General features: G+C 39.2%; 9 protein-coding genes across 15 annotated transcripts in view; 3 read left to right on the forward strand and 6 right to left on the reverse strand.

The window, feature by feature from the left end:
* The window catches only part of myo18b (myosin XVIIIB), a 50,052-nt gene extending 46,488 nt beyond the window's left edge, over positions 1-3,564 (reverse strand). For 2 of the 3 annotated variants that reach the window (XM_079598634.1, XM_079598633.1), the window contains exons 1-2: positions 3,380-3,520; positions 490-624 (exon numbers count right to left, since the gene is read on the reverse strand). In XM_079598634.1, coding sequence (XP_079454760.1) covers positions 490-528 — 39 coding nt within the window. In that variant the 5' untranslated portion in view covers positions 529-624; positions 3,380-3,520. Of the gene's footprint in view, positions 1-485; positions 625-3,379 lie in introns of all 3 variants that reach the window. The other variant, XM_079598635.1, reaches the window with a different exon arrangement.
* A 1,410-nt stretch (positions 3,565-4,974) lies between these two features.
* On the reverse strand, positions 4,975-78,403 carry grk3 (G protein-coupled receptor kinase 3). Of its 2 annotated transcripts, XM_079599290.1 has the most exons (21): positions 76,293-78,403; positions 66,248-66,324; positions 43,041-43,114; positions 42,684-42,785; positions 39,974-40,048; positions 39,780-39,841; positions 39,617-39,668; positions 39,406-39,497; positions 39,225-39,324; positions 39,035-39,113; positions 25,416-25,546; positions 23,512-23,606; positions 21,734-21,841; positions 20,653-20,719; positions 16,761-16,861; positions 16,164-16,230; positions 15,194-15,289; positions 14,704-14,866; positions 13,038-13,174; positions 10,478-10,591; positions 4,975-8,700 (listed from the first exon to the last, which is right to left on the reverse strand). In XM_079599290.1, exons 1-21 carry the CDS (start codon positions 76,403-76,405, stop codon positions 8,539-8,541), a joined length of 2,067 nt encoding a protein of 688 aa, XP_079455416.1. In that variant the 5' UTR covers positions 76,406-78,403; the 3' UTR covers positions 4,975-8,538. The 2 variants fall into 2 exon arrangements, with proteins under 2 accessions (XP_079455416.1, XP_079455417.1); XM_079599291.1 differs by lacking the exons at positions 4,975-8,700; positions 10,478-10,591 and adding an exon at positions 12,725-12,937.
* Positions 78,404-80,102: 1,699 nt separating this feature from the next.
* cryba4 (crystallin, beta A4) lies at positions 80,103-83,024 on the reverse strand. 3 transcript variants are annotated; one of them, XM_079599383.1, is made up of 6 exons: positions 82,968-83,024; positions 82,627-82,670; positions 82,233-82,351; positions 80,758-80,899; positions 80,436-80,578; positions 80,103-80,335 (listed from the first exon to the last, which is right to left on the reverse strand). In XM_079599383.1, exons 2-6 carry the CDS (start codon positions 82,663-82,665, stop codon positions 80,188-80,190), a joined length of 591 nt encoding a protein of 196 aa, XP_079455509.1. In that variant the 5' UTR covers positions 82,666-82,670; positions 82,968-83,024; the 3' UTR covers positions 80,103-80,187. The 3 variants fall into 3 exon arrangements, with proteins under 3 accessions (XP_079455509.1, XP_079455511.1, XP_079455510.1); XM_079599385.1 differs by having other exon boundaries at positions 82,627-82,673; positions 82,968-83,022; XM_079599384.1 differs by lacking the exon at positions 82,968-83,024 and adding an exon at positions 82,853-82,872 and having other exon boundaries at positions 82,627-82,673.
* A 2,493-nt stretch (positions 83,025-85,517) lies between these two features.
* crybb1 (crystallin, beta B1) lies at positions 85,518-87,641 on the forward strand. Its single transcript, XM_079599382.1, is given in 7 exon segments — positions 85,518-85,628; positions 85,632-85,691; positions 85,965-86,111; positions 86,528-86,646; positions 86,848-86,980; positions 87,057-87,199; positions 87,284-87,641. Coding segments are annotated over 7 exon segments (876 nt in total). The 5' UTR covers positions 85,518-85,532; the 3' UTR covers positions 87,462-87,641.
* An 836-nt stretch (positions 87,642-88,477) lies between these two features.
* Positions 88,478-96,336, forward strand: acads (acyl-CoA dehydrogenase short chain). The gene is made up of 10 exons (XM_079599381.1): positions 88,478-88,535; positions 90,013-90,176; positions 90,272-90,421; positions 92,101-92,212; positions 92,367-92,518; positions 92,719-92,889; positions 94,173-94,310; positions 94,382-94,477; positions 94,649-94,705; positions 95,805-96,336. Exons 1-10 carry the CDS (start codon positions 88,508-88,510, stop codon positions 95,955-95,957), a joined length of 1,221 nt encoding a protein of 406 aa, XP_079455507.1. The 5' UTR covers positions 88,478-88,507; the 3' UTR covers positions 95,958-96,336.
* Positions 96,337-101,206: 4,870 nt separating this feature from the next.
* On the reverse strand, positions 101,207-102,678 carry LOC306992036 (claudin-5-like). Its single transcript, XM_079600456.1, has one exon. It carries the CDS (start codon positions 102,516-102,518, stop codon positions 101,865-101,867), a length of 654 nt encoding a protein of 217 aa, XP_079456582.1. The 5' UTR covers positions 102,519-102,678; the 3' UTR covers positions 101,207-101,864.
* Positions 102,679-111,639: 8,961 nt separating this feature from the next.
* LOC306991675 (claudin-5-like) lies at positions 111,640-113,208 on the reverse strand. Its single transcript, XM_079599761.1, has one exon. It carries the CDS (start codon positions 113,047-113,049, stop codon positions 112,396-112,398), a length of 654 nt encoding a protein of 217 aa, XP_079455887.1. The 5' UTR covers positions 113,050-113,208; the 3' UTR covers positions 111,640-112,395.
* Positions 113,209-115,860: 2,652 nt separating this feature from the next.
* Positions 115,861-117,321, reverse strand: LOC306991684 (claudin-5-like). Its single transcript, XM_079599774.1, has one exon. It carries the CDS (start codon positions 117,170-117,172, stop codon positions 116,519-116,521), a length of 654 nt encoding a protein of 217 aa, XP_079455900.1. The 5' UTR covers positions 117,173-117,321; the 3' UTR covers positions 115,861-116,518.
* Positions 117,322-129,187: 11,866 nt separating this feature from the next.
* On the forward strand, positions 129,188-140,525 carry septin5b (septin 5b). Of its 2 annotated transcripts, XM_079598867.1 has the most exons (12): positions 129,371-129,435; positions 129,592-129,605; positions 132,085-132,175; positions 134,115-134,201; positions 134,278-134,401; positions 134,487-134,621; positions 136,553-136,670; positions 136,806-136,907; positions 138,510-138,606; positions 138,745-138,880; positions 138,977-139,079; positions 139,333-140,435. In XM_079598867.1, exons 1-12 carry the CDS (start codon positions 129,393-129,395, stop codon positions 139,393-139,395), a joined length of 1,113 nt encoding a protein of 370 aa, XP_079454993.1. In that variant the 5' UTR covers positions 129,371-129,392; the 3' UTR covers positions 139,396-140,435. The 2 variants fall into 2 exon arrangements, with proteins under 2 accessions (XP_079454992.1, XP_079454993.1); XM_079598866.1 differs by lacking the exon at positions 129,592-129,605 and having other exon boundaries at positions 129,188-129,449; positions 139,333-140,525.
* Positions 140,526-144,179: the final 3,654 nt, after the last annotated feature.

Here is a 144,179-nt window from a genome sequence, read left to right on the forward strand (position 1 = left end):
ATATTCTACAAATATATTGGCCGGATAATTTTTTTTGAATGTGTATATATAGCCACGCAAATGAAAATAATGTTCGCAAACAACCATGACAACCCGAGTTGGAGTTAATTGTGGAGTAATCTTTTTAATATATTCTTTAACCCTAGGACATGCATTAGAAGGAAAAAAAGTGTGTGTGTGTCTGAGTGTGATTTGAGGTAAAGAAGCTACATTTATGATACCATTGTTGTTAGATTTCACAGATGTAATTGAAACGTAATATTGACAAGCTGAGATTTCAGTCTGTCCCCTCTTATGTTACCCTACTAGAAAATACAGAGATTAAAGAGACACAGACAGTATTTTAACTTTCATTATAAAATGAATATTAGTGGGTGGTGTGGGTGAGACTGAAAACAGACCACAAGCATCTACACAAGGACAGAGATTAGTGTTGAACTCGTGTCGGTTAGTTGCTGAACTACAGGCATGCAGCCGTCCTGCACCTCCCTTCTGTTCCCAGAGTTTTAAGCGTGAGGAGAGCGCCATGACGGGACGAGGGCTGACGGCAGGGAGATCTCAGCCAGGTGTGATGCTGAGACGACAGAGTGGAGCAGAACAAATGGAAACAGTGACACTGTGGACCTGCCAGAGGAGAAAGAGAAAGAAAATATCACAGAATTATCTCAGTAAGAAATGTCCGGGTCATATTTAATCTCAAAATAATATATATTTTTTCCAATAAAATAAACATTTTACTATTATAATAAATATTTTATTCAATATTATTCTGCATTGTTTGTAATATGTAATATTCTATTAATATAATTAATAACTAATAATATAAATATTTTTTAAATTACATTTTTATTATATTTCCTCTAAATAGACTTTCTTTAAATCTTATTATTTTTATTATTATTATTTATACATTTTATTACAAAAATATTTGGTAACACTATTTTACAGTGTCCTTGTTTCATGTAGTTACTATATTAATAACTATAAATTATGCATAATTACATGCAACTAAACCTCAACCAAATCAAACCGTAAAGTACATTTAGTTACTTAACGTTACTCAGTACTTAAATGTATAATTACAGTGTAGCAAAGGCACCTTCAAATAAAGTGTAACCAAATATTTCAATAAATATTGGTGCATTTCCCTGAAAATAATTGCACACCTTAGAACTTTCATCAACCAATCAGATTCAAGCATTCAAATGCCCTGTATTATAAACATAATACATAATTTGCATATACATTATGTGAGATGAGATTCCCGCTGAATAAACATGTTTTAAAATCCAGAATTTAGGGAAACTGGTGAAACAAATGAGCTAGCAAATGAAAACATCTTAATTTGCTGCTCTGCTGGTGTGTGAGTGTGTATTACTGTACATCACTTCAGTTCAAATGAAACAAAAGTTCACCCAATGTGCTCTTTCACGGCAGTTCAGGCAGAACGTTATAAAGCTGGAGAGAATGAAAGCATTAAGGGGTAAGGAGAGAAATTAGTCATATTTAGGAAACTAAATATCATATTGATTTGGGGTAGGGGTAATGTCCTTGCAATGCCCTAGAAACCACCAAAAACACCCAAGCAACTGCATAGCAACACCCTGGCAACCACCCAAAAAAGCCTGGTATCAAAGCAGTGTTTTATGCAGAGGCAAATCTCCAGAAAATGCAAAAATCTAGAATTAGGCTGTTGTTGATGATGATAAATCCAGCTGAGCTTGTCCAGGCAATAACACACTAAATGAAAGAGATTATGTTCTTCTACAGTCTTCAGTGAAGTGTTCTCTCCATGATAAAGACAGACCTCCCGCTCCAACAACACAAACAAATGATGAAAACAAACCCAGAAGCCGGCTCTAATGAAGGCCAAATGGCAGGGATTGACTGGAAACAGCGCAGATCTGCGGTTCATTACAGTCGACGTGCAGCCAGCAGTTTTTCATTTAAAAATCTGTTTCACTTTGTTGACACTTTGTTCATGTAAGGTTTTGTTTAAGCATTTATATTTCTGAAAAATCAGTATTACCACTTTTGGCAAACCAAACAGCTCCAAGGGATTTACCAATATACATAGCGGATACTTTTATATTTAAATCATATGATGACCAAAATCTATATTACTTGTTAAATCAAACAAAATACTGTTCACATACACAAAATATAGAACAAATTCTAATTAAAAAAACTAAGCCGATAGCCTTGTGTGCGGTTTCGTTAAAAAAAGGAATAAAGCAAAAAAAAGAAAAAAAAAAAAAGAACTGCTTGCCATGTAATTTCTAATATACATTGTAAAAGGCACCATGGTATTATAATTGTTTTGGACATGGTGTCAGAAATTAACTTAGGGTGTTTCATAAATATTTTTTCTAACCATTTTGAAAGTACTCCCAACCTTTCATGCCTCATTTTAATCAATGTATTGACTAATTATCAATCTATATAACTGAAATCCATGTTTTTTTTTTACATGAAATATACAATAAGGTCTATAATAGTACAAATTGTACGTGCGCACACACACACACATCAACATTTGAAGTGGATCAAAAAAGTTCATTGTTGGGTATTGTTCAAAATTCATGTAGCTATAACTTTGATTAAAGGTTTTGATCCACTTCAAATGTTGACTACTGTATATATGTATGTATGTATGTGTGTATATATATCTCGGATGTAACAAACATTTTGATTTCCAGGGTATTTGATTAATTTCTGACCTTGGGAGCACAGAAATACCATGATTTTTGGACCAATAGTATGGTAATATAAGTAGCTTGGCGTATCATGTAAATACCATATGAATATGGTAATCATTGAACACCATGGTATATATAAAAGACCCATGTACTGTACCTTTTATTAAGAACTGCTTCTTCTAGAAGAAAATGGTTGCTCACTTGTTTCCTGCAAATCAATTAATCAGTGCAAAAGCACAAAAAACACGGATTGACGTGAAGCTTAGGTCACAGGATCATGACATTGCACGCAAACATATCAAACTCTGCCAAACCTCGACATCTTGTCATCCACTTCGACATTACACGGCAAACAACAACACAAATTAGTCAGAGGCTGAAAATGATCCTGGGAGACAGAGCTCAGATTTCAGCTTGAGTCAGCTCCGCGTTTAGTCACAGAGTATCCCGTCGATCCAAACAGAAGGCCTTTAATATCTCAACCAGGACAAATCACTCAACTTCTGGGACTAGACGTGAAGCCAAACGTCCCTAATTTCATTAGGAGAACACCAGCCGGCTAGACCAGCCATACAGGACCTGGATATCTGTGAGAGTCTGGGATCTATAAATAAATCACGGTATCTACAAAAAGAAACAAGATACATTTGGGTGTCAATAAGAAAAAACAACAGGCATACCTTCTGATGGCTTCCTCTATGGAAAAAAATACATCCAATGAAAGTATTGTGTGTGAAACTTCGGTAAAAAAAAAAAAGGAAGAGGCCAAAAGCAAGGCACACAGTCTCACTGTCACTGAGAGGACGACGCTACAATCTGAAATAGAGTGGCATGGACATTCACTCACACACACACACACACACACGGATAAGCATGGCAGCTGAGTTAACACAAGACTTGGCTATAAATACCCCACAGCAAGAAGAGGTGGGACATACTACCCTGTTTGGGAAACTCTTTGACTCAGGAAGAGTGCTGTAAACGGGGAGAAGCTGGAATCATACGATTTCAAAACATGATTCATTTGGCGCCAATACTTCGTTGGAGTTTAGCAGGGACTTTGCTAGCGTCAGATGTCCAGGATAACTCCATTTCCTTTAGACGTTTTAGGATAAAAAGTGCACCTGGATATTTGTTAAAATATAAACCTGTGAGAAAACAGTCTTGGCAACAGCTCGAAAAAGAAACAGTCCGCAGGCTTCCTAACGTCTGGCGGTGATTTGACGGACAGACTCAGCTGTGGGATGCGGGGGGTGGGAGGTGAGATCTGCGGGAGGAGGGTGTCAGGGAGAATTAGAGAGAGGACACAACCGTATCATCACGGGGAGGAACCGCCCGAGGCAAATGGATATTAGGATTTTTGAAAGGGTCGAATGAAGCTGTCATGGAGGAATATCTCAGACATCCTTCTTGATCTCAAGATTACAAATTTAATCTTTAGCAAACTTTGTTTTAAACCACGGAATCAATTTCACACGGAAGGTCTTGCTTTATCTTAAGGCATATTGATGGAAAAAATAAAACTGATGAGGACATCGAGTTGTTTATCGAGGTCTAACAGTACAGCACTGCGCCGACGACACCAAGGTCATGGGTTTGATTTCCAGGGAATGCATGAACCTAGAATGCAATGCAAGTCGCTTTGGATAAAAGCATCTGCCAAATGCATACATGCAAATGTCAAATTAAGATTACAAATGCATGTAAAAAATAAATAAATAAAAGGGTCAGTTTTGAATGCAGTTGCATGAGGACAAAAAGCATTTTAAAGAAACAATTAAAACACTTTCGAGAGCGGAGCTGACTCAAGTCTAGCAGCATTTTTATTTTCTTATCTAATGACATTTAGACATTATGACTCGTGTCCAATACTTTTGAGGCTTCTGCAGTTTCAATCAGAGCAGTTAAAATCACCATTAAGCCTTTTCACATCAAGGCACAAGAGAGGCAAACGAGGACAGATATTACAATATGGGGAGGATAGTAAACCTCAAGAACCCTTAGATTGATTTGAGCTTTGATTATAGCTGCAGGATAACAGAGGACATCCAAGAGAGGACGGTTAACTCCACAACACTAATGCACGGCTCAATCACACTGAGATCTGGCCGCGGTTCCTCCAAATGGCTTTGACATGCCCTGGAAGTTGCCTAATTGAGGTCTCAGTTTATAAATCTTGCACTGAAGAGTTAGTTTAAATCGACTGCTTGAGAACCAGCGCCCTTGTTCTGATATAAACAGAATAAATCCCGAAAGCATGGAGACAACAGACACGGCAACACGAAAAAGGGGCTTTTATTTCTGAACTGTTTTTATAAGCAGTCCAACACACATGTTCCTAGCTGTTCTGAAAAACAAAACAAAAAACAAAATTTTTTTTAATAACAATTATCATTCATTGAATAATATTATCAATAATTATTATAATCATCATCATCGTCATCATTATCATCATCATCATAACCTTAAATGGTAATAACCCCAGACAGTAGTATTTGCGTTTGTTTGTGGCACATGAAAAAGAGTTTCGGTTGACTGTAAACCCGGATACTCGACAGCTCCGTGCCCTAGGTAAACCCACGCACAGAGGGACTAGCTCCCCGACCAGACAATAAATATGAAAGAGAGCAAGAGAGTCCTGTATTAAACAAACAAAAATAATAATCTGTAACTCGTAGGTACAATATCTAAACTTTTATGTGCAAGATCTGAGCTGATTCTTCACCACAAATAGTTGAACTCACATCAAACCCGATCCCTTCCCGAGTCAATTTTTGTGTCTACGTCGTAAAATCTTTTAAATAAACCTAAGCTCATTTGTTTTCATTTCATATACACATATATACTTAGATTTTTGTTAGTTTGTTTTTCTTTTTTTATTCCTATTTATCGCCCTCTTCCATTTCAAAACCTGCGTTCGCCCACAGACAAATTCACCGCTACGGAACAGACACACAAGCACTTGAATGAAGCAAACACTGACGAAGTGAATGAAAAGCTACCGTTAAAATAAAATATAAAACCCCTGAATAAAACATGGATATTTAGGACTGGCGGAGGTGCCACCCTTCTTGAGAAACGGGCTAGCAGTTTCAAAACACGGTACCGGCCGCCGCCGGTCAGTAGCTTTGAGGCGTATCGTCAATGGCGTAGGATCGTTCGCCCCGCGGCACACTTGTTCCACGTCACCTGAATTTGGTCACATTTTTGTACCCTTTCTCAAACTCGTCGACACTAGCCTGTTAAAACGTACCAATTTTAGTCTCGAAAATAAACAGCGAGAGTCGCATGAGCTTTTCATTGGTTCAAGGACATTCTCCTACAGTCGTTTGGCACATTTATTTTTTCATCAGCTCGTGAAGCGTGATGGAAAAGTGCAGAGATAATATTTCAAAACAAGCCATTTTGGTTTGAAAATATAACCCTTGAAGGGCACTAAAACATCCTCAGGATGGCACCTCCCCGACACTTAAAGGCTACAAAAACTGGTCGACTCCCCAAAACCCTGCAATTTCTGCAGAGCGTCGCATGCAAATCACTCGAAATGCACAGACAGGAGTCATAGAAAAAGAAAATTACTGCATGGAAAAAAAGAACCTGAATATACATGAAGAAAACACTTCTTTAAAATCATCTCATGCCTGTTAAGCTGTGCTTGTTTTTCCATTCAAACCAAAAAAAAGAAAAGAAAAATAGACCAAAAATAAATGCACATAACATGCTCAAAAAAATATGTCATCTATAGAAATCTGCATTTGCGTCACATTCAAAACAATATAAAAATTTAAACTATATTCAAATCAAGCCTCACAACAAATGGTTTTAAGTTGTCTCTCCTTCCACGATCCAAGCAGCCCACCTTTCCGAACACCTGTGAGTGCGAGCGTACTACCTTCGTTCTGAATAACAGTGTGTCTGCCCCTAAATGGATAATGGTGATGACGCTTTGCACGTCTCACCCTCAGAAGCGCCGGCGTAACTAAACACAAAGATAGACAGAAGACCTCTTCGCACCTCATTATGAGATAAGTCATCCAACTCTCCGCTCTTTTACACCGATGGTCCTAAAAGAGGCGCGAACGCACAGTTCTCTCAGCCTGAGGTTTGCGCGTGTCGCAGAGTGACAGATGTGAACCCGCCCACCCCCCAAGCTGAGACATAGGGACAAACACAGACAGGCAGAGACAGAGATTCGCCATATATGCAAACATTGTCAAGAAGATTATACTGTAGATGCACAGAGAAAGGATTCGTATATACAGTCGGATAAAAGACTCCAGGGATGCTGCTGCTGCTTTCTTCCTAAGTGGTCCCTCTAACCGAGACATCATGCATCGTCAACCGTCCACTGGCGTCTATGTACGCCGAAGCGGTTCAAGCGACTGGAGGTCTGCAGTTCAGTTTATTCCTGTGCGTTCAGGTTCCAACACTGTTCTCGAAGCCGTTCACAGGGAGATCGAGGTGACGCGGACTGGACTCGAGGAATTCTCGGGTGTCTCTAGTCAACTTTTATTTCATTGGCACTTTTTGCACTTCTGCGAGTTCAAGGGGGAGGGGTTGGGTTCAAGAAGGGGCGTGTCCTCGTAAACATCCCACCACATTCCTTCCCATTGTGTCAAGCAGCGTAAATCACTCCACCATCGGAAAACAAACAAACAAAAAAGACGAAAAGAGAAACAAAAAATACATTCAAGGTGAAAGAAAACAATTCTTCCAGGTGACAACATGGGCATATCCTTTAAAGCAACAACACCTACATTTTGCATCGTGTACACACACAAGTACACGCATTTAATGCACGTGAACGGGCACGCAGCAACCCAACTGAATTTGGTGTTTACAAGGGCCGAGCACCAAAAAAAAAAAAATGCTCCCTAATTTTTACACTGTACGTTGTCCTCTAAGAGCACAACTTGGATGTGCACAACACTCGCAACTCATGCGGTTACACTTGTTCAATCCGACAGCGAGTATTAAGGAAGTGTAGAAGACTTTTGTACTTTACAAGTACAGGACAGGGGTCGGGTGCCACAACAGTCCACAAATCAGAGTCCATTTAGTATGAAACTGCATGCATGCCATGCACCCACAATGTTGACAGAAAGTGGTGCAAAGCATACGCTTCAATAACTGCACAGTCAGTGAGGTGGCCTTGGCGTTTCCACAAAGGACATGAAAAGACAATGGGAGTAATATTGTTCAAGCCATCGTCTATTGAGATTGTTTCCATCTGATTGGCTCTCTCAGACCGAATGGCTCTAGTTTTCCTTGGCGAAAAGGATCCACCGGCTCCCACAGCAGAAGTACTGATACTGTCCGGCTCTAGCACACTGCCACTTGGGAAAGAAGCTCCAAGTGAACATTGGTTGGGTTTTTGGGACCCTTACAGCAGAGGCCTTTATCTTTGCCTGTATACGAGCATGCCAGCGTGTGCACGGAGAATGTGGGGTTCACAGAAGAAACAAAAGGTGGCGTGCTCACAACAGAGGCACAGTATCCCAGCCTGCACCACTGGTCAAAACAAGGTCCCAGATGCAGCATTGGCATCACTGATTGTTCTTGAGCATTATCCTGGAGTGACGCCAACCCCAAGGAACTCTGTATGCACGTGTGTGTGTGTGTGTGTGTGTGAGTGCATTTGATTGACGAACAGTTGTGGAACAGCAGTCGAGCAGAATCCTTCCAAGATGGACCATGTGGCGGCTCATTGTGCCGGTTGGGAAGCCTGATGGTGCTGGACAAGCGTTTTGTTGGGAGAGAGTGTGAGAGCGTGTGCATGTGTGTGTTGATGAAAAGGATGGAGAGGTGCAGTGGACAAGGGTGGCGGGAGGTGGGCGGCTCACAGGCCGTTGCTGTTGCGGTGAGTGAGCGGAGGTTTGGACAGTTCCACCACGTTAGTTCGCCCCTTGCCGATGACTTTGGGGGCACGACGCAGCAGCTTCTGGGCCTCGGTGAATGCTTCGGTGAGTTCTTTCTTCCACTGTACGAACTCTGGGTCACTCTGTGAGAAGAGGAAGAACATTATAAATAAATTGCTAATCTGATTTATTATTTTAACAAAGCAAGAAAAACTAATGGATAACATTTACATTTATTCATTTAGCAGACGCTTTTATCCAAACTTATCCGACTTACAAATGAGAACAATAGAAGCAATTAAACTAGCAGTAGGACAACAGTATGTAAGTGCTAGGACCCCTCGCAGTTCAATCTAACGTAGTTTATTTTTTATTTTTTAGATAGAATAGAGGAGAAAGTGTTAGTATTACTTGATCAAGTGCTCCCGAAAAAGATACGTCTTCAGCAATTTCTTAAAAATGGCTACGGACTCAGCAACTCTGGTTGAGTTAGGTAGATCATTCCACCAGCAGGGAACAGTCATGGTAAAGATCCGAGAAAGGATAAAACCCTAGCAAGCTACCTAGACAGCATTTTTTAGGCACACTGGATGCAAAGGATATTTAAAATACGAGTTTGGACAAATACATCTTTTGTAGATAAGGCAAAAATCAGAAAGCTTTCGAAAAGCCATTTAAGGGAGATGTTAATTTTAAATAAAATTATTTTATTCAAAAAGTATTGGTGCCTAAATGTGTTTTTAGATTATTATTTTTTTTAGAAAAAATTCTCTACAATGCCCCAAACGTATTACTAGCACTTCTTGTGTTTATATTGCCTCAAAATGAATTGCTTGTTGTATTCCTCATTTGCAACAAGTCACTTTGGATAAAAGCATCTGCTATATGAATAAATGTAAATTTAAGTATTGATAGAAAAATTGTTCTAATAAAAAAATGCACCAATATTTTGGTGTGCTTTGTATTGTTTTGTGCCTGGAGTATCGTTGGCATGCAAATGTCAAATTGGATTGGAATCAGTAAAGCTGAAGGCTCATCCATTTAACGTGAAAGCTATTTCTATTGCACGAGCTGCCTGAAAAATAATAATTTTAAATCAGCCTCTTATGTGGTTTAATTTCGGCAAGGTCTGCAAATGTGTGGACATGCACTTCCGATGTTGCTCCTGCGCTGATAGGAAAACATATTCTCAGAAGAAAGCAGACTCAAAAACTTCAAGAGATAAGGAACGTTTCCTAGAACAGAAGTTCATAGCAACACATACAGAAGCCAACAGAGACTGTCCTTATTTTCTGGATAATTTCATATTTTCACATACAAGAAGCCCACAGAGGACGATATAAGAGCAAAAGGGGAAGAAAGAAACAAAGGTTGGGCATTATGACCAAGGCTTAATATTTATGGTAACAGTATATCAGACAATATAATTGTTTTTACTAAAACAAATCATGGAAAAAATCTCTTGTTTTAATATGATAAATTATCATGCTGCAATAGCTTTTTATTGGGGAGGGGATAATCCAGTCCAACATCCAATTAAATATTTTTATTTAATATCATATATAAGAAGCCCACAGAGTCAGTGCGTTACTTTTTCAGTCCTATTTTTGTGACTAAAACCAGTTGTCTTCTCTTTTTTTAAGAAAAACAAGGCCGTAATATAACAGTCACATATTGCACTAGGTAAAATGTATTATTAATTGTATATTATTATTATTATAATAATAAATTACATTATTTCATCTCATAAGTGACATCTAAATACAAAATGTATGATTTATTTTGATATTTAATACTATTGATTTATAATAAGACGACTTACTGTAGTTTGGTACAAATGCATAGGTAGCAATAAAAGTGAAGCAAGAACAAAAGAAGAAGAGAAAACCCCACAATGAGAACAGCATGAAGGTGTCCTACCTCGCACTGCAGGACAAACTGTTTCCCTCCTTTGATCCTCAGCAGGATGCACTTTTTGTCCTTGATCTGCGTCTCCTCCACAGTCACGATCTGCTCCATGGTCAGCAGGTTTTGCTGGAGGGAGGAAAGACTAATTAGCACATCCCTCTAAGAGTCTTCTCACAGACTATCCTACTGAGCTTGTGAGCAACACGCCATGCTACCCGCTAGCTCTGCATGGGTGGGATTTTATTCTATTCTTCAGGTTCATGCTATCTATCAGCGTCACTTGCACTGAGGTAGGACTTCTAGAGGATGTCTCAGGCTACGGGGGTGACTCAGTTCTCGTACTCAATGAGTCAGTGTTGGTACAACAGGCTGCAGACGTAGCATCTCATGTCTGATCTCGGATACCTGATACCCATCAGACCGAAGGATAATGGAAGACATCTCACTTCTGTACAAACATTTTTCCTCTGAATGACAACCGCATTCAGTCTGGTTTCTATGGACCCTGATTTAAAATATGCTTCGATGTGAAAACCTAAACCTTTTCCCCCTAAGAAGAAGCCTTATGCTCACCGTTCCAGCTGTTAGAATAGAAAATTATTTTCAAACACCACTAAAATCACAGCATAAAACAGGGGATGCAGTGAACTTTAATAAAAAAAAAAAAAATAAAAAAAACCAATACTAAGGTTAGGCAGAATGACCAAAGTTTTATATTATGGTAACGGTAAATTACACAATATAATTATAAATGTTGCTTAAAAATTAAAGCTTTTTAAAAAATATGAAATAACTAGGTTTTTAAAAAAAAAAATAATTCAGTCAATTAAATATTTAGTGTAATATTATCATAAGTTCAAAAACACAGTAAAACACACACATAAATCTAGGAATGTACAGATTATTTTTGTGTTATGATAAAATATATATGTGACCCATGCTGGCAAAATGAGCCGGAATGCACACGGGCTCATTATGAGCTACAGCCAAAACAAAAATGCCAATTTTGGTAGAATTAGAGGTTTTCACAAAAATGTGTTTAATAAGCCCTCGTCTAGCTATCCCAATGCTTCAAATAGTAATTAAATATCTAAAAGTATCTTTATTTGTACGTTTCTGAGAGGATTACCTTTTTTTTGTCCATGAAAATGCCTTATTTCTCTGCTCGCTTCCTGGCGACTGTTGTTGTTGTTTTAAAGCAAAGCATTCCAACTTTGTGAATATTCATAGCGAATTCGAGACGGCATGAGCCTGAACCAATGAAATGTGATTTTCAAACTCATGCTGATGTAAAGTATATACATTTTCCTTTAGATATTTGTTTATGACTTGGTGTGTGGCAAATTTATTGCTATTACCAGGGATTTTAAGGTATGGTTGCTAGGTGATTTTGTTATGAAAGCTTCAGAAAACTGACTCTATCGACTTCAAACTTCAGACTTTTGCTCAAGACTCATTTGACTAGCATGGGTCATATGTATATATGAATACAAACTATATAGCCAATATTACATATCTATAATAAGGTTGGGCAGTATGAACCAAATTTATTTCATTGAAAAATATATATTTATTTTAAATATTAGATTACATTTTGTAATAGCAACTTTTGGATAATCCAGTAAATTTTATATTAAATTGATAATTAATAATAATAATAATAATATGAACTATTTTTATTTGGAACAGGATGGGTGCAAACTAAAAGATCATACATAAAATTAACAAATTAAGTCAGTCTGACATAAGTTCAAAAAGCACAATATATAGCATTTTAAAATCAAATAAATTAATGAATGAATTAAAGCCATGTTGCATCTCTAAAAGTGAAAACCAAAAACAACTGCAATGTAGTCAAGTATAAGCATCACTGCTTCCAAATCTGACTTGTAAGTGGCCTCCCTCTTTGTCCATCTCCATGCATCTCATCTCCAGCATATTCCACAGGAAGTGCATTTACCCTTCAGATTGAAGATTCGGGAGCTCAGGGAGTTAAAAATGCAGGAAACTGGTGAAATCTGCACTTCTTTATCTTAGTTACAGATCAGGGCAGAAACTCTCTGGCCCCAGGGAATCTGCAGTGACCTACTTCTGTATTACACAGACCTGCGCGCAAACGCAATCGCTTCCTCCGGATGGGAAAGACTGAGGGATTGGTTTAACGGTGGAAAGAAGCAGAGGATATTAAAAGGAGAGGTAGGCGTCTCAATGTTTCACGGCTTCACTTAACCACCCAGGCTGCAGGTGAGCCTGCGTCACTATGGGAATTTCGCAGCAGGATGGAGCACTACGCAGGGCATAAGCTAATCTTTAAAGTGATGCGATTCCTCCTCCCCTCCTTCTCAGAATATTTAAAATCATGATAATTCCTGGTCTAAAAGATGATGAAAAATGAGAGGAGAGGGGGAATCAGCTAAAATGCACAAGACTCACCTTGAATTTACGTTTTTTAAAAGTTTTAGTCCAATGTTCCTACAGCGCAGGGACACACAGGCAATGTTCATTCTCAAAAAATGGTTGATTAACCCCTTATACAGATTCAAACACAAACAAAACACACAAAAACACTTACCCGAGACTCTCCTTCGCCTCTCCACTCAACGCGGTTGGGAAATAGGTAGAAATACCGCCGCTGCCACTGTGTCAGGAAGGGGTTTCCTAGCTTCAGCATGTAGCCGTGCATAATACAGTCCTTCCCCAGCGCGTAGTCTGCACAAACACCACACACTCGCATTTACATAATGCTCAATTGTTGGACACCCAACGTCATCTTGTTACAAATAGCTGTATTTACTTCAATTTTCTGTATTTTCTCATTCATATTCATAAAAATGTTGTGTTCTGGAGAAGAAAGTCACATTTAGAAAGACATGAAAGTGAATTAATGACAGAATAATATTTTTGGGTCACCTACTCCTTTTAACTCTCACTGAGGTTTAATCCATTTGAATTCCTGCTCACAACTCCTGTGCTTATATCTTGGGGTCGTGTCGCATGCGATTAATTCAGTGTTTGCTAAATTACATGGGCTCTTTCAGATCTATTTCTGACCATCACACAGACGGTCATGTGATGGGTGCTATGTCTTTCCCTTGAGGGAAGCACGTGGCACCAGCACTGGTAACAAGTACGTAGGGTTCAAGCCTGTCCTCGAGGTCGCTGGTGGAACTGACACTGGACGAGTGAAAGATGATTAGCTGACGTCACCTGCGCCTCTAATTCATGCTGGAGAATGTAGCACTACTGTAGCAGAGGCCGTTTTCTTCTCTCGGCACCGCTGTGTGAAATTACTGCTTGTCAATTCTGTATACGGCTTATGATTTAATGCAAACTGGAGTTTCCACCAAAAAACAATCTTTTGGACCCCTTAAAACCTGGGTAAATGACCGAGTGCTGCAGACAATGCGACGCCTAGAGTGGCTGTTCATTAAAATGTCATGAAAACACTCCCAAACAATCCGCTATAGTTCTCAGAAGTTAGAAGATGAGAGTTTGCTGAATAAGAGCAAACAGGATGTTTACAAACAGCATTTTGCAACGAGCTCTTCTGTGTACATTGCCATGAGACAAACGCTAGTCACAAAAATATGAAAGTGTATATTTTTTTTTATTTGAATTATTTTTATTATTTTATAAAACAGAATAAAAAAGACTTTTTTAAAAGAAATGAATACTTATTTTCAGCATTAAATTAATCAAAAGTGACAAAGGACATTTGTAACAATATTTAAATATTTATATTTCAAATAAATGCTGTTCTTTTGAACTTTCAATTCATCAAAGAATTATGCAAGAAAAACAATGCATCACGGTATCCACAAAAATATTAACCATCACAACTGTTTTCAACACTGAAAATAATAAGAAATGTTTCTTCAGCATCAATCATCATATTAGAATGATTTCTGAAGGATCATGTGACACTGGAGTAATGATGTTGAAAATTCAGCTTATATTTCAGTTATATTTATATTTCAGTTATACAGTTATATTTCACAAAATTACAGTTTTTACTGTATTTGATCAAATAAATTTAGCCTTGGTGAGCTTAAGGGATTTCTTACAAAAACATAAAAAATCTTACCGACCCCAAACATGGAATGATCGTGTATAAATATAATATAAAATAACATTTTAATAATATAAGCTATCTTACATTAAGGAAATGAGAATTTGGAGGATAATGCACAGAAAAATGAATGTCACAATAAAACAAATCCTAATGTGCAGTGTCTCACCTTCTTCATGGCCCTGCTGCTTGTTTTTGGCCCGCTTGCGCGCCTCGTTCTTATCGGTGTCGCTGTTGACAGCGTCATACACAGTCTCGGCCACCTCCTGCTGCCAGCGCTCAGAGATCACCAGAGGAAAGTTCTTATAGAGCTCCTGATCACTGTCAAGCAACTGAGAGAGACACACAAAGATGACAATGACATTCAATTCAGACAGTCTCTTTCTGTCTACATGGGCAGTCTTAGCGAGAGTAAGTTGCAATGTGGACCAGACTTTTAGCTGGAAGTCAAATTCTGGCTACAAGGGAGACATTTAAAAGGCTCACAGCATAATGGAAAATTCCTGCAGATTTTAAAGCATGAAACCCAAGCTCAAGTGCTCTTAGATTTTATGCAGCTTGGGTACATTTGAAAACAAGTAGTCCACTGAGCTCAAGCAAAGACATCAGCCTTGAGCACCAACTGGAACAAAGTGAAAAGCTTGGTTGCATGGTTTTACCTTAATTCCCTTGGTGTCCTCCTCGTCAAAGGAGCCGATGTCAAAGGCGTCTGCAGCGTTGACCTCTCCTCTGGGGGGAATGAGGGGTGGGGGGTACTGCAACCAAACAGAAGATGCAGAAAATTAATATTACACAAACCATTTGAAAAATGATCATGGCAGGAATGTGTAAAACAACCGAGCTATGAGTTGAATCCCAAAATAAACTTTAAAAAAAAAAAGTATATGAGAATTAGATAAAAAGACAAAAGGTCACAACAACTCTACGATTGGTGGAATTATTCTGCACAGCATCATGGGTAATGTAGCTTTTCAACACAAATTCAGTAAAAAATTATGTGAATGGATGGCTACAATAAAAGTGTATACCATCGATTGACAACCTCGTAAATGTTTATGTTATCATTAAAAATTTATTTACCAATGGAGAAAATGAATAGAGTTTTTACTTCTGGAAAATGACTGTTGCACTCTATTGACTCAGTAACCAACAATAATCTTTTATTTAAAAAATAATAATATATATATATCATAGTCCTCATCATACAGAAATCTACAGATTGTGCACAGTAATGGGAACACTGCTCACAGGAAGTGATTTGAGGTCTGACAGTAATTGTCTTATAAAAATGTATTGTTGAAGGCTTCACTTTGTGCATTGATGGTGCTGTAAAGGGGATGAAATTGGAGTCACAACTTCCTGGAGAGGACTTTAGCATGCTAACAGCCACTGTGTAACCACTCTAATACACACTCGATGATGTTTGTCTAAATTCATTCCTTTTAAAGCAGCAGCACTAAAAAAAAAAAAATCTTAGCCTTGCTTATCGATTGTTGGATGGTTTGTCAACTATCCGGACTCTAAATTAGATCAGTTAAACATTACACAAAACCATATTCTAACAGACTATACGTTATTTAACAAGGTGTCTTAGGGCTGATCCTGAAAACAGAAGGTCAAAGGTCTCACCTTCTGGAGATAGACCTGCTGCCAATCGATTCCCTTGAAGAACACATGCTCCTTTACCTCTGACGCCCTACAGTGAGTAAAAGAGATCACATTCAGACAAGTAAAGTCAAATGTATTTGTATGGCGCTTTCCCCATAGACACGGTTTCAAAGCAGCTTTACAGAAGATCACAATGTTAATGTTTATAATATTTCATGCCTTATAGTTGTATTTAGCAGATTAGAGAAGTACGATTATATCCTTTACATTTTGCGACGATACAATTTTATGACGAAAAAAATAAATAAAAATAGGCTTTGCTATACAATATATATTGCTTTACAGGTAAAGTAGGATGTACTTTATCAACCATCACCACTTCTGACCAGCAGGTGTCAGCAATTCAGAACGAGCTGCAAATAATTCCCAGCATGCTCTTCTGCCTAATCTAAATGCTTTCAGACAGTCGCTCCATCCAGACAAGAGGCATCAAACTATTTTTATTATTATTTGAGTAGTCCACTACAAACAAAATACAAATAAAAAAAATAAAAAACATCAAACGTGACAGCAGTATTTCAGATGTCTAATCTTGAAGATGGGGAGTGTTTGACTTACCCCCGCCCCAGGCACCCCAATCTTTTGGCAACATCTCGCTGTAATAGTCCTTCTAAGAGGGACTTCAGCTCAGGTGAGAAGGAGTCAGGCAACTCCACATTCTGAGGAAACAGAGAAACAGGAAGTGGCTCATGAGTTCGATTGATGTCAAATTAAACATGACTTTCTGCAGTGCTGCCTGGTGTTTGACAATTCAAGTGAGTGAGTGTTTGCTTTTGTTTTATTAGCTTTCCTCATTAGTTACACAGAACATTCATTAGTAAAATGCAAATATGCAGGAACAGCAAACTTTCTACTTGCCATCTAGTTCAACAGAGCATTACCAGTACCCAGTGCTTAACGGTATTTAAATATCCTCATAATCATACAAATGAATGTGAGGACAACCAAAAAAACAATTCGCTTACATAACAGGCAGTGTGCCAACTGCACATTCAAATCAAGGTCAACATTCACTAAAGTCACAGTAAATGCAGACGAACAAACGCAAATCAGGCTGTCAGGTACCATCACAGTAGATGCATAGCGTTATAGGTTTTTTTTTGTGGTTTTAGCATGTTTCTATGTAGTTGCTAAATACAGGGTTCCCACACCTTAGTTAACCTCAAATTCAAGGACCTTTCAAGGACTTTCCAGGTCCAATAGCCTAAAATTCAAGGACCTAACCCTCTGGTCATCTTCATTTAGGGGTCACACTTGGCTCTGTCGCAGTCAAAAGTAAACGAAGCCTTGACATGCAACTTATTTTTCCCCCCCAGGAAAACCAAAGTAATATATTTTTGTACAATAATATTTTTGGATTATTTAGAATTTTGAAGGGATTTTATGATACTACGCAATATTTATAAAAAATGTATGATCTATTTTTTTTTTCATTTGAACTAATATATATATATATAATTTTTTTTTTTTTTTCACATTTCACATTAAAAGTGGAAGCCTTTAAAAAAATGTTTGAAGTGAGAAAAGTGCCATTTGGAGGCGTTAAAAAAATAAAAACTTGTAATGTCCTGTAACTAACAGTATAGCTCTCTATATAAAGGCTACGATGGCTTGAGGGGAAGTAAATCATGGGCTAACTTTAATTTTCAAGTGAACTTCTCTTTTAACGAAGCGGGTAAATGCGCGTAACTAACGTAAATCAAGCAAGCTAGTACGTATAGGCCACAAAGTGTTGCCGAAATAACACATTAGCGGACCGGAGGGAATAATATGGATTTTTTTTCCAGAAAACTTCTTGCACAAAATAAATTCAAGCACTTTCAAGGACTTGTATCTATTATGACAGTTTTCAAAAACTTTCCAGGGCCTTGAAATCTTTTTTTTCCAATTCACAAACTTTCAAGGATTTCAAGGACCCGTGGGAACTCTGTAAATAAATTACTGTTAAAAAGGTATTAATCAAAGAATCCTGGAAAAAAAAATGGACATTTATATTAAATATTTCTTGAGCAGCGAATATTAGAATGTTTCTGAAGGATCATGTGACACCGAAGGCTGGAATAATGATGCTGAAAATTCCATCACAGGATACATTTTATTTTTCAATGTATATTAAAATAGTTATTTTAAATTGTAATAACATATCACAATATTACTGTTTTAGAGGATTTTTGTTCAAATAAATGCATCCCAACATTTGAACAGTTTTCCAGTCCAATCTTAACTAAATCTGAGAGTATAAAACCGCTTATTTTACAAGTTACCCTCTAAATCCTTGACTAATGAAATCTGGAGATAATTTTCCCTGGGAGGTTGGCATCCGAAAACAAACCCTGAGTAGCTAAATTATTGTGCCAGGATTGTCAGGAGTGAACTGGAATTTCTTTGATTTCATCACCAAAAACAAAAACAAGATTTACTGCTGGAGATTGTAAAAAAGAAAGATAATTAAACAACAGTCTTGGCTCAAATTCTTTGTGTTCCAGTTTCCAAATGAAACATGATCATCTTGCCTGTCAGAGGGAAACGGTTTATCGTCTTTAAGTGCACTTTTTCTATTTGGAAGTATCAGTGTGAACGCATTACTGGCAAGATTTATATTAAAAAACGTCAAAGAATTAGGGATGCCCTCGACTAAAGATTTATCTAGTTGACTAGTCGTCGTTCATTTAAGCGATTATTAGTTGACTAATCATGTTTATATTAATAAGCCATAAATCATAATAATGAGCCTTTATTTGCCTATATATATGACATAGCTTAATCAGCGCTAACACGCACGCATAAAGCTTGCCACAGCTCACCGGCAAACGTAATGATGAGTGTGTCATGAAAAAACAGGAGACGACGGTCTAAACATTTTAATTATTTATTGATAATGTTTTCTGTGTTTTTGGCTGCAGAGATTAAGTCACGATGCTGACTCATCATCTCCGCAGTAATAGATGCACCTATATGCACATTTCATATGGATTACATAATCTGAGAATATTTATTTTCCACTTGAATTGGTTCATTTAAAAAGTAGACATTTCAAGATATCTATCGATATATTTCTCATGTCTGTGACGAAAGTATACACTGAGACCAAGACGGCAGAAAGCACATCCTGATTGTTTTCATTATTTTAAAAAAGCACAACGTTTTGTTGTTATTGTGAGTTAGGAGCCTGTATGTCATGCAGTAAGCGCTTATGCGCTTAAGCTCTTAACACTTATGCGCCTAATAATAGCGCACATTTATCTAGGTTAACATTAGAGCGAGCGGACTTGTAATGTTGCTACTACTTAAATGTTTCAAGTGATAAGCCATACTTGAGGTCGATGAATGATAGGCGAATGTTTGTATTTCTTGCTATAAACGTTCTGTCCATCACAGACTGCGTGATTTCTCCACTTCCTGTGGAGGTTTTTTTTTTTTTCTGCAACTAACCGACTAATAAAATGTTGGTCGACCAAATCTCTTCTAGTCGACTATTAGGGGGCAGCCCTAGAATAGTGCATAAATGTGTCAATTGGGACGCACTTTGTTTTAAGTTATAATGACTTATTTGAAATTACCTTCATAAGCAGCGAAATAGAGTCTAGCTACTTGATACTGTAATAAGCACACAAACACTGTGTATTTTAAATTAGTTGTAACTATTTTCTATCAATACTTTTCAATACTGAAAAAAAATAAAATAATTATAATTGCCATCTGCACTGAGCTAAGTTTGCGCAAATGTATTCTGGGACTGCCTTATCGGTGAAAGAAGCATGCAATGCTGCTTTTGATTTTAATCAAGGCCAGGTGTCTCAGAAGGCAGCATATTTTTGCCTTGGGAGAATTCATGCCCAAGTAGACAGCTCACTTGTGTCTTAGCTTTAAAGGGAAACCACAAAAAGTCCCAAATCAGCATTAAAAACAAGTGACTTCCTTTCTAGTGACTGTACAACAGTCGAGAGCGTGGCAGCTTGGTGAGGACTAAATTACTGCAATGGAGGAGGACAGTAAATGCAAAGCGTGGATGCAAATTCCTCTCCATTAGCGTTCCCTTGTTAAACAGTGGGTGTAAAGGCACAGGTGCTCCAATGATGAAATGCTCACTCTTCACTTCCACGGAAAGCTGTGGCTCCTTTATCTATCTCCCGTTTCACGGCAATATCCGTCATTCAGCATTAAGAAGCTCTCCAAAAGACACTTTCCAGTTTGAACTTCATTTTTAGGTAAAACTTCACTAGAAGTCTTTAAAGGTATAACTTTAAGATATAACTAAGATCTGTGTGGTTGCTAAGATGTTCTAAGTAACTGCTGGCCTATTTATTTCTATGGGATTTTTCAGTCCATTTCATCATGCACAATGTAGCAATTTTAAATTAGATCACTCTCATATATGTGATTATGTGTGAAGGTACATAAAAACAAACAACAGAGAATGGCAAAAATAAAGCTGCGTGTAGTTTCTTACCATGGTAAGGGTCATGCGGTCAATTTCATGTTTGTCTTTGGTCTTGTGCTGCCTGAATGGACTGTGCCTATGAGAACAGAAAAAACAGAGTTCATGTAACCGCACACAAAGTGCTCAGCCTCGCGACGTCAAACAGAGGACACATGTGGTGCTTTAGCAGTGACAGGTAGGCGGGAGGGGGGGTTTCCATGAGAGTTCAAAAACCTTTCGATCTCAGTTGTTGATTGTGAGACACAAGCATATCATGGTCTAGCTCATCGTCTTGATTTAAATCAAAAATTGAGATAGATCGACATCCATCAGATGGCTTATTGTTAGTTGTAATGATAACTAAAACCTCAAAAAGTACAAATTAAATGATTAAAAAATTATATTCATTATTTATATAAAATTACAAATAATAATTTTGTAAATTATTTTTATAAATGTTTTAATTTTTATAAAATGTTGCCACCATTTAAAAATGTATATATACGGATTTGTTATTTATATATATATATATGTGTGTGGGTGTGTGCATTTTAAAATTATTATTTGTAATTTTCTATAAATTCAAAGAATATATATATAGTTTAATTTACACACACACACACACACACACACACACACACACACACACACACACACACACACACACACACACACACACACACACACACACACACACACACACACACACACACACACACACACACACACACACACACACACACACACACACACTATTTATGTGGAGTGTAAAGTTTAAATGTATAGAAAGCTTTCCATGCCTGTTCTGACCCACTTTCATTCTGCTTTGAAGTGTGTGACATACACCTCAATGGAAAGACATGCACCAGACTCCACCCCCCCATTGCATCTTCCTCTCACCCCCCACTCTCTACCTAGCAACCGTTTCAGTGGTCTCCACCCCCTCTCTTTCTGCCTTTTTTCTCTATGATGTCTGCTCCTGACCTCCTGCTTCCAAACCCCTGACATTTAAACCTTACACTCCACATCAAACAGGTGAGAAACACACAGAGCGAGAGCGAGAGAGAAGATAAAGAATTCATGAGCGGGCCGCTGCAGAGGGCGGTCTTACCCTCGCAAGAGTTTGAACAGCATGCAGCCCAGAGAGAACCAGTCGGCGCTGCTGTCGTACGCTGTTCCTTTCTGCAGAACCTCAGGTGCCATGTAGCCATGGGTACCTCTGCAAACACAGCAATTAATGCACATTAAAATCAAACCTTACACACACCCCCCGGGCTGAGCACACACTGACTGTAAACATAAAGGCTCATTCTTATACATAACACAAACAGTCAAAACAACTGCTACATTAGTCCACTCTACCAATAATTTTATGATGCATTTTCATTTTGTTTTCCATCCTCTCTCGGACCCTTTGAATTTACCATGATGGTTTTGCTACTGAGCCTTTAAGATTGTACGGCCTATATTTAAATGAGCACATTTGTTGAATAACTGCTTTTTTTTCTTGAAATGAGCATTAAATTAGTGCTGACATGTAAACGTTGGGAGTAAATATTTAAAATTGTCACGGCTATGGCATCATATCCACAAAACTTAATTTCAGCTTTGCTTTGTAAACATCAGCTTATTGCACCAGCACTACCATTCAAAAATTTGGTGTAGTGATTTATTTTTAAATAAATTATTTATGTTCAGCAATGACACTTTAAATTGATCAAAAGTGACAAAGCTTTTGTGACATTATAAACGTCTCTTCTATTCAACCCTCTAGGCACACCTTGGCAATAGAATCGCCATTGGCTAGAACATTTTTAATTTTCCTATATATATATTTATATATATATATGATTCCACCAAATCAACTTATATTTTTAAATATCTGAACGTACACTTAACATCAGTCAATCAAAGCATTATTATGATACTATGCTAATCAAGCACTATTTAGTGATAGAACTTCAGTAATTAGAACTAAAACTTGGTAATCATGTATGCATATTTGTCATTTTAGCTAAACTTAGGACTGGTGGTGGTGCTTAGTGTTGGTTATTCAGTCATTGTAAAAAATAGATTAGTCATTCAGTTACTGTAAAAAATAGATTAGAGTAATAAATAATATAAAATATTATTAAAAGATACTACTACTACTAATAATAATATACAACACACTAATGATGAGCTGCTGGGTTCATGAATGCAAATCACGTTGTCTGCATTCCCTCGAAATGATTTGCTGAAATCAAAACTGGGATGAGCGTTAGACAATGAGATTGTCGTTTGCACATTAGTTCCGCCCACTACCGGAGAAATCGGCATATCTTCTGCTTGTTCTTAAAAGCTGAATAATTCCAAATGATATTATTTTACAATGCAACTGTTTTTACCATATTCTTGATCAAATAAATGTGAACTTTTGAACCGAACTCTTGAGCGGAAGGGTACATGAAGGTCATTTCAAAAGAAAAAAAAAATCCTGCTGTGTCAAGTTGTGTAATTTTTCTAATGAACAAGTGGATTACAAAATAAAATGATTCATTTGAACAATTCAGATAAAATTACACTGAAATAACACTGAAACATACTGAATACAAGTATGTAGTCGCAAACACCACATGCAATTATGCAGAACTTATAAGCAATTCATTGGTTAAAGCATTTGTATACTTGCACAAAGAAAAAACAGATTAGACTGGTTTAAGATTTTATAACTGTCTGCAAAAAGCTCCAATACGCTCAAACATGAGTATGAGACAACAAAGAGCTTGTGTCAACTCAAGAGAAACATTGTCAGAGAACAGAAGCAATCACACTTCCCACAAACAAGAGACACTTTTATTTTACACTAATAAAAGATGTGGTTTTGATCCCCTGAGAAGAGGAACTTACACGCTGGCGTGTGGTTTCTTCTTGGAGAAATCGCAGGCCAGGCCCAGGTCAGAGATGCGAACGTGTCCGTGTTCATCTAAGAGGATATTCGCAGGCTGTGGGGAACAGCAAGTGATGTGGAGGTTAGGACAGTCAAAAAAACTATATTTTTAAGAGCCTGATAAAGAACAAGCCTGTCTTTATGTGAGCAACACCTACAAAATGACTGTGCATTACTGTGATTCAATGGAGTACATTTACTGAAGAAGAAAAAAATACAGCAATAGTGTAACACTTTGTCTAAGTGCAAAGCCAAAAGTTTCCAGCAAAAAACAATGAACATGTACACAACAGAAAGCGTGCACAATAGGGATGGGTTAAAAATATTGATTTCTCGATTTTAATTTATTCCCATTTTGAATAACCAATATCGATGTTTAAATCCCCAAAAAACTATCTTTCAGCCTATGCTGTTTTCAGTTGATGAATAAAAGCTTTGTAGCGAGCCTCCCATCCAACAAATCCCAATTAGCTTTGTGCTTTGTTATTTCTGTAAAGTCACAGCTTTCAAATTCTGTCAATTTTATTATGAAATTCAAACAATAAACACGGTGTTGGCGCTCTTTAATGTAGAGCAACAGATCGCTTTAGTGCCTCAATAAAGCAAAGTGGCAGCGCGGAGCGCATGTGAACTGGTCGTCTCTTCCGCTTTACTACTAGTTACAGTGCATTCACACGGCGTCGGCGTTAACGCTTCTCATTTACTTTGAATGGGTGACGTCATGCGTTGCCGAACTGTATTGTGGGTTCCGTCACGCTGCGTCACTGCCGTTGCTCGCAGCAGAAGTTAATTTTTTTTATACTTTAAGTGCCAACGCAGGTGTCAGCCAATCAGATCGCCTATGCAAATACCCTAGCGTCATGTAACACTGGAAAAGTAATGTGATTGGCTATATAAAAACAAACAGAAACAAATATAAATATTTTTTTTTTTTAACATTTAAAAAATAATAATATTGGACAATAGTGGAATGCTCATTACAGCCAATGAGAACATATTTGATCTTTAATATACAGGGATTTTGACCAATGAGATTTCCTATGAGCCATATATTAGCATTAAACTACTGATGTTATAAAAAGATCTGCATGAGGATTATTAAAACATTATCTTCCACATGCAATTATCAGCATACAGGTTTGGAATTATATGACGGCGAGTAAACAATAACGAATTACATTTTTGGGTGAACTATCCCTGTAATAGACATTTCACACTAGAAATCTTCCCATGCATTATGGTTGCTCAGAGGTATAAGTAAGCAAACGTGATCTATTTCATGCTGAGTTTTTCTTCTACACAAAACAGCAGTGATACTGCTGAAAAACAACAGGATTGCTCGCTCTCAGAACGCACCCTGCTCGCATGTGCAGTCTCCCGTTTCAGGAGCTTGCCAGGGAAGATCCTGCATATCCTCAGCAATCTGGCAGCGCGAAGCCCAAACATCTCACTTAAAATTGCATAATTCACAACGATTGCATAACTATACTCCTGCTGCTTCCACACGGAGGGTCGACAAACGACAAGATATTAGCGGTCATCGCAATGGCAGGCTAAACTCCACGTTTGGGACTGTAGGTTAAGCTCGACTCGCTCTGTCATATGACGTACTTTTCCGTTTAAAGACAATAAACAGTGCTGCCAAGAGAGACAGCTCAGCCAAACTTAATAAAAAATAACCTCAGACGACGACGCAGAACAGATTCAAGCTTACGTTACAAAATACACAAACTCGAACGGAACATTTCTTTTTCCCTTTTTAGCGGGAACAGGGAATCAAAAGAACAGGTTTTCCAGTGACAGAGGACAGTACAAACAATCCTTTCAGTGTGAAAAAGAACGACTGGGATGCCTATGATCTTACTTTGAGGTCTCTGTAGACGACGAAACGATTGTGCATGTGTTCGAGGCCCAGTATGATCTCAGCTGCATAAAAACGCATATCCTTCTCACTGAAGACCCCGTGCTGAGATAGGTGATAGTGAAGGTCTCCGCCTGAAAGACAAGTTCAATCAAACTATTAAACCGCATTATAAATATATAAGATCAGGGATTCCACACCATGTAACCAATTCATTTGCTTTACTTTTTCAGTTGTTAGTAGGGAGTTAAAAAACAAAAACAAAATGAAAGTAAATTATGTAACATAAAAATAAAGTAACAAAAAAAAAGAAATAAAATAAAATAAAGCAAGATAAAACATAAATAATAAAAAAACTAAACCAAACAAAAAAACATATACTGAATAAACCCCTCGAAAATTTGATTTCTAATCGACATTTATACAATGTAATTAATCACATGATTGTCATGAGTTAACTCGCGATTAATCGCACTTTTTTTTTTCTAAATGTACCTTAAATTAATAATTTTCAAGTTTGTAATACTCTAATCATTATGGGCATGGATAAAAATGGATGCTTTACGCAAATGTATGTTTATTATTGAAACCATAGTCAACATACAGCATGAAGACGAGACATGTTTCAAAGGTCATGGATGTTTTTCAAAGAACTTGTTCATGTCTATTAGACACATGAAGAAAGAACAAAGAAATACCAGGTTCCCATTACTTCTCTTTCTTTGCACCGAGCAATTTACTAAAACAAACATGATTAGATTTTTGCATGACAGGGCAGCTCTTCTGAAAATGCTAAATGAACATTTATTATTTATTATTACATTAGTTTGTCTCTCTCTGTGCCCATTTTGATGAAGCTAAATTCTCAATAAAACTGTTTTCATTGGTATATTTTACTGTTTTGGTTGTCAAACAACGGAATGAATATGAAATAGTGACTGAAACACGACCCATTAAAGGTTGTATCAGCGATTTCAGGTGCAAAAATAAATGATCACATTATTCTAATCTTTCCTAACGATCCGCTAGCGGGCAGTAAGCAAGCCGTCAAAAAAACGCGTCTCTGTAGGCAGCCTAGGCTCTGAGATCTGCACACAAAAACAATCGGTTTCACAAACACTCAAAACCAAAATAAATAGTGTTCAACCAATCACCGACAGGGGCTGGGTGTTGTGAGGTTTTGCGCTCGTGCACTCAGCCCTCACAACACCAAGCCCCTGTCGGTGATTTATTGAACACTATTTATTTTGGTTTTGAGTGTTTGTGAAACCGATTGTTTTTGTGTGCAGATCTCAGAGCCTAGGCTGCCTACAGAGACACGTTTTTTTGACGGCTTGCTTACGGGCAGCTAGCGGATCGTTAGGAAAGATTAGATGAATGTGATCATTTATTTTTGCGCCTGAAATCGCTGATACAACCTTTAAGACATAACCAGCTCTCCCTTCCAAGATGTTAATCTGCACAAAAATCCTGATAATCGAGCCGTCGTCTGATGAAATCAAATACACATAAGATAAAGACAATATCTGTGCTGTGATTTCAGCTATACCTGCTTGTAAAATTAGAGAAGCAACACAATATCTGTTTAACGGAATTAAAGCGCTGCTCCTCTCTGACGCGCGAGATGCAGAGAGAAAGAGAGAGAAAGGTGTGATGTGTGAGAGATGTGTGCTGGGAGATGTGTGCTGTGTGCTGATGTGTGAGAGATGTGTACTGGGAGAGCAGTACCGGCGATTCCCAGAAACTAAATAAGGTTTGGCCGCTTTTTTGAAGGGAAAAAACGAAATCGCTAAAGGGGTCTGCAATGTCGCTAAGTTGGCAACACTGTGTATCTCCATTTCTCCAACTATGGGTTGGGACACGGGTCAAACTGAAAATTAGTTTTTATTTGCGCGTTAAAAAAATGTGTGCCGTTAATATGATTTTGCGTTAACGCGCCATTAACGCAATAACTTTGACAGCACTAATATATATATATATATATATCCTCTCTAATTATATTTCAAGTTGTAGGTAGGTTAAAGATCTTCTAGTCTACCCAGTATGAGTTTAATTAGGGCCCAAGCCTTGAAAAGGCGAAGGCCCTATTGTTTTCCTTCGGATTATTATTAGGGCCCAAGCCTTGAAAAGGCGAAGGCCCTATTGTTTTCCTTCGGATTATTATTATTATTATTATTATTATTATTATTATTATTATTATTATTTTTCTTACGACTATTCGGGCACTTTTGGGTCTCTTAACGTGCTCAAAAACTCTTGAAACTTTGCACAAATGTCAGAACCCGCGGCCATTAGAGCCGGACTGAAGCTGGTACCCGGGCGTGGCAGGGGGGCTCAACAGCGCCCCCTGGAACACGGTCCGAAAACTTGGTCCATAAATCAAACACGCTTGCGTGTAATAATATGAAACTCGGTACACTTATAGATCTCATCGGTTCATATATCCTTCGTGCTCTGACTTTTTACCCCAGCCCAACAGGAAGTCGGCTATTTGGCGTAGTTTAAAAAACACATGCAATGGAATTTAAAATACTCCTCCTAGACGATTCAACCAATCACCACGAAACTCAGTGTGCATGAAGTCAAGACATGGAGGATGAAAAATTGCCAGGGGATTTTTGATATCTCGAACGGTTTGGCCGTGGCGAGGAAACGAATTTATGGCGAATATTGGAAACAGGAAGTGTGTTATAACATCCTCATACATTAATTGATCTTGATGAAACTTCAGCAGTGTGTTCGCTGTAAGAGGCCGATCACATGGATGTGACTATTGTGAGTCAAAGTTATAGCGCCACCAACTGGCAGCAGGAAGTGTGTCACTTTCAAAATGCTTTAAAATCACCCTCTTATTTTTACCCGATTTGCTTCAAACTTTATGTGTATAATGTAAACACACGGCAGATGTAGACCTGTGAAAGGATTATTGATATCTTAAATACTGTTGCCATGGCAACGCATCAAACTTTAATATTCTTTTTGGGTGCATTTGAGGCTCTTAACATGCTTCAAATTGCATGAAACTCAACATGCATATCAGATTTATTAGGTACTAGGCATGTGTGAAGTTTCAGAAACGGGCGCGGTGGAGGGGCTCAGTAGCGCCACCTTTAGTCAAAAATGGGGTATTAGTTTTACCTACAGTAACAAAAATCGGTATTTATATTTATCTCCCCGAGCCGGACAACTTTCTAATTGACAGTCATTAGCTCCGACCAACAGGAAGTCAGATATTTTGGTTTGAATGTGATTTGATGGGAATTTTGCCAGTCTCTCTCAGTGTCTGTGTGTGTGAGAGAGGAGGGGGGGCTTTATTTTAACCCTTTCTCTGCTGTGTGGGACTTCTCGGGCACTTTTGGGGCCCTTAACGTGCTCGAAAACTCTTGAAACTTTGCACACAGGTCAGAACCTGCGGCCATCAGGGCTGGGCTGAAGCTGGTACCCGGGCGTGGCAGGGGAGCTCAACAGCGCCCCCTTGAACGTGGTCCGAAAAACTTGGTCCATATATCAAACACGTTTGCATGTAATAATATGAAACTCGGTACACATATAGATTTAATCGGGCCGAACAACTTTCGTGCTCTAAGTTTTACGCCAGTCCAACAGGAAGTCGGCTATTATGGGCTGTATGAAAATGCAAGCCCCTGGAATTTGATATACTCCTCCAAGAAAAATTATCCTATCGCCACCAAACTCGGTCAGCATGAAGTCAAGACATTGAGGACGCTAAATTGCGGACGGATTTTTGATATCTCGAACGGTTTGGCCGTGGCGAGGAAACGAAGTTATGGCGAGAAAAGAAAAACACAATGTGTTATAACGTCTTCATACATTTATTGATCTTGATGAAACTTCAGCAGTGCGTTTGTTGTAAGAGGGCGATCACATGGATGTGACTATTGTGAGTCAAAGTTATAGCGCCACCAACTGGCAGCAGGAAGTGTGTTACTTTTAAGATACTTTTGACTAAAGTGGGTGGGTTATTTTTACCTACAGTCACAAAACTCGGTCTGTATATTGTGCTTATCGATCCGGACAACTTTCTCATTTACAGTCATTAGCTCCGACCAACAGGAAGTCAGATATTTTGGTTTGAATGTGGTTTTGTCTCTCTCTGACAGAGTTCCCCCTGCCATTCTCTGTGTGTGTGTGTGTGTGTGTGTGTGTGTGTGTGTGGGGGGAGGGAGGGAGGGAGGGCACACACACAGACAGCCCCCCCCTTTTCTGTGTGTGTTTGGAGGGGAGCAGAAAGACTCACACTAGAGTGCGGATCGGGCCAAATTTTTCAGTCCGAGCCCGGCCCGCGTCCGACAGAGCAGTAACCGAACCCGACCCGAGCCCGACAGGCATAAAGATATTTATGTTCGAGCCCGACCCGAGCCCGACAGTTAAAATCCCATTTTTTTCTCATACTAATGACAATTGTACGTTTTTTTGTGTGGAAAGCCCGCTTTTATTAAGCAACTGTAGGAAGGCAATCGGAAATGTCAACAGGACAAGCGCATCAGCGCGCGGAGCAACAAGCGCTCTTAACACCTGGCGCGCGCACATTATGCACGCGTTTCGTTGTCACGGCTACATAAACAAATGTCCGCACACAGGAAGACGGATGTTATGGTAATATTTTACATGTATTTTAATCACAAAAACGAACGTTTGCATCAAGTGAAAGCATCAGGCACATCGGCTACCTACATAATAAGCTGTTTTAAATTTAAAATGTTCAATGCCTTATCGCGCTGATGTGACCGAGCCCGACCCGAACCCGAACATCATTTCTAAATATCTGTCCGAACCCGGCCCAGCCCGTCGGGTACCGGCGGGTCTCGTCGGGCTCGGGTCGGGTATCCATCCTCTAACTCACACTGATGCAAGCTCTAAAGCAGACTTCTTCTCGACAGTCAAAGCGGGGTTACGTTATTGCCCGTCGTGCACAGGAACCCGAAAGACAACGGGGTGGCGGCTTTATATATATATATATATATATATATATATATATATATATATATATATATATATATATATATATATATATATATATATAAAAATAAATATAGCTGCAAGCAGCGATGGAGGGCCCAAGCCGGTGGCAGCGCCAGCCCGGTGCCTTTAGTGTAACTAAAGGCACCAGGGTGGCGGTGCCACCGGCTTGGGCCCGTAATCGCTGCTTGCAGCTATATTTTATTATTCTTCTTCTTCTTCTTTATTAGGGCCCAAGCCTTGAAAAGGCGAAGGCCCTATTGTTTTCCAAAGGATTATTCTTCTTAACTATTATTAGGGCCCAAGCCTTGAAAAGGCGAAGGCCCTATTGTTTTCCTTCGGATTATTATTATTATTATTATTATTATTATTATTATTATTATTATTTTTCTTACGACTATTCGGGCACTTTTGGGTCTCTTAACGTGCTCAAAAACTCTTGAAACTTTGCACAAATGTCAGAACCCGCGGCCATTAGAGCCGGACTGAAGCTGGTACCCGGGCGTGGCAGGGGGGCTCGACAGCGCCCCCTGGAACGCGGTCCAAAAACTTGGTCCATAAATCAAACACGCTTGCATGTAATAATATGAAAATCGATATACTTATAGATCTCATCGGTTCATATATCCTTCGTGCTTTTACTTTTTACCCCAGCCCAACAGGAAGTCGGCTATTTGGCGTAGTTTAAAAAACACATGCAATGGAATTTAAAATACTCCTCCTAGACGATTCAACCAATCACCACGAAACTCGGTGTGCATGAAGTCAAGACATGGAGGATGAAAAATTGCCAGGGGATTTTTGATATCTCGAACGGTTTGGCCGTGGCGAGGAAACGAATTTATGGCGAATATTGGAAACAGGAAGTGTGTTATAACATCCTCATACATTAATTGATCTTGATGAAACTTCAGCAGTGTGTTCGTTGTAAGAGGCCGATCACATGGATGTGACTATTGTGAGTCAAAGTTATAGCGCCACCAACTGGCAGCAGGAAGTGTGTCACTTTCGAAATGCTTTAAAATCACCCTCTTATTTTTACCCGATTTGCTTCAAACTTTATGTGTATAATGTAAACACACGACAGATGTAGACCTGTGAAAGGATTATTGATATCTTAAATACTGTTGCCATGGCAACGCAGCAAACTTTAATATTCTTTTTGGATGCATTTGAGGCTCTTAACATGCTTCAAATTGCATGAAACTCAACATGCATATCACATTTATTGTGTAATAGACATGTGCGAAGTTTCAGAAACGGGCGTGGTAAGGGGCTCAGTAGCGCCACCTTTAGTCAAAAATGGGGTATTAGTTTTATCTACAGTAACCAAACTCGGTACGTATATTCTTCTCTTCGAGCCGGACAACTTTCTAATATACAGTCATTAGCTCCGACCAACAGGAAGTCAGATATTTTGGTTTGAATGTGATATATTGATATATTTTAGACTCCGAGTTTTTAGCGGTGGTTGATTTTATTCACACCAAACTTTTTCAACATGATGAAAATACATTAAAGATGCTAAATTATGAACGGATATTAAATATCTCAAACGGTTTTGCTGTGGCGAGGGATTAAAGTAATGTCCAGAAAGGAAACACTAAAAGCCTCATATCTTCTAAAAATTTTATTATACACCATTTATTTCTATATAAAAGTATACAAATATCAGAACTAAACCCATTTTGTTCTTTTTTTCAATTTAAGAATTATGTATAAGTTAAAAAACAGCCAGAATGCGCTATTTAGTAAAAAAATAAGTCATACATAGGGCAATACTGCCCTCTTGTGTTCGAAATCAGGTAGGCCCATTGTATATTGTATTTATATATAAATATATTAGTGACTGTGAGAATATTTTCCTACGGGTTAATGGATGTGTGATTAAAGCGGGGGGCTTTTAAATCGCTAACTTAAAAGCCAAAGTAGTAGCCTACTGGACGTCCAGTAGGAATGAACTAAAACACATTCACTCTGTTCTGCTCATAGACTGTAAAAAAATGGTTCTGCTCGTTCCTCGCCGTGAACGCGTTATTACCCGTGTAGCCGTGAGCATTTAGTTTCATTTTAAACATAGCGCCATTTCGGGGGTGGGATTGCTTGAATTGCGTGTTCAATATTCCGTCATCATCTTTTCAGTCAGCTGTCCACCCATGATTAATGAAATTGGACTCCTTGTGCTGATCTTTGCTGCGACTCTCATTCAGCTCACGATTTATTAAGCGGACACGTTCAGGTTTTAATTGTAGGTTAGTGCCCGTTCTCTAACTGAACTAAATTATTTTAACACACACAAACACATCAAATCGACGGTGGAGCGCGATGATATATTTAATATATCTGTATATTTGAATATCTGTATACTTTTCCCACCGGTTAACCAACGTGTGACACCAGCGAGGGCTTTTAAATCGCTAATATAAAAGTGAAAGTAAGTATGATTATGGTGGCGCTCGCAGTGCGCTCGAATGAATTCCTATGAAAGTAGAAATTAACTAAAAAACGTTCGCTCTGTTCTGCTCACTCCTCGCGTTGGACGCGCACCGTTATGAATGCCTGTGCAGCCGTGAGCTTTTTTAGTTTAATTTTAAAATTAGCGCCATTTCGGGGGCGGGTAGACTATTGCTTGAATTTATTTTACAAAAACACGTGCTATATTTCAGATCAATATATTTGTTTTCCTTAAAATTATTCTCATCTGAATTACAAATAATGTATTTCTGTATAAAATAATACTATGACTAAAAATGCATTTGATGTTTCTTTTTTAATCAATAACTTAAAAATAAACGGATTAGGCTACTGCTCTGTTTGAGGACTAGAAATTAAAACCAATGCAATATGATGAATGTCCAAAAGATGGCACCGACAGACTGTTTTAAACGAGGTTGGATAAATATTTCTTGTTTTTAAACAGTGTACGTGTGCGTGTGTGCGCGGGTGTGTGTGTGTGTGTGTGTGTGCGTGTGCGTGCGTGCAATCAGTCCCAGGTAAGAGGCATGAATGATGGGAATTGGACTTCTGGGAGTGAGGTTAATATTCCGGAGACGGTTCCCTCAGGTTGTGAAAAGGAGGCGGCGCGGGAGCCCCAATAGTAACCAACTGCAGAACCCCAGAACCATACGTCATATCAGTGTGATCACGACAGCGCCAGCCTAAAAGTCTGATGCCAGAAGTGGGCGTGGCCAGACATTGCGCTACTTCTGTGTTTCAAAGTTTAAAACAATGCTGATATATTTTTTTTGGAACGATTTCATTACAAATGTTTATTTAATATATATATATATATATATATATATATATATATATATATATATATAAAATATTATAAAATATAATAACAATGTTTTGTCCTATTAACAAAAGACAGACAATGTACTATGAACAAATGTTAATAGTTTTTTAAAAGTTAAAATGATACTTTATGCATTTGGTTAGTGTCAAATGATTAACAATATAAATTGAACAAAGTTTAAAACAAACAAAATAATAAAACGAAAACAAAGCTTGAACATCTGATTTAATTGAAAAGCATTTTTTAAATAAAATGTGTTTTTTTCCTCTGAAATAGCAAAAGCATCGCACACTAGCTGTACCTGCTCTAAATAAATAATAGTCATTAAATAAAAATACAAAATCGAAATAAATAAATTATATTTTATTGTTATTTTTTTTAATTCTTGTTCTGTTCTGAATATCAATACATTTAAAGGATTTGTTGTGGAATATTTTGAGTATCATAATAAAATCAGAACAATTCTCGTTTTAGTGATTATTTTTATTTTTTATTTTTTTCACTGTTCTAATCAGGTCAGGCAAGTCAAATTCTTTGTCTTGTCCCTTAAAAAAGGTAATATATATATATATATACCACACTTCATATGAATTTTTGGTGTTGTGTACTTACAATGGCTGCTGATTTCATGTGTCCGTTAAGTCCATGAGACTGTAGGGTGTCTAATTTTTCATTTTAGGTTTCAGAAGGGTGCTCACGCATACTTTGTGGTTGATATGTGCCCTCGATGCGCACTTTTGCAGAACCCACACTGATGCAAGCTCTAAAGCAGACTTCTTCTGGACAATCAAAGCGGAGTTACGTTATTGCCCATTGTGCACAGGAACCCTAAAGGCACCGGGGTGGCGGTTTTATATATATATATATATATATATATATATATATAAATAAATATAGCTGCAAGCAGCGATGGAGGGCCCAAGCCGGTGGCACCGCCACCCTGGTGCCTTTAGTGCAACTAAAGGCACCGGGGTGGCGGTGCCACCGGCTTGGGCCCGTAATCGCTGCTTGCAGCTATATTTATTATTATTATTATTATTATTATTATTATTATTATTTTTCTTACGACTATTCGGGCACTTTTGGGGGCCTTAACGTGCTCAAAAACTCTTGAAACTTTGCACACTGGTCAGAACCCGCGGTCATTAGAGCCGGACTGAAGCTGGTACCCGGGCGTGGCAGGGGGGCTCGACAGCGCCCCCTGGAACGCGGTCCGAAAACTTGGTCCATAAATCAAACACGCTTGCGTGTAATAATATGAAACTCGGTACACTTATAGATCTCATCGGTTCATATATCCTTCGTGCTCTGACTTTTTACCCCAGCCCAACAGGAAGTCGGCTATTTGGCGTAGTTTAAAAAACACATGCAATGGAATTTAAAATACTCCTCCTAGAAAATTCAACCAATCACCACGAAACTCGGTGTGCATGAAGTCAAGACATGGAGGATGAAAAATTGCCAGGGGATTTTTGATATCTCGAACGGTTTGGCCGTGGCGAGGAAACGAATTTATGGCGAATATTGGAAACAGGAAGTGTGTTATAACATCCTCATACATTAATTGATCTGGATGAAACTTCAGCAGTGTGTTCGCTGTAAGAGGCCGATCACATGGATGTGACTATTGTGAGTCAAAGTTATAGCGCCACCAACTGGCAGCAGGAAGTGTGTCACTTTCAAAATGCTTTAAAATCACCCTCTTATTTTTACCCGATTTGCTTCAAACTTTATGTGTATAATGTAAACACACGGCAGATGTAGACCTGTGAAAGGATTATTGATATCTTAAATACTGTTGCCATGGCAACGCAGCAAACTTTAATATTCTTTTTTAAAGTTTTTGAGACTCTTAGCATGCTTGAAATTGCATGAAACTCGACAGACACTTTACATTTATTGCCTAGTACACTTGTGCAAAGTTTCAGAAACGGGCGTGGTAAGGGGCTCAGTAGCGCCACCTTTAGTCAAAAATGGGGTATTAGTTTTACCTACAGTAACAAAAATCGGTATTTATATTTATCTCCCCGAGCCGGACAACTTTCTAATTTACAGTCATTAGCTCCGACCAACAGGAAGTCAGATATTTTGGTTTGAATGTGATTTGATGGGAATTTTGCCAGTCTCTCTCAGTGTCTGTGTGTGTGAGAGAGGAGGGGGGGGCTTTATTTTAACCCTTTCTCTGCTGTGTGGGACTTCTCGGGCACTTTTGGGGCCCTTAACGTGCTCGAAAACTCTTGAAACTTTGCACACAGGTCAGAACCTGCGGCCATCAGGGCCGGGCTGAAGCTGGTACCCGGGCGTGGCAGGGGGGCTCAACAGCGCCCCCTTTAACGGGGTCCGAAAACTTGGTCCATATATCAAACTGAATATTGCATGAATTAGTATGAAACTCGGTACACATATAGATCTCATCGGGCCGAACAACTTTCGTGCTCTAAGTTTTACGCCAGCCCAACAGGAAGTCGGCTATTATGGGTTGTATGAAAACGCACGCCCCTGGAATTTTATATACTCCTCCAAGAAATTTAATTTGATCTTCACCAAACTCGGTCTGCATGAAGTCAAGACATTGAGGACGCTAAATTGCGGACGGATTTTTGATATCTCGAATGGTTTGGCCGTGGCGAGGAAACGAAGTTATGGCGAGAAAAGAAAAACACAATGTGTTATAACGTCTTCATACATTTATTGATCTTGATGAAACTTCAGCAGTGTGTTTGTTGTAAGAGGGCTATCACATGGATGTGACTATAGTGAGTCAAAGTTATAGCGCCACCAACTGGCAGCAGGAAGTGTGTTACTTTCAAGATACTTTTGACTAAAGTGGGGGGGTTATTTTTACCTACAGTCACAAAACTTGGTCTGTATATTATGCTTATCGATCCGGACAACTTTCTCTTTTACAGTCATAAGCTCCGACCAACAGGAAGTCAGATATTTTGGTTTGAATGTGTACTTTTCGGAGCATTTTCCCTCTGCCCCTCTGCGTCTCTCTGTGTGTGTGTGTGTGTGTGAGAGGAGGGGGGCTAGTTTAGTTTAACCCTTTCTCTGCTGTGTGCAAAATCTCTGGCACTTTTGAGGGCCTTAACATGCTCGAAAACTCTTGAAATTTTGCACACAGGTCAGAACCCGCGGCCATCAGGGCCAGGCTGAAGCTGGTACCCGGGCGTGGCAGGGGGGGTCGACAGCGCCCCCTGGAATGGGATTCGAACACTTGTCCGTATATCAAAAACGCTTGCATGTAATAATATGAAACTCGGTACACATTTAGATATCATCGGGCCGAACAACTTTCGTGCTCTAAGTTTTACGCCAGTCCAACAGGAAGTCGGCTATTATGGGTTGTATGAAAACGCATGTCCCTGGAATTTTATATACTTCTCCTAGAAAAATTATCCTATCGCCACCAAACTCGGTCAGCATGAAGTCAAGACATTGAGGATACTAAATTGTGGACGGATTTTTGATATCTCGAACGGTTTGGCCGTGGCGAGGAAACGAAATTATGGTGAGAAAAGAGAAACACGATGTGTTATAACGTCTTCATACATTAATTGATCTTGATGAAACTTCAGTAGCGTGTTTGTTGTAAGAGGCCGATCACATGGATATAACTAATGTGAGTCAAAGTTATAGCGCCACCAACTGGCAGCAGGAAGTGTGTTACTTTTGACAAAAGTGGGGGGGGGTTAGTTTTACCTACAGTAACACAACTTGGTATGTATATTGTGCACATCGAGCCGGACAACTTTCTAATTTACAGTCATTAGCTCCGACCAACAGGAAGTCAGATATTTTGGTTTGAATGTGGTTTTGTCTCTCTGCCAGAGTTCCTCCTGCCATTCTTTGTGTGTGTGTGTGTGTGTGTGTGTGTGTGTGTGTGTGTGTGTGTGTGTGTGTCTCTCTCTGTGTGGGGAGGGGAGGCAGGGCACACACACAGACAGCTCCCCCTGTCTGTGTGTGTGGGGAGGGGGGCATAAAGACTCTATTAAAAATAGGTATATTGTGCCATCTAGTGTTTTATACTATGTATACATGTGTTTTTTTTTCTTTTAAACAAGTGTTTTAAAGTACAGTAATTTCAATGAATATATATACCACACTTCATAGGAATTTTCGGTGTTGTGTACTTACAATGGCTGCTGATTTCATGTGTCCGTTAAGTCCATGAGACTGTAGGGTGTCTAATTTTTCATTTTAGGTTTCAGAAGGGTGCTCACGCATACTTTGTGGTTGATATGTGCCCTCGATGTGCACTTTTGCAGAACCCACACTGATGCAAGCTCTAAAGCAGACTTCTTCTCGACAGTCAAAGCGGAGTTACGTTATTGCCCGTCATGCACAGGAACCCTAAAGGCACCGGGGTGGCGGTTTATATATATATATATATATATTATATATATATATATATATATATATATATATACATATATATATAAATATAGCTGCAAGCAGCGATTACGGGCCCAAGCCGGTGGCACCGCCACCTCGGTGCCTTTAGTGCAACTAAAGGCACAGGGGTGGCGGTGCCACCGGCTTGGGCCCGTAATCGCTGCTTGCAGCTATATTTCATTATTGTAATTTGATTGAGATGTCACATGAACAGCCACTTAAACCGTGTCCATTTCGGAGAATTCTGGGAAAATGTTTATCATTCTGATATGTAGGAAGGGTTATTATGACTAGATTGAGTGTCTAAATGCTTTTGTGGAGTTAAATCCACTTTCTGAAGAGCGTGATGTGATAGTTTCACAAATCAAGAAGGCCGTTCAGAGAAGTGGCCCGTGCTGCAGCGCAGATACAGGAAGTGTGAATGTGTCTGAAGAGGAAGCTCCGCCTCATGTTCAGGCTGACATTGAGTTATAGAGGAAGGCCAAAATAAGAGCCCTAAATGGCCTTCTACAATTTCACACTGGGTGGTGTTGGCTTGGATTCGTGAGACTATCTAAACTATAGCACAAAAAATGCTCATGAAGTGAGTCCAAAGCATTGTACTTCTGCTTTTTTTATTTGGAGTATTGCACACCGGATGCACACATTTTATTGTCAGTTTATGGTTAACAATATTGATTGTTTAAGGGTATTATGTAATTAAGATTTCTGTACAGAAATCCTGATTCATAGCTCGGCGCTGGTGTTTGTACACTCATTGAAAACAATGTGTTCGAATTTTAACCATGTTGCGCGATGCGACACTGCGCTTCTTGTCCGGTGTGCGACCCCCTTTAGTCTTATGTGTACCGAAAAATTTATGTATTTTAGGTTTTGGCATTAAACTAGTTTTACTTTATACATTAGCATGAACAAGCCTTTACACCAAAGAGATGATGGCTTCCCTTACCATTCATCAAGTCCAGGATGAAACACAGTTTATCAGGGGTGTGGAAGGCATATGTCATACACACTATGAAAGGGCAATCCTGCAGAGAAAAAAAAAGATGGAGAGGGTACAACAAATGAGACCGGGATGTTAATTGTGCAGTCCGAGTACGACGATAAGTTGAGTTTGCACTTGTGAACGCGTCACTCACCCCAGTGCTGACCAACGACAGCATGATTCTCTCATTGAGTGCCAGCGTTTCTCCCTGCTTCATTTTGATCCGCTTTTTATCCAAACACTTCATGGCATACCTGAGACACAAACAGTAAGTAAGCACATCCTTTTATCCAAAACAAGCTTCTTTTTGGTTTCACCCTTACAACAGCACTTACATTTTCCCTGTGTCCGCCTTTCTGCATCCGTACACCTCTCCAAAACCCCCTCTACCGATGATCCGATGCACGCTAAAGTCATTCATTGTCAACTACATGCAAAAATAAAACAAGATTTCAAAAGTTTTTAAGGGTGCATGAATAACTTTTGGGTAAATAAAAGCACAAGGGACCAAAACGTAAGAAAAAAAAATTAAAAATAAAAACTCACATGGATATTGAGCTCTACATTCTTCCACTGGCAGAAACGCGTGAACTTGTCGCTATAGAACAAAGGTTTTAATGTTAAAATTATTCCCAAGCAACAAAATAACTCAAATGAACATTTGAATAGCATGCTTTTTTATTAGCTTATATGTAGCCGTCTGGGTCACCTTTCAATGAACTTCTGAAAGATCTTTCCTCGAAGACTGTCACAGATTTCAACTATGTATGGCTGGAAGGAGGCAAGCAAACATATGCATCAGGATCTGCTTTCGAAACACTTTACTTCCTTTGTGTTAAATGCACAAAAGCCAATCTGCACCCGGAAAAACAGGTTAGATTCTATCAAGTTGGGGGGAGTTACCTGAAAGAGATTTGGAGGAACTTGTTTCTTTGCTAGGTGAGTCTGGACATGGTCTACTGCCTTCTTAGAGAAGGGCTGTGAGAAAGGAAGGTAGATTAATGACATTTACGATAAGGGAGGTCAAAACACTAAAACAACAAGAACAGTTTCCCTTGAATAAACGTCAAGCATCGACATTAACCTCTTAAGCATTCCTGGTTATCACAACATAAAACAGTGTGACAATCACACAGGCCTTGAGTGTCCTATAAGCCATTGTGTTGGTTCATTCAGGCTTCCTGTTTCTGAAAAGCTACTACTGGAGACTGACGGAGGCTAATGGTACTCTTGTTTTCTCAACAGAAATCATTTGAGTCTCCGGATCTTCAATGGACAATAAGAAATATCATCCCTCCAGCTAGCAGCATTATAGAACCATGTTCCTTTGCATATTAGGTAGGGGTGTAACGATATTCAAACCGAACCGGAAAAACGCGATACACCACCTACGGTTCGAACCGCGATACTCTCATTTCGAACCGAAAGCGCCACGCCCCTTACTTCCCCGCCCAGATCTCACTTCACCTTATGTCACAAAACAATTTTTTCTGACATTTGATTAAATAGTATTAGTAGCCTACACTTGTAACAACTAATGAAAGCTGTATTTTACTAAATATACACTAACTTTTGATTTCCAAGTGCATGTCACGTTATATTTGGTGATCGATCACGCTTGGCAGTTAGACTGCAGTGTTTCCCACACCCCACACCACACATAGTCTAATTCGTGGGCGGTGCGCAACAGAATCAACACCGTCAGATATTACGTTTTTTGGCGGCCGCCAAAGTGAATTTTTATCCCACCAAAGCCTTATTTGATCAGTGAGTGATGTAGATGATAGATTGCTGCGCTTGTGAGGTCGCATGTTACTGAGAGAACGAGCAGAGAGTGAGAGCCTGGCCGTGCGCGCGCACTCGCACCGTAACTGTCTTGCACTCCCTCCCTCGCGCATATTAATCAAAATCTTGAATTGACAAGATGGTAAAAGGTCGGAAGACCGAAAGCTTCACGTGGAGCATTGGGAGATGTTTTTTCCTGAATTAACGGTGTGTATAGTGCTAAAAAAATCGTTGCCTTATCTTCTCTGAAAAGCGTTCCGCACATTCAGCTGAGACAAACCACACTTTCAATAAACCTAAAAACCTATCCAGTGATTAAATGTTTTCTATGTTGACACAAATCTTGTGCAATGTCCTAAACTGCCGGGATAATCACACAACGCGTACACGTCCGCTAATGACACCTCCGATTCGCGCACTAATGACTTTGAACCGATTCCATTTAATGAATGGATAAAACAACTGATCTATCCAACAACTCACCAGACGTCTAAATCGGTAATACTTTACAATAAAGTTAAATTTATTAAACTCTAGTTAACTACATTTAGTTAACATTAACTATTAATAAACTGCACTTCTACAGCATTTATTAATCTTTGTTAATGTTAATTTCATCATTTACTTAGCCTGGGTTTCCCCATACTGCCTTTGCGCAGCGCGATTTTATTCTCACTGAAAGGCAGTCTGGAAACCATGGACCTGATTTTCGCCTCGTTTAGGGAACCAATCACAGAACGGGGAGGGGGCAGCAAGACGATGACGACATCTATGCGACACAACTAAGCAGTTTGTTTATGGATTCAACATGGCAGCAGACGCGAAGCTACCTTTTGATGCAGAATTAGATATTGTTCTAAGTAGTTTAGAACGCAAGTTTATTTTGAAAAAAGAGCAGCTTTTGGCGTCTATACATACGTCATCTGGTATAATGGAAACGATTGGTTATGAGCTACGTACAGGCGCATTTGATAGACATTCTTAGCACCCAATAAACAGCGCCGGGCATTCGTAAACCACGCCTCAAATACGAGAAAATGCGCATGTGGTTCCGAGACCCAAGTCTCAACGAGAATTGGGTCTGGCGTTAGCCAGGCTACCATTTACTAGTAGCCTTATTAAAATCAAAAGTTGTTAACATTAGTTAGCCTAATCCACTGTGAAGTAACATGAATAAACAAAGGATGAACAGCTGTATTTTTATTAACTAAGATTAACAAATATTAATAATACAGTAAAAAGATAGTTAATGAGTTAAATGATTGGTATTGTTATTAAGTTAAAAGTGAATAGTGTTCTTTATTCTTGCTGGTGCCCTGCCAGGAGCCTCCTGCCCCCACAGCAAACCGAACCGAGGCTCCAAAACCGTGATATGAACCGAACCGTGGCATTGGTGTATTGTTACACCCCTAATATTAGGGCTCATGATTATAAACAACATAACAAAATATAATTTATAATAAATAAAAAAAGATATATGAATATATATATATATATATATATATATATATATACATATATATATATATATACACAGTTTATTATATACAATTATTATGTAAAATGCAAGTATTCATCTTCACTGATTAGTTGTTAGATCACTATTTGACCTTGCAAATAATCATGTAGTGAATAGAAAGCTTTGACACGAAAGGAGCAGATCTAAATTACATACTGTAACCAACACGTTGCAAAATTAGTAGAACTGAATTGCAGAGACAAAATCTTGAATATTTATTCATTATTTATTAATTTCACAGCCCTATGTCGTATAAATGAGAAATGACTGCTAGAGACCATTTTATAGATTCTGACATTTTTTCCTTACATGTGAACACGACAGAAGCTCCTTCATTATGTAGACGTCATAAATCTGTCGACTGCGCGTTAGCCTCTCCTCTTCTGAATCCAACTTCTCGTACTCTTTAATCTGAAAAGGACAAAACAAGACTACCGTCATCTCAGAGACAATCCCACGCTGTTTAATAGGACACATGGTGTTCTTCTGGTCAATGGAATGGGGAAAAAAACCGTATCGATTAGCCATGTCATTGCGGGTCATAACCAGCATGATGATGAGTCAGGTCAAATACAAAAAAATCTTTAGTAAAAACATGCACAATAACCACAAAGCCCATTAAAGGGAATATACAGATGCCTGCTTGCATAGAAAAAACTATTTTACCTCCTCATAAAACTTCAGCTGTGGAACGGCCTCGTCGATCTCGTTCATGCAGAAATCCTTGAACAAGAGGAAACCTGGACAACAGAGGCAGGAAGGCAAACAGTTAGATAAGGTGCAAAACAGAATGAACGATAGAAAGATTTGACCTTTTTAGAGTGCGCAATGCAAGAAAATTTATTTATAAATATAAAGCAAATAAAAAAGTAGCTATATTGATGCCTTTGAAAGCTCCTGAAAGGCATTCATGCCAAAGTAAACAAAAAGTATAACTAGAGTAAATAATAAAGAGACAACTCAAATAGCAGCTTTATCACCATGAATAAATAGGCTATAATATGATTTGCTTTGAAGGGGGAAGCTTTTCCAACAAAGCAGTATTTTCATAACCAAATCAATATCACGCGGTGAAGAAAACAGAAGAAAGATCACAAACGATATATATTTGATGGATATTCATCATAAACATGCATTCAGCCTTGCAAAGAAAGTTCCTGATTTGTCATGGTGTCATGAAAATAAATGTCATTAAAAGATTGTTTTTATGCACAACAATTTAATATTTTCCCCTTTTGATTCAGGATAAAATATGACACAAACGGCTTCAGGGATTCACCAAACAGTTTAGCTCTCATTCGTGACTTGCGGATACTGGTACAGTGCTGATGGTAAATGCTCTCAATGAACGAGGGAAAATAATAACAACAACCTAACCAGTGGACCGCGGATTAGTTACTGTTGAGAGGATTATCCCTAAATCACAGGACAGACACCACTATCCTAATTCAGAAAATCCTCCATCAGACAGCCACCTTGACCTTCCATTTCACTCGATCCTGCCAGCTGGAGCATTTCCTTTCTCATATTCAACTTGTTTGCTTTAACAAAGCACAGCAGAAGTTACCAGTTAAACAACCCATACGCTCACGTGGTGACGACGTGGCACAGAGGGAGAAGATCAGCACAGACAGCAAAGTTGAGACTGTTCCCATAGCAACAATAATGGGCCACCATCATGAGTGGAGGGGACGGGCCTCGGACAGAGATTCCTGCCTGTCTCAGCGTCTGATTGGGTGACCACACAGGGCAAAAGTCACAGGATAAAATTCAATTCAATGGTGTCAAGAGTGCTATGGCCCTTGCAAGTCATATAAACAGAGCAGATAAAAGATGCAGGAGGAAGGAACGTTGTTCTAAAGGCTTAGCGTGCCAGTTCTAGCGTTGGGCGATGAGATCTGAGAGCGTGGCCACTTCTGATACCTGCAGCATTAGTGCGAGCTGATTACCACTGTTAAAATAGGAGGGCAGTGCAGACGTTAATTGGATCGCAGTGGAATTATCTTTTAGGAGATTAAAAGCAAAAAAAAAAAAAACACCACAAACATGGTGCAGCTGGGCAGCTACAGCAATGTCTATACATATTCATTTTAAATTAAGTGTTTTAAAATGACATTTACACCACAATACAACACAGCTAAAATTATATGGAATTAATAATTTACATTTACAGATGCTTAATATTCAAAATGACATATTGCATAACAGATATTTTGATTACAATGCTGTAGTAATGTATTGCGATTCTTTATTTTCACGCAGTCCCTGGAGATATGCATTTAATATATTTACAAAACAAACATTTCCATAATATAACTTATTTTTAAATATATATTTAAAAATGTGAATGTATGTATGTGTATTGTCATTTATATTTTATAAATATATACCGTATTTGCCGGACTATAAATCACACTGGACTGTAAGTCGCATTTATTTAGAAATTTATTTCACAAAATCCAAGACCAAGAATAGACATTTAATCTATAAAGGCAAGTTATTCAACTACACAATAACACACAGAACAACAGGCTGAATAGGTGTCCGGTATGTTAACGTAACACATTAACAGTTATTCAGCAACACAATAGCATAAAGAACATATACCTGGGCTGGGAGGCTGAACAGGCTAAATTAACAAAAGCCAGCGAGTCCAACAAGCAAGTTACCGGTAAGCAAGTTCACCAAGCTACCGCGATCTTATTCCACAACACTGAATTCTTCATCCTCGGTGTCGCTTCTGAACAACTCCGCTAACTAGAGCGCCCTCTTGCGGCTGTAGACGGTAATGTTTTCTCTTGGTTCATCTCAGTCAGTATGAATTCATTTTGATATACAAGTCGCACCTGACTATAAGTCTCAGGGCCAGCCAAACTATGAAAAAAAGTGTGACTTAAAAGTCTGGAAAATACGGTAATAAAACGAACAGCTAATACTGCCATACATTACGACAATCAAGGGTGATAAAGCAGCTCAGATAAATATGGCCTGATTTCTAGGACAAAACTGTCATTCTTTTCACAACCAAGAACCAACTACAATCTTTAGGTCTAAACCTGCTCCTTTTCACAATCCAATCAACTCACAATGGATAAAGTCATGTCTTGTCCTTGTATTTTCATAAATACATCACATTTATGAAGTAAAATTCTGAGTGAATGCTGGTTCACTTTGACATCACTGTAGCTCAAAAAGCAGAAAGCATGAACTGAGGAGCATTTATACCAAAATAATACAACGCAAAGCTGAAATTACATGGGGACCAATAGTGCTGTCAAAAGTACCAACTTCGGTACCAAGTACTGAAATTCAAAAAGATGTGACGACACCAGCATTTCCCTCTAGCATTTTTGAGCACTGTTGAATGGATTCTCAAACACCTCTGATTGGCCATTGTGCTCACGTGCTCAACATATATGTCTCTGATTGGCCATTGTTCACGCACTCAACATATATGTCTGTGATTGGCCGTTTAAAAGCAGGCAAGAGGCGACTATCAGCGGATCCGTTTATCAGTGGATAAATTATGGATCCGCTGATAGACGCCCACTTTCAAACGCTCCTGTGTGTCTCTTGCACAAGCGCTCGGTGAAGAGCATCAAAGATAACTATTTACAACATGTTTTTGAAGCGTTGATCATTGTAGCCAATCACAGACATACATGTTGAGCGCGTGACAATGTCAGTCTATTGGATATTTTGCCCATTTTCACAAGTTCAATCACTTTTAAAAGTACTCACACATTCTTCCACAAGCTATACTATTTCAGATATAATGAATTTCCATATCACAATCGGACCCGCAAGTATGAACAATAGTAATGTAGCAAAGTAGTAGCGATACTAATAAGGGCCTCTCAGCAAAAAAAAATTCTCATCTTAGTATCTTCCCCGCCGTCCTCTTCCTCCTCTCTGTTATCTCTCAGACACTCATCTTTGTTTTCCTCCCTTTCCTGCTGTCTGCAGTGTAGAGTCAGGTCTCAAATACAATCCAGAGAGGAATAAACCCAGCGGCTAGTGACACGAACACGAATGTATGATAACGCAGCCATGGATCACAGTGAAAACATTGATCAGATGGCAGTCATATAAATGAGTTGCACAAATGCAAGGAATCAACAGGCAGATGGAAGGTACAAACTGGTTAAAAAACTAGTTTAACAGTTTCAGCTCTAAATGTCAGATTAGCCACATATAAACACACTGACTGCACATCAATTGAAATTGCATATAAAATCGCCTAATTCAGGGTTTTCTCATATCCTTATGTTCTGAGCAGGTGAGCAAGAGTGATAGATATAAAAATCACGCTGAAGAGGATGTGGCTTACGTCACAGAGTTAATGGATTACCCTTAATCGCAGTTTGAATGCACAAAATGATCTCTCTCCTTGATTGCAGGATTCTGACTCGAGCCCAAGTACAGGTGGTGTAAGCTTGCTGACGGACCACTCAGTGTGTGCTTTCTCTTGAAGCACAGGAGATCTGGGAAGACGGTCACTGAATCACGTAATTACATGTAGGTCTACAAGGAATCTTCACAATTTTTATTTATTTTTATTTTTTTTACCACCGTGCTGATTCAAAGTCAACTTTAAATCAAAATCGCCAAATCGCTATTTAGGCTATAGCTGCATACGTGGAATTTATTAGGGATGCACGATGATATCGGCACAACATCGGTATCGGCCGATAAAAGCTTAAACTGACCATCATCGGCATCGGCCGATATGAATATTTCTGCCGATGAGCCTTGCCGATAGGGTGGCCTGTTTCCTATGCGCACGTAACGACAGTGAACGTAGCATGAGCGCCAGCAACGGAAACTTCCAACATGTGGAGGCATTTCAAGCATGGGCGTCAGTTTGGTTTGAAATGTGCTGGGGAAAGAGACGCATTCAGAAGTGCATTTTCAGAAGTGCTGGGTAATGACGCAATTATTTATTTTTTCGCTTTCCAGCAGTTCATGTTTTGAAAGACAATGTCCTGTAGCTTACTAATGTAAGCTCTCCAAGCTACTATGCTCTCCACAGAACATAAAATATTCATTTTATTTCATTTTTCGTGTTCGCATTTATGAGGAAAAAACTATGTTATGGACATGATAGTTCTCGGTTATGGACGCGACCCGCTCTGAAATCGCCTCTAAAAGACTGCAAAAACTTCCTCAGAAACCTCAGTCAGAAAGCACAAAGCCTTTCTTTAAAGTGAATTTCGTTTTGTATTATTTGTCTCTTAATTTTAATCAATGTTTCATCAACCAATTGCATGGATTGAATAAATGTAAAGCAAATAATATATCACGACACGGAGGCGCATTAACTGGAGCTCGTCTCATAAATGAACCGAAACTCAGCATAGCCTACTTGCCTCACAGACCTAAGAAATATATATATTATCTACAGAACGCTTTAAATCATACTTTAAAAACAGAACAATTCAAAACGAAAGAAAACTATGTAATCCGTATGAAATGTGCATTTCTCTCAGGCGCGTTCACTACTGCGATGATCGCGAGTCAGCATTGTCAACTTCATCTTTGCAGCCGACACAGAAAAAATGTCTCCTTGCTATATTTGACATATTCATAATCATTACTTTTGCCGCTTCTTTGTGAAAGCTTTTAGATGTGCTGCTTCTCGGTGTGCGATACCTCGAGTTGTCATAGACGCGGCGCGGCGCTTCTCGGTGTGCGATACCTCGAGTTGTCATAGACGCGTCGCTGCGCTTCTCGGTGTGCGATACCTCGAGTTGTCATAGACGCGACACCAACTCTCTCTGCCTGCCTTGCTTGTGCTATCAGCTGTGCAGGCTCTCTTGCGTGCGCAATCTGCACCATAAAACTGGCTTAAACAGACGATCTGATGAGTTTTAGAAGATTAAATACAACCCGAAACTAAAAAACAGACCCGGCCTCTATTTATCCAAACCTGTAGCCACACCAGGCGTGTAAAAGAGACAGGCGTCTATAATTTGGGACTCGGCTATTATTTTACGTTTTATGGTATATATCGGTATCGGTATCGGCATCGGACAAAATTAGTTTGAAAATATCGGCATATCGAATATCGGCCAAAATCCATTATCGTGCATCCCTAGAATTTATTATTGTTACATTTAAATTATATTTTTTTATACATTTATAATGTATCTGCTTATATACACACACACACACACACACACAAACTTATACACACACACATATATATGGGGTGTGACGAGACATTTAGCTCACGAGACAAGACACAAGATTGGGTTCACGAGAAGAGATTTTTGCACAATATTTTATAGAAATCCTCAATGACAAAATTCATGACTGGAAAAATAGTCTGCAGGTGCATTTTGAAATGTTTTAACTAATAATCTTGTAATGAATGTCATGGAGTATTAATGATCAAATGCATTGAAAGATGTTTCCACAAATTGGTTTGAGGCAGTGTGTGACCTCCTAATTGAACCCCTTTACACAAATTGAACAAATAAATAAAAACAGTATAGCAAAAAAAATTATAATAATTCTTAGTTGTATTAAGTGCAAACAATAAGTGCAAGCAACCATAATCAAAGTACTGTAGCACACACAGGTGAAACTCGAAAAATTAGAATATGGTGCAAAAGTTCATTTATTTCAGTAATTTTACTTAAAAGGTGAAACTAATATATTATATAGACTCATTATATTATATATTATAATGAGTCTATTATATATACTATTATATAGTATAATTAGTTATATATAATATATATTATATATAACTAATATATTATATAGACCATGCAAAGTAAGATATATCAAGCCTTTATTTGTTAGAATTTTGATGATTATGGCTTACAGCTTATGAAAACCTTTTTACAATATTCTAATTTTGAATTTGGGGTTTTCATAAGCTGTAAACCATAATCATCAAAATTATAATAAATAAAGGCTTGAAATATCTCACTTTGCATGTAATGAGTCTACATAATATATTAGTTTAACCTTTTAAGTTGAATTACTGAAATAAATGAACTTTTGCACCATATTCAAATTTTTCGAGTTTCACATGTAGACTTTATAATTGTTGTGAAATTGCGGTTTTATTTTGCACCGGCAGTGATAGGGTTAAGGTGTTAAGTTCGGGAAAAGGCCGGGTAGATAGAAACGAGTAAGTGAGTTAGACTGGTGCGTTTGTGTACAGTTGTTCTTCCGATTCGTTCCGATTAAAAGTTCAGAAACGGAGCCTCCCTTGTCTGTCGTTCTTCAGATGTTACAGTAATCTCTCCACAAAGTGCAAACTGAGACCAAAACATAGACCAGAGCCACAACCACACAGTCCAGAGATAGGTTTGATAATGGGAGACAGGCTATTGTATGCAGCCTAATTTGCACGTATCAGGGAGCTCGTGTTTTACTTCCAATTTCAAATTCACGATCGCACGTACTCCGTCTATAGAGAAGCGGCAATGCTGACACGAAACAGCTTTTCACTCAACAAGAAATCTTGTCACATTTTAGTCTAGAGAGATCTCGTATATATACACCAACACACACACAGGTGAAAATCGAAAAATTTGAATATGGTGCAAAAGTTTATTTCAGTAATTCAACTTAAAAGGTGAAATTAATATATTATGTAGACTCATTACATGCAAAGTGAGATATTTCAAGCTTTTATTTGTTATAATTTTGATGATTATGGTTTACAGCTTATGAATTAAACACCTTACAAAAGGTTTTCATAGCTGTAAGACATCTGTATGCTTGAGACTATCGGCAGAATTCGTATTTTTGTTGTAAAAAGAGACACATTATGCAGAAGTAGGCTATAATTTGCCGTTATTGTAACGTCTGTCAGAGAGTTTGAAGTCTGCCCAGATGAAGAATAGGAAAGACTAGTTACAAAAAAAAGACTACAAATTAACTGGTAGTTCCACGAGTCTTTTATAGATGTTTCTTCTACGTTAAGCACACTCTTCACATACATGTCAAAGAGCGAATGTTAACAGGGAAAAGAAAACACTCTCAAACACACTACAAATCAAAGTGAAAGTAAACACATTATAATAAAACAGCATTTAGCAGTAGAGCGGTCATCTTCCTCTTTGCGCGAGCATTCTCAAGCTAGTGTTATGCGAGGGTCCGCGTGACGTTTTTTATGACCGCTAACAGCGCATGCGCTGGGAAAAAAACCGCTTGTTTGCTACTGTCCAAGCCGATCTACTGCGCATGTGTGGAAGAGCTTTCGCACTGGGTAGTTCTAGGAACTTAGTTCTAGGAACCAGCCACCAAGGTGGTTCACCGAGAACTAATGTTCCCATATGGCCGTTTTCCCCCTGGCGTTCACACCACCAGTAGGAACTCAGAAGTGATGTAAGCCACGCTTGATGTGATTTTGACCACACGGCGGAGTTATGTTGATTTGTTGGGTTGGATTTTCTTCTTAGTGTAAAGGTTGAGAGATCCATCTATCACTGTTTGCCATGTTCGTAGAGTTAGTTTGTGGAGTAAATATATAGGCGGTGTACATGGCTTTTTAAAAATGGTGGGTGCTGGTGTTTTTCGTGTGTTCGACCAATCAGCGTACACTTATGTCACTGGTAGTGCTGGGTTCTCTGAAGAAGTTGTGATTCGCCTCTCACAACGTAACATGCAACCTAACACAACTCTTAAGCACGAAGAATAATGCAAGTTAACTTTTTTTTGTAATCGTGGCTTTGAACGATTACGTAATTCGTGTCATCCCTAATACCCCTTTTCCACCAACAAGAACCGGGTGCTGGTTCAGAGCCAGAGCCAGAGCTGGTTCGACTGACGAGCTTACTAAGAACCGGTTTGCCTTTCCACCGGCTAGAGAGCCACAACAGAGCCAGATCTTATGTCACTGTATACGTCTCATGTTGCCCAGCAACCGCTAGTGCGGTAGCGCCAAACACAAACACGCCAGGCTTGTTCGAGATGGTTCGGCTTCTCGCAGACCGATCGCCGCATGACATCAAAGCACTGCTAAAGCGATCAAAAGCACAAGGAGTCCTATGCTCTCCAAACACTACCGCAGCTCCGATCGGTCCTCGCGCTCCGATGCATCTCGAACAAGCCATCAACAATAACGGACGTTGCAATACTATGGATGCTCATGGGATTGCAAAAATACATCGGAATCCAACGCGTTCGTGCAGCTCGCCGTAACTTACATAGACGGATATTATAATCGAGCTGCTATTAGCTCGACTAGCTGCTATTTAAAAATGGCGGTCACAAGTTTCTATTCGTCTTGTTGGTCACGGTAACCCCGCCCCCAGCCCCTGACGCAAGCGGTTCTTACTTGGCTCCGTTCTAGACCCTGCAATGATTTGGTGCTACTTAAGAACCAGTTTTACTGGTTCGGAGCTGGTGCTTTGGCGGTGGAAAAACAAAGAACCGATTTGAAACTAGGCTCTGGCTCCGAACCAGCACCAGCTCTGCCTTGGTGGAAAAGGGGTATAATTGTAATCGCGATCAGAAATTTGATTAATTATGCAGCACTAATATGTATATATATATATATATATATATATATATATATATATATATATATATATATATATATATATATATATATATATATATATATATATATATATATATATGCACGTGAACTATTTACATGCATGTGTTTACATGCATTACCTGCGTCTCAGAGCGGCTCCGCTCACAGTAAATGGTGTTCCACATGAACTGTTGTCATTTACATGCGTGGAGCATCTCAAATTCCATCTCTGCATTTTCTGAGAGTTTGGGTTGCTTATAACGTTAATCTGGGATTTCATCCGATTTGTAAACCTACGCCAATGTTTCTTAACGTGAACTATTGTTCATCGTGATTTCAAAATGAAAGTTTAAATCCTCACTCTGAGTTTGCATGTTTTGATGTCCACATATTCCTGTTCAAGAAAATACAGATTAAGGGAACATTTGAATTGAATGTTGTTTGGCCAATAATGAACAAGTTATCATGTTGTATGTGTAACAACAACAGTCACCGTTGGTGCCCTCTGTAGGCATTTGTTATAATATGTAATGTAAATAAGATGATTGTTTATATTATGTATTTTAACACTTTTGTTCTATCAAACCATATGATTACTTGCTTTTGATACTTTATTTGAACCAAGTATTATTGCCTCATTGTTATAATATATGTATTTAAGTCATTTTAAAGGCTTAGGTCTTTGCCTAGGTTTATTTTTATTATCACAAATTTTTTTTGTTAACGGGCTATGAATGCCGGATCTGAATGATAAATGGATAAAAGCGTCTAGCAGAAGAAGAATTAGCTGAGAGTGCTAGTCTCTCATTAGCAGTTAAAAGCATTATCAAATGAGCCTAAAAGCTACATAAACATTGAGGGGACAAATAAAAGGCCTGACTCTCTCCTCACCACTTGTTTGACAAGACTGATTCTGCCGTTTTTACCAGCCACCCGAAAGTATGCAATCAATACTGAGATGTGGTACTCAATGAGAGAAGGGGAGGAGCGCTCACATGCGTGTGCAAGAGTGCAGGCCAACACTAACCACACTGCCCACGCATAGATCAAAAACACAAGGAACTACATTAGAGTTTACTGTTGGGCATCGCAAAGGGAAATAAACAGCATTTCCTGGGCAGCCTGCGAGAGGTAGCTTAGTAGGCCAGGTTAATGTGTCTTTATTTTACAATACCTTACCAACAAGGTGAGTGTCTTAGTGATGTTTACAAGGCGAACGAAGATGGAACATGGAAAAAGGGACAGCCCATTAAACACACACAAGCGCACAGACACACACCCATGCACGCGCACACACACACACACTGCAGACTCAGCAAACAAGTGTCCGTTTATTTTAGGTCTAAATTGTCATGACTCCATTTCACACACGCCCTTGCCCTCTCTTATTCTGTGACACAAACACAAACACTTCCCTATGCAAAGTTTCAATATAAAAAAAAGCAAAAAGAAGCCACGCTCATTTCAGGCCGAATAGAGAATGGGTTTCAGACTCACAGCCACAGCTTCTAGTCGAGCATCATGACTATATATGATGAATCGGTCATATAGGTTTTGCACATGCAGGGAACTACACTAACCTTTTCCACTGGTGGCACTTGCGCTACTAACTTTTTCAGTTACTGGCGCAAAACATGATTTGGTCGCACAAATTATTTATAGTAAGCCGCTCTAGATAATAATGAACAATAATGAAACTGTATTGCATACAGGTGTGCTTTTTATTTTACTTTCCATCTTTTAAACCACATGCCGCCTTGTTTTCTTTAGCATTGGTTGGGATAGATTTACTGCAATAGAAAATACAGTACACAATAATGTGCTAAATTAATTTCTTTTGGATTTCAACATGCTATGGTTGCCACAGATGGGCAGACTCCTGAACTCTTAAAATAAAATAAATATAATCCATAAAATAATAGATTTTCAGCAGCTATTGACTATTCAGTATTAAAGATAATACAAAAATGCATGTCTACTTCACAATTAAGTGAAATATAATAAGCCACAAATAAGGCTATATTATAAGCTACATTGAACTTAGCCTAATTATCAATTCAGATTCCTCACTTGCTCGGTTTGCTTGACGCCGAAATGCAGTAGGGAGGGCTGCTGCGTCATGGGATATGTACATGTCTATACATTTCGCCTGCTTCATACTGTCATTGTGAAGCTTCAATTTACATGGACACTTATAATCGGATTGACGGCTCAATTGGACTAAAAAAATCTTCATGTAAACGCCTTAATCGATCGGATTGAGCTCAATCCGAATGCATTTTCGATCGGATTGAAAGGGGTGGTTTATTCCTTTTGTAATGTGATCGAGAGAACATGTCAACACTTGATCGGATTGAAAACCGAAACTGAAAGGACTGCGCATGTACAATGACGTATGACGCGCGGAACGAGCTGTTCTTCCTGTTGAATAAAGTGTCATATAAATGAGTGTCCCGTCATTCTAAAATTCTCATTTCACTCAGCGCCTGTGAAGTGAAGCAGGACAACGTCCCACTAATTGTTTTGGATTCTCATCCACAGACGACTGGTTTTGGCCGCGGGGAGTGGCATTTTTACTGCGTGATAAATATAAGCAGCACGGCAAAACGGTTCAATGCTCAATTTCTCCAAATCATGACCAGAGACGGATTAATATTACGTCTGCCGTTTAAAACAAATAAAGAGCCAATAGAGGAGAATGGTTATGCGCGAACAGCGGGAAACGTGTGACAAACGCGCACATCAACCCGATTTCTTTATAAGTCGCGGGGCTGAAGCCAACTTTATGTGTTGAATGCTCAGAGCACGTTATAAAACGTGTTCTTAAAATACACATTTCTGTTTTAATAAATGCTCATAGTAAATCATAGCATATTGCCTAAAACATAAGGTAGGAACAAAAATAATCAGTGATACATTTGCGACCCATTAAAAATTAGGGTCGCAATGGCATTTCAAAAGGTCGCATATGCGACCATTTTGGTCGCAGTGTAGTTCCCTGACATGTCATGTTGAGTGGTGGCCAAGTTTTGGAACATGCACTAAACTTATTTCTCTTCCTTGATGAAAAAAATTAAATAAAAAGGTGCTGAACGTGTTATTTCTGTGGCAGAACTGCAAAAATAATGATTGTTGTCAAACAAGTCTTCACCTACTGTATATGCCAAACAAACACTTGCATGATTGCACCAGCGTTCACACTTTTTGGGGAAATTCAACCTACAAAAGACAAATTATATTTCACCCAAAAATGAAAGTGCATTCCTCATTTCTTTGTGTTGTTACAAACTGGTTTGACCAACTTTCTTCTGTGGAATGCAAAAGAAGGTATTTTGAAGATTTGTTTTTCTTCCCTACAGTAAAAAAATGTTGTGGTCCAAACCTGACTTTCATAGTATCTACTGAAGGAAAAAGTAATGCGGGTTTGGAAGAAATTGACAATTTCAGTTTCAAAGAATAAAAACAGTAAAATTGTAAAGGCATATATCAAGATTATCATCCCATAATGATAAAAATGCTGTGCTACGCATTAAAGTCAGATCACTTCCACGTTAGAGAGAAGAACTAAAAAATGTTTTCTTCCTGGTAAAAGTAATACCAATCAAACTTCAAACAGGTTATTTGTCATCCGTCATGTAACAAACCTTTCATTGAAGAGCCCACATTTTGTAAACTAGCTACTTAAATTAACTTACTTAAATGACACATCATCAACTTAAGGTAAATTTTCCCTTATACTGACTTGGCATTCTGAATGTATTACTTCTTCATCTGGAAACCAAAACATCTACAGCTCAGCGGGAAACTCCCGCAGTGGAGCAGCTTGGAGCAGAAGATTGCTCTTTTGGAAGCTATGGCTCATTCTTCAAACTGTCATCTCACAATGTCAAACTGGCAGGTTTGGAAAACTACTGTGCGTTCAAGGAAGGTCATAAGCTTAATTTGAAAAGCAGCAAACATCTCCAGCTGCATATTGACAAATTGGTGACAGCTTTTTAAAACAATCATTCAAACTCTCCAAGAGTCAACAGGATGCTCAGTATCGCAGTGATCTAACCTACAGGACATGATTGGTAAAACTGGTGGTAAGAAAATAACTAAAGAGCCGTGTCACACAACTAGAATAAACACAGCAATTACAGGGCAAAGGCGCATACACAGATACAGCCCGAGTCTGCCTGGGAAAATAACTGTACGACAAACCACAGCGCGTAAAAACCAACATGGGCCCTGGGCCAAAACTGGACAGAGGACGAGAGACTGTGGCAGAGAGACAAAAGAGAAAACAGCCTGAAATGATTAGAAAACTACACAACATTGTGACCGGCCAAGAGACAATGATTCTGTGAGAGAACGCCTGCAGTCACGGCATATAAATGCTGTTCTAAATGCTTAAGAGGATCAGGCCCAAATTGGATATGTTTGGAAGTGAATCAACCCAAAACACAGAAGGGATGTGAATTTCGGTCATTCGGACTGCTCGAGTACCCGACAGATAAATACATGGAATGCGTCAAATATAAAGTGATGGGGCGAGCTCTCTGGAACGCTTTTTATTGAATATACAAATTAAGTGCGTGCATAATTATAATAATTCCAAGCACATTTGACCAATACCAAACCACATAAATCTGAATGACTACTATTCATTTTGCATTTAATCATTTATAAGTAGGGTTGGGAACCGAGAATCGGTTCTTATCCAGAACTGTTAGTGTTTTTTTAAATTTAGTGTGCGAAATTCTTGTGAAAAATTACTTGCGACAATGAAAATAGTGTTATTGTAACAATAAAAATATTTTATTAACTAACATTAACAAAGGCTATTGCTCTCTGTTAAATCATGTTAGTTAATGCATTAACAAATGAAACCTTATTGTAAAGAGTTACCAAAAAATCTATTGTCTAACAAAAGGATTAATCAAACCATATTGTTGATGAAAATAATACGAGAACAAAAAAATGCTAGTTATTAATAATAACGCATCAATGTTTTTTATTTTTTTTATTTATTTTTTTATATTACAGTAATATTAAACACCTTTAATATTAGGCTTACTGTTTCAAATGACCTCATTGCTGTTTGAGCTGTGCGCGCTGAAGCTGAAGAGAACGAACGTTAAACTGAATCGCTTTGCTAGAAGGTTAATCAACTCAACAGTTGCTGAAGAATGCAACTAAACCCAAAGAATTTTTACAATAGTGTATACAAATATAATGACATGGCAAAAGTAACTAAAGGGGGCGGGTCTTTGCGAACGGTCAATTAAGCTCACTGCATCGTTCATTAACTCAACTGAACGCATCCTATATTAGATTAATCATATATATATATAATATATACACACAAAATAAACATTACAACTTACAAAATGCTGTGAATGCTCAAGTGAACTGTCTGCTTGTCATGAAGGCTTAACTCCAGACACGCTCTTTCCGCCTCAACGCAGTCGTCGCGCTGGCAAACAAGAATTCACAACATTCTTTTACAAGCGCGTTCTTATTATAATGTTATGAAGCCTATGTGACAGATTTGTGCTGCACTTAACATATCTTCCTTTTCTAAGTGACTCCAATCATTTAAAACCATCATGGCGAACAGCACGCATTCTCTTAACTGAAGTAAATAATCTATTATCTATCGGCTTTGATATATCGGCATCATTTTCTTATCGGACCGATAACATAAAAAAATTTCCCATTTATCGGCCGATATCGATATGTGGTCGATCTATCGTGCATCCCTACTGATTACTTTAAAAAATAAAGTGTGAAGTGCGAGGATGCTGGTGGAAAAGACGAGCCAATATACAGACTCAGACCATGATGACGAGAGCACAGGTGCGGACAGGGAGGAACTGAGTGAGCAAAGGAAACATAAAAGGCAAATTTAGGCAAAGGCAAAAATAATCAAACATCAAAAAACATACATGGTGTTTTCATAGTGTCATGGTTTTCATTTGATAGTTAAAAGATCAAAACATTTTGCCAACATAGGGCCTTGTGTCACTGCAGTCTTTTAACATCAGTGCAAAACTAGGGTATGCAAATTAATATAACTATTCATCAGCATGCACTGATTAATACCATGTTGTAACCAAAAAGGAAAAAAAGTGCAACCAAAACATGTGCTGGTGGGACCAACTTAAAAATTGTCGCAAATCCAGTGCGACCAGTGGGAAGAATGAGTCTAGAGCCCTGCATAACTAACTGAACACTACTGTAAAGTGTTGTCATCTAAATTTATTTCTAACTGACATTTCTCTCTCTCTTTGCTCCACATCTATGATGTATTGCTTTCACTAACCTTGTTGCACTGCTAAGGGGGATTGCCTTCTCCACATGCATGCAATGTGTTCATAGAATTTACCAAAAAGAAGAAAATAAGCTGCTCACTAGGTTTGGGAACACCGCTTTGCCAGGTAGAGTAGCTCTCCAGAGCATCTGCTAGCAGTTCACACAGCCACGGGAAGAGAAAAGCAGCCTTCAAATATTAATATGGTCTCTGGTCTATACTCCACAGAGAGACAGCCACCACAAACTAGCCATTAATTGTGTCTCTTCTATGTCTGGACTGCATGTGAGCAACACAATGCAACAAATATATAAATTACAGTATGTAAATAAAAGGTGTTAAAATTCACATCATACATAATAATTGGAAAATGGAAAGGGTTTTTAAGACTTATTACAAATGTTTTGATTGAAATAATATAAAAATGAAGCTGGTAAAAGATATAGATGTAATTGATAGTTACTACAAACATTAATAACCTATATTACCAGGTAATTTTATTCCCTGACCCCAGTCACCATGCATTTTCTAAAACTGTCCCTTAAACTGTGTAATTTGAGTATGCCTAGTGTAGGCCAAAGAGAGAAAGAGAGAGGGCGAGTGGGGTGGAAATAATGACATTGACTGGCCAATTAATTCTCCAAATCCCAGAGCAATTAACAGAGGCTGGTGGATCAAAGAAGTGTCAATTAATGCAATGCTAGTGTACACATGCGCACGTATGCATGAACTCATTCAGAGACAAACACATCTGGACACAGGCGCTCTGACTCGCTAATAAAGGACACGCATCAATATGTTGCACTCTCGGGCACGTATCACAATAGCATTACAGAGAATAGTCGCACCAAATCTGTGTTTGGCCCATCTAAACACAGTGAAAATGAAACCTAAACCATTAATAGGCATTGATCAATCCGACCAATCAGAGCCACCAGCCTAGGGCCAGAAAGAGGATGGGTGTAATTATCCCACTATTATATCGGAGTATAATCTGTTAGGGGTTTTATTTGCTTCCTTTGAATGGAAATCATCGATTTCCTAATTCATCTTTTAATTTCATTTTCCCGGTCGCCAAGCAAACAAAGAATATCTTTGGCGTTCCCATGGAAACCACAGTTGCTAAGCAACACAAAACTCTCAAACATCCATTCCAGAACTCTGACAGATGGAACGAGAGAGAGAGAGAGAGAGAGAGAGAGAGAGAGAGAGAGAGAGAGAGAGAGAGAGAGAGAGAGAGAGAGAGAGAGAGAGAGAGAGAGAGAGAGAGAGAGAGAGAGAGAGAGAGAGAGAGAGAGAGAGAGAAGGGAGATGTGAATGAGGGAGGAGGAGGGGTGGACAGGCAGAACACAAATGAAGAAACCAGGAGGAGGGCAGATAGAGGAATAACAACATAACAACAGATCGGAACGTTAGGGAGATCAATAGGGGCTGTGAACGCCTCCCTCAGGCATCAAAGCCATGAGACACATGCAGCAGAATAAATGACAGCCGACCGGCTGAAAGCGATCGCAGAGATACGAGGATGGTTTTAAGATGTGCGCGCTCTGGGACGGAGTGTACGGTGGCCTTTGACAGCTCTCTGGCCTGTCATCGTGAAATCATTACTGACGATAAAGAGGGAGGCGGGGTCTGCATGATAAGTGATGGTTCTGAAGGGGGGTGGGCCAGGAAATGAAGAGACTGCTCATCTGGCTGTGTATCATAAACAAGTACTCTGACTCACAGCAGAGCAATCACAGCTATTGATGGTATTTTCGCCTGTTATGGATGACCCTGACAGGACAAATTAAGAAGCGTGATCGCACTAATACTACGTCTGAACTAACATTAAAAATTCATTTCTTTCATTCAAAATGATGTGTGAAATGCATGAAAGAGTGGTCTAAAAGATTACTTCTGACAAAAATTTTAATTGCGTCATTTACTTATATTGTTCCAAACCCGTCTGCCTTTCTTCCGGAATACATAAAAGAAGCTTAGCAGAATGTCTAAACCATTGTTTTCCATTCAACAAAAGTGACCAGGAGCTGTCAAGCTCCAAAAAGGACCAAAAAAAGCACCACAAAAGTTGTTGTCATAACTTTTGCACTAAGTCTTCTGAAGCTATACAATAGCTTTGTGTGAGAAACGGACTGAATGTAAAGTCACTATCACAGAATGTCATTCATGCATGTGCATTTTATCATCATCATTATTATTCCTGTAGCTCAAGCAGCAGAGCAGGTCAATGCCAAGGTCATGGGTTCAATTCCCAGTAGGGGTGGTTAATCTGTCTGATTTCCCGATTCGATTACGATTATTGAAGTCCCGATTCGATTACAGTCGATTTTCGATTATTAACGATTCTCGATTATTGATTTTCCATTTCACAACAGTAAATTCACTACAGTAAAAATCACAACAATAACAAATTATAACAAACTTCAACATTTTCTGAATCTCTATTAACATAAAATACGGATGTCCACGCATCACATGTTACAGCTATCCTACCCGCTTTCTTCAGTGATTCCATGACTTCGGTTTTGGTCTTGTTGTAGAGTGTGGGGATCGCTGTGTCTGTAAAATATCTCCGAGATGGGGCGTTGTATCTCGGCTCCAAAGTGTGCAACATCTTGCAAATGGATGCAAATCCTTGGCAATAAAAGTTGCGATTGATTGTGTAATGCGCTTTGCCCTTTCCGGGCCGGGTGGAAGCTTTGACAATATTGTTTCCACGCTTCAGAGTTCCGTCTTCCGTTTTTTTTTTTTTTTTTTTTGGAAATCGATTTTTGGCATTTGTGAATCGATTCAGAATAGTCCACGTCCGCATCGCGATGCATCTAAGAATCGATTTTTTCCCCCACCCCTAATTCCCAGGGAATGCATGAACTGAGAAAGTGTTATACCTTAAATGCAATACATAAATTGCTTTAGATAAAAGTGTCTACCAAATGTATGAATGTTACATGTGTTATTCATATCCTTTCATGCCATATGGAAGAAAACATCAATAGTTTTTTAACAACATAAGGACGAGTTAATGGTAGTGTTGCTTTCGTCAACTAAAATTATGACGAAATATTTGACGAAAACGAGACGCAACATAAATTAAAATTAAATGTATAATGCAATATTGTTGACTAATAAAAACGAGACTAAATGTGGTTTACAAAATAAAATCTATGCTAAAATGTCTCATTTTCGTTGACCAAAACGAGACGAGACGAAATGTTATAACGTCACGACGAATGAGAGAGTTGCTCGTGAGCCCATCAATTTAAGCTTTGTTGGCTTTGAATTCTGGTTTGCGATCTGGTCACCCGATTATCAGCGAATTTAACAATATTATTCCATTAGTTATTCCATTAAAATGTCTCATTGATATATTTGAGACATTCATAATCATTACTTTTGCCGGTTCTCTGTGACAGCTGTCATGTGTGTTATTGGCAGCGTCACCCTCCGGTTACATGAACGCGTCACAACCGCATCAGCACCGAATACATGGAGATTTTAATTTAGAGAATAATCGCACAACCTATTCGATATTCTATGATTAAATAAACTAATCGAATATTCAAAAATCTTGACTCATCCCTGCATGGAATCTCTTGTTTCTTTTCACAAATCTTCACTAACTTCTCATCCATTTTGTAAGGGTATTATAAACGTTTCTTCATTGGTTCGCTTTTAATTAGGCCTATTATATTCGTATTCTGTGGTAAAGTAGAAAAACACTGTTGGACAGATAGCCTACATTTGTACAAGTGCATGTTAAATTCTTTTTAACAGTTTGTGCTTGTTATTAGACATGGTAAGGTGCGTCAAGTTTAGCTGTAGGCTAAAGCGCGTTTCACACGCGCGGGTGATTTTAGTTTCACTTTCTCTAGCAGCGCAATATCAAATATAGCCTAAATGTCTCTCCCCTGTGGAGGATAAAATTTGCTCTTCAGACCATTTTACATCAAGTAGAAAACATGAAGATATCAGAAAAGAGATCGATGGTCTCTTTCCTGCTCGTGTCCCACATCCCTCTCAAAGCACAGAGTGCTAGGCTATATCCCGCATCTTTGTGTGGTAATATAAAACGTTTTTTTTTTTTTTTTTTTTAAACAACCTCCCAACCATCGCCGGTAGTTGGTCCGTTAACACTGAAGTGGTAAAAAAAAAAAACCTGCCAGCATCAGCCCTAAATATAATAAGATAACCTTGTTTGAAATGCTATATTGACTGGGTTAAATAGAATTGCATAACCTAAAAGAGACTAAAATACAATTTTCAATTACTAAAACTAGACTAAATGTCATCAGTTTTCGTAGAGTAAAACTTGACTAGACTAGAAAGAGTATGAACGTGACAAACTAACAAAAACTAAAATGACAGCTTGACACAAAGACTAGACTAAAACTAAAATTAAAACAAGCCGCCAAAAACAACACTAGTAAATGGTTCCCTTTAGGGTAAGCTACTCCGTAAACATCCCCATCTACATCTCTGGTTGTCATGTTAATGTTCAAACATTAACTTCAAACATTAACTGTAGCACAACAGAACAATAAGATTCATTTCTGCACAGGGTTTAAGACCTTGTTCCAAAAATGTTGCAAAAAGCAAAATTGATGTCAGCTGCTACAAAGTGAAGCATGCTAACAAGTAAAAGAGCAACAGGAGTAGAAGAGCACAAAGGAGAGAGAGAATTGGACTGCAGTGCAGCATCTCTGTTGCACAGTACCAACATCGCGGTCCAATAAAGCATGTGTCATGAAGAGGGGAATGGAGAGACATCATCAGCCCAAAAATTGCTGTCAAACTGTCACGGTTCTGCACAGATCCATGCATACAAGTGCCCGTGCACCGATACACCAACGTCGTTCTGCTAACAGGGCTATTCATCTTCAACCTGAGCTGCCCCACATTATTTATTACAGCCAGTCGTGACTTCCCAGACAAAAAGAATCAACGCAGAAAGCTTATTGATCTGCAGAGCATGCAAGATCTTTGGTGCATGTAGGTCATGGAAGAGTTTAAGAATGGGGGCAAAATTATTTAGCTCAACCTGTGAGCGTAGAAAAGACAGTGAAAGCTGTGAAATGCTACACTTGTCGGGCACAAAGGAGGAAAATTATGTTTTGTCTCCCATTACGGTAGACAGATACTGGTCAAATGGCTCAAAAGGACTATTAAGAACTTCAAAGCTTTTAATGTGGAGGAAAGAAATGCATTAAAATCAATCAAAACATTCAGAACAACGTTGATAATCTTAACCTAAATATTAAACTTCAGCACGACATCTCAAATCTTGCTGAAAAAAAAAAAAAAAAAAAAAACTCAGAATTGGATAAACAACCCCATTGCTCCATCTTTCATTGTTTATTAATGCTTTTCATATTATAACATGTATAGACAGTATTATCTATTCTAGACCATTCCAGATGTGCCAGTAAATCGAGTTCTGCTGCCAATAAAGTCAAACATCAAACGCTCGTTTTTTCCACGCGAACGTCTTCATGGCTGTGACTGTCAGATCAAATTAAATCAATGAAGGAGGATGGCATTTTCCCCTGTCATTCTCGGCCGACAGACACCCCTGAGCCTGAGCTTTTCATCTTTGTGTTTTTCTCTACATCTCCTCCTGCTAAGCAAGATTAATTTCTATTCATTTCTCATGAAATTTTAATGGTAAAAGCTACTTGTTGCTCCCTATTAGGTCTCATATGACTAGGTGGATCACAGCGAGTGTAGGGTCTTCACAGTAGGAAGTGTTTTCAGTAAATCAAGACCCACAAGAACAAAAACAAACCAATATGCCACAGCCATGACAACTGAACGCGACCTAAAAGAATTAACTCAGAGAAGCCATCATGCAACATTATTCGGTTCATCAAATAAACACGAAATGCCACAGGAACGAGGGTTAAAAGACAAAGACAGAAGGGAAGCATCTGATTATGCAACCAGCGGCTGAGTCATTATCCCCTTCCACTGGTCAGATGCAAAACCGAGACATTTGTCATTCAAATTCAGTATGGTGAACTAGCGGCATCGCAGCGGACTTTGGTTTCCTGCTTCACGTCTCGCTTCAGAAAGGACCTGGAATATTTGCAAGCGTCAGATATTTGCATTATAGTGAAAATACTTCTTTCATTTAATTAATGCTTTTTTGTTGTTTTTACTTAGCCTTATAGACAGGTCACTCGCATAGCGGTTTGATTTCCCTGTTAAGATCACAAACAGGTTTCCCACTCAGGAAGGCCACTTGTTTATATATATAGATAAATAATAGTGACTCATCATACACTATGCACTTTTGTAACAACACTGACAGTCACACAAACATATAGCCTATGAAAACATTAATAAGAATATACAAACACTACCAGTCAAATGTCTGGACACACCTACGTATTATTTATTATTAGTTTTTTCAACATATTAGAATAGCTTCTTAACTACAAGAGGTGCATCGTGGGATGCTTTTCAAACAGTACTGAAGGAGATGTATGATTTTAATGGGCTACTTCAAAAAGTTAAAAGTTTAGAGAATAGGCTGGGAATGCAAATGTTCCTTACATGTGGCTTGAGTGATGTTAAAAAGTTATTCAGCAGAATAAGCTGCAGAAATCAACTCATATCGGTACTCGCACTATCTGACACACACCCGAAGCGTGTGCAGAGAAAGCTGCCTCTTGGACAGCGCGTGATCCCAAATTCAAACAACCAAATACACACAGTTATGTCAAAATGCATAACTTGGCGAGTCTTCATGTAAACACAGTCGGTTATGTCTTAAACATTTGGGAAAGAAATTGGATGCGTGTCAATGGGATGTGCATTAGCTCTTAAAGTGACAGCAGTGTAATTTAGTATGCAACAAAAGAAAAAGAGAATCACTTTAATAGCTTTAATATTAATCAATGTATATTTAATTAATATGAAGACTGCAGTTTTACATTTAATTATTCAGTTTCTGTATTGTTTCTTACATGAATGCTACTGTTAAATAGATTTAATGTAGGCCTATCTGAAAAACTTTAAGCACTGTTTATTTCATTTGTATCTTTCTTTTATTGTATTTGTCCTATTGTTTGTAATTTGCTTTTTTTTTAATATAACAAAGATAAACTAAAAAAAAATCCTTAGTTTCAGGTGTTTTTGTTTTACCTGGATGTTCTTGATGTTAAGTTTTCAAGTTGATATAAAGATATATTACCAAGTTGAGCAACGAGTTGTTGGAATTTAAATAGTTATTTTTGTTTTGTTTACATTGATGTTAAAATTACATTGTCAGATTTGTGACAATACTTAGTACGTAATGCTAAAACACTGCTGTTCACTTTCAGACGTTGTAGTGATGCTTTTGTTCCCAGAAAGAATGTGAAACAAATTGATTATATCATGTTCAGTTTTTAAATGGATTATAATACATTATCACATCACATATTTGTATATTGCATATTGAATATAACATAAGACACTATCAGCATGTTATTGTATAATCCATGGAGGCAATGTGAGCGAAATAAGTCAGGAGAGGGAGAGAGAAACCACTGAAGCAGTTTCTCACTTGGGACTTCAGACACAAAAGTAAGTAAAAATTAAAGTTAATCAAAATCTGGGGCTGGCTGCCGTGTTCCCATGATGCCTTCACAGCTCACACTTCACACATTACAGCAAACGCCTTTTCTCCAATAGCGCCAAGTGGAAAAAAGCATGCTTTCACTAGGGTAAACCTGAGGTTATTTGGGCATATGCATTCATCAAACTACAACAAAAGCGCATTTGTACGACACGCTGTCTGACAAAGAGTTTAACTGTTCAGGTGACTGTTCAGAGAAAAGCAGACATAATGGCCAGTGATGAAGAACAAAGAGCCTTCTTTGACTCAGATAAGAAAAAAGGAATTACAAGATCCTTATTTAACTTCATGGTGATTAAAATGTTCTCCTCGAGGGTATGTGGTGTATTCTAGATGCTTATTCAAAGAATTACTCTGTTTTGGTCCTAAAAATGTCCCTTATACAAAGCTGAAATGACCTTTTGGCAATGCAAAACTGGGTCAAAGCAACAAGAAGCATTGAGAAAACTCACCAATCTTCTGGTTGAAGATTTTGTCAAAAGCCAGTTCATCCCTTTCCTCCAGGTACTTCTGCATGACACTCCGAATACTGTGAGAAAATGGGTAAACAAAGAATGACTTTAGTTCAAAACTTCATATGCAAAACAAACATCATCCAAACCCCACACCAGCTAAAACCCATCTCGTCCTGAGAGAGATGCAACTGGATTTGAGTCACCGAGGGGAATATTTTCCTGAAGTCAGCCTCCCACACTGTCCTTCCACCTCGATCCCGGCCTTAGTTTAGATTTCTCCACAACCACCTGCTCAATTCTCTGCCCGTCGCTTCCCAAAGGAGGGCACTGCCCTGGGAGAGGGTGTTAATAAGCAGCAAGTTTGGGAGACTGAATCAATTAGCACCCCCTCCAAGGGCTCATTATCACCCAACCACAGCCCCACAGAGTCAGAGTGCAGGTCAGGAGAGATAGAGGTGTCCCCAAACATGCTCCTGCAGTCCTGGACCAGAAACAGACACCCCAGTAGTAATTGACCTGACACATTATGGCAAATGGACAGGGCTGATATCAGGATTGCTATTATAAATAGGGCTGTGCAATGATATATTAATATTCATTATATTCCTATAGTAATTTAGTTGGCAATATTGTGAATATCATGAAGAAATAATGCAATTCATATTTGGCCGTTAAAATGGTAAAAATGGCATTGGAAAGTTTGATCCTTTTCACTGAATCAATTCATGGCCCTAAATCAACAATTTGTTTTTTTATCATCATTCAAAAATGTTCATTAAAATGGTAAGATATTTTTTTAAAGAAATATATACTTTTATTCAGTAATAACACATTAAATTGATGAAAAGTGACAATAAATAGATTTATAATATTACAAAAGATATCCATTTTAAATATATGCTTTTCTTTTGTACTTTCTATTCATCAATCCTAAAAGAAAAAAGTGTTACGTTTCTACAAATATAAACTACAGTTCTCAACACTGAACATAATAAATGTTTCTTGAGCAGCAAATCAGCATATTAGAATGATTTCTGAAAGATCATGGGACACTCAAGACTGGAGTAATGATGCAGAAAATTCGGCTTTGATATCACAGGAATATATAACATATAAAATAGAAAACAGTTGTTTTACATTGTAATAATATTCACAAAATTATAGTTATTCTTTTATTTGTGATCAAATAAATGTAGCCTCGGTGAGCATAAGAGGCTTCTTTAAAAAACATAAAAAATCTTATCAACCTCAAACCTTTGAACAGTACTGCTGTTTATTAGCATGCATTTGTTATATTGGTGCATATAACATAAAATAATTATATTTCTTGCATTTAACATGCTGAAAACCCACCCTTCAAGTAATTTCTAAGCAGATACATAAAAAGAGCTTTATCGGCTCAATATAGGCGTAAAAGCAACATTTTAGCGCCATGCCCTAATAAATGACCTGACACATTACTGTAAAAACCAAAAGCTGATATCTGGAGCGCTCCTAAACGATACACTTGAGTGTTTGAAACCTCAAGCCTGCAACGAACCCTTTTAAGACATAAACAAACTTCTCATTTATTAATGACTACATGTTTCACTCACGCAGCGCATTCATTTTTTATCACCTGGCCTACATTATTATGACACATTAACTGGCCTTTAGCATCGCAAAAGTGGTAACTAGTTCAAAACCACCGACTAATGGATGCGATTTAAAACGTAGGATTGCACCCGTGCATTCAACCACAACATCCTCGACCCCTTGATGTCTGTCTCTCACTGGATTCAGAGTAGACGCATTCATCTCTTTCTCTGTCTGCAATCGCATCAGTTCCGTCCCACGGTCCAACGTCTACGTGACTGAAACAATCTCCAGTCTCTTCCACACGTCTCGCTGTCAAACAATCCCGCCAGCTCCTCAAACACTTCCAGTCATGCTGTCAAAATCTCACCTCTCTGCCAGCGGGCTCGCGACTGGCCCGAGGAGAATGTAGCAGAGCCGCGCTATCTCTCTCCGCCGCTACTTTCACTGCTGGCAAAGGACAAAGTACCTTCTATTTATTAACAAACGCCTTTATTGTACCATCAGCTTATGTTTTTATGCACACTGGATCCTTACCGCTGCCAATATGGGATATTGATATGGTTCTCTTACACCACAGTTGTTTAACACAGTTGCTTACTGGATAACAACAAACAAGCACTCGAATGTCACAAGGAAATTTTGATGTTAAACGGCTTGTGTTAGTCAGAAGGTGCAGCTGGGAGTGGCACAAAGCTTATGGAGCCCATAATAATGCTAATGATGGGGACACTGATGTCAACGGCTAATGCTTTCACTCGATCTGTGGTAATGCCGTCCTGCTGCGGACTACTGTAATCCCTCAGAGCAAACAGAGCCACTAAAGCAGACTAATTACAATGAGGAGCGGATGTATGGCTTACCATTTGTTGAACGGAAAAGCCAACCGTTATCGTTTCAGATTCGTACCGTGCATTACCACTTCATCCGGGATGCTAAATAGCCCACCGGCACAAGCATCATCCCGGACCATGGAGAGACTTTATATTAGCCTTGGCGTAGGAAGGAAGATGATTAACCGTAAATTAATCTCGCCGCGAGTTTACCGTGGCTCTGTTTGGATGCTGGTCTACTCATAGAAGTTGAATGCTTTTGCAGGGCTATATGTTGTGTTTACATGGGTGACAATCACTAAGGATCAGCTCTATAAATAAGTGGGAGGTAATCCGAAAGATTCCGTAATAAAATTAAGCACTTAAAAATGCACTAAAGATATTTTTGGATCAAGGTTTTGGACTCATCACATAAACAAAAATCATAGCACGATTTTAAACTGCATGCTACAAAACAAAAGTCATGAACACGGAGGTTAATGCATGCAACTTTACATTTAACTAACAGTTAAAGCAACAAGTTAAACAAAATCTTTACCAGTGTTTGGAGTAGGGCTGTGCAATTAAATGAATTTCGATTTCGGCCCCCAACGATCACCAAAATAGTACAATCGAGTAAAAGCGATTATTTTGCCATGTTCTGTTGTAGGGCTGAACGATTTTTGAAAATAATCTAATTGCGATTATTTTCACCAATATTGCGATTTAATATGCGATTATTTTTTAAGCTCTTTATCTTTTATATTATTCAACAAACACAAGCAATACATAATTGTAAAATATGGATGGGAATCTTTAGGCGCCTCATGAGCCGATCAAATAAATATTTGTATAATAAAATAAAAACTTTAACTATTATTTAATTACATATGTAATTATAAGTAGGCTACTTTTAAAAATAATTACACATTAAAAAACGAAATCAATACAATTACATGTTAAGAATTTTAAATAGGCTATATAAACGAATAGCTTCAAAACATAAAAGCTATCAATAACAAAGATGGGAAAAAACATTACAAGCAATAAACAAAGAGTGCTTTCAGTATTTAAGAGTAGTCTGAATGTTTTCCATTCAAGAGCTGTGATTAAGTGATTTTTCTTTCTCAGTTTAGATACGATAAGCTGCTTCACACTAATGCACAGATCTCTTTTGAAATATAAGGTGTGGTTTGTCCTGTCTGTTTAATAACTTAAGACATAACTGATTGTTTACATTAATTTCGCGTCAAACGCATTTTGAGAAGCAAGTACATTTAACCACGTAGACAGTCGCTCACAGCCGCATGTGAGAGCGCTCTTCACAAAGCGGGCGTGAGTATTTGAAATTGAAAGCAGCTTCTGCCGATGGTTTTCATATTTTTAATATACAAGCCAACTGCATTCCAAAATACATATGATGCCTTTATAGAGCATTTGTAAGGAAAATACCAGCGGGCGAGACCGCGCACTACTAGAGTAACATCAAGCAAAGGGCGCGTATTTCACAGCGCATATCTAGGGCCATGATCTAGTAGTGCAATGAAGCGAATGTCCAATTCGGTTAAACTTTTCCGAACTGTATGAAATACTATTTTTCGGAAGGTTCGAATGTGTGTGTGACAGAGGAATTAGAAGCCAGCAGAATACGTTTTTTTATAAAGCACACGCAGCGTCATCACGCATCTGTGTTTATAAGCTCAGACTTGATTCTGAAATTATCTGAATTCATACATAATCGTTGAAGAGAATCTATAACACAATCACATTAATTAAACAAACTGTTCTCAAACTGTCCAAGTTGATGCTTCATCTGCAGTGCAGACTGCATTACTATCGCGTGTCCCGTGACCAGAGTGTAATCGCAGCTTTTGCGATTACAAAATCGCGTTTCATCATATATTCATCATAATATTATCGCAAATGCAATTAATCGTTCAGCCCTATTCTGTTGTGCAAGAACACTCTTATTTTGTCTTGTGTTCAGAATGACACGCGCACATCCGCCCCTCCCGAAGCCATAACCTCTCTCAGTTTGAATGTTTAAACTAATAAGACTTAAAAAGAAGTGAAAATGATCAACTTTAGTTACAATGCAAATGCAATGCTGCCCCGATTGTACAAGTGACAATTCCGCCATGTCCCGACTCCTAAACGCGAGAGTGTAGTTTCGACGATTGCCTTGTCCAACCCATTTTGACAGACAGAGAGAGAGAAGGCGCGGCACCGCTGAACACTCACGCGGTTTGTGAAATTGAGTCTTGGAGAAAGTTTTAAAATGATTGATTTGATTTCATAATCTGTGGATTCATTTAGGATACTCATACAATCTACTTGCTAAAGTGAATCAATGTTAGTGGTAGACCTGTGGGAATTATTAAAATACTTAAGTATTATCTGTTATATTATTTATTTTAAAAGTTCAAAAAGTCCAATAAAATGTTACAATTTTGATTTTTTAAAGAATGGTTGAAAGGTGACTTTAATAAATGCAACACGTTTCCAAAGTCATGTGAAATAATCGGGATTTCAATCTGGACCAAAAATAATCGTGATTGTGATTTTTTCCATAATCAAGCAGCCCTAGTTTGGAGGCAGGTACATTTTAAAGTTAAGTGAATCAATCTGGCCACTTTGAACAAAAGTGCTTTGACCTAATTGAACAGAGTAAAATGTAGAGATGCACCGATTCACGTGATCAGCCGGTCAGTCTGACATGTGCCGATTTTACGCTGGTCAAATGCACTCGGGCGCCGCATGATTAACATTGCGCAACTTAGCATCACGCGTGCACACGGAACCCACATGCAGGAAACCTTGTGAATTACGGCAGTTTCACACCGCAAACGTGAGCAGCGCATTTAAATTTTTTTTCGCCGTGCATGTTAATCAATGAGCAGCGCGGGAGCGTCAAGCAGGAGCGTCGCACCGAGTCTATTTTTGTTGCGCTGCTCACACTCAATTAAAGTGAAAGCACACTTTTGATGGACAAAACAAATCTGATTTCACACAAAAAAGTGCCCAAAATGCACAGAATTTGCATGTCTAGTGTGTTTTAACAAGAACTGGGTTAGGCTAGGCTATGTCAGAAAAGAAAATGAAGACAAATATTTGTAGAACATTTACCCATTTAAACTTTTTTATTATTCAGTTTGGGTAAAAGTATATAATGTTTTATAAAAGAAAATTAAAAAACGAGTTAACTAGTCAGAATATACAGTATAAGCTTTATTTTAGTTGAATTCCCACACCAGGAGTAATTTATATAGTTCTATTTTATAGCAATTATCTGTTAAAAAAAAATTCTATGCAAAATGTAAAATATCCTATTAAAGAAAAGATAGAAAATAAATATTTATGTGTGCTGTAAAGTAGTTAGAAAAAATGTAATCAGATTCGGCTAAAATCGGCATCGGCAGGTCAAACTCAATGAAAAATCGGAATCGGCCTAGAAAATTGTAATCGGTGCATGACTTGTGCGTGGACTATAAAGTAGCCTAAATTCAACCTTTTTAGTTGTGATAATGTATCAGTCAACATCACATTCACACTGGTGTTTTTAAATGCATTATTATTATTATCATAATCATCAGGGCCTGAATTTCAGCAGGGGATTGCGGGCCAGGTATTGTGCATAATTTTACTAATTCCTGCAGGTTTAGCACTCAGAATTCAGGATATTTCCGCAAACATTTATGTATATGTACAATAACATGTTGGTTAAATTTGTAATTTAAACCACACAGATCATCAGATCAAATCGTAGCGAGCTGCACGCTGCGATACAAGACTTTCACTTAAGTTTATAATTTGCATGTATTCTTAAGTCTTGCCAATTTAAACATTCAAGCGATTTAAAACCATTCAGCACTCCTGCTCTCCGAGCGAGCCGAGAAGATAACTGATCTAACAGCAAAATTATCGAAAGTATGCTTTCTTTAAGTTTCGTTGAGGGAGATGGGTTTAAGAACAGAAAACATAAAGCATAGAAAACGCATAGCACGGTAAGAAACTTTCTCAAGGTAAGAAACTTATCTTTGTGTCACTCACTCAAGCATGTGGATATTCTTGTTATTTATTTTCCACATATGAAACAATATAAACATAATCTCAAGTGTAGGCCTATATGTACGTTCTGTACAATAATTGAATATTTGTGTGTGTTTTTTTTATCAGCCCAAATATTCCAATTCTGAAAAATGTCCATCCCTAATGAAAACAATACCTATTTTATAATATTTACATATGCATTTGGCAGACGCTTTTATCCAAAGCGACTTACATTGCATTTCAAGCTACACATTTACATACTTATCAATTCTTGCTTTCCCTATTTATTCATTCATTTTTTGGGTGGGGCCACAAATTTGAACCCTGCAGAAAAAAGCTCTGAGCTACACAGAGATCACTAATCACTTTTAAGAGTTATATAAACTTTAAAAACATTCCAACTACTGCAATTCCACGGATGCAGAGTCTATATTGAGACACGTTCATGTAAACTGTACAATAAAACCTTTGTGTTGAACTACAGGCTTTACATTGTAAACTGACAGTCATATCCCCATAGTGATCCCATGAGATGAGCAAACTATGAAATCTGAAATACCATTTCCTTTTGATTTGGCCTCGGTTTGTTACCAAAAGCAGGTTTAAACAACATTTACAGTGTTCACTGTTCAGTCTCCCGACGGGGTTGTAAACGGCCAAATAACTACATAAAAAGTGACGGCATAGCCAATTTATCACTTTTACGGTTTTCGGACAGTGGCAATAAAAAAAATCCAATACATACAATGGACTTCTCGCATGATATCCGAGAGAACAGGTACAATCAACTCCAACAAAGACCATAACTAAAAATATACTAGGTCTATCTAGTTAATTTTTGTATTTCTAAAGACACCAAAGTAACCACCTGATTAATGTAGTCGCTCTCTAAGGCCCTGTTTACACCTGGTATTAAGATAAGTTTTGGTCGCAAGTGAACGAGGGAAACATACCCGTTTACACATGGTATTTTAATCCGTCTCTTTTGTCCATTTTCAACAACTTCTGTCCTGAATTCTTCGAGGGCAGGGTCTATGGGCGGCTAAATGTATTGCTGGCTGACGGTTTCAACAGAAGCAAAATATCATTGAATATTTTTTTTTTCAGATCTTTTTCAATCTAATGGACAAAATAAGCTTGAGCAATTTACATGCGAGCGCACCTGGAAACGATGGAAAACACATGGAGAGAATGAGCTTTCGTTTCTGCTCGGACAGCCACTTGACCAAGTTCTAGAGATGGTGCGCCAGCACCTGATTTGGTGGTGCTGGTTGGATTTTTAATTATAAAGTTAATTTAATCATAAAATGCATTAATAAAGAGTAGTTACTAATAATATTACTTGTTTGTTTATTGGAAATTTGCCAGTAAAGCACTGAACTGAAATTGTGATGCAGATAAAATGTACTTTTATTAAGAACAATAATGTTATTAAATGTGCCATTGTTCTTTTATAGTATCATACTGAACCGACCGTCAGCTTCAGTGATTATAAAAGGAGAGCTGTTTATTTGCTTTCAGTGTAATTCAATAACAATGAAAAAAAGATTTTGTTTTTTATGAGACTTTTGTGACGTCCTACTTCTTTACATGTTTTCATGTTTGTTTGTTTTTTTAAAAAGTGTTTGTTTGCCACGAAGTGTTCGTTTTTTTTTTTTTACTTTTAGTTTTACAAATCATCACATTAGGAGTAACATTAAAATTGGATGATATTTAGAGCTTTGAAGTGCTGGAAAAACAGCACTTTCTCACTGGATCTCCAAGCGCTGTCGTGTGATCAAAGATTGGTCTGCGGGAAAACCGGTTCTGAAATCACGCTGTGCTGTCTATTACTTCTCTAAGCTGATAAGCGGTCCATGTAGCGCAGCGCGGTTTTATTTGCCCTTTGATGTTCATATATAACAAAAATGGCAGCTCTTTGTGCAACAAGGTGGTGGCACCAGTGCGACCTCTAAAAAAATGTTGTCGCACCGGAGGAAAAAGGGTCTCAGCCTGGAGCCTTGATTGTCCCGAGTACATTTTTCATTTTCAAACCAAACTTGGTAGCCTGGTTCTACCAGACTCTCGAACATTTCATTTGTACAGAGAGTCTGGCCTCTCTCCATTGACAAGCGTTAACTTCCTTGAAGGCGGGTCCTCTGTTGAAGTTTAAAACTATTGGATCTGCCCGGAGCCACTCTGGATCTGCCATAACCAATCGCTAACGTTTGGTCGTGACGTATGACGACTCAAACTAGCGCACAACCTTGTTCTCAGCCCCTCTGTTCGCTGATTGGACCTGCAAAAAATTTATCTGAGAAAACCCAAGAATATACCACAATCCCAGACCTAGTACTGAAGGAAAATGAAAATTGAGCAGAAGTACGTAGGAGGGCGGAGCCAGGCTACAAACTTGGCGCTTCCCATATCCTTAATGTTTATGCTTTAGGTCAGTAGGCCGAGAGTTGACCATCTTTTGAGGCTGTTTGAACACATTCGACCACATGAACGTTTACACTACGAAAGCAATACAGTCGAATGCGTTTTTGACTACCTCTGGAAGTAGTTGAAAGTGGACAAGCTCAAAACGTTTTACACCCCGTTTACACCTGCATTTAGTGACGTCCGCTTGTGATATACGATTTACCAAAACGCATCTTAATACCAGATGTAAACAGGGCCTGAAGGGCAAGTATTGTTGAGTTGAATGCCTAGCTAATATTAAGTGGTTTATGCATGTACAACAATTAATTCAATAATCTGTGGGTTATTCGTTAGATTAATCAAAAGGAAAATAGCAGACTGAATGTTAACTGGTACGAGTTATGAGAAACATTCATCATTTGAACATTCATACTCCCTTACAATAGTCAGTCAACTTTTGCGCTTCCAAGGTAGCCTATAACAATTTAAAACAGTCACACACAAAAAACAACAAAGGGCATTTGTATGCCTTGAGTATGCAAGTCCAAATGTGAAGCCAATGCCAGAATTTCGACCTGTTTACAGTGAATATCACCCTCAACCTGGTGCAAACCTACAGGTGATAAGAGCCATTGATTTACACGGGGGAATTTTCCCAACAGGCCTCAGTAACTGCTGAACAACCTCAAAAACACTAAAACACAGCACAAAATGTGTGAGACAGGCTTTTTTAACACAAGAAAACCTTAATAATTAGGATTGAGCCAGCGTTACCTGCCAACGCTTAGAAAAAAAGTACTGTGGTGTTACCATGGTAAAGTGCTGGTCTCAGAACAGGCCTAACGTTAGTTATACTATTTAAACTATCGTTTTTGCTTGGCATTTTTAAGTAATTAAATAATATGGTATTAAGCATATCTCCAAATAAACGAGCAGCTTGTCCGACAATACCATAGTACTTTTTTTTGTAAGCGAAAGCAATAAGTAAACAGCAATCCCTGTGTGTACAAGAGAGGCCACCATTACTAAATGGTAACAGAGAATTTCTAACCGTTATTTAACGTCAAATTACACGAATATTCAGTCAAAATAGAGGGGAAATTAATAACCCAATATGTTGACACGTCAACCCACCTCCTCACGATGAAATATTATAATATATTATGCATGAATTAAGTGTCAGACAGACTCGTTTCGCTTACCTGGGTTCGGGAAGGATGATTTTCTTGCTCGCCCGGGCCGCTGGAGTAGATTTGCTCTTCTCCATCGCCATCAGGTAGCTGACATCCGCGAGAACCGCTTCGAGGTCCGCCATCTTCGAGCCCTCTGGGTCGAACCGACTCGCTAACGGTACCAGAACCAGCAGTGAGGGAGAACGTGAGGGAACGATGATGTTGCGCGCTCGCGCGCGGGCGGAATCAACAGCACGAGACGAGCGCGGGAGCTGTGGTGGTGGTGATGAGGATGATGATGCGCGAGAGAGGCGCGAACATCTATTCCAGCCCCAGTTGTTTTATTATTGTTTCCAAAGCACTAAAAAATGCTCTCAGAAATCAACCATCGTGGCTGAAAATACACGGAAAAAAAAACCCAGAAGAAAAAAATCCACTCTGAGTGGAAAATATATACGGTGCTTATCTATGAAGCAACGTCACCCTCAGGTCCACTGGAATTGCAGAAATGGCTTCTTGTTTCAAAGAGGAAGAAAATATGTGCATGGCATCATCTCCAGTAATAATTCTAGATGGTGATAACGATCATATCGATTAAGCGATTCTAGCCTGCAGATGCCCCCATCCAGCACTCATCCTTTGGGTGAGTTTAATGCGAACAACCCACCTGTCGGTATAACGACCCTTACAAAAATGACATGCAAGTTAATTTGAGCAACCGTTCGTTCAGATGGATGGAAATAGCGAGTAGCGAGTTAACTACACAAGCTGGCCCGTCAGTCATATAAAATCAATCCCCAAGATGATCCTCTAATCAAAACGACCATGCAATCCGGTTAAAACCAACAAGATATAGAAAATAAGTCGTAAACGAGCGGAGAAGACGATATCCTTAGGGTGTTAAAATAAGCAAGCCAGCTCGCTGCAAAAACACAATAAGGAATGAAAATGGACGCCAATATTTCCCTGTTTGATCACATTTACCAGCTGACAGCAAACAAACGGACCGCATATAATAAGGGTAATATGTATCCTTTTCTTAAAAGGCGTAAAGATGGTGGAAATCTGAAGCCCAATGGTTGGAGAAACATAAATAATGGCTATCTGTGCGACACGGGCTGGATTGTTTCCTGAATATCCACAAATGCGAGGCTAAACGCATTCAAGATCTAAAGAGAATATGCATACATGTAAATATCCTGGTAATATCACATACAAATCCGCATTTTTGTAGCACGATGGTTGAGATCTGCCTGTCACTCCTCTGGCTGATCCAAACTGGTTGTCTTGATCTCGCAAGCCAATTAAAGAGACACAATTAAACTAGTTGTGTTTTGATGTGGCAAGTCCATTGCCTTGTGCGGTTTAATGCAGACAGTTGTTCCTCCTTAACTGGTTTTGTTGCTCGTCAGTGTATTTATATAATGAGAGCAAGAACGGCTGAGATGTTGCTCTACTGTAACCTACAGATGAGAGGGGGGCGCTAGAAAAGGAAATAAGCGAATGTGAACGAAAGCAATCCGAGTTTCCTTTTTCAAAAAAAAAAAAAAAAAAAAAAGTCGCGATGGTGTCACAAAACGTGGTCCGATGAACAGCAAGGCAGGGATATATATATAGAAAACACAGCTACTGTGTTTTTTTTTAATATCTTGTAAATAAAAACACAAAAATAAAGAGCTCACACTGAAATCTCTGCGCGAGATCTTGTGCGTCTCAAACTCAAGCTTATATGGACGAAACTACGAGTTTCGCGAAAAACAACAACAACAACACGACGTGACTTTTAACCCCAATACGCTTCGTTCTAGGGTTTTAAATGTACTTTCCTCCAAACGAGATCTGATTTTGAATTTTCGATGTTACTGCCGAAAGAAACCACTCTTTTCTTTTCCATCCGTGTTTGGGTCGCAGATCCAAGTCTTCATCTCTTCCGACATCGCTCAACAAAACCACAATATTCGTCCACATAAACCCCTCCAGTCCGATTCCACTCAGACCCTCCGGGATAGAGTTCTTCTTGAGGTTAATCCAGATGGGAATATACGACTATTTTCTAGTTTTAGTGCTTGTGTGTGAGCTGAGCCCCACGGCGCGTCGTGAAGTGAAATTCAGGCTCTTCTGAGAGCTGCACTTCCTCCCAGCGGCCGGTTCGACGCAAGACCCGGCGCTGGTGTTGCAAAACAAGGAACTGGAACTGGAACGAGGCGGAGCTGCTGAATACCAGTGAAGAAGGACACGAAATTGCCCAACTGACCCTTTTCACAGACTGTGGTGACGCGTTTTAAAGGTCATCAGCACCGTAAATCCAGCAAGTTTTTATTTATTAATATTTTTATTTTAAAAAAAACATTTATAACACTATAGGCCTACTTTGAATCAAATTACAAAAAAAAAAAACTAAAGCTGCTATGAGGGTGTTGCTAATACAGGGAGTGACAGTAAAGTTGACATATTTCCCTCTTCTGACTGCTGTTATCAGTCTCTCTCTTTATTTTTTTGCTCTTTTGTAAGTTTTGAAAATACTATTGTGTAGTTTTTCGTTTGGTATTTAAGCAAATGCCAAAAGGAACACAAAAAATATATATTTTTAATGTACTCTCTCATTCACCGCTATGGAAGTTTACCCAACTATGATGACTTCCGCTTCTAAGAAACCCGGAAATGTGAAAAGGTTTGATAGCTAGTTTCTTGTAATTAGATGCAAATTTAATATAATACCTAAAATCTAGTGTTATAAACACATTAAACTTTTATTATTATTTTTTTTCTACTTAAAATTAAAATATTTTTTTTTGTTGTTGTTGCAGGATTTATGATGTTGATGACCGTTAAAATGCGTCATCATAGTCTGTGAAAAGGGTCAATAGTAGACTGTGGGCTGTATAGATAGTCTTGAATCTCTATTCAGTTTGATTTTATTTGCATTTTAATGCGTTTCAATACATTTGGTTTTATTTATCTTTTTTCACATTCCTCTCGACTCTTAATTTACGGAATGTATACTCTCTCTTTAAATGAAAGCAAAAGCACACAAAAAAATTTAAATAAAAAACGAAGCACGCAAAACTTCAAAGCCTACTACGGCGAAGGCTTGAGTTATGCATATTAAATAGATTCCGCTGACGTTGCTTAGTAACCTTCCTGAAACGCCCATTCACTGAACTTCATTAATATTCATAAGTCAAACCTTCTCCATAAAAGGACTTTTTAATTCGCCGTCTGAATAGCGCCCACGCAACTTTCAGCAAATCAGATGGCCCTACTGACGCACGTCACATTACGTAATTAATATTCATAACCCATGGCTACATCATAGTAGGAAAGTCTAGTGTCTTCGCCATGTTATCGGAATAAAATCGTTGTGTAAGCGCATCCCACTTCTTTTATCAACACTGCATCAAGAAAACAATCTTATTCCCTTATCTTAAAACCTTATTTCTGCATCTTATTTCAATTCCTGCTCATATGATTTAATCTGGCAAACAATGGTATTTAATTTTAAGGTACAAGTTAAGCCATGTTTTGGACTGTTTTCTTGCTAAATATTTTGTTTCTCGTTAAACCTGATTCTTTTTTTAGTGCATGCCTCTCTTATTTGTAATCATTTGGCTTGTATGTCGCTCCCTCTGGCGGAAAAAGGGTGAAAGTGCATTTTATTTCCCTCCATGATTAAAGGCACAGAGACTATGCATTCTCTTCAAACAATTTGTAATAAAAGGCACACCATTTATTATTATTTTTAAGTGTCCAAAAAGCCTCACTGCTGCTTTGAGGTTTCAGTAAAAGCACTCTACTGTTTTATTTATTTATTTTGGACACAGATCTATAACAGGAGGTCAGTGAGGTTTAAGAAAGACAGTTTATTTAGCATCGGGCAGAAAGGGGCATGAGAGTTTTTGCAAGGAGAAGGGCAAGGAGAAATCCGTTACTGCTGGATACGGCGGATGGACTGGATCTGAGGGGTCTGGGTATGGGAGCCAAACTCCTTGAAGTGTTTGTACTCCCCACAGTGGCGGTCACACTCCATGATATACTGGTATCCACGATAACCAGGGAACTGGTAGCACACAAACCTGTCGCATGCAGAGCGAAGAATAGATAGCGGTGAACAAACAAAGCATGAAATAGAAGCATTGAGAGGGGGGGGATTGAAGATGCCATGCAGATACTCACGCTCCGGACTGAACACGCAGAGAACCCACTTCGTTGTTGCACCATCCCATAGCCTGAAGAGAAGGGTAGTCGTCACTGAGCTCTCCCTTGCGGCCCAGGAAGTTCTCCATCTCATAGATAGTCATTCTGCACTCCCTGTGGTTCTGGGTACAATCATATCAAACATAATGACATGGAGCTTTTTTTTTTTTTTTTTTCTTCAATGCAATACTCAAAACGATGGTTGCAATATGAATGAATTGCAATCATTGTGGATATTGTTATAGGAAACCAATGCAAAATGGGTAATTTATGCATGATATGGCTAGTTAAGTGAACTTACAGCGCAAGAAATGGGTCTAAAGGAGGTCATTCTCTCGATGTGGTAAGCATTGCTTCCCCCGAAGGCATCGCACTGAGGGTACTCTCCACGCTCCAGCACAAACTGCTGACCCTGGTAAGAGCCGTGCTCGTAGCCCACCCACCTGAAGAGAAACGCAGGGTGAAAACAGGAGCTTTGGACGAACTTCTGGACCACAGTGTTGTTATGGTTACACTTTATTAAAGGTGTCTAATAATTATACATTTAAGTGCTGAGTAATATTAAGTAATTACTCAGATTACTATACTATAGGGTTATGGTTTGGTTTAGGGTTAGTTGCATGTAATTATGCATAATGTATAGTTATTACTATAGTAACTACATGTAACATATGAAACAGTGACACTGTAAAATAAAGTGTTTCCATTAACTCAAATTAAAACTATTGAAAATACTGTTCGTTAACTGAAATAAAGCTAAAATGTAAATACATATAGGCATATTAGATGAAAAACTAGAAATGCTGCCTTGGTTTAGGTTGAAGTACTAAAATAACTAAATCTGGACGAATTTAAAGCTTAATAGAAATATTAAAAGACTACGAAAAATGATGAAAGCACATAACACACTAAAACTAAAACTGAATGAAAATTGTAAATATAAAAATAAAAGCGAATGCAAATTAAATATGATATTTTGAAATAGAAGACTGTCATGGCACTTTCTTGTAAAGCATTCTCCAATTATATTTGAGAAATCGTTTTTTACTGTGCGCTAAAATTCAACAAGGAGAAAAGCTTGCACACATAATAGTAGATTTCTTACTTTTTTTTTTCAGAGGCCAAACAAGTGCAAAGTGTTCAGTGCAAAGACAAAATGTTTGCATCGGTACATGGATGGGCCCATGCACATTTCATTTCAGACTGTCCTTAAAACTTCTTAAGTGACCTCTCTGCTAAAAAAAATGCCACATGAAACAAGGACACGGTTGTGAAACAAACCCCTGCTGACCAAGAATCACTATTACTATTACTCATAGCGATTTTAACAAACCATTAACCTTAGATATTAAACTTCTGGCACTTCACTAGCACTGCTTGTTATACAACATGAATGATAAGCAGACTTACTTTAAGGGTGAGTAAACCTGAGCCAAATTAATACTTTTTTTTTACTGAGAAACAACTGAGAATATGGTAGCAAAACTCCCTAGCAACCTACTAGAATACCTCAACATGAGTAGAACTATTTACAACAAATAAGAAAGTGCATAGCAACCACCTACAACTCTCCAGCATCATAACAGTGAGTTCTGCATGATACCACTCGCATTTTCTTCAGAAAACAACAACAAAGCGGGCTGATTTCCGTGTGTGTGAAAGGGTCAAATCATGGTTTGGGTGATCCTTCTCCCCAGATCCGGAGTCACAGTTAGTCTAAATAATTGGCACAAACCTCTGGAACTATGGAACAAAGACTTTGGAGAAAACACTCACGCTCCGCTCTCCACTCTCAATGAGCGCACGGACTCGAAACCGAACTCCATGACATTGCAGCACTCTGAGGTGAACTCATGGTGACGACCCTGGAAGCACTCCTCGTCGTACACGATGATCTGGAAGACAGAGGTAGAGCACCTTTAAAGATTTTAAGGGCACACTTATGACTTGCATGTTGGGGAAAACACCAAATGGGATCTGAACTACTATAAAAGTTCAACACCAGTGGTTGCATATCAAGAATTATACTAGCGAATTACAGCAAAACCTTCCAGATAACAGCATTCCTTTGCAATCATTATGCAATCTATTCGGACTTGTGTAAGATTCTTTGGAAAAGGAAATGTTGTTTTGCGGATCCTGATGGGTGACAGCACTGTGTCAAGCGTACCTTCCAATGGCCAGAGAACTTGGTGCAATGGTGAGTCATCTCGTCTGCTAGAAAACAAAGAGCAAGTTTGAACAAGCGCTTCAAATTAGCAGATTAAACATGTAATTAGTCTATTAACCTACACTAAAGACAAACAAATGCCAAAAATCATATCTCAAAACCACAAAACATGCTCAGAATGCAGATGAGCAGCTAAATGAGAAGTTGACTATGTGACTAAACTGACTGGAGTCATTCTCTAGTTATCGGAGCGAATGAGAGGAAAGCCGAGGCCGGTGGCGGTGTGAACGTATGAGGGAGTTGGGGGACAGACGACGGGCCCGTAGCGGAGAAGAACTCACCTCGCTTCGATGCCCTTGGGACGTCCTGATGTGAGAGTGAAAGCTGGGCATGTGCATCTACCCTTTTAAAGCCTCCCCTGGCAAAGGGCCCAGTAAAAGCCCCGGCTCAGCAGCGAGGGAGGGGCCTGCCATTGTCCAGCTGACAAAGGAGGGGTTAAATCTATACAGCTGGAGAAGTGCAAACGCCACACTATCCCCGCCGGGCCAATCTCTGCGCCCAGGCCTGGACACCCAGACCTGGATACTCGCGAGTCACAATGTTAAGGGCCGACGCGGATCTGAGACGTGTGAGAGATGTGGCGGTCTTGGTCCCGGTCCATTATGATGCTCTTGTTTTGGATTGGTGAATGCATTAAAAAATATGATTGGGGAAGAGGTCACTGCATGTCTACAGTTATGCTATGAAGATGGCATGCACTTACAGTAATAAAAGAAATTCAATTATTTCTAATGTTTGCAGTGTGCTGTAAGCAACGATGCCAAAATTATGTTTCAAAATGCTCTTGTTTTGTGCACTAGAATAATTTGGCAAATGTAAATAATATAAACATATAGATATCCTATTCAGGTCCCTGTCATTTTTAATAGTTTCACATAGTTGAAAAAGTGTGTGTGTGGGGGGGGGGGGGAGCTATTTACACACTTTAATTGAAAAATGAAACATGCTGAAGATGATTATGTGTTAATCCTCTTACATATTCTATATTGAAAAATAGAAATCTAATGTGTTTTACAAAAGCTTTGCATGTTTACTTGCAAATTACCCTAAAAAAATTGTCAGTAATATTTTTAATGGCTTTTTTTAAATGTTATTATTCTCTTATGCTCACCAAGCCTGCATTTATTTGATCAAAAATACTGAATATCGTGAAATACCATTACAATTTATAATAACTATTTAAATCTATTTTAAAATGTAATTTATTCCTGTGATTAAAGCTGAATTTACTCCAGTCTTCAGTGTCACACGATCCTTCAGAAATCATTCTGATATGGTGATTTGCGGCTCAAGAAACATTTCTTATTCTGATGTTAAAAACAGCTGTGCAGCTTAATACAGCATTCATTTGAAAGAGAAATCTTTTGTAACATTATAAATGTCTTTCCTGCACTATTGATCAATTGAATGCATCCTTGCTGAATAAAAAAACCCCAAGCTTTTGAACGATAGTGTATGGTATTGCAATATTATTTGTCACATTTATCTATTTATTGTCATCATATATGTTATTATTTATATAATTCAGAACTGCCATTTCCATATAGTCTCAAAAACAAAGGGAAAACCTGACAGAAATAATTTAACCATGATTCGTTGTTTTTATCAGTAAAACACAAATTCTGGCATTTAATCATTGCAAATAAATAACATATAATGTCAAATTAAACAAACAAAAAATGTGACTGTGACAAAACAACTGTAATAAAAAACTTTTTATTTGTATATATCACATTTCATAAAAATGCAGCTCAAGTTCATTGTCAGAAAACAACAACATTTACTACCGGTATATAAATGAAGATAGATAAAAGCAGTAAAAGCCTTCTGTAAAGCTAAATCATGTTAAGGTTCGTAGGCTGCTCCTATTTCTCCAAGGTTATTTCTAATCATTCAGTGAGTCAGTAAGGAGAGATACATTGCAGTTGTTACAGGGCTATTGCAGCATTCATCTCAGAAGATTGTAGCCGTAAATCTCACAGCGCAGGTTCAAAGAGTGCCAGTGAGATTCTGTGGAAGTCCGTGTGGAATCCTTCAGTTGCGTAACAAGCTCATTCTGCATCTGCTATCACATACACTACATTTAAAGACACAGGCATGTTTTAAAAATGCCATTTAACATGGAATATTAATCCTAAGAAATCATGAGAAACACAATGAATCCCAATCCCAATCATTCAGTTTCTCAATATTTCTTTTAGGCTTAATATTAAATTTTCAAACTGGTATATAGATTTTGTATTGATCGATATGGTATATAGGCGTTTATTTTCTAATGGCCAATAGTATGCCACAATAGTAATAATAATATTAAGTGTATTGAATACAGTACATTGTGTTAGATATAATATTTAATATGTAGAAGCTACATCCATACTACAATAGATTTTTTAAATAAATATGATTTTTAATCCTACAATTATTATTTTCATATTTTTCATTGATTTTGTTTTATATATATATATATATATATATATATATATATATATATATATATATATATATATATATATAACAAATTCAATGAAAAATATAATTGTACTTACAATTTAAATAATTATTATATTATATGTAAAATGTGTTGTTCTCCAACAATTTTAGAAAACATCAAGAATGCATTGGAAACAAGAGTGTAACTCTGATGCAAACATCCCAGCAGATATACTCAAGAGAGTCAGAGTGCAACGGATTAGCATCACGTGACCTCTGACCTGTGTGTATACGTTTCTTCCATATGTAGCCTATAGCATAGGGTGCAGGCTAAAGGGGAAAGTGCTATTGTCAGGGCTTTCCATTGACAGTAAAATGCTTACAGGCGCTGCGGGGAGAGCCTTCTGGGCTATGCGATGACCCTGCGGCTTTGGCACGGGCAAACTCTGATGACGACGTGTTTCTATTGTACGCCGAGCGCCTCTGTGCTCCGCTTGCCAGGGTATAAAAGTTAGAGCACTGGTCAGAGGGGGTCAGCACGAGCCAGCCATCCCAGCACAGCTGTACTCAAGCAGGTAAGAGCCCAGGTCATGTGGATACAGCCACAGCTGGGAGTCCCTTCACTGTTCTCTCATGGATGTAGTATAGGGAATTGCCCTGGACTCACTTATTTTTCTATTTTGGTTTTTGTTTGATTGAAAGCAGCCATTTTAAATGCAAAGCCCAAACCCTACCATCCCTAACATTCAACCCCCGTCCCACAACACCAGCCCTGATGGATATTTTGGAGTATGTGCACCAATTTCAAGCCTCATGACCTTTCCCACCCTTTGCTCTTTCTCCCACAGACGCTCTTGAACCCCTTCACCATGTCTCAGACCACCAAGTCCGCCTCCAACCAGGGCACTGATGCCAAGGACAAGGGAGCTCCCGCCCCTGCCGCCACCAGCAAGGCCCCCAAGACCGGAGACCCCGGATTCATGGGGAACTACAAAGTAAGTATCTGCGTTCAGCTGGTTTGAAGGACTGGATTCGGGCAGACAAACCACCTACTGACATTTAAGTAAAGGTGGGATTAGCATGAAACCTACACTCTTAAAAAAATATATGGTTCCATGAAGACCCTTTAATATCCATTCCAAAAAATGAAGAACTGTTCTTTGCGGAATCAAGGATTCTTCAGCAGTCTTAAAAACAAAAGTTATTTATTTGCATATACAGTTCCATTTAGAACCTTTAGCCTCCATGGAAACTTAAGGGTTCTTAAGATTATTTAAATGTTCTTCACACTAAGATAGTTCCCAAAAAGGTTCACTGCAACCAGATGATTAGAGACTATCCATGAAGTCATTGGTGAAATGAAAAAGTAAGTGGGATACCTGCTCATGGTCTACATCTTCTTCTCTTGCAGATCTTCCTGTTCGACCAGGAGAACTTCCAGGGCAGGATGATGGAGGTCCAGAATGAGTGCATGAACGTCTGTGAACGCGGAATGGACAGAGTCCGCAGTATCATTGTTGAGTGCGGCCCGTAAGTCACTGACCAATGGATTGTGTCTAATGTGGATGAGAAAAGCATAAATCAGTGTTATTTTAGGATCATTGAGATACTATTATTTAGTTGGTACCATCCTTTCCCCTCCAAACTCATGCTGTCATCCCTTCCCCCCCCCCCCCCCCCCCCCTCATCCACTGTCTGGTACACATCTCTCCATGATGTGCATGTCTTCAGCTTTGTTGCCTTCGAGCAGACTAACTTCCGTGGCGAGATGTTCATCCTGGAGAAGGGCGAGTATCCTCGCTGGGACACCTGGTCAAACAGCTACCGCAGTGATTGTCTCATGTCCCTCAGACCCATCCGCATGGTAGGACACTTTGCAACTTCTCCTTTACACAAACTGAAATCAAATGCATGCTTCTAATGGGTCATAACGCCCACAGGACCCCATGGAGCACAAGATCTGCCTGTTTGAGCTGTCCGACTTCAAGGGGAACAAGATGGAGATCCAGGAGGATGATGTGCCAACCCTGTGGGCGCACGGCTTCTGCGACAGAGTGGGCAGCGTGAGGGTCCCCGGTGGAGCGTGAGTAACACATCAAACCTAACCAAACTGCAATAATACCCCATCTTTCACACATTCTGAATGACTCTCTTTCTCTTTTTGAAGTTGGGTGGGATACCAGTACCCCGGCTACAGAGGATACCAGTATCTGTTTGAGTGCGGAGACTACAGACACTACAACGAGTTTTGCGCCTTCCAGCCTCAGATTCAGTCCATGCGCCGTGTGAGGGACATGCAGTTCCACCAGCGCGGCTGCTTCAATCTGACCGCCGCTAAACAGTGAACTCACCTCGCTGCGCGCTTGCAGCATAGCATCGAGCCTTCTCACGGCACTTTTTATCCCCTTTCCTCCCCCTTTTCTCTGACTTCTCCCACCCCAGAATAGATTAATTTAAATGGTCCAGGACATCTAACTGACTTTTTATCATGCCAATAATAAACATGTTTTGGAAAAATAAGAAAAGCTGACTTGTCTTGTTACTCTTTCCTTATTTGTCATTAGCATCAATCAATAACATTAAAGAACGCAATACAAATACACAATTCATTAGGCTAAAAAACGATTTCTTAGGGGAAATGTTAATATTCAAAATCTCTTTTATTTTTGGTATTAGAGCTATTTTGTGTGAAAGCAAACAAGAAACAAAGGAAATATCAAGGAAAAAATATTCCATTATTTAAATATAATATAATATATAGGGTTAATAATATGTTTTAAATGTATATATAAATAATTAATCAAATACACATTTATTTAAAACATTGTAATATAAACTAAAAACAATATAATATAAACTAATATAATACTTTTATCTAGACATTTCAAATAAAATAAATTAACATTATTATGTACATTTAAATATTATAAATTAATGTAAACTCAAATCATGATAAGTGCCATGCAAATACTGTAATATGCACAAATTTAGTCTTTTAGTATTGCAATATATGCAGTTTTTTCATTGAAATGTATCTTGCTCTAAGATTTACCTGCTTTATCATAAGAAAGAGTGAAACTTGTTTTACTTAGTTCAAATAAATATAAATGAATAAAATGATCGTGAAATTTTTTTATTTAAGTTAAACTCAAATAAATAATTTGGTCAAATGTATGATTATTATGCAATAGTGTTGCAATATTTTACTAGGATTTAACCTCTTTGAAAACTTAATTTACTTACACATTTTGAATGTATATACATTAATAAAATAAACAATTATTTTAAAACTTAAAATAATAACATCGGCGTGACGTCATGATCACATGACACGACCGCTCGCAAACAGCTTCCTGTTTGCTGTTACGAAAGCAGACTTATTAGAGCCAAGATGGCGGCGCTTTTCAAAGCACGGAGAGGTCAGTAGAGTTACTGATTATTACTGCATGTTTACACCAGTGTCATCTCAGCTCATGAGCGACTTTGTCCGCATGTAATATACCGCTGGATGCATTTGCAGCTGCTCATTAAAGGGACCAGTGCAGAATGATTCTAAGCACATCAAAGTGCACAAACATCTGACTGTCTGAATCTCTTTTGGAAACTGAATTAATATTAACATTAGAATGATTCCCTTTATATGACGCTGTTTCGGCTAGGACTTCATTTAAGACAACAAACTAGTCATTGAATAGAATAAGAAAATCGTGTGCTTACCTTATTAAAATTCACTTGAAATGACTTCTCCATGATAAGGCATGAACACGGTTATATTACGAAATGTTAGTTTACTGTGTTCGTGTTATTTTGGATGGTTATTGTCATTTAACGTTATGGGTTTAATCTTTACCCTGGCAGCTGACTGTGTCATTTCAATTTCATAACAAATGTCACTCAGGGTCCAGGTTTTAAAAAATCACACATTGTGACCTTCGATTTGTTATATGAAATGATTTAACCATGTACACAAACACTAAACACTACACTTTAATGCTCTTTTTAACACTATAGCTGTTATGGACCGTGATCTTTCACCTACTTTTATTCTACAGGTTCTGCGCATGCGCGTAAACTTTTATTCCATTCGCAGGTGTTCTGAAATGAGGCGGCAAAGTCCTCAGGTTTTATTTTTATTTTTATAAATTTTATGTAAATACATGTCACAGTTACACGTAATGTTGTTGCATTTTGCTAAGTCCTCACAGTTTTTTTTTCTTCCATAAATTTAATATAAATACATGTCCCAGTTAACACTTAAGTTGTTTCATTTTCCTGGTTAAATATCACCTTACATTACATAAAAAATACAATTCTATTTTGGAGGTTTACATAACATTTTTTATTAATGTTCTATTTAAGTATAATTCCAATCAAGTTAGTGTTTTAAGCAGTTTTACACTTATTCCAAAATAATAACTAAAGGCAGTAACAATTTAAACAAAATATTTTACTTGTGAACTGATGTTCAGCTGTTCATTTAATAATAATTACTTTAATAGTAATTATTTTCGGATCATAAGTCATCAAGCTCGGTAAACACTGCTCACAGACACATTTCATTTCACCAAGCTAATGTCACATTTTGTCATATTTGCCTTGTTTTGTTTGTGAAAATATGGATAATTTTCCCATCTATTTTTTTTTCAGGCACTGCCTCCCTTGCCTCACACACACACATATATGTATATATATATATATATTGGCTAACGAAGCAGAAGTCCACACAACTTTACAGAAAATAGCTTATTTCTGCAATGCAAAATAAGGGGGATGGGTGTCATTTATGCAAGTTAATCCATGTAGCATTAATTGCTCTCTTAAGATGTTTTATCATTGTTCATCTAAAAATTCATACAGTATACATGCTGATATCATCCCTGTTTCTTTATCCATCAGCTCTAGGCTTGGCGGTAGGCCATGGCGTCCGCTGTTTGGCTCAGTTGGCGGAGCTGCCAGAGCTGCACCAGATGATGAGGCAGACGTGTAGAGATTACGCACAAAAGGAACTTGCGCCCATCGCCGCCCAGCTGGACAAAGATCACATGTTCCCAGCCAAGCAGGTAAAAGAAACCTGTGGAGCTCCACAGTCTACAATAGTCATTGCCTCTTGATTTGAGCATACGAGGATGATTGTGGTTGATTTTGGCCGCTGTAGGTTCAAGAACTCGGAGCGATGGGTGTCATGGCTGTAGAGGTGCCGGAGAGTCTGGGTGGAGCTGGGATGGATTATCTTGCGTACTGTCTCGCTGTGGAGGAGCTCAGCAGAGGATGTGCCTCGACCGGAGTAATCGTCAGTGTGAATAATGTGAGTCGCCTTTTACTCGCGCCACGGTCAAAACCAGACTCATTCTTCCCTACTATATATCTGAGAAACAGTACGTCAACAGAGTATTTTGTCCGAATGCATAGCTAAAAGTACCCGGATGACCTACTACTTCTGCCGAGATTCTGAGGTGCGCGTTCGATGGACACTTTATTATCCCATGAGGCCACGGGAGAGGATTTATGAATGGCAGTGAAGTGATGCAACTGATGCCGTAGGTCACATGATAATGACAAATGGTGGATGTAGTACTTCCGAATCTCACTCATACTAGATACTACACACTCGTACTACATAGAACATACTTTTTTAATGCTCAAAACGTAAGTTACGTACCAAATGGAGTATCTTCTATACTTATAATTCTGCTGAAACATCTACTTTTACTTAAAGGGGTCCTATGGACTCTTTTCACTGACTGACACGTTTCCACAGTTATCAACATCACAAATCTAGTAAAGTTTTTAATATTGCCATTTAAAAAAAAAAACATTTATAATGCTTTACTTTTGACCTTGGCAGTGAAAGACAAAAAAACGAATTAACGCTGCTGTGAGGGTGTTTCTAATACAACAGCTGAGGGAGTGGCGTAGGGCTGTAAACGATTAATCGCGATTAATCGAATCCAAAATAAAAGTTTGTGTTTACATAATATATGTGTGTGAATTGTTTATAATTATTTTGTATATATAAATACACACACATGCATGTATATATTTGAGAAAGGTTTGCATTTATATACTGCATATATATTTTTATATAATTTATATTATATATAAATAGAACTATTATATATATATATATATATATATAAAAACTTAAATAAATACATGCATGTGTGTGTATTTATATATACAAAATAGTTATACATAATAGACACACACATATATTATATAAACACAAACTTTTATTTTGGATTCGATTAATCGCGATTAATCTTGACATCTCTCTTCCGACTGGATTTTTTCCCTTTTTTGGAAAGTCGTTGAAACGCTATCGTGGATTTCTTTTAGAGCAAATACAAAAATTATATTTGCTGTCGCCTCCCATTCACCGCTATAGAAGTTTACCCAACTATGACGACTTATGCCTCTGAAAGGCTTTTTACGTTTTCATCTTTCTTTAGTGTGTAATGTTGCTGTTTCAGCATGAAAAAGCTCTGCAAAGCACAAAGTCCCTCCAGCGGGAGTTATTCTCTATATCAGCGTCACTGTTTCTGAGCTCCCTGAAACGCCTCCATTGTAGTCTTGAGTTTTCTTCCGGGTACAAACACGTATAATCACAATATTCCTCATTTAAATGTTTTTTTTTGTTGAAAAAATGAGTTTTTTGAGACATTAAAGGTCCCCTTTAAGATTATGGTTAAACAACAAACACATGCAATGCCTATATGGCAAAAATATATATTTTCATATATATGTTTTAAATCTATTTCAAAATATACTGAAATTAGCCAAAAAACAATTAGCCTAAAAATACAATTCCAATCTTTAAATTCATTTTGGGTAATTGCAAAACATATATTATATTATATTATATTATACAAATTGTAATATATTTTGTCATTTGAAACCGAGTTCAAACTAAATATATTTTCAGTTTGTAAAATGTCCTTAAGCTGCACTGTTAACAACATACATTTAGCAAATATTTGTTTTTAGTCACTGTACCTGGGTCCAATCCTGAAATTTGGCACAGAAGAGCAGAAAAAGCAGTGGATTCCACCCTTCACCACCGGGGAGAAAGTGGGCTGTTTCGCTCTGAGTGAACCAGGTAAACATCTCCGTGAGCTCTGGAAAACACAGGTGCAATGTCACACACTATCTATAGATCCATAGAGTTGACGTGTTTACGGTAACATCAGTGATTTCAGCTCTGTGTGGTATGAAGTGTTGTGCTAAAGACGTGTTTTTGTTTCGCTGTAAAGGAAACGGCAGCGATGCAGGTGCAGCATCGACACTGGCCCGGCAGGAGGGGGACGAGTGGATTCTGAACGGAACCAAAGCCTGGATAACCAACTGCTGGGACGCCTCCGCCACCGTCGTTTTTGCCACAACAGACAAGAGCCTAAAACACAAGGTGCTAGATGAAATGATGAATGAACCGATTTGAAAAAGATTGATTATACGGTATAATTATAATTCATGTTTTTTAAAATTTCAGAAGAATATGAATAGCGATTTGATTTGGTATTCAAGGGGTGAAAAGGGGGAAATTGTCAAATAAGAAATATATTTATAATTATTTCAGTATGGTAATGTTTTTTTTTTATCCTACAGGGAATTAGTGCCTTCCTAGTGCCGATGCCTCATCCGGGGTTGTCTTTAGGGAAGAAAGAAGACAAACTGGGAATTCGAGCTTCATCCACAGCCAATATCATTCTGGAAGACTGCCGCGTCCCACTCGGCAACATGCTGGGAGAGCGAGGGATGGGCTTTAAAATTGCAATGGTATGATTTTAGCATGCTGTTGTCATGCCAGTGTTTTTCTCCTATATGTAAAAATGATTCAAGCCAATTTAAAATGCTTCTATAAGTTACTGTAAATAAAACCATTGCATTTTAGGCAAGTTATAAAACTAAAGCACTAGAGCTGCATGATTAATCGTTAAAAGATCTGCGATTTCATTCCTAAATGACAACAATTCGCCTGTGTCTATTAAACCTTTGATAAAATCACACCGGAGTATTCAGATCTGTGTTGGCGCTGCCGCTGATACAGAGAGAGCTGTAGGTATGAAACAACTTCACAAACAGGCTTTTCAACCGTACAGTTATTTCTGTGTAACAAATATTCATATTATCACAGAAGAACAGAGATTAAAGTTTATAGTTCGGATATAAACACTGATGCCTTAAAGCTGCTGTGTGACAAGGTGTACAGCAAACAAGCTAAAAAACCCAGAAATAAGTTTTTATCAGCTGTCGACCCCAAAAAACGAGCGTTTACGGACTTAAAAGTGGATACAGGCTGGAACGAATGGGTAAATTGTGGGATCCTGATACTCAGTATGCACTAAAAATACAGTTACGTGTGTAGTAAGTTAAACATTTGGTCACTGGTGAGTCAAATATCCAAATGTCAGTTTTTATATATTATATTTCTGTAAGATAAGCGATCCTGTGTTGCCGATTACGTTCTCCTCCCGCGGGCGTACGTTAGTTCTCAGAGTAATGAGACACGTTACGCTCTGTCTCAACTGCCTGATCCACTTTTATGTCCTTAAACACTCGTTTTTTGGGGTCGACAGCTTATAAAAACTTATTTCTGGGTTATTTGCTTGTTTGCTGTACATCTTGTCACACAGCAGCTTTTAGGCATTTTTCTGTCTTTAATTAGAAGCAAGAAATGACAAGGAGGAGCTTCTCGCAATGCAAAGTCAATGGAGACGGTTGGATTGTTCCGGTGTGGGCGTGGCCTAAATACGCTCTGTCTCTATAGAATCAGTCATTCAAACTTTAATATATATTTTTTTAATTCAGATTAATTATACATTTTAAAGAAACTGCTGCAATTACCATTTCGTCAGAACCTCTAGTAAATTACAGATTATTTTGTTAAGTTATCTGTTCAGAATTGCGGGAGAATCGTGATCTCTGTTTTAAACAACAACAAAAAAACGTGATTCTCAATTTATCCAGAATCGTGCAGCTCTATAAAGCACTTTCACATTTGCATTCTATTTGCTTTGTTTACTTGTGATCTAATGCAGATCTAATGGCTTCTCTAACAGCAAACTCTGGACAGCGGGCGGCTTGGTATCGCAGCACAGGCTCTTGGGATCGCGCAGGCAGCGCTGGACTGCGCGGCTGATTACGCTCATAAAAGAACGGCTTTCGGCGCTCCGATTGGAAAACTGCAGGCAATACAGGTAAGGAAGGAAGTGGAAAAGTTGAGTGTTTTCATCCTTCACCTGGGATGATCTATAAACGTCTCTTTCAGTTTAAACTGGCAGACATGGCCTTGGCCACAGAAAGCGCTCGTCTTCTCACCTGGAAAGCTGCAATGCTGCGGGATGCAAAGAAACCTTTTACTAAGGTTAGCGAGTCTTCTCATAAACAAAGCTATTGTAAAATTCATGGTAGCTGTGTTTATCCTTGATACATGTTAAATACCCTTGAGACTGCATAAGAAACTCCCTAGTAGACACTGTTAAAAATCTAGCTTATAAATATGTACCATATATACGTGTGTTTCTTTGTTCTCCAGGAAGCTGCCATGGCTAAACTGGCTGCATCTGAAGCTGCTACCTTTGTCTCCCATCAGGTAATCATACAGAAATGCTGTATATTGTATTATATATTTGAGGAGCTCTTTTCCAAAACGCTATAAATCCATTTCAATAGGTTTCAGGAAAATATTTTTTTTTACCTAGACCCACACATTTTGTGAATATTCAATTAATCCTGTTAAAATGGTTTTGTGGCTCATGTTGAACAATGATTATTAAATCAAACAACAATATTGTTGATGATAAATTCAAAGTTATTTTTTTTTTCCAAAACGCTATTAATCCATTTTTTTTTTTCAAAACGCTATAAATCCATCAATTGTTTCCCAAAAAAATGATGGTTTGTCTTATATACTTTAAATTAATATAAATTAAATAAGTGCAAATGCATGAAATAAATAAAAGTATAATAAATAGTTTCTAATAAATAAATAGTTAACTAAATGACACATTTTAATATTGTCCACCACTTATAAATAACACTCATACAAATACCAGTCCTTAAATACAACAATGTTAAAAATACATTTAAATCATTTAGTAATTTAGGCTAATTGTAATTTGGTGCTGAACCTGAAAAAAGTAATGATAACAATATTCAATAAGTTATTTAGTAATACATTCAGAGTCATTTTTAGTAAAGTGTCAAACCTGTAACAAAATAGGACTAATTTGTCCACTACATATGCCCATAGGTGTAGGTCTCACTGCCTCATCAAGGCCACCAAAAGAGTTTGTAAACTTTAAAGCACTCATTTTGAGGAATTATTGAAATAAACAAACCTCTGTTCAGATCGCTGCCTATTTTGATTGCTTAGAACGCGCCCGAATTCTGATTGGTCGAGAGGATGTATCGCGTTTAGGCTAAAAATAGGTTCGGCGCTTATCGCGTTTTGGAAAGAAACTGCATCTTGCAGTACATTTTAAACCAGGAAAATAGCGATTTTGGCATGACACGTTGATGGAGCAGTGAATAGGTTCAGTACAAAGCAAAATTTTACATGATAAACTCTTTTTTTTTTTTTTATGGCGTTTATCGCGTTTTGGAAAAGAGCTCTTCATTTGTATTTTTAAAGCAAGAAACATTCACACATCATAGATCCAGTAACATCAGTATTTTGTTTAAATGCGAAGGCCATCCAGGTTCTGGGCGGAATGGGTTACGTCACAGACATGCCTGCTGAGAGACACTACCGAGACGCCCGCATCACAGAAATCTATGAAGGCACCAGTGAGATCCAGAGATTAGTCATTGCAAACAGCATTCTCAAAGAATATCAACAGTAGGAGAGCTGATGTCCACGCCGACTCGCTCTTCAAAACACTGCTGTTACGTTACAGTGCCTGGATTGGTTGATTGGTCGCTCACAGATCTCAGAACTGTGTTACTGTGATTGGCCAGTGCTGGATGAAGGAACGCCTGTATTGATGTTGCTCTGTTTAAAGACTGTTTAAAGTGCATTTTCATATTTGTGCCACAAGTGTGCAGTAGAGTGTCTGGATCTTTTGCATTGAATCATTAGAGCACCAGACATGAGGACTAACTTGAGTTTGACCTAAAGAACTTTGCTGATTTCACTGGGAATTGAAATGCATATCTGATTGTACATAATGAATTGGATGTATTTGTTATGCATTTTAAAATAAATAATAATATACAATTTTATTACTACAAATTATCTGAAGTTTTTATTGTAACAGCAAATATTCCTCTGCAGCAAATTCCCTACTTATAGTTTTTACTCTTGGTTCTAGGTAAATTATTCATGACATGGGACACAGTTTAAGGATTTTGAAACTGCTTTCATGCACTGGCACATGTTCCAGATGTTTCTTTGGACAGAATATGTGGTCAATTTAATTACAATGGCAAAATTATCAACAAATTTCAGTGGGCTCTAAAAGTCTTGAGATCATTAGCGAAAATGCTTCTATTTTGCATTTTTTTGTTTGAAAACTGAAATGTAAGTCCTAGCGTTTGATCACATGATTAGTTATCAAGAAAAAGAGTGGACTATGAAATATTTTTTATTCATTTTACGTAATTACTTTCCTGTTTTATGTTTTTAGTATCGTAAAACAATCTATTTCCAGGTTTATGTGATTTTTTTATTTATTTTTTTGCACATGGTTCTAAATTAAACAATTTATATTTTTAACCCCTTCAGACCTGTTTTTCTTTCCGCTGAGTTTTTATTAGCTAGGCTACTTGATAATAATATTTGTTCTTCTCCAGTGTAGAAATGACTCGAAAAAGAACTAGATTTGTGCCAGTTATTTTTCTATTCGATTTTTTCATGTCCACTACCATAGATGCCATGACTGAAGCAACGCAAAAAAATCTTTATTTTAACCGTAGTTATGAACATGTGTATGTGAACTTGTTTTGAAGATTTAAAAAAGAACACAAACTGTATAGTATTCAGCAATGCAATAAGAATGTCTCAAAAATATTGTTTGAGATCCATTTAAAAAAAAAACCTGTTTAAATAATCAACACTCATTGCATCTGCTGTGCGCTCTTCTTCCTGAGCTCATGGGGAAATGAGCGCTTGACCAGATTTGGCTTCAGTCCCTCCTGCTGCTGGTCTCTAATCTACCGGCACATCAGGGAAGAAGAGGCGCCATCATTTCTTGTGTGCGGTTTCTGTCAGTTAAGAGCACGTGAGCTTTTCTCACAGGACTCGGAACTGGGTCAAAGTTCCACAATTCCTGAGACCAGAAACGATGCTGATGATTTTAATGAGAAGAAAGGTTATGGCTCTTGGCTCTGGCTGTCATCGCTATAACAATGCGTGAGATGATACTTAACCTGGACTGGTTACAGTGGCCAACCAAAAAAGTATATATTAGACACTTAAGATAAACACATTAAAAATGTAGCCTATTAAAAAATAGATTTAAAAAAAAAAAGATAGCAAAAGCACATTATTCAAAGCAAAACATTCACAAAAGGAATAAATGTTATGATATTTTTACGTAGTACGGAGCCCCTAAGGGACATGGTGAATTCAATGCTTTTGCATTAATTTGTAAATGTTTTGTGTTCATTTACATTTTTTAGGGAGTGAATGCAAAGTTTCTCAGAGGAACGCAAACAGGGCGCTAACGCAAAGTTTCTCGGAGGAATGCATAGATTTAGGGAGCGAACTGTTGTGGAAATTATCAATATTCAAAAACCTGGATGAAGGAGACAAAGTCGTTTCTCAAAAGATTAAACAAAGTAGGGTGAATTGCCCTAATGTGGGACATTTTCTGCACTTCAGACTTCTGTGACATATTGCGATGTGTAACCAAAACATTAAATCCACACCCAATACTTTTTTTAAAACCCCAGTATGTTTCCTAATCAAATCAAAAGAGAAAATTCAGATAACCCATTCATAAGAGAAATTATAGACATATTAGTGCTCTTATTGCAAGTCGTCTGAGACAATCTGCAGCTTTAATGTGGGACAGTTGTGTCCCCAATATGGGACACTTAAAAATCTATGATAAAAGACCAAAAATCACATTGATATATGTAGAATAGTAAAATCTTATTTTATTTTAGATTCTCTCTTAAATCTTAGTTAATAATTTTCTTGGTTATGGATGGATGAAACATGGATAACTGAACATCATCAGATCGATAATACATCTTATTATCTAGTTCGGTTTACTTAACAACTTATCCTTTCCCTGCTTCTGCCTTTCTTTCTGCATCTGACAATCTGTCCCTGTCTTTCTCACCTTTGCCATTGTGATCTGAAATACATTTCATTGAATTAATCAGATGCATAAAATAAAGTGGAATGGCTTTATTGGTTTTCTACTGCGTTTTTAAATTAAATTCAGCGCTATTTTTCCTTTTAAGTCAACTATCTACCTTTTACACACACACACACACACACACACACACACACACACACACACACACACACACACACACACACACACACACACACACACACACACACACACACACACACACACACACACACACACACACACACACACACACACACACACACACACACACACACACACACACACACACACACACACACACACACACACACACACACACACACACACACACACACACACACACACACACACACACACACACACACACACACACACACACACACACACACACACACACACACACACACACACACACACACACACACACACACACACACACACACACACACACACACACACACACACACACACACACACACACACACACACACACACACACACACACACACACACACACACACACACACACACACACACACACACACACACACACACACACACACACACACACACACACACACACACACACACACACACACACACACACACACACACACACACACACACACACACACACACACACACACACACACACACACACACACACACACACACACACACACACACACACACACACACACACACACACACACACACACACACACACACACACACACACACACACACACACACACACACACACACAGAGAGAGAGAGATAGAGTGAGAGACACACACACAAAAAAAGGAAAAAATAATTAAAAAATAAACATGACTGTACAAATCTGCATTAACAGTATTCAAATATTGCATTACAAGACTAAAACCATGTAAATAACCATGTTTGTCCCAAAAATCATGCCCCACCACACATTTTTGACTCATTGAAGTACTGTCCCACATTAGGCTGATCATGCTGTCCCGGATTTGGAAGCCACATTTCCTAATGTGGGACACTAGGAAATTTTATAAAAATTTTAAATATATAGATTATGCACACAAAGTTCCACTATTTTTTGATGGACAAACATTTCATAAGCATATTAGGCTAAAAAGTAGCAGGATTGCTTTGTTTAAAATGTATTTAACTTCTTAATATCAAATTTGTTAAAACTCTATGTCATTAACCTTCGGATGGTCTTCACACAAGGTGTCTCCTGTTTGATGATTGCTCCACCTTCAAATATGATTGGACATTTGATAGGTCATGTGATTTTGATAACATGACACCACAGCTTTTTCTAACCCATAGTTTCACTGTCATTCATGTATTTGTGTGGGACCTACAAACACTAGAGCTTAGGTGTCCCACATTAGGCAGTGTCCCACATTAGGGCAATTCACCCTATTTTATTTCATGCATGAAATAAGACGTTCCCACACAGACAGCGTCTGATATGAGAAGGCCCATGGCATTCTCACGCAGAGAGCATCTGACATGAGAAGGCCAAGGCCTAGTCCCTTTCGCCAATGTTATATACCCTAACACATCCTGTGTAAAAAAAACCTTTTGTTACCTTAAACCCAGACATCTTAGCTCATGGTCTCATGTGCTCATGGTCTCATGTCCAACATCATTTCTATCAGACAGAACACTTGTCATGTCAGCAAAAGTTTCCTGTTTTTAGCTACAGATCTCGTGTGCTGATCGAAACTGCGCACACACATATTGTCATACCTTCACATGACTCAGAGAACATTTCGTTCCTGAAAGTTTGTCCTAACTTTTAACATTTCTAAAAGCTTGGTTTTATATCTTTAATAATGTGCTTTTTGCTTATATGATTATATTCCTTTAAATTCTCATGAGTAAACAATACATCTTCAATGCTAATAAAAGTTGTACCCATACAAAAGTAAAAGAAACACATCTAAATGTAAAATTTCCATAACAGAACGCAAACATTTAGGGAGCAAACGCAAAGTTTCTCAGAGGACCGCAAACATTTAGGGAGCGAACGCAAAGTTTCTCGGAGCGAACGCAAAGTTTATCGGAGCTAACGCGAACATTTAAGGAGTGAATGCAAAGTTTATCGGAGCAAATGCAAACATTTAGGGAGCGAACGCAAAGATTTTTATAGGAACGCAAACATTTAGGGAGCGAACACAAAGTTTCTCAGAGCGAACGCAAAGATTTTTTAGAAGGAACGCAAACATTTAGGGAGCGAACGCAAAGTTTCTCGGAGCGAACGCAAAGTTTCTCGGGGCGAACGCAAAGTTTCTCGGGGCGAACGCAAAGATTTTTGGAGGAACGCAAACATTTAGGGAGCGAACGCAAAGTTTCTCGGAGCGAACGCAAAGTTTCTCGGAGCGAACGCAAAGTTTCTCGGGGCGAACGCAAAGATTTTTGGAGGAACGCAAACATTTAGGGAGCGAACGCAAAGTTTCTCGGAGCGAACGCAAAGTTTTTCGGAGTGAAAGCAAACATTTAAGGAGCGAACGCAAAGTTTCTCAGAGAAATGCAAACATTTTGGGAGTGAATGCAAAGTTTCTCAGGGGAACACAAAGATTTTGGCAAAGGCATTGAAATCAATCACCATGTCCCTTTAGGGCCCCTGTACCTTATACTTATTAAATGTAACTGTATTTAAAAATCAGAAACAAAAAATCCTTAATCAAAATGACATTTCTATTTCGACAGTTATTTTATTAAAGTGTACACTTCAGACACTTCAAAGATATGAAGCATGCATCATTTATGTACCAGCAAAATTATGCAACATGGCACATTATTAACACATTTTATTTATTTATTACTTTGTACATAATTGTATGAAACCTTTTTTCAGTGAATCAGAGCATATTCACTCAGGAGGTTTAGATGATCAAAACAGTCTTGTGTAGCAGAACAATAGGCATTATTCAGTGTCTTATTGAAGCACAGGCCGTGTCTAATTAGTGCAGTATCGTAAAGTAGAACAAAAACAAGAAATATAGACCCCCCCTTCAACACTACCCCCCCCCCCCCCCCCAACCACATTGATGGCCGTTGACCCCAATATCATTAACAAACACAAAAATACCCGTGTATATCTAATTCATTATTACCATGACATACTGTTAACAGCAAATGACAGAAAAACATACTCAAATATGTCTACATTCTGTTAGTCCATTATCTGAATGTTTGCATGGTTTGTTACAAGACCTGTTGCATGTAAATGGTTGTTGACAGTGTCCTGCAGCTATTTTAATCAACATTTCTTTGTATCATGACATGCAGCTTTAATATGGAATATTTGTACTTAAAAAAAATATTTCTCACTCTGCACGTTCATTTAAAAGAATGGTTATTTTTAGTGAACAAACCAAATACTAAACAGATTTACAGCCTTGAAAGTCTATATGCACAGAGCCACTAGTCCATGGCTAATGGTTGAGGTGATCACACGTAGTTTCGTTTATCATAGTCCCCGTTGATAGATGTGCTTTTTGTGGGTGGAGGTACATATTTGGGGGGATACAAGTTTTTTTCTTCTTGTGGACGGGAGAAACACAGAATTGCTCCTCCGAACAGAAGCATGGCAGATGCTGCCCATCCGATGTAAAGCGCAGCTCCAATTTCTCTCTTCTGTGAATAAGGGACATGAGGGTCGTAGAATTCTGAGATGATGTTATTGGCCATCCAGCACAGAGGCACCAACACAAACAAGCCCGCGATGATGTATGTCACCCCTCCGACGTGGACTACTTTGGCTTTGATGGACACTTTACTGATGCAGTTGGTGCACTGAGCGCCGGCGATGGTTATCATCAGAGCCAGGACGCCCAAGACAGCGGAGATGATCGTCAGAGCCCGAGCAGTCTGGAGGTCAGTGGTCAGCGCCAGGACAGAGTCGTGCATTTTACACTGCATCTGACCTGTGCTTTGAACCACACAGGACATCCACAGCCCGTCCCAGATGGTTTGCGCCACCAAAATGTTGCCCTCGATGAAGGCGGACACTTTCCACATGGGCAACCCGCAAGCCACCATCACCAAAAGAGTCCCGACGACACTCAAGCAAAGTCCAATCATCTCCAGACATGCAGAAATCATCTTTGCAAAGTTGTTTTTGATGCTCCTTCTCTTAGTTTAGAAAGTCTGGTGAAGTCTAGATTCCCCCTTGAATCCAAAGCAGGTGTGTTGAGCAGAAGTATCTCTACATCGCTTGGCAGAGTCGCAGGATGAGATGCACAGGGAGTTTTTCTGCTCTGGTATTCAGGGAGGATGCTGTTATAGTGCACTCACAACAAAGAGGAGCAGCTCCAGCCAATCAGAGCGCAGCGCGTCTCTCAACAACAGCCAATCAGAAGTGACTGTGAGAGGAGCTGGACAAAACTGGATAACGCTCAACTTCATTACAATTCTGGGGTGCGTTTCCCGAGTTCCCGTACAATTACGTAACCTGTTTTTATACAGGACGTAACTCGCTGCTTCACTACCATAGTACGATGCATATTGTTGAAGAAATCAACTAGCTAGACACGGCTGTTTCCCGAAACCATATGGTCGCACAGTGGTTGTTTAACCACGCTGGTTAATAATGTCACACACGTGGTGGAGTAGCCTAATAACTTTTTTTAATGAATCTGTTTGAGATCGAAATAATGATGTTATGGTATAAATCACGGTCGTGGCACCTGAGTACTATTTCTCATTTATTAATAGAGCACGCGTTCGCACATGCGCAATCGCTTGACAAACTTGTAAATGACATTTGTATTCTAAATAAAAGATATATTGTAGCCTACTGAATGTCAGCTTGCTTATTTTGCTCAAGATACGGATTTTTTGAGCCCACATGTCATGGAAACAAGATAGGCTACTGCTTTCTATCCACAGCTCGAGAGCTGTCGTGCCTCCCAACCAGAGCACCAGACATGAGGACTAACTTGAGTTTGACCTAAAGAACTTTGCTGATTTAACTGGGAATTGAAATGCATATCTGATTGTACATAATGAATTGGATGTATTTGTTATGCATTTTAAAATAAATAATAATATACGTACTCGGTTACTAACGTAACCTCGGTTCTCTCTAGGAGAGGGAACGAGTACTGCGTCGAAAGAACGCTACGGGAAAGATATTTCTTTGTCGAGATTGAAGCCTAAAATTAATCCTTAATTTTGTAATATTGTAAAACGCTTTTCTGAAGCATACAACCTAGGCGGAGCAATACAGCTCACCCATTGGTTGCTCTGCCAGAAAAGCACAGCCTATGCGAGGCCAGAGACGCTGACCAATGAGGACGCTTCGCGCCCTTCTGCGTCACCTCCCGCCCAAACAGGCGTGGCCTAGGCCTATAAATACGAGCATAGCTGTCTAACACGCCGATTTTCGTCAATGAAGCGACGCAGCGTGGACACGCACGGCCATGAGACGCAGTACTCGTTCCCTCTCCTAGAGAGAACCGAGGTTACGTTAGTAACCGAGTACGTTCTCTTACGTAGAGTTCTCTCGTACTGCGTCGAAAGAACGCTACGGGAACCCTATGCAAACCGCCGTGCGTGTTCTTGGATCGACACAGACACCTAAGGGCGCGCGCGCCCTGGTATACAAGCGCCTACCCCAAGAAGTATAGGGAGAGCGGCTAAAATAGCATCATCCCTTATAGTAGTGCCTCTTAAGGCATAATAGCATATATATGTAATATAGATATATATGAGGGGTAATAGCATGCTCATGGGACACATTGTCAGTGAGTGATGCTTAAACATTGAAGTGACCTGGGCCGCAGCGCGGGGCAGGAACACTTATACATATTAACATTGAAGTGACCTGGGCCGCAGCGCGGGGCAGGAACACTTATACATTTTAAACATTGAAGTGACCTGGGCCGCAGCGCGGGGCAGGAACACTTACACATAGTCTTCTAGACCGAGAGCAGTTTAGCCTGCAACGCAGGAACCTCTAGGTTATAGAACCTAATAAATGTAGACGGGGAGGCCCAGCCTGCCGCCATACAGATATCTTGTAACGAGATTCCGCTATACCAAGCCCATGAAGAGGCCATGCCTCTCGTGGAATGTGCTCTGATGCCCAAAGGGCATTCCAAGCCTCTAGATGCGTAGGCTAGCGCAATGGCGTCCACTACCCATCGAGACAGACTCTGTTTCGTTGCGGCTCGTCCCTTGGAGCGCCCGCTGAACGAAACAAAGAGCTGCTCCGTCTGTCGAAAAACAGCGGAGCGGGACACGTAAGCTCTTAATGCCCTGACCGGGCAAAGGGAGCTATTTCCGTCCTCTGAGGCCGGCAGGGCCGACAGGGAGATGACCTGAGCCCTGAACGGTGTGTTGAGGGACTTAGGCACGTACCCATGCTTCGGTTTCAATACGACTATAGAGTCGTTTGGCCCGAACTCCATACAAGAAGCTCTCACTGAGAGCGCTTGCAAGTCTCCCACACGCTTCACTGAAGCGAGAGCCAAAAGAAACACGGTCTTGAGAGACAGGTGTTTCATGTCAACTGAGTGAATAGGCTCGAAAGGGGCCCCTTTCATAGCGTTCAACACTGTAGAAAGGTCCCAAACGGGGACTGAAGGAGGCCTTGGAGGGTTTAACCTCCTGGCGCCTCTCAGGAAGCGGACCACCAGGTCGTTCCTGCCTAGTGAACGGCCAAGCGTTGGATTAACGAACGCTGATATGGCAGCCACATAGACTTTGAGCGTGGATGGGGTTCTTCCCTTATCCAATAGCTCTTGCAAGAAGGAGAGAATCTCCGGTTCTCCACACTGAAGTGGTGACAGACCTTGATCTGAACACCATCCAGAGAACACCGACCATTTGGAAGCGTAGAGCCGTCTAGTAGACGGAGCCCTAGCTTGTTCGATCGTGTCTAACACTCCTCTTGGGAGGTTAGCGGGTACCCGTTTATGGCCCATACGTGTAGGGACCAAAGCTCGGGGTGAGGATGCAGAATCGAGCCCTTGGCCTGTGAGAGGAGGTCTCTCCTCACTGGAATCGGCCACGGGGCAGTACTTTTCAGTCGCATCAAAGCTGGGAACCAGGTCTGATTCGTCCAGAATGGAGCAACTAGCAGTACTGAGCATCCGCTCTCCTTGATACGCTCCAGCACTTGAGGCAGGAGTGAGACAGGAGGAAAAGCATAGAGCGGGCGGCGGGGCCAGACTCTGGCCAGCGCGTTCGCGCTCTTCGAAAAGAATTCTGGGCAGTGAGCGTTTTCCTGGTTTGCAAACAGGTCTATTTCCGCTCTGCCGAACCTTTTCCACAGCAGACGCACTGTCTGTGTGTGTAGGGACCACTCTCCCGTAGGAACGTTGTCCCGTGAGAGTCTGTCCGGGCCTACGTTCAAGTGGCCTGGCACGTGCATTGCTCTTAACGAGCGCAGGTTGTGCTGGGCCCACACCAGTATGCGTTCCGCTAACCTGAATAGGTTCCGGGATCTCACGCCACCCTGGCGGTTTATGTAGGCTACTACCGACATGTTGTCCGAGCGGACCAGGACGTGGTGTCCTTTTATCCGGGGACAGAAGCGCCTCAGCGCAAAGTCCACTGCCATCATTTCCAGGCAGTTTATGTGCGGTAGTTTGGCTCGCTCTGCCCACTGGCCAAAGAGCGGTCTGCCGTCGAGCAGTGCTCCCCAGCCTGAGGTGGACGCGTCCGTGGACACCACCTTCAGGCTCGAGGAAGTCCCCAGGCTTACACCTGACCGGTACCAGTCTGACGCTCTCCATGGTGTCAGGGCTGAAATGCATTCCTGAGTGACCTTGAGGCGATAACGACCGTGTAACCATGCTCGGCGCGGTACGCGCGCTCTCAACCAGAACTGTAGTGGGCGCATGCGCAGCAGGCCCAACTGCAGCACTGTTGAGGCTGAGGCCATGAGGCCCAGCATTTTCTGAAATCTCCTGAGTGGCACTATGTGGCCGCTGAGGAAGGATTTCGCCATTTGCAGGGTATTTCGCCTGCGCTGTGATGACAGCTGTGCTGTCATAGACAGTGAGTTCAGATCCAGTCCTAAAAAGGAGATCCTTTGACTGGGAAACAGTGAACTTTTCTCCCAATTGACTCTCAGACCTAAGCACTCGAGGTGATCGAGTATTAGTGTCTTGTGGTGAGCGAGTTCTGACGGCGATTGAGCCAGAATTAGCCAATCGTCCAAATAGTTCAGAATTCGAACGCCCCGGAGTCTCAGGGGTGCCAGCGCCGCGTCCATGCACACTGTAAATGTACGAGGTGCTAGAGACAGGCCGAATGGCAGGACTGTGTACTGATATGCCCGGCCCTCGAAGGCGAATCTCAAAAATCGCCTGTGACGTGACGCAATTTGTATGTGAAAATACGCGTCTTTCAGATCTATTGCCATAAACCAGTCTCCTCGGCGAATTTGCGCGAGGATACTTCTGGTCGTGAGCATTCTGAACTTCCGCTTTGTTAGCGTTTTGTTCAGACGCCTTAGATCTAAAATGGGTCTGAGACCCCCGTCTTTCTTCGGTACCAGGAAATATCTGCTGTACAGGCCCCCTTCGCTCTGAGCTTGAGATAAAGGCTCTATGGCCCCTTTGCTCAATAGCTTCGCTATTTCGGCTCGAAGTAGATGTGCTACTTCTGTTTTTACCGTGGTTTCGACTTTTCCCGTGAAACGGGGAGGGCGTCGATAAAACTGTAGCGAATAGCCTCTTTTTATAGTCTCTAGCACCCATTCTGAGACCCCGGGTAGTCCTTCCCATGCATCTGCACGTGTGACTAGGGGTTGAATGTAATCTGGGCTCTGGTCACGAAATGGCGGCGACACGAGAGCAACCGTGTGCTGTAACATGGACGCCGTGGCGTCTGAGGCGGGGGACATGTTTAACACAGTATGCGTCCCGCGCGCGCTCGACTCTCTGAGTTGAGAGAGAGCACGCGGGGCGAGCCCTACGGGGCTCGTTATGTTTGTGAATAAACGTGGGCGCTTGGTAGCGGGCACATTTATAACACCGGGGACACTGTGTTTGTGTACTGACTGACCGTTCGTTAGTTTCGTTTTTACAGAAACCGCGGAACGTGCAGTGTGTAGTGGTTGTGGGCACTGGACAGTGGGCACGCTCACTACACGTAAAGCACAATCGGTGTGAGCCGATTTTATGTGTGCAAACCCTGTGTTGAACGGGGCTGTGCTTGTGTGAATGAATGGGCACTGGGTGGGCATTGCAGTTACACACATTACACCATCGGCCTTGGCCGGAACACCAGAAATTAAACTCTTTTTTAGATTTATCTGGGTCGCCGTGAAAACGGCGTTTGTGTGCAGGCAAACGGGCTTTACGGCCGGTTTGTTGGCTGCTGAGTACACTGGTACAAACGCGGAACTTAGGGCTGTACAAGCGGGAATCTTTGGTGGAAGTCCGGCCGCAGCGGGACCCGAACACCGTCTTTTTCCTAGCAGGGCTAGGATGGCGCCGAGGCCTCGGGCTTGATTGAAATCTTGGGCCGAGGACCACGCGGTGGTGGGCGGCGTCCGGCGGAGCGAGACCGTGGTCTCTCTCGGGCCTGTTGCTGCTGGGCCGGTGCGGCGGGCGCGGGGCGCTGCTGAGTTCGGGCAGGCGGCTGTTTAGGGCGGCCTGTTGCGGAACTGGAGCGCTTTGGCAGGAAATGTCTCATGGCCTGCGAAGTTTTCTGTACCTCGGCGAATCGGTCCGCGAAGTCCTTCACGGAGGATCCGAAGAGGCCAGCCGGTGAAATGGGGGCGTCGAGGAACGCAGAGCGCTCGGACTCCGCCATTTCAGAGAGAGTCAGCCATAAATGTCTCTCGGAAACAGTAGCTGTGGCCATAATCCTGCCGATGGCGTGTGCGGCGGACTTTGTAGCGCGAAGAGCTAGGTCTGTGGCGCTACGTAAGTCCGGAACACTGATCGCGCCCGGGCCTTCCTCGTCTAGCTTGCAGAGGAGGTTGGCCTGGTGGATTTGAAGCACCGCCATGGTGTGCAGCGCCGATGCAGCTTGTCCGGCGGCGGAATACACGCGACCGTTCAGAGCTGACGACGTGCGGCAAGCTTTGGATGGTAGGACTCCCTTAGCCCGCCGTCCAGCAGAGGGTGGGCAAAGGTGAGTCGCTACAGCCTCCTCGACCGGAGGGAGAGCGTGGTAGCCTCTGTCTCGAGCACCGTCCACTACGGAGAATGCTGGCGAGGCAGAAGTACGTACTCTGGCTGAAAATGGCGCCTTCCACGATTTCGCTACCTCTTCATGAAGCTCAGGAAGAAACGGTGCGTGTCTGGAGGGGGGCGCAGCGCGGTCTCCAGAGAGGAAGCGGCCATCCAGCCGGTTGAGTGCAGGTTGCTCGGGCGTCGACCAATCGAGGCCGAGGCTCGACACGGCCTGTGTGAGCAGACGCATCAGTTCTGCCTCGATGCTGATCTTCCCTCCTCTGCGCTCCCGAACAGCGGGGGAGGGGAGGTCCACGGAGCTCGCCCAACCCTCGCTCTCCGAAGCGAGAAGCGAACAGCAATCATCATCTCCCTCTGATACAGCTTGCTGGTCGTCTTCCATAACGGACAAAGCGGCGTGCTGCGGCTGTTGTCCGTCGGTGAGCGACTCAAGCGAAACGTTGAGAGGAGCTAGCGGCGGCGGCGGCGAGCTCCTCGTGGAGGGAGGTTCCGGGACCCGCTGAGCACGGCGCTTTTTACGGCGCGGCGCTACAGGGGGCGGTTGAGCAGCTTCGGCGAAAGATGCAAGGCGAGTCCGCAGAGTCGCGATTGGCATCATGTCGCAGTGATGGCAGCCGCCATCACCGAGAGCGATAGCTGCATGTTCCTCGCCCAAGCAGGAAACACATAATTCGTGGTGGTCCCCGTCGATGAGCGCGGCTCGGCAGGAGCCGCAGGAAAAGCGAGACATCTTTAAAAAGACACTCGTTGCTCTTTTGTGAGGAAAAAGTGTGTGACGCGGTAGGCGAACACACACACAAAACACACACAAAACTGAAAGGATATATCCACGCCGGAGAAGCGCAGCAGGGAACGGCGGCTGAAGGCGGCGATGACCAGCGGCTTCAGGTAAGGGCTCGTCCTGCTGAGGTGCTTGTATCCAAACGGCTGTGGCGGCTCGAATCAATCCAGCGATGCGTGCAGCTTCGTTGAATTTAAGAAAATCGGCGTGTTAGACAGCTATGCTCGTATTTATAGGCCTAGGCCACGCCTGTTTGGGCGGGAGGTGACGCAGAAGGGCGCGAAGCGTCCTCATTGGTCAGCGTCTCTGGCCTCGCATAGGCTGTGCTTTTCTGGCAGAGCAGCCAATGGGTGAGCTGTATTGCTCCGCCTAGGTTGTATGCTTCAGAAAAGCGTTTTACAATATTACAAAATTAAGGATTAATTTTAGGCTTCAATCTCGACAAAGAAATATCTTTCCCGTAGCGTTCTTTCGACGCAGTACGAGAGAACTCTACGTAAGAGAACAATTTTATTACTACAAATTATCTGAAGTTTTTATTGTAACAGCAAATATTTCTCTGCAGCAAATTCCCTACTTATAGTTTTTACTCTTGGTTCTAGGTAAATTATTCATGACATGGGACACAGTTTAAGGATTTTGAAACTGCTTTCATGCACTGGCACATGTTCCAGATGTTTCTTTGGACAGAATATGTGGTCAAAAGCACATTATTCAAAGCAAAACATTCACAAAAGGAATAAATGTTATGATATTTTTACGTAGTACGGAGCCCCTAAGGGACATGGTGAATTCAATGCTTTTGCATTAACTTGTAAATGTTTTGTGTTCGTTTACATTTAGGGCACTGGTCTTCAATCCTGCTCCTGAGGGCCACTGTCCTGCAGAGTTTAGTTCCAACCCTAATCAAACACACCTGATCTCTTCAGGATCGCTTGAAAATACAAAGGCAGGTGTGCTGAAGGTCGGAACTAAACTCTGCAGGACAGTGGCCCTCCAGGAGCTGGTTTGAAGACCAGTGATTTAGGGAGTGAATGCAAAGTTTCTCAGAGGAACGCAAACATGTAGGGAGCGAACGGAAAAATTAAGTGAGCAAACGCAAACATTTAGAAAGCGAACGCAAAGTTTTTTCGGAGCGAACGCAAACATTTATGGAGCGAATGCAAAGTTTCTCAGAGGAACGCAAACATTTAGGGCGCTAACGCAAACATTTAGGGAGCAAACGCAAAATTTCTCAGAGGACCGCAAACATTTAGGGAGCGTATGCAAAGTATCTCGGAGCGAACGCAAACATTTAGGGAGGGAACGCAAAGTTTCTCGTAGGAACGCAAACATTTAGGGAGCGAACGCAAAGTTTATCGGAGCGAACGCAAACATTTAGGGAGCGAACGCAAAGTTTCTCGGAGCGAACGCAAAGTTTCTCGGAGCGAACGCAAAGTTTCTCGGAGCGAACGCAAAGTTTTTTGGAGCGAACGTGAACATTTAAGGAGTGAACGCAAAGTTTATCGGAGCAAATGCAAACATTTAGGGAGCGAACGCAAAGATTTTTATAGGAACGCAAACATTTAGGGAGCGAACACAAAGTTTCTCAGAGCGAACGCAAAGATTTTTTAGAAGGAACGCAAACATTTAGGGAGCGAACGCAAAGTTTCTCAGAGCGAACGCAAAGTTTCTCGGGGCGAACGCAAAGATTTTTGGAGGAACGCAAACATTTAGGGAGCGAACGCAAAGTTTCTCGGAGCGAACGCAAAGTTTCTCGGAGCGAACGCAAAGTTTTTTGGAGCGAACGTGAACATTTAAGGAGTGAACGCAAAGTTTATCGGAGCAAATGCAAACATTTAGGGAGCGAACGCAAAGATTTTTATAGGAACGCAAACATTTAGGGAGCGAACACAAAGTTTCTCAGAGCGAACGCAAAGATTTTTTAGAAGGAACGCAAACATTTAGGGAGCGAACGCAAAGTTTCTCAGAGCGAACGCAAAGTTTCTCGGGGCGAACGCAAAGATTTTTGGAGGAACGCAAACATTTAGGGAGCGAACGCAAAGTTTCTCGGAGCGAACGCAATGTTTTTCGGAGTGAAAGCAAACATTTAAGGAGCGAACGCAAAGTTTCTCAGAGAAATGCAAACATTTTGGGAGTGAATGCAAAGTTTCTCAGGGGAACACAAAGATTTTGGCAAAGGCATTGAAATCAATCACCATGTCCCTTTAGGGCCCCTGTACCTTATACTTATTAAATGTAACTGTATTTAAAAATCAGAAACAAAAAATCCCTAAACAAAATGACATTGCTATTTCGACAGTTATTTTATTAAAGTGTACACTTCAGACACTTCAAAGATATGAAGCATGCATCATTTATGTACCAGCAAAATTATGCAACATGGCACATTATTAACACATTTTATTTATTTATTACTTTGTACATAATTGTATGAAACCTTTTTTCAGTGAATCAGAGCATATTCACTCAGGAGGTTTAGATGATCAAAACAGTCTTGTGTAGCAGAACAATAGGCATTATTCAGTGTCTTATTGAAGCACAGGCCGTGTCTAATTAGTGCAGTATCGTAAAGTAGAACAAAAACAAGAAATATAGACCCCCCCTTCAACACGACCCCCCCCCCAACCACATTGATGGCCGTTGACCCCAATATCATTAACAAACACAAAAATACCTGTGTATATCTAATTCATTATTACCATGACATACTGTTAACAGAGCAAATGACAGAAAAACATACTCAAATATGTCTACATTCTGTTAGTCCATTATCTGAATGTTTGCATCTGGTTTGTTACAAGACCTGTTGCATGTAAATGGTTGTTGACAGTGTCCTGCAGCTATTTTAATCAACATTTCTTTGTATCATGACATGCAGCTTTAATATGGAATATTTGTACTTAAAAAAATTATTTCTCACTCTGCACGTTCATTTAAAAGAATGGTTATTTTTAGTGAACAAACCAAATACTAAACAGATTTACAGCCTTGAAAGTCTATATGCACAGAGCCACTAGTCCATGGCTAATGGTTGAGGTGATCACACGTAGTTTCGTTTATCATAGTCCCCGTTGATAGATGTGCTTTTTGTGGGTGGAGGTACATATTTAGGGGGATACGAGGATTTTTCTTCTTGTGGACGGGAGAAACACAGAATTGCTCCTCCGAACAGAAGCATGGCAGATGCTGCCCATCCGATGTAAAGCGCAGCTCCAATTTCTCTCTTCTGTGAATAAGGGACATGAGGGTCGTAGAATTCTGAGATGATGTTATTGGCCATCCAGCACAGAGGCACCAACACAAACAAGCCCGCGATGATGTATGTCACCCCTCCGACGTGGACTACTTTGGCTCTGATGGACACTTTACTGATGCAGTTGGTGCACTGAGCGCCGGCGATGGTTATCATCAGAGCCAGGACGCCCAAGACAGCGGAGATGATCGTCAGAGCCCGAGCAGTCTGGAGGTCAGTGGTCAGCGCCAGGACAGAGTCGTGCATTTTACACTGCATCTGACCTGTGCTTTGAACCACACAGGACATCCACAGCCCGTCCCAGATGGTTTGCGCCACCAAAATGTTGCCCTCGATGAAGGCGGACACTTTCCACATGGGCAACCCGCAAGCCACCATCACCAAAAGAGTCCCGACGACACTCAAGCAAAGTCCAATCATCTTCAGACATGCAGAAATCATCTTTGCAAAGTTGTTTTTGACGCTCCTTCTCTTAGTTTAGAAAGTCTGGTGAAGTCTAGATTCCCCCTTGAATCCAAAGCAGGTGTTTTGAGCAGAAGTATCTCTACATCGCTTGGCAGAGTTGCAGGATGAGATGCACAGGGAGTTTTTCTGCTCTGGTATTCAGGGAGGATGCTGTTATAGTGCACTCACAACAAAGAGGAGCAGCTCCAGCCAATCAGAGCGCAGCGCGTCTCTCAACAACAGCCAATCAGAAGTGACTGTGAGAGGAGCTGGACAAAACTGGATAACGCTCAACTTCATTACAATTCTGGGGTGCGTTTCCCGAGTTCCCGTACAATTACGTAACCTGTTTTTATACAGGACGTAACTCGCTGCTTCACTACCATAGTACGATGCATATTGTTGAAGAAATCAACTAGCTAGACACGGCTGTTTCCCGAAACCATATGGTCGCACAGTGGTTGTTTAACCACGCTGGTTAATAATGTCACACACGTGGTGGAGTAGCCTAATAACTTTTTTTAATGAATCTGTTTGAGATCGAAATAATGATGTTATGGTATAAATTACGGTCGTGGCACCTGAGTACTATTTCTCATTTATTAATAGAGCACGCGTTCGCACATGCGCAATCGCTTGACAAACTTGTAAATGACATTTGTATTCTAAATAAAAGATATATTGTAGCCTACTGAATGTCAGCTTGCTTATTTTGCTCAAGATACGGATTTTTTGAGCCCACATGTCATGGAAACAAGATAGGCTACTGCTTTCTATCCACAGCTCGAGAGCTGTCGTGCCTCCCAACCAGAGCACCAGACATGAGGACTAACTTGAGTTTGACCTAAAGAACTTTGCTGATTTAACTGGGAATTGAAATGCATATCTGATTGTACATAATGAATTGGATGTATTTGTTATGCATTTTAAAATAAATAATAATATACAATTTTATTACTACAAATTATCTGAAGTTTTTATTGTAACAGCAAATATTCCTCTGCAGCAAATTCCCTACTTATAGTTTTTACTCTTGGTTCTAGGTAAATTATTCATGACATGGGACACAGTTTAAGGATTTTGAAACTGCTTTCATGCACTGGCACATGTTCCAGATGTTTCTTTGGACAGAATATGTGGTCAAAAGCACATTATTCAAAGCAAAACATTCACAAAAGGAATAAATGTTATGATATTTTTACGTAGTACGGAGCCCCTAAGGGACATGGTGAATTCAATGCTTTTGCATTAACTTGTAAATGTTTTGTGTTCGTTTACATTTAGGGCACTGGTCTTCAATCCTGCTCCTGAGGGCCACTGTCCTGCAGAGTTTAGTTCCAACCCTAATCAAACACACCTGATCTCTTCAGGATCGCTTGAAAATACAAAGGCAGGTGTGCTGAAGGTCGGAACTAAACTCTGCAGGACAGTGGCCCTCCAGGAGCTGGATTGAAGACCAGTGATTTAGGGAGTGAATGCAAAGTTTCTCAGAGGAACGCAAACATGTAGGGAGCTAACGGAAAAATGAAGTGAGCAAACGCAAACATTTAGAAAGCGAACGCAAAGTTTTTTCGGAGCGAACGCAAACATTTATGGAGCGAATGCAAAGTTTCTCAGAGGAACGCAAACATTTAGGGCGCTAACGCAAACATTTAGGGAGCAAACGCAAAATTTCTCAGAGGACCGCAAACATTTAGGGAGCGTATGCAAAGTATCTCGGAGCGAACGCAAACATTTAGGGAGGGAACGCAAAGTTTCTCGTAGGAACGCAAACATTTAGGGAGCGAACGCAAAGTTTATCGGAGCGAACGCAAACATTTAGGGAGCGAACGCAAAGTTTCTCGGAGCGAACGCAAAGTTTCTCGGAGCGAACGCAAAGTTTTTTGGAGCGAACGTGAACATTTAAGGAGTGAAAGCAAAGTTTATCGGAGCAAATGCAAACATTTAGGGAGCGAACGCAAAGATTTTTATAGGAACGCAAACATTTAGGGAGCGAACACAAAGTTTCTCAGAGCGAACGCAAAGATTTTTTAGAAGGAACGCAAACATTTAGGGAGCGAACGCAAAGTTTCTCAGAGCGAACGCAAAGTTTCTCGGGGCGAACGCAAAGATTTTTGGAGGAACGCAAACATTTAGGGAGCGAACGCAAAGTTTCTCGGAGCGAACGCAAAGTTTCTCGGAGCGAACGCAAAGTTTTTTGGAGCGAACGTGAACATTTAAGGAGTGAACGCAAAGTTTATCGGAGCAAATGCAAACATTTAGGGAGCGAACGCAAAGATTTTTATAGGAACGCAAACATTTAGGGAGCGAACACAAAGTTTCTCAGAGCGAACGCAAAGATTTTTTAGAAGGAACGCAAACATTTAGGGAGCGAACGCAAAGTTTCTCAGAGCGAACGCAAAGTTTCTCGGGGCGAACGCAAAGATTTTTGGAGGAACGCAAACATTTAGGGAGCGAACGCAAAGTTTCTCGGAGCGAACGCAAAGTTTTTCGGAGTGAAAGCAAACATTTAAGGAGCGAACGCAAAGTTTCTCAGAGAAATGCAAACATTTTGGGAGTGAATGCAAAGTTTCTCAGGGGAACACAAAGATTTTGGCAAAGGCATTGAAATCAATCACCATGTCCCTTTAGGGCCCCTGTACCTTATACTTATTAAATGTAACTGTATTTAAAAATCAGAAACAAAAAATCCCTAAACAAAATGACATTGCTATTTCCACAGTTATTTTATTAAAGTGTACACTCCAGACACTTCAAAGATATGAAGCATGCATCATTTATGTACCAGCAAAATTATGCAACATGGCACATTATTAACACATTTTATTTATTTATTACTTTGTACATAATTGTATGAAACCTTTTTTCAGTGAATCAGAGCATATTCACTCAGGAGGTTTAGATGATCAAAACAGTCTTGTGTAGCAGAACAATAGGCATTATTCAGTGTCTTATTGAAGCACAGGCCGTGTCTAATTAGTGCAGTATCGTAAAGTAGAACAAAAACAAGAAATATAGACCCCCCCTTCAACACTACCCCCCCCCCCCCCCAACCACATTGATGGCCGTTGACCCCAATATCATTAACAAACACAAAAATACCCGTGTATATCTAATTCATTATTACCATGACATACTGTTAACAGCAAATGACAGAAAAACATACTCAAATATGTCTACATTCTGTTAGTCCATTATCTGAATGTTTGCATCTGGTTTGTTACAAGACCTGTTGCATGTAAATGGTTGTTGACAGTGTCCTGCAGCTATTTTAATCAACATTTATTTGTATCATGACATGCAGCTTTAATATGGAATATTTGTACTTAAAAAAATAATTTCTCACTCTACACGTTCATTTAAAATAATGGTTATTTTTTAGTGAACAAACCAAATTTTTAAACAGATTTAGCCTTGAAAGTCCATATGCACAGAGCCACTAGTCCATGGCTAATGGTTGAGGTGATCACACGTAGTTTCGTTTATCATAGTCCCCGTTGATAGATGTGCTTTTTGTGGGTGGAGGTACATATTTGGGGGGATACAAGTTTTTTTCTTCTTGTGGACGGGAGAAACACAGAATTGCTCCTCCGAACAGAAGCATGGCAGATGCTGCCCATCCGATGTAAAGCGCAGCTCCAATTTCTCTCTTCTTTGAATAAGGGACATGAGGGTCGTAGAATTCTGAGATGATGTTATTGGCCATCCAGCACAGAGGCACCAACACAAACAAGCCCGCGATGATGTATGTCACCCCTCCGACGTGGACTACTTTGGCTTTGATGGACACTTTACTGATGCAGTTGGTGCACTGAGCGCCGGCGATGGTTATCATCAGAGCCAGGACGCCCAAGACAGCGGAGATGATCGTCAGAGCCCGAGCAGTCTGGAGGTCAGTGGTCAGCGCCAGGACAGAGTCGTGCATTTTACACTGCATCTGACCTGTGCTTTGAACCACACAGGACATCCACAGCCCGTCCCAGATGGTTTGCGCCACCAAAATGTTGCCCTCGATGAAGGCGGACACTTTCCACATGGGCAACCCGCAAGCCACCATCACCAAAAGAGTCCCGACGACACTCAAGCAAAGTCCAATCATCTCCAGACATGCAGAAATCATCTTTGCAAAGTTGTTTTTGACGCTCCTTCTCTTAGTTTAGAAAGTCTGGTGAAGTCTAGATTCCCCCTTGAATCCAAAGCAGGTGTTTTGAGCAGAAGTATCTCTACATCGCTTGGCAGTGTTGCAGGATGAGATGCACAGGGAGTTTTTCTGCTCTGGTATTCAGGGAGGATGCTGTTATAGTGCACTCACAACAAAGAGGAGCAGCTCCAGCCAATCAGAGCGCAGCGCGTCTCTCAACAGCCAATCAGAAGTGACTGTGAGAGGAGCTGGACAAAACTGGATAACGCTCGCTCAACTTCATTACAATTCTGGGGTGCGTTTCCCGAATTCCCGTAAAAAGACTTAACCTGTTTTTATACAGGACGTAACTCGCTGCTTCACTACCATAGTACGATGCATATTGTTGAAGAAATCAACTTGCTAGACACGGCTGTTTCCCGAAACCATATGGTCGCACAGTGGTTGTTTAACCACGCTGGTTAATGTCACACACGTGGTGGAGTAGCCTAATAACTTTTTTTAATGAATCTGTTTGAGATCGAAATAATGATGTTATGGTATAAATTACGGTCGTGGCACCTGAGTACTATTTCTCATTTATTAATAGAGCACGCGTTCGCACATGCGCAATCGCTTGACAAACTTGTAAATGACATTTGTATTCTAAATAAAAGATATATTGTAGCCTACTGAATGTCACCTTGCTTATTTTGCTCAAGATACGGATTTTTTGAGCCCACATGTCATGGAAACAAGATAGGCTACTGCTTTCTATCCACAGCTCGAGAGCTGTCGTGCCTCCCAACAACACAACTTTGCGATTCTGCTTGCGAATCCTTGGAACTGTGTGGTTTCGGGAAACACCGACTCGTTGAACAATGCTGGTTATCAGGAACTTGAGAGTGAGACCATATTTGGCATGCTTTCGGGGAACGCACCACCCTATATCATTTTTAAAAAGTGACAGAAGCAGAGATAAACTGGAAGTGTGATTTCCTTGTCTTCCTGGTATTCTTTAGGAAGAAATATTTAAGGGGGCACGTGTGCCTGGTACTACCGTGTGTGTGTGTGTGTGTGCTTGCTTAAATGCACCAAATCTCGGTCGCTTCAGCACATAGCCTACTAGCTAAATACAATAATTTGTGCGAAACTTTTCTCATTTTATCCGGGGTGTTCTGACGTTGTTCACTGAAGTTCTTTTAATTTGATAACTCAATGATCGTTTGGCGAAGTAACAACTGCGGTCAACAAGTCTTAATCAACTTTTTCGTCCGCTTAGAAAAGACATAAAAACGCAGCACAACCAGCCAAAATAGCATAAACAGAGTCACGAATCAGAACACATTAGAAAGCAGCTAGAACTCCCTAACAACCAATTGGACCATCTTTGCATCCATTTGCCAGCCTTATCTAGCCGCCTTTCTCATTCACTTCAAATGCACACTCTTAAAATGATTTAAAACATGCACACAAGACTATTTTAAGGTTAAAGCTGTAGTCTGTAGTTTTTCCTCTTTGTCGCTATCTCTGTTCGAAAGCTGGAATTGCAGTTATTCGCGGAATTATCAACTTTAAGTGGGTTAATTGTGCCTCTGCGAATCCAATGTTTTGAGGAGAATGTGCGGCTGTCAGTCACCGCGCCGGTGTGGAGACTGGCATTTAGAATCACAGATTCTTCTTTTTTGGAAGTATATGACCAGCATGAGCATAAGAATTTTCACTGAAAAATGTCATCTGAACAAGTAACATCCACTTTTGTTCTGACCAATAAGGGGGGAAAAGCATTGCAGTTATCGCGCTGATTAAATCTATCACGTCAAACCATGCACATTATACTTTGTTCTCAAATTACTAATGTTAACAACATCAACATTGCATGACTACATTTAATGCCCTTCCAATATTTATCCTTGTTTTCACATGGGCCTGGTTGCAGTGTCTTTTTTTCTGTAGCCAGTCCAAAGTCCGAAGTCTTTTGCAACGGGTGAATCTCCAGTTGTCACTGGTGATTGGCGTTTGAACCTTTCTGGATCCGCCATCAAATTGATGAGTTTAATTTAATCAAGTGCTGTGAGAAAAGGCTATAAATCTCCACCTCCAACATCCTCGCAGGCAACATAGCCTACTAGCCGAGACACCTTCTTGTGTGCAGATGTGACGCAAAGACATGCTTGAATTTCCCGCGGAAATCCACCAGTTCCACTTCAGAATCCCACCGGAAATAGTAACCCGGGTACTTTTTGCCTACTCTTTTATGAGTACTAGCCTACTATCAATTTGAAGATACTTCTTTTGTCACATAATGTTTTTCGCCTACTATATAGTAGCCTAGAGAATTATGCAATTTTGGATTAAAACCAAAATTTTGACAAATGTTTACACAGTTTAAACAAAAATCTGATTGTTTGAAATTTATACGACATGACAAAAACATGCCATTTTTACAACTTTTTTTATAGCAATCTGAAAAACATGGGAAAAAAAAACTATACGTCAATCTAAAATTTGCTGGGTTGTTTCAATGTTTGGGTCAAATATGGATAAACTCAACCGTTGGGTTTAAAAATTTGACCGTTGAAAAACCCAGCATTTTTTAGAGTGATGGAAATCCTTTTAATGTCTTTCACCTTGCGTGATACGGGTTCATCTACGTGCAGCCCAGTGTGTCATGTGTACAGTCATAATGTATGCTTAGATTTGTTACTTCCTCTCCTAAAACATGCTGAGGAGTGGCGCTGGAAAAACAGGAAGAGGGGTGAACTGTCTCATATTTGTGATTGTGAACATGCAGCTGCAGAGAAAATGACGGAAGACGCCTACCGTACCAGCTTAGATACCAAAAGACCCAAGAGCCAAACAGTGATCTTCTGAATCATCAGAACCAATGATTTCAGAATGAAGAAAGGAAAGTGTAAAGACAATTTATAATTTTTATTTTTGCATGTATACAAATGTATTATTATTATTATTTATTCTTTTTCAAATGAAGATTTTTTTCATTTAATATAACTTGCTATTAGATTTCAGTTTCTGCTTTCTCACACACAGCTGCTTTCCCAGAAGTGATAATTTCCTATGTCCAGATGTTTTACTGGAGTGAACGCCTGTCAAAGAGGCGTAAAGCTCGTGACATTTACTGTAATCAGGTTGCTGGATCCAAAACGAAAAGAAAAGTGTAGCCTACTACCGGTAAGGCAGCTGCTTTTCCAAAGTGCAGTACATTTTTGAGCAACACATTCAGTGCCACTTCTGACTGAGTGAGTGAGACTGAAGCAGGAAAAACTCATTCAGACAGTTGTTCTTCAGGAGGGTCTGTGTAAAAACAGCCTGTACATCATCATCTGTTATGTTGGTTTTTTAAATAAAAATTATATTTAAAACAAATGGAGTATTTATTCTGTTTTGGCAGCTTTTGTCTAAAACCTCCTTGCTGTTTTAGTGTTTCTGTTGCCAACACTGTCCTGTGAACTGCATTTTGCATTGTTTGAAAAAACACAAAAAAAAAAACATGTTAACAGGATGCCAGTAATTGCTTGATGACAGCGACAGATGATCATTGAGTGATTCAAGTTTTTTACTTAATGGGTTTACTTTAAAGTAAATGTAGCCTGATGATCACAAGATAGACCACACCAAAACGCTAACGTTGACTAAATATACCCCACAGGAACTCAGATTGCAACCACCGAAGTCTCCTTGCTTAGTGTGGCATCTGTGCAAAGCGTAAGAACAGCCATTCCTCGTGAGTCGTGACCTACTTTGATAGGGAGGAATCTGATAAGAAAATTACCATTCGGAAGGAAAAGTGGGGGTTAACAGAGCAATGGAAATGTACAATCAGACCAGAATGCATACATTACTGTTCATCCTGGGTTTAAAAAAAAAACTTTTAAAACGTTTGTTCTACGGAAAAACATAGATAGATATAAAGACAGACAGACAGAGGGATAGATTAGAATTATAGAACAAGATAGATAGATAGATAGATAGATAGATAGATAGATAGATAGATAGATAGATAGATAGATAGATAGATAGATAGATAGATCAATAGAGATAGATAGATAGGCCTAGATAGAACAACAGAGATAGATCGATAGATAGATAGATAGAACAACAGAGATATATAGAACAACAACAGATATATATATATATATATATATATATATATATAGATAGATAGATAAATAGATAGATAGAACAACAGAGATAAATAGATATATAGATAGAACAACAGAGATAGATAGATATATAGAACAACAGAGATAGATAGATAGATAGATAGATAGATAGATAGATAGATAGATAGATAGAACAACAGAGATAGATCGATAGATAGATATATAGAACAACAGAGATAGATAGATAGAACAACAAAGATATATAGAACAACAACAGATATATATATATAGCTATATATATATATATATATATATAGATAAATAGATAGATAGAACAACAGAGATAAATAGATATATAGATAGAACAACAGAGATAGATAGATATATAGAACAACAGAGATGGATAGATAGATAGATAGATAGATAGATAGATAGATAGATAGATAGATAGATAGATAGATAGATAGATAGATAGATCCTGTCATTCCAAATCAACTTCCTGTTGATGTTTTTATTCTCTTAAAAATGCAACATGTACACGTTTAATCAGAACACACATTAAAACAGGGTCAGCTAATAACTGGCGTAATTTCCGGAGAACAATCAGCCCCGGGCTCATCCACAATGGAAGTATAATGAAAAAGAACACAAACAACGCTGCGTTAATCACGCAGATCTCAGCTCGTGCACTAGCCACGGATAGCCACGGATGTCCCAGCATTCCAAGGAGGCGATGTGTTTTATCACTTTTAGCAAGAATCGTGAGTACTGTCCAGACAGACACCTAGCACCAGAAGTGCACAAGAAACGCTGATGTGCATGTTTTCTCCAGATGTTTCCTCTCGTCTGAGCTCAGGCCAGGTGTTCGGGTTTAAACACGTATCTAATGGGCCTCATCAGTAACATCAGTCAGGACGTGAGCACAGAAACAAAGCATCAAGACCTTGTCCTCTGGCAGCGGCCACAGCTGAGTGGGCCCGTGGATGACGAACGGTGGCTGAGGTGAGCATGCTGTCCCGAGGGCTGGGGAAGGATGGAGTTGTATAGTGCGGAAATCCTGTCCTGTCTTATTATTTCCCTCAAGACTATTGTTCTAGTGTGATACTGCATCCAACTATACAACCAACCATTCGTTTTCATATTATTCATTTCTCACAAGCTTTCTAAACTGTTGTCAGGGTTTAGTCATCGCTTGAACGGAATATTTGACTTTATTAAAAAATTATCATTATTGGTTGTGATGGCGCTATTGCTTATTCTTAATTACTTTTAATTTAATTTATTATAATTTTATATAATACCTTAAACAGGTGGAAATAAAAACACATATTTACATAGTTATCAAGCCATCAAAATATCATGGGCTACATAAAAATTGTAAGTGTTTGAAGATCAACCTGTGATTTTCAACCTGTTCTATTCATTGATAATGTTGACAAAGTAAAGGTAATTTCGGACAGGCTAGCAATAGCAAGCACACACATGCTCGGACGTAACACACAATTGTATGAGAAAACACGTATTAAGCAGTGTGAAAGTAAACTGAGTGAACGTAGACTATTTAATTTTTGTAGCCTAAAGTATTGTTAATGGAGAATGTAACGAGTAAACGGTTAAACAATGAGCTTGTGAAATGTGCAAGCTTCAAGGTGATTTATGCCAATGGGAGTTTTGTTTATATTCAAAATTGCACATTGGAATAATCAAATGCCAAACTTTAAGAGTCATAAAGTACTTAAAATACCCCACCCATCTTTCATGATTTGCTAGTTTATAAACCTGCTATTTTAATGAATTATACAATGTGTTCCTCAAGTCCAGTAATGAAGTTTATATCCAGGTCCATTATCACCAGGAAGTCTGATTCTATCTTGTACATTAATCATTTATCATGGTAATTTCTGAAGGAATTGTGACTCAAGTACTTCCTATAAAGCAGTGTTTGCAGTCAGTGCACAAGTATGACCATCGCTTTACTCATTTGTGCCCCCTGAGCAAACTGGTTCTGTCTGGTCCCTCACAGTGGGGAACATTCAACTCATCTGACTCACTGTTTCCTTCAAATTTCCTGAGCCATTTTCCCTATCAATTTTGAGATCAATCGACATTTTTTAAGACCGAGGTTTCTGTAGGGAGAAACCTCGTCATTTTTGATTTCCTGGAAATGGGATGCTGCCTATTACATTTCTTTAGTTTTCTTACAAATTTGAAAATTAAATAAAATGCTAAAAGCATGTCTTGATTATATAGACCTACTTTTGATGTTTGTACTTACATTAAATGTATAAACACAATTGTATAAATTTTTTCTATCAAATTAAACTTAAAATTGATCAAACATATATTTTTCTGGCAGGGTTTAACTATCCAAAAGCCATATTGCACTTGAAAAAAATATTTTTTATAATATTTGTTATTATTATTTAAATATTTATATTACTTTCCACTTTCCTGCGCTTACATTTCTGAACTAGTGTTTCTAGAAATATTCATTGCCAGCTTTCAGTTTGAATTGGGTTTTACGTGAACAGAAAGAAACCTTTGCCTTAACCCCCACCCATCTTGCTTCAATTGTTCGTCGTGAGAAGAGAAACAAAGAAACAGCTTGTACTGAACAATCAACGTTTCCTGCAATGTACCGGGCATCTTTACCGAGGTGGTGCAAGCCGCTCGAGCACCTTTAATGAGCTATTGTATGGACGCTTAACACAAACGTTCCTGAGATGCCAGTTTCCCAAGCAAAGTTATTGTGAGCCTCAGTTGTTGCTGTCCATTGGAGGAAGCGTTCAGAAAGCTTCCATGCCCATCCTGTGGTGCGTTGTGTTTCTTGGAGCACTTCAAATCAGGTGCTTCAGCGTCACTGCAACTGGCACAAATCCATATGTTTTGTGTGGTGCTTATGTAATCTTCACTGCTACCAGGTTACATAATGTCCTATACAAGATGCTGGATTTTATTCTGTAAAGTGTTTACACAAATATTATTTTATCAGAGTTATCAGACAAAAGTCTGAAAAGTTATCAGACTTTTCACTTGTAGGTGCAACATTAAAGAATAATTCCGGTATTTAACACCGTGAGTCTATATTGTAGTTTGTTTTGGATGAACAAGAGTGGTGGACAACATTTTTTTGACAATGGTTCCTCTCTCGAGTTTTTGACTATAAAAGAATTGGCCATGGACCCATTTAACATTGGAGTCAATGGGCATGTCCGAAAATGTCATTAAAACAACCCTTAACATTAGTTTTCAAAACGGTGCAACTCAGCGAGTGATTAGTGATGTTAGTTGATGTTCCAGAAACAAAAAGTGTTGCGAAATACAGTTTCTGTCGTGTTTTATTCGTCATTTTGTAAAATCCCATTGAATTCTGTTGAAGGACTGAGTGCTCGTTAATATAAATGCGCTAACGGAAACGGAAAGGGGGCTGTTTACATTTGGTCGATGTAGTCTTTTTGCTCGGTTCCGTTTCTCATAAGGCTAGCGAGCAGAGCTCTTTACCGCAGTTTTTGACCGCACAAATTCTAACCATATTGAAAGAAGTGACCACTGACCAGTGCAATATGAAGTTGAACTCGACTGTGACCGTGAGTGTCCCGCGAGACATAAACATCGGTTATCGCCATCAAGTGGTCGGGAGTGTGCTAACCATAGACATCATATATAATATCTATGGTGCTAACGCTTCAGATTCAAATATTGAGCGGAAGTTACACGGTTGTGAAGTGTCTGAAAAAATAGTTCCACTATAGCAAAATAAACGGATTGGAATCATATATTGCGACGATATATTGTTTATAATCATCAACGAACACCACTAACCACTCGGTGAGTTTAACAATTTTGTAAACGAACATTATTGGCTGTTTTAATGACATTTTCGGACATGCCCATTGACTCCAATGTTAAATGGGTCCATGGCCAATTCTATTATAGTCAAAAACTCGAGAGAGGAACCATTGTCAAAAAAATGTTGTCCACCACTCTTGTTCATCCAAAACAAACTACAATATAGACTCACGGTGTTAAATACCGGAATTATCCTTTAACGATATTTTTAAAAAAAGGTAAATTTGTCTCACAAAGTTATTTAAATAACAATAAATTTGTCTCACATTTAAACATTAAAATAAAATGAGCGACAAAATAAACGATAATTTCACACCAAGAATGAGCTCGAGCTCTTTAAAGCAGGATGGATTCTGATTGGCTGTCAATTATTTTATCGTTCATCAGCTGAAAAAAAAATCGTTCTGAAAGTGATTCCAATGATATTGTTTCTCTGTGCCATAAAGGCCTAATCACACCATGGACAATAACTATAACGATGAAGATATCTAAAAATCGTTCTAAACATAAAATAATAGCAGAGTCCACACCACAACTATAACGATAACAGGAACAATAGTTGGAATCACTTTCAGAACGATTTTTTCCCAGCTGACTAACGATTAAAAACATTGACAGCCAATCAGAATAATTCATGCTTTAAGCTCGAGCATTTAAAGCAGCAGACAAAGCTTGTAATAAACATAACAATATTGTGTGTTAGAATGGACGCTAATAGTTATTTTTATAGATCTTGGTGTGAACGGGCCATTATAGTTGTGGTGTGGACTCTGCTATTCTTTTATATTTAGAATTATTTTTAGAACTAGCCTATATGGTTATAGTTATCGTCCTTGTTGTGAACGATAACTATGAGAACGATGCCTGCGTAATAAATACAACATTATCTGTGTTGGTGCAGCCGCTAATAAAGTTATTGTTATAGCCTAGTTATTTTTATAGTTAAGGTTCTTGGTGTGAACGGTCCTTTACACTGACTGAAGGAGAGACTCGAGCCATATCTAAAGATGTGTATATGTAAAGGTATATGTAGATATAGGTCTATATAAAAAAATAATAATAATAATGGATGCAACAAAGCTTGGCTACACTGGCCTTAGTTCCAGGGAAAGAGAAACTGTTTGTAAATACTCGGATGCAATAGCGGGAAAGCATGATGACATTTCAATTAAGAAAACGAATTGTTAATTAGCGAGGCTATTGAAGAATGAAAATGCAACAACAATGCTTGTGTGATTGCCAAATAGCTGTGCTGGGATTGTTCAGATGTGGAACTGAGGCCTTAATGGCAGCATTAATTGTTTGTCTGCTGTGTAACCCGCATTGAAGAACAGGAAGGTGACCGTGGTGAGCAGCTGGGTTATTTCTACTGGATTTTCCCATCATTGTTTTCCTCCGGTTTGCCCCAGCGCTAGTGTGGCCGCATGAGTGACCGTGAGCAGCGCTGCCTCTCTGTGTTTATGATGTTTTTGTTTTGTTGCCCCATTGTTTACGACTATGAGCTTTCGTCAGACCAATAACACAAAAGAAACTGAGGCTGAAGAGCTGATTACAAACCACAGATTGTTTAGATGCCTCTCATTTTTCAGTATGCTTTATGGGCTAACTCTGGTGCCATTGAAAGTTATATAAACATGTTTGACTCTTAACTTTAGGTCAAATAAAGCTATATGAAAATGTCTGGTCTGATAAGACTTTTTCATTGCAACAACAGATGAAATCCACAATGCTTATTTGTATTATAACAAATTCATTCAGTATATTAATTTATTCAGCAAGGATGCATAAAGTTGATCAAAAGGGACAGTAAAGATTTTTATTATTATTATGACAACTCTGAAGATTTTTAGCATGGCAACGGATATGACAATGTTAATGTATAATGTATAGATCTGTTACTCTACTGCTGCTGCTACTGCCAATACATACGCCGATACGCTGCTGTGAGTCTGTAAAACACACTGGTGCTGCACAAATTTATCAATTCCCCATAGTAGATCTATGCAGGTGGAGCTGGGGAAGGTGGAGGGTTTAGACAAACTCTAGTCTCAGCCTCAGACGTCACGCCCACGGAACGTTGGCTAAACGTCTGATGCATATGGTACACTTAACTGGAAACACTTCAGGAATGTCGAAGTCGTCATCTGATTGGTTGAATTTTATCGGATTTCCGGGGGGCGCGAGTGTCGCGTTTATTTTCGGTCCGCCGGGAAACAAAGCGCAGACGTGTGATTGCGGAAGAAAAACTGTTGTGTTTACATGAGTGACAATGAGCATTTATCAAGATCAGCTAAACGTAGAAAGTATGCGAGGTTCACGGCATAGACTCTTTAAGAGATGTCCAGGAGTTTTGTTTGAGGCACTTAGTGGAGACTTGTTGCACGCCGGTCTGTTGTTGTTGGGACATTTCCACGCCCCGAAACGTGACGCTGAACAAAACAAACTGTAATTGGTTGTTTGACATGTCGGTCAAACGGCCTTATGGGTGGGCCTTGGCCAAAAAAAGCTGCTATGAATTCCAGACCTTCAGCCGTCAGTCTGAAGGTTTGGCTACGCGAGACTAGACAAACTCTGAAAGCGCGCTGCACTGCTATAGTGAATGGTAACCAGCCATTTAAATGCTGAGCAGGAAGCTCATTGGCTGCAGATGCGACATGAACCAATCAGCTTGTGCTAAGTTAACGCAGTAAATATCATCAGCTTGCATTAAGGACAATGACAGAAGTTTCATGACAGAACTTGCCATTTACACAAAAAAAGATGGGTGAACTATTCCTTTAAGTCTCTCTGCTGAGCAATATGAGGCTGCAACTTTCAGTGAATAATACAATGTAGTGCTGACCCTCATTCCTGATCCCATCAAATTATCCAGAGAGATTTACATGTAAGAAAAGTCACCTCTGGATCAGATTTTATGAATCTAGCAGAAAATTTGGGCTGAAACAACAGGTCTGCTGACCTCATAATGGATCAAATGAGGGTCTATTGTTTGAGGACTACACAGATGTCTTCAAGTGTCCATTGAAATGTTCTGACATGTTTCTAACGTTGACCAAATCCTCACTAAACTATGCAATGTAAAATGGTGTACAGGTCTGGGCCGGGACGGGGTGAGGTGAAAGCATTAATAATTATAACATGTTATTTTCCCATAATTAATCGCACCAAATTCACACAATCAATCGACAGTCCTAATTGTAACAGTAACAGATGCTATCAAATATAGGTTGATTCAAATATCAGCATATGTTTTCAATTCAGTGGCCGGCAGTTTCTGAAGATATATACAATATTATTTCCTCAACAAACTTAAAACGTTCAGAGGAAATTTCTCTCTCAATACAGGCCACATTAATTCACTGGCATACTTCGTTCCCCCCCAACAAGGTTACAATGTCAGCATGTTCCTAATTTAAGCGGCCTTTGCTGTGTTTTTAGAATAAACAACCCGCTCCGTTTCTGACACAGAGAGGAACAATTCCCTATAGCCGGGCTGGTAACCTGTCACAATGTTTCCTGGGCAGTATTTACAGAGCAGGGTCTCACTATTGTGTTTCCTACCAGACATCTTCCTTTCCACAATATCACAATGCATGAGAATACATACATGACCCGGATCATTTGAGCACTCAAAGGCTGTCTCACATACACCCATTCATTCAAACCATTATGGAGAACTACCTACGAGTCTGGATATCACGTTATACTGCCACCATGCGCCTCTGTGTTGAAACAACATCAGAACTGTATTATTTTAATTAACCAATTATTATTATTATTTTATATTTAACTAAATAATTAAACACAGCAACACTTTAGGTATGTCGAATGATTGGTCATTTTGAAAGTGTCCGTTTATTTATTAATAAATCCTAACAGTATTTGTAAATCATATGGTCTTTATTTTATGTAAATATCGATTTATTATCAGTTTTATGAGATCAATGAAATTAATTCGCAAATGGTTGGCCCTATATGATCAGATGTAGCTACTGTTAGATCGTTCTTCTCCGCATTAGGCAGCATCATAATTATTCCAGCTGTTCTGAACGCCAAAATATGAAACCTACTATGGCTAAACCTCTTCTAATGAATATTAATTACGTAATAATGCAGTCGCGCGGTTGCCACCCAATAGCAGTAGTCTTTAAATAGAGCGTCCAATGAGAAGGCTGGGTAAATGAATATTAATGAGCAAGCCTTCTCCATACTACGGTTTGGGATTTCGCGTTCCGAAAGCGGTCGGGATGACGAGCAGCGCCAGGTACAAGAGCCGAACGGTGAAATCAGGTAAGATGTGTGAAGTATTAACGGCATGTGACTGAAATAGCTGCGGGACTTAATAAAGGAAATGTAATGTCTGTTTGCATCAATCGTTGTGGATTTCTCAACGCTTGAATGGGCGTCTGCATCCTTCACCTGATGCGGGCATCTCACACCACACAGCAGAGGATGGAGAGGTAAGCATGCTTTATTGTCTGTAATCATCAATATAAACAGTGAGCTGCATTTCTATGAGTTTAGCATAGGTTAATCCACATCTGTGAGCATGCATAGGCTATTTCTGGGACGCTGCTATGAATAGCGGTCCTGCACCATCACTCACAGCTTCCGTCTACAGCTGTTTGTTCAGGAGAGTAACAATGAACACCAAAATATCATATGCTGTATATTTGATCAGGCATTTAAGGATTGCAAATATCTCTTCCATCAAATTCATGGATGCTGTCCATTTTCAGAGATGCATGAAACTAATCCTCACCGCCTGCTTTCAGTGTCCCACATTTCACATGTCTCTGTTTAACCTCACTGTAAAGCAGCAGGAGAATTGCATCCATTGCATCATTTGAGAACAATGAGAACGATGCTGATACCATCATCATTAGCCACCGTCTTAAAGTTTTCATTAAATGTCACTGAATCTAATTACATAACTATTTTAAATTATATGCGTCATGTGTGGATCTCAAAGAAAGGCCATATTCCACCTCCAACACCATATAGAAAAGTAATTTTGCTGAAAAGAAAATGAACCATGCTTCATTGTGACACTAATACACATTACTATAATGTGAATTAGGGGAGAAATGTGTTTTTAATATTAGAGAAATAAAGTCACACTGCAAAACAATGCATAATAAAATAATAGTCTTTTCTTTTAAATTACTGGGGGGAAATTGACCCATGTAGTGCTTTTAATTATTATAAACATGCTTGTTAATTAATTCTAAGATTTTTTTCTTTTTTGCAATGTTTTGTGGTATTTTTCTGATTTCACATTCTCTTAAGAAAGCATGATACGTGTGAGTTAAGCTGATGTTCATGTGGTCTGCTGTGCACTGGCTTAGAAAATGTTGAAATGTGCACTTGGCTTTCCGTATGTCCACCCGAGGGCGAACTGTCAGTCATTCTGGACGACTGATGAAAGTAACGCCAATGCCTCTTTCTGCTAGGAAACCTCCAATTCATTTCCTGCTTTATTTCTCTGTGAACGCCCACGAATGCACGCACACGCTTTCCAATGACTGAGACTGTTGCCAAGTGTGCTTGAAAGCCAAATCCAATATCCATGGCCCTAGGTGAGGATAAACCTCTCTCCAGACAGACCAAACAATCCTGGAGATGAAGCCAAGCGGGAGAGTCTATTGAACAAAGATAGATCTTAAGTAGTTGACCTCCACTTTCTGATCCAAAATTGCTATTGAATGCTTTCTCAAAAGCAAACTCTACTAATTATTCTTATTGTGTTTTTAATACAAACACAGATTCAGACTTGGCCATTCAGTCATGCACAGCCATTCCTTTCCTATAGATTTGCATATACTCTGCTGTAAGGTGAATTGGACCAATAAACAGGGCCATTTTTGCATATTCGTGATGCAAACCAAGCATAATGATTATATATGACAGCAGAGAGGTTTTATATAATAGAATAAATGATGTAATATTTGAAATATGGACCGTGAGGCCTTCAGGCATGACCGCTCCCGCACAGACTCACTAAGCACAATGAAACATGGCAGGAATTGTGGGATTGCCCTAGTAATGTAGCACGTGTGGCATACATCAGGCTGGCTGTGAATGTTGGGGGTTGGGCGCTTGGATTCATTTTTATCCCTTCAGCTACCACATGATTTGGCTTGCCTATGTCCGCTTTTTGCATAGTGTACAGTTGTTTTGATGTGGAAATTAATGTGGTAGTATTAGCATTGTATTATTAAAGGGATAGTTCACACAAAAATGAAACTTGTCATTAATTACTCACCCTCATGTCAATCCAAACCTGTAAGACTTTCGTTCATCTTTGGAACACAAACTAAGATATTTTTGATGAAATCTGAGAGGTTTCTGAACCAGCCAACGTCATTTCAACTTTCAAGGCCAAGAAAGGTAGTAAAAACATCGCTAAAATAGTCCATGTGACTACAGTGGTTTAACCTTAATGTTATGAAGCGACGAGAATACTTTTTTGTGCGCAAACCCCCGCCCCATAACGACATTGTTCAACAATCTCTTCTGTTGACGTTGTGTAAAGAGTGCAGCGCTTCCTGGTTCTACGTCAGAACGTAGGCTCGCTATTGGCCGACGCTGGTCATGTGAGCACCACGACACATGCGTGTGAAGCTGACGCAGGGGCTAGCCAATAGAGAGCCTAAGTCCCTCCCCTTCCGGTGGACCACCATGGGACCTTATTTCGGAAAAATATTGTATGGTAGTCAATGGCGAGAGACAACAAATATTTTGATCTCGTTTGAATTGTGCCCTGAATTACACATATGATGTTTTCTTATTTCAACAAAAATATCTTAACTTGTGTTCCAAAGAAGAACGAAGGTCTTACAAGTTTGGTACGAAATGAGGGCGAGAAATTAATTATAGAATTTTCCGTTTTGGGGGAACTAACCCCTTATATTATGCCATTATAATCCAATTTTTCAGGAAAAAGAGTATGTCGGCTTCGCCACCCTCCCAAACCAGGTTCACAGGAAGTCGGTCAAAAAAGGCTTTGATTTTACACTCATGGTGGCAGGTGAGTTTCCTCATCACCAGTGTTGTTATTGTTAACTAAAGCTATAATTAGAACTATTAAATATTGTTTTCCTTCATTGAAATAAAGCTGAAATAAAACATAAATATTGGATGAAAAACTTAAAGGGGACCTATTATACAAAATTCACTTTTATAAGGTGTTAGAGCACAGATGTGTGTCCACAGTGTGTATAAACAACCAGCTTATAATAGTACAAATCCACCCACTCCTTTTTAATAATCCCCATGAATCATAAACAGTCTCTCCAAACGAGTGCTTCCAGAAGCCCCGTCCACGACTGGTGACGATCTGCCCTATTGGCATAGATCCCGCCCTGAGTGAGCCGCAGTGGTCCGCCATTCCTGTTTCCTTGCTGGAGATATACAATGTCTGCTCTGCACCAAAAAAACATTACAAATGTTCTGTAATTGGATGTACCAATGAACATAAGAGTCTCCAAAGACTCTCGGCATTTGAGCCACTGAGGACACCGTAGTTGAATTTAATTTGAAGGAAACATGCCAAAGAAAGTCGTTAAAGTGTTATAAATTTGCGCAAATCATTTTACGCCGGACTGCTTCACAAACGAGGGTCTGTGAAAAAGGGATTGTTTATGAAAATTTTTAGATTAACATGACCGTACATCGATGAGTTGACACTTAACTCCACAACAGCTACATAAATGTATTCACTAACCATTCAGAATCGTCCAGTTACAGCTGAACACCTCTACTGAAAATTTCTGACATTTTGACTGTGACATTCTTCATTTTTGTTGTTGTCAGAGTATCCGAAGCATGAGCTGTAAAGGCTCCGCCCTCTTCTGGAAAGCTCATTTGCATTTAAAGATATATGTAGAAAACAGCATGTTTTCCCTTCCACTCCTAAAATGGGCATTAACAAACAAGGTATAATAAATGACTGAGACTTATATTACGTGCTTCTTGCAGCGACTGGCGTGAGGGCGGGCAAACTGTCACTCACATGAGATCGTCCAATATCAAACCACAACAATCCAATCAATTCCTGATAGACATTCAAGTCCCGCCCTACATTTTTTCCTCATTCCAGAAGCTGTTTCATTCAGTTATACACCACAATGGAGAAGAAGAAAAGATTATTGCAACTTCTGTTTCATGCCCTTGAAATAAAATAAGTTTAAGTTCAATTACTAAAATGACTAAAACTGAAATAAATAGAAAATAAAGCTAAATAGAAATAAAAAGTCACAAAATAACTTAAATGAAAGCTGAAAATATAAAAATAATACTCAAAATATTACTGAATACTATGATTATATATAAATAATACTTAAACCACACTGCTTATCATCAAAACAGGAAGTAAAAATTATTTTTGCCACTTTTAATGATTCAGCCCTAGTGAAAAATAAATATACCAAAATGTATACTAGACATACATTTACATATTTATGTAGTTAATATAAATACCCTGCAATTGTACTGTTGGTATAGGCTACTAAATTGATATACTTAAAGTCTGCTAAATTGGAATAACTAATTTTGTACTTAATGCACTTTAGTTATCCAGAATAGGTCCTTACAATATCTAAAATACTTTAAATATCTTACATTTAACGGCAGGTATTATACAGTGATCATAGTATCCTTACTAAAAGTGATATTAAAACACATTTTAGGCTTAATATTAAGAAATGTGCATTGTGCAATAAAGTTTCATTATAATGTTTATATCAGTAAGTCTTAAGTGATATGTCAATAAATATGTTAATAGATTTGTACTATACTTAGTATGAAATAAATATATTTTAAATACATTTTAGTCTAGTTTTTTCCCACTATATGGAGATTAAGGAGAGACGACAAAATTCAATCGTGCCTCGACCACATGAGTGTGACATCTCAATGTATCTGGGCCATAAGTGCATTTCTGACTGTTTAAACTGCATGTTTCCCAGGGGAGTCTGGTCTTGGAAAGTCCACCCTCATCAACAGCTTGTTCCTCACAGATCTGTACAAGGACAGGAAACTCCTGAATGCTGAAGGTATATTTCTACTCCCATGCTCGCAGATTTGACTGCAATTTAAATAAAGTCATCAAATAGGTTTTCTGTTGATTAGAGCGTATTAATCAGACTGTGGAGATCATCAAACACACCGTTGACATCGAGGAGAAGGGCGTTAAGCTGAAACTGACCATTGTAGACACACCAGGTTTTGGAGACGCTGTCAATAATACGGAGAGGTACGTACGTACATAGAGTCTGCAGATTTGTTTATTCAATTATAGTTTTTTCTGCTAATCTGACACTTTTCTCTCAATCCTGCAGCTGGAAGGCCAATACTGACTATATTGACCAACAGTTTGAACAGTATTTTCGGGATGAGAGTGGCTTAAACAGGAAGAACATCCAGGATAATCGTGTCCACTGCTGCTTGTACTTCATCCCTCCATTTGGCCATGGGTAATATATGCCTGACTCTATGGCGCAAGTGCACTTAGGCCGTGTCCGAATCCACTTTTGCTGGTTTAACGACAGGAAAAATGGTCGGTGCACCCGGCGCATGGTCTAAAAGGGTTGTCCCTATTCTCTTAATGAGTAATGGGTGTGTTTTGGGTGTAAATGTGCAATAAACCAATCAGAGTCTCATCTCCCATTCCCTTTAAAAGCCAGTTGCACTCGCGCCATGGCAGATTTGCTATTTACATGACGGAATTTGCAAGCGCAAAGACTGAGCGCTTCTCCAGAGCGCAAACGGATCTGCTCGTCCACGAGGTTAAAGTGCGCAAGCAGACCATCTACGGGACAAGCCGGATTCCACCATATCTTTATGTACACAATATCTTGTACATTGTTTTACATTTTCATATTTAAAAATGTTTGTGTGCTGCTGCGCGTGCATGTGTGTGTAATAAGCAATGTGTACGTGCGTTGTGCACCCACCTATAGGCTCACATCAAATAACAAAAAAACATCTCTTTAAAGGACAAGTTCGGTATTTTACACTTAAAGCCCTGTTTACAGATCGTATCTGATGAAATAGAACGGTTAAGATTAAAATTTGGACACATGCTCCTGTCCCGAGAATTTTAGTTTTATTTAGCGTTTGTAGACCTATTTTGCCAAACGCGTCACACCCAGATTCTTCCGTTGAGAGCTTGAATAATAGACACCAGTTGGTGGCGATAATGCACCTTTGCCGATTGCAAGCAAACCGCTGGCATTTCATTTAATACACAGAAGAAGCAGAAGAAGAAGCGGCGGAGGAATAACGTACCTCACACAGCACATTCAATACAATCAATGGAGTTGGACAAACACTACGATAAAACCTGTTGGAATGCATCTTTTTCAGCGTTTTTTTTTGGGCCCGTATCAGTGAACACCCGACCACTCGGTGAGTTTCGCGTCTTTGTAAACGAAAGTTTAATGTGTTTTAGGAAGGAATCTTCCAGTGGCCATAGACAACCATTGTGTGGGGGTGGGGGGGAAGCGAAATAAACCCAAAATTCTCGGGACTGGAACATGTGTCCAAATTTTAAACTTAACCGTTCTATTTCATCAGATACGATCTGTAAATAGGGCTTTAAGTGTAAAATACCGAACTTGTCCTTTAAATAACAAAAAATATATATTTTAGTTATACTTTAGACCAGGTTTTTGTTGCTCACAGGCGCAGTCTGTTTCAGTTTCCTCAAAATAGCAACACGCCAATAATGCGCCTGAACACACCACGTTTTCAGACCAGCACGCCTATGGGCGCACAAATGGGCGCAAATGTATTTGTCATTTAAAGGCACACTATGCAAGATTTGTACCTTAATATAACATCTTCGAAGTCATTTCGATGGTAAACAAACTCGTAGTAGGGCGAATCATCAGACGCCGCAGGCAAAACCAGCAATGCAGGTTTGAGAGGTGGCGCCCCACCAAATCTCGCGAGAATCACAACTTGCTTTACGGTACAACATATGCAATTATGCAGTAGCCTAATTTTTGCATGAAATCGTGAAACATTACCTGGTCAGTAGACATCTTCAGAGTGCCTGTTCGATGTCCGACGCTTCTATCCTACTGAACAGGTACCGGTATACAGGGGGAGGGGATCAGACTCTGCGTGAGTGGTATTTACGACAGTAACATTAAATACAAGTACTCTAGGGGTTGCTGTTTGACAAAAACGGAAATCTTGCATAGTGTGCCTTTAAACAACGTGGCGCAGGATGTGAAAATGATAACTATGTCAGGCTGAAACTAGCAAAAAACACTTGCGTCGCGCCATATTGCGTCAGGTGTATGATAGGGCCCTATAAGTATATGTATATTTTGACAGCAAAGTAAACATAGCATCTCAGACCGGATAAGCTCACTCACTCTCTCTGCTCTCCTCCCAGGCTGCGGCCCGTGGACGTGGAGTTTATGAAGGCTCTGCAGGACAAGGTGAACGTGGTTCCACTCATTTCCAAGGCTGACTGTCTGACGCCAGCGGAGATGAGGAAGATGAAGGACAGGGTAAAGCGGATCCACGTCCACCTCAGCCTGTTTATACATGCACACGCTCAGTTCACAATCATACGCACAGCGTGTCCTTGCTCGATAGTGTCAGGGCTTCTGACGTAACCAATGTTTTCGATCCTTCTATTCAAGGTGAGAGAGGAGATTGAGAAGTTCGGAATCAAAGTGTACCAGTTCCCAGACTGTGATTCCGATGAGGACGAGGAGCTCAAGCAACAGGACCGAGAGCTGAAGGTCCGTTTTATGACTTATAAATGGATGCTTGAGTACTTAATGACTCAAGACATGAACATTTTTATTTTCTGTTCCGTCCAAGGCTGATGTCTGGTTCATAAGGTCCATGACAGGGAAAAAAAACAGTATTAGTTTGAGTAAGAATGAAAGTATTTTACTACGAAACCAAGTGAGCTGCCTCCGTCAAGGGGTTCAAAAATGTATCACGGTTTCCACAAAAATATTAAGCAACATTGACAATAATAAGAAATGTTTCTTGAGCAGCAAATCAGCATATTAGAATGATTTCTGAAGGATCATGTGACACTGAAGACTGGAGTAATGATGCTGAAAATTCAGCTTAGTCCAAGGAATAAATTATGTTTTAAAATATATTCAAAAAGAAAACAGTTGTTTTTAAAATGTAATAATTAGTGAAACCAAGTGAACTTAAATAAAATAATAAATAAAATAAAAATAAAATACAAAATATTTCACCCGAATAAGGGACACCATCCAGAGTTATTTTAGTGTGACTTTGATACTATTATAGTTTTGATCAATATTTTGAATTATTTTTTGTTTTATTTTAATTTTAATTTTAGTAATTGTGTTTTTGCAATTTTTATTAGTTTATAAGTTAATTTTTTTTAGTTTTTCAGTTTTAGTTATGGTAGTATATCAAGTTAAACTGAAAGAACTAAACCAAATGCAACTAAATGCAACTAGCAACTAGCTTAAATAAAAAAGCGTAATTAAAAAAATTCTATATTTTATACATTTACAGTTTCATTTATTTCAAGTAACGTACATTTAAAAAAAACATTTGTTTAAAGGTGCTGTATGGAGTTTTCAGCGGCATCTAGCGGCGATGTTTCAGATTGCAACCAATACGTTTACAAGCGAGTGCTCGTGCGCGTGCTTTCTTTTGTGTTGGTATTATTATGTGGAGTTTGTGTTGGAGTCTGTGTTGTGCTAGTCGTTTCCTAGTATTAGCAGACTCCATGTCATAAAGTTGCAGTGTCGTCGCTGTTGAGTGCAAAGTCAGTAGACGAGGCGAGAGGCGAGAGGCGAGACGCTCAGGTCTCAGTCACGTCACTGGATTTCGCGGCAAATCCGACCCGGAGCATCACATAGAAATAGGAATACTTGCTTTCAGAGGTAATAGCAAAACCCGCCAAGTGGATCATTTTATTGTGAGATTACAACCCCTTCACACACAGGTAATAAAAAATGGATTCATTTTAGTAGAAAAACTCCATACAGCACCTTTAAACCCTGTCACAATCTTCAAAAAAATGTCTATAAACTCAACTCTTCCTGGAGAAACTGCTAACTAACTACCTAACTTACTAACTAATTCACAGACAAGGCTTAAGCTAGTCTGAGACTAAAATACATGTTTGAGCTGTTTTAACTGAAAGCAACTTGAAAATCTTGTTTTGTCTCAAGATTCACACCAGTAATGTTTTTTTCAAAGACACATTTATAAAAGCCATTTAAATGTCCTAATTAAACTAAGGCCTAATCCTGGCTTAATCTAAGCCCTGTCTGTGAAACCAGGCCTAAAAGCATTAAAACTTAGAAGCAATAAATATTAATCTCTATGTTTTGTGCTTTTAGGAGAGCACTCCATTTGCTGTGATTGGAAGCAACACAATAGTGGAGGTCAAAGGTCAGCGGGTGAGAGGGAGACTTTACCCATGGGGTATTGTGGAAGGTCAGTACAAATCTGTGCTTGAATATCTACATTTTGCACAAGACAAACTCTGTACATACATCGAAAGTAAGACTTCAAAATGTATATAGTTAACCAACTAGATACATTTCAACCCCCTCCAACTCTTTTTCGTCACAGTGGACAATCAGTCCCATTGCGATTTCGTCAAGCTGAGGACCATGTTGATTCGCTCACACATGCACGACCTGAAAGACATCACGTGTGACGTGCACTATGAAAACTACAGGGCGCAGTGCATTCAGCAAATGACAAGGTAAGTCACAATGGTTTTTCCAAATATCTTACTAAACATAATAGGAAAAAATACTCAGCCATTGAGTTTGCTTATGAAATGTTCTGTTTTCTCCAGCAAACTGACCCAGGATAATCGCGTGGAGAGTCCCATCCCGATACTACCACTGTCCACCCCTGACGTAGAGACAGAAAAGCTGATAAAGATGAAGGATGAAGAGGTCAGCAGTCCTGCTTAATCTAGCTATTTCATTTCTTAAAGGGATAGTTCACCCAAAAACAAAAAATTTGTCATCATTTACTCACCCTCAAGTGGTTCCAAACCTGTGTGAGACAGAATTTTCATTTTTGGGTGAACTATCCCTTTAACTTTCTAAATGTGGCCCTGAGCACAAAACTAGTCAGGAAAATAGTATGTTTTAGACATTTGCAAATGCTGAATCTGCCTAATATTGTTCACTTTGTCCCCTACAGTTGCGGAGGATGCAGGAGATGCTTCAGAAAATGCAACAGCAGATGCATGAACAGGACCTGTGAATCTATTCCTGCACAGAAACGTCTGATTTATACTTCTGCTTGTCTGCAAGCAGACACACACTTTAACATCACACTGAAGGATATGCAGTAGTGAAACAAACAAACAAACAAACAAACAAACAAACAAACAAATGTATTTGTATGTTAAAACACAATACACAGATATGAATGCATGTGTTGAGCACTGCGGTTAACAGGGTCACTTCTGAGCCTGATATTTAAAACCAGGCTCAAAGTAGAAATATTTAGTTACGCTAAATGATTTAGTGATTCGTTCGTTTTCACACTTTGTACAGTCTGTGATGCTGTATGACTGTTTCCATGGCAAAGACTGCTTTATTCACAGTAGACATGGCAAATGTTCTGTCTTGTTCTATTTTTTGTGACCTGTTAAATTTTTAAATTATTTTTAGTGTGTGCGGGTGTGTGTGCCGATTTGCTTGCGGAAAACTAAACATTTGAGTGATTTTCTACTTTTGAAGCAGCTATACCAACAAAGTCATTACATTTTGAACGAGGTTTACGCAGTTACGAAGTATCAACATTTGCTGTTAAGAGCAAACCCTTTAACAGTATTATTAAACCTTAATTATTTTTCATTGTTTATTAATTTACTTGTCTCTGAAGGCCTTATCAGAGCACCCTTCAGTTGCAAACTTTGCTGTATGTTAAAGAGAATTTTCTCAGATCAAACATTCTTTTATCAACTACACATAAAAAAAGTCATTCTTTTAGACAACTTGTATAATTCCGGTCATAATATGCCACTTAAGCCACTTAATATGCCACTAAAATACCAAATTATTTGTAATATTTAAAAAAAATAAAAGTGGAAATCAGACCATCTTTATCAGTAAAAAGGCTCTGAGATATTTTAATATCACCTGTTGTTGGTTTTTAGATGAATGCATTGAGATTTTGATCTGTATGTGTTTATTCAAGCTATTCCTATGAGCATGATAAATGCACCATCTGTCATATATTATGATTCCTTTGACAAATAAACACATCCTCTGTGGTAGAGCCTGTCTGATCTGTACATATTTTCATCATTGTTAAATGTTTTTTTTTAGATTGCTCATTTCCAAATTCATGTTTCATGGTAGCCTATGCTATTTTGGTACATCGCCATGTATTCAAATTACACTCTAAAAAAATGCTGGGTTAAAACAACCCAATTTGGGTTGTTTTGGCAACCCAACGCTGGGTCAAATATGGACTAACCCAACGGTGGGTTATTTTAACTCAGCTGGTTGGGTTAAATCTTTGACCCAACATGCTGGGTTGTTTTATTTAGCTCAACTATTGATTAAAAATTACTACATTGCTGGTTAAAAATAAACCTGGAATTGGTTTGAAAATACTGAGTGCAGAGAATTAGTACCAGAGGAAACAGTAATAATCAAAGGAGAATATTTATTAATCAAAATGTAAGAAATTCACAGAAAAATTATTTGCACTGCCCTGTCTGGTGAAATACTTGGCTCTGCAAGTAAAAATAATTTTAACAACAATGAAATTAAGGGCATTTGCCAAAATAATAAACTTGTTTTTAGTAAAAGATAACAAATTTAAACATTTACCTGGTATAACCAAGATGCTGCTCATGGCTTGAGAATCATCCTTCTCACGGCTTGCGCAGGTTTCGCGGCTTGCGCAGTTTTTACGGCTTGCACAGTTTTCACGGCGTGATCTCTTTCTGACATTTCTTAGGCGTTCCTCCAGGAATCCAGTAGCTGGACGATGGCTTCGTCCTGGGCTGAACCATGCTTCCTAAAAACACATGTAACCCTTTTCTTAACCCTAGGGGTTAATTTAAATATTTCCCAAACAAGAAAACCTGGATTTCCGGCAGTTGAATGGTGAATTTGGCCGGTATTTCTCTTTAAATGCAAATTGACGTAAATTATATATTTTTTCCTATACCAATTACACAATACTTGTACTAAAATAATAAATTAAACAATTCTTATTTATGGTTTCCCAGAAATCAGTACGTTGTTAAATGAATTAACTTGCCAAACTACAAATAAATACCAGAACACAAATGTTAAGAATTAAACAAAAAAGAATAACAAATTTATTTATTTTTTACACTACTATAATAACCCCCTTTAAAAGAAAGAAAACAAGAAATGCCTTTTCGAAGACAGATAAACACTTATACCCAATGGTATGTAAATTACTCTCTTGTAAATAAAATGTACAAATCAACTTTTCAGTCTCAGAATTGTTCTTTGTCTCTCTTATATTTTTTTTACACTTGCATTTTTACCCTTTACCTTTTCTACTTTAACACACTGTCCTCAATCAGTATATCAGTTGACAAATAAAATAAAAACTGTTAGATATAAACACTTTTTCCCTGCAACATGTTGAGCAATAAGGAAAATTGAACAATATTTCCTTCAAAAACAATTAAACACAACTCTGTGATTCACAACGAGAGGTTTTCTTTCTCTCTCTCTGTATGCAAATTAGTTGCAAGTCAGTGACGCAGTCAAATATACGCGAGTCAGTAACTCAGTCAAATATATTCGTTCGTTATCGTTGGGGCCCAGTTCGTTGGTGCACAGTTGCAGCTGATGAATTAAATGTAGATTACTCCCGCACATTCAACAGTCCCAAAATGAGTTCACTTACGTCCATCCGACGAAAGCAGCAATGATGAAGTCACTTAATACGAACGCAGTTACAAACGAGCAGTCCCGGACACGCGATGAATGCAGTTGATCCAATTCCCACGATGACGAACCACACGATCTTTTCAGTCCCGGATGAATTCCGAAGTCCACCACGAACATCCAATAAGTTCGACACACTTATTGACCATGAATTTGAGTGTCACTAGCTTTAAAGGTAGGGTAGGTCAGAATTGTCTAAAAAAAACTTTTATTCAAATTTGTTTAAACTGTCTTTATATACCAATGCATAATTAAAATGTAAGTACTCTGATAAAAAGAGTATAAAAATCGAGTGACTCTAGACCGTTTAATCTTCATTAAACACAGCTCATTAATTCCATTCACTCCCACCTAAAAACGGGTGCGCGACTGCGCGCACGTGGGCAGAGCCAGTAATAACGGCGGTAGTCATGGCGACGTCGAGTGACAGTCGCGCAAGCCAATCCTGTGATTCGTCCCGAATGGAAATAATGAGCTGTGTTTAATGAAGATTAAACGGTCTAGAGTCACTCGATTTTTATACTCTTTTTATCAGAGTACTTACATTTTAATTATACATTGATATATATAGAAAGTTTAATCAAATTTGGTAAAAAGTTTTTATATAAATCCTACCTACCCTACCTTTAAAGGCCTCGATGCACACGTCTATACTCAGCGCGTTGACTCAAAGATCACAGAAAAGATAACAGAAATAAAAAAAACACTTCAAATATCAAAAACAAAATAAACCAAGCGTCGTGTTTCTACATTTTGGGCCTTATATTACATATAATATATGAAGTCTCCAAAATGACGCACTTCTAACACCAGCAGTCAAATTGTCTACCGTCTTCTCGGTCTTCTCAAGCCATGTGCGATACTCCTCCCCCTTCACGTAACTCACGTTATGACGCAAACTAATCATGCTCAACAGTCACTGGCCAGCAATAGTACATTTACATTCAAGACTCTTTCATTGGATATGAAACAAAACATGTAGTTATATCACATTGAAATAAATAAAAAAAAATTGTAAAAGCACAAATTTCAATACTTCAAAATAAAAATAAACATTTATTTTAGGAGTCCCTACACACAAAATAAGTTTGTATCCTGTAGGAATGTGACCGAAACTAAATACTTTATTTGCAAAGGCACAGATAATGAATAACGCAATAAGATAATGAATTAACGTCCCTAAAGGGACATGGTGATGGAAAAAATATGAGATAGGAGGAGAAATTAAGTTTCAATGCTTTTGCGTTTGCTCACAAAAGTTTAACAAATAAACTAGGGTTGTCCGATGTCTATCAAATTGACATCAGACAATGTTTCCAGTGAAAGGTCTGCACGGGACTTTCCCCCCCCCGTCCCGCACCTGCAAGGTTCTATTCCGCACCCACCTGCCCCCGCTTAAAATTCACTCTGTGTTCACCCGCTATCCGCTTATAATGATTTAATTTCTGACCCGACGGGTCCCGCTAAATTTAGATCGTTTCCAGAATCTCATATTTAAACTTCCCCTAAAGAAAGAGGGTATCAGTCATTTAGTTTGTGTAAAACAATCATATAATTCTAATAATTTTTGCACAATAAAATTTTTACTGTTTAAATTAGGCCTGCTACGACAGTCGGTGTTACACGGTGTTCAGTCACAACACCGGTTTCATCACTTAACCACCGCGGCACCGCAAAAAAAAAAAAAAAAAAAGTTTAAAGCATTAAAAATATTGAACAATTGACTAGCGTTGTATGATCACGCTCTTATTAATGTGAATGCTTTTACACCGTTCAAAAGAGACTGTGCTTTAAGTCCTGCCTATTACACATACACACACACAGAAAAGACGCGCGTCGGTAGCCAATTGAGTTCTCTTTCGGATTGAACAAACCATAACACACACAAATGATGCCAAAATGTCCGTTTTGTCGAGTGTCCTCATAAGAGCAGTCTTACATGATTTAAATAAAGTCTAAAATGAACGTAGTCGTGAGAAAATGGGACACGTGTCAGATCGCGTCTGTCAGCAGCGGCTCGTGTCATTAATGTTAATCAAAGAACAAAGCAAATGACTCACTCAGACCTGGCGCCAGGAGGATTATTATACCGGTAGCCTA

The sequence above is a fragment of the Phoxinus phoxinus genome (genome assembly GCF_949152265.1).
Source record: "Phoxinus phoxinus genome assembly, chromosome: 23".
Taxonomy (NCBI): Eukaryota; Metazoa; Chordata; class Actinopteri; order Cypriniformes; family Leuciscidae; genus Phoxinus; species Phoxinus phoxinus.

Bases quoted from the DNA above. Each gene is read 5' to 3' on its own strand.
- grk3 (XM_079599290.1), bottom strand. From the start codon at position 76,405: ATGGCGGACCTCGAAGCGGTTCTCGCGGATGTCAGCTACCTGATGGCG. The intron at 25,547-39,034 runs GTAAGGGAAGCC...CTTGTCTTTCAG, and splicing joins CATCCTGGACTTGATGAATG to GCGGAGACCTTCACTATCAC. The intron at 20,720-21,733 runs GTAAGACCGCCC...CTGTTCTCATAG, and splicing joins CTGTTCAAACTCTTGCGAGG to GCACAGTCCATTCAGGCAGC.
- cryba4 (XM_079599383.1), bottom strand. From the start codon at position 82,665: ATGACTCACCATTGCACCAAGTTCTCTGGCCATTGGAAG. The intron at 82,352-82,626 runs GTACGCTTGACA...TCTGTCTTCCAG, and splicing joins AGTTCTCTGGCCATTGGAAG to ATCATCGTGTACGACGAGGA. The intron at 80,579-80,757 runs GTAAGTTCACTT...GATTGTACCCAG, and splicing joins TTAGACCCATTTCTTGCGCT to AACCACAGGGAGTGCAGAAT.
- acads (XM_079599381.1), top strand. From the start codon at position 88,508: ATGGCGGCGCTTTTCAAAGCACGGAGAG. The intron at 92,519-92,718 runs GTGCTAGATGAA...TTTATCCTACAG, and splicing joins ACAAGAGCCTAAAACACAAG to GGAATTAGTGCCTTCCTAGT. The intron at 94,706-95,804 runs GTAATCATACAG...TTAAATGCGAAG, and splicing joins CTACCTTTGTCTCCCATCAG to GCCATCCAGGTTCTGGGCGG.
- LOC306992036 (XM_079600456.1), bottom strand. From the start codon at position 102,518: ATGATTTCTGCATGTCTGGAGATGATTGGACTTTGCTTGAGTGTCGTC.
- LOC306991675 (XM_079599761.1), bottom strand. From the start codon at position 113,049: ATGATTTCTGCATGTCTGAAGATGATTGGACTTTGCTTGAGTGTCGTC.
- LOC306991684 (XM_079599774.1), bottom strand. From the start codon at position 117,172: ATGATTTCTGCATGTCTGGAGATGATTGGACTTTGCTTGAGTGTCGTC.
- septin5b (XM_079598866.1), top strand. From the start codon at position 129,336: ATGAGCAAGCCTTCTCCATACTACGGTTTGGGATTTCGCGTTCCGAAA. The intron at 134,402-134,486 runs GTACGTACGTAC...TCAATCCTGCAG, and splicing joins GCTGTCAATAATACGGAGAG to CTGGAAGGCCAATACTGACT. The intron at 134,622-136,552 runs GTAATATATGCC...CTCTCCTCCCAG, and splicing joins ATCCCTCCATTTGGCCATGG to GCTGCGGCCCGTGGACGTGG.